This window comes from Sylvia atricapilla, chromosome 5 (genome assembly GCF_009819655.1).
Source record: "Sylvia atricapilla isolate bSylAtr1 chromosome 5, bSylAtr1.pri, whole genome shotgun sequence".
Taxonomy (NCBI): domain Eukaryota; kingdom Metazoa; phylum Chordata; class Aves; order Passeriformes; family Sylviidae; genus Sylvia; species Sylvia atricapilla.
Genome location: NC_089144.1, coordinates 49,328,576 through 49,472,754, shown reverse-complemented (window position 1 = coordinate 49,472,754; position 144,179 = coordinate 49,328,576). Strand labels below are relative to the sequence as shown.

The 144,179-nt window shown below is 41.0% G+C and overlaps 1 long non-coding RNA gene across 6 annotated transcripts; it reads left to right on the top strand.

Annotated features, from left to right (window-relative positions):
- Positions 1 to 24,940: 24,940 nt before the first annotated feature.
- On the top strand, positions 24,941 to 132,099 carry LOC136361490 (uncharacterized). 6 transcript variants are annotated; one of them, XR_010743643.1, is made up of 10 exons: positions 24,941 to 25,371; positions 27,013 to 27,160; positions 60,434 to 60,618; positions 65,401 to 65,569; positions 84,499 to 84,604; positions 90,701 to 90,875; positions 98,175 to 98,287; positions 118,288 to 118,370; positions 120,475 to 120,597; positions 131,688 to 132,099. It is a non-coding gene; the product is annotated as an uncharacterized lncRNA (long non-coding RNA). The 6 variants fall into 6 exon arrangements; XR_010743642.1 differs by lacking the exons at positions 118,288 to 118,370; positions 120,475 to 120,597; positions 131,688 to 132,099 and having other exon boundaries at positions 98,175 to 99,228; XR_010743644.1 differs by lacking the exons at positions 60,434 to 60,618; positions 118,288 to 118,370; positions 120,475 to 120,597; positions 131,688 to 132,099 and adding an exon at positions 43,324 to 43,386 and having other exon boundaries at positions 98,175 to 99,228.
- The last annotated feature ends 12,080 nt before the right edge of the window (positions 132,100 to 144,179 follow it).

Here is a 144,179-nt window from a genome sequence, read left to right as displayed (position 1 = left end):
AATTTGCTGCATTACATTAAATGTAAAAGAGACTTTCTACACATCTTTATGTTTTTGCAGAGCTGTTAGTTGTTTCTTAGCTAGAAGAATGGTAATTTGCCTTCATTCTTCATCCTTGATTTCATCAAATGGCAGAATATTGCTGACACTCTGCAACTAACACCTTTAGCAAACATGGATTGAGAAAAACCAAAGGAAGAGCATGCCTTTCACATTCTCATATTTGTCTTCCTACAGGCTTTAGCCCCACAATGCCTATAAATGATGCAAATCCAGACAAATTAGGATCAATACCAATGCCACTGAAAGAGTACTTAAAAACAAAATACAATTAGAGGATCCAAAATTTATGCAGAAGCGTAAGGATGAGACAACCATCAGTGAGTTTCAATGAAATACCTGCTATTGTTTCACCATTTTCAATTTCAACGTAGTGGGATGTGGTTTTGCTTTATAATAAAACACCATGGATTGAAAGCTTCAGCCTCCGCATGTTACATCCTGGCTTTTGAGGTCATCAAGGACATCAAGGATCCTCTTTTGATGGCTCTAGAAGTGGAGAATGCCTTCTGTCACCTCCGAAGACAGCTCCTGTCGTTGTTTCTTGTTCTTCTGGCTGCACAAGCTGCTTAACAGGCAAGTCACACTTGGTTCCTTACAGAGGCAGCTGCTACGCATGGGATGAATTCCAGCCTAAACACCTGTGGGTCGCTGCAAGCCCAAATCTCCTGGATGTCTAAGAGAGCTGGGGATATGGATCTCCTTTCATAAGGAACATGCCAAAATGGCAGGGTTTTAAGTTCATTGCTGGGAATTCCCCACAGATATGTTACTTATTTTGGGCAACTTTTGCATCTGTCACTGCATGTAAGTCAGTGATTCTGAAGTGATTCCACACATAGCCAGACTCTGTTTTAAACCTCTCAGTGCGCACATACGTTGACATTTGGTCCAGAAGAGACTTCCCTCTTCCTCTGCAAATTCAGTAGCCTCTTACAAGGGTTCTGCCTTACCTTTTTCTCCCAGGTGATGGAAATGTGAACTTCACTTTTTGTAGTATCTTCTAAGCTATTCTGGCTGCCAGTTGCCTCTGCTTTTTTTTTATGAGGGAATGGGGGAATGTTTATGAAATGGTTGTATGTCATACGCGCTTTAATGGAAACTTGAGACAAATCTTCTCAGCTTTCCTTAACGCTCTGTTCTTAAAAGCCAGATGTTGAAAAGGTTTCAAAAATGTATCTGTCATGCCTAGAATCCAAGCATTTGCACACAATCAATTTTATACACGCAAGTAGTTTGCTGAATGCAAAAAGACCAATGGCAGCTGCTTGTTGGACTGATGCTCTGACCTGGATTCTTTCTGCTTTAGGGAGGTGAGTTGTGGGGACTAAATCTCAGTTCCAAATCAAGAGTTTGCTTAGCAAAGGCTTCCAGCACAGTCAGCTGGCAATCTGAGTGCTCATCATGAGGTGCCCCCTTTTCTTCACTGCTTACATCCACAGCTTCAGGGAATTTGATGGATGAATACCTGAATTAAGGGAGGATAAATTAGACACTCAAATTTTATCTGAAAAGATGAAAGTGCTCAGGCTGAAGTCTAAGGCCAGACTCCATCCCTAGTGGCTCTGCCTAACACAGCAGAAGCACTGAGGTAGCACCATATTCCCACTCCATTCCTGTGCTCTTGTTCAGCCCTTTCTGTCTGCACAGGGACTTAGGCTGTTTTAACTGGCCTGTGGTGAAGGTGGACCAAGGGAAGGCTGCTTGGTCCTGTGCAGTCACAGACCTGTACTCAGTCAAATACAAGGATAGTGAGAGCATGCATATACTTGGGAAAAGAGCCGCCCACTTCCCTGTTTTAGCTCCCTCATGAAGAGAAATTATTTGTTTCACTGAGTAAATGCCCTGCAGTGGTGCCTTGTTTCCTTTCTCTGATTGGAAAAGATTTTGTTGAGTTACTGTGTGAGTTGGATCTTCCTCAACTGAAGCTTGTTTGGGGCTTGTATAGAAACTGGAGTAGTCAATACCATCAGTTGTTTCCCTCCACTGAGTAAAAACACAGGAATAGTGATCACTTAAAGAGAAATATCTAGGAATTTTTGTAGCCAAACAGACCTTTTACTCTGAATACAATTTTCCTGAAGTGTAGTGTAGTTCATTATGCAACTGGTTAGCATGCAATCATTTTTTAGGTTTGTCATTTACTGTAAATTTGCTTTTAGGGCATGAAATTTGGCGGCTGAAGCCGATGGGACTTCAGACAGTGCAGTCCCTGATTTTTTCAGCTGCCAATTTCCCTCCTGTTTTAAAAACTGTCCACTCTTCTTTTAATAGTTAGATAGTTTTCCTCCATATTACTTGATATTGTGGAAATGTAGGTGAAGTACAGAAAAAAAAAAAAACACAATGCTTTTTTTTTTCTTTTTTTTTTTTTTTGGGCATAGTCTGCACTTTATGTCTCCGTCAAGTGCTTTTCTAAAGCTGTTTTTCCCAGACTGTGTGTTTTGCATGGGTGGGACAGTGGGTTATTGTTAGCCTGTTAGACACAACTCGGCTTGAATACCCTTCAGTAGTTTGGGAGGCAAGTCAGCTCTATTTGCATTTGTTCCAGTCACAAAGGTTTATAGGTCAGCAAAGACTGGCTGGAAAAATTCAACATGCCAATGCACTATTCTTCTATGGTTGTCAGGAATTCAAACGTGCTGGTTTTTATATTTCTTCTTGGTCATGAATATATGATCGCACAGTCTGAAGTCGCTTTGTTTCTTCGGAGCTTGGTACCAGCTGGGACTAAGATGGAGGATGTGACTTGATGCCAGCTTTCCCCCCCTCTTTTGCCCACACTAATCAGCAGCAAATCAAATGTCCATGCGTCTGGAGGCAGTGAGAGGGCACTGCTCACCACTGCACTGGAGTGCTGCCGGGTTTTTCTCTTCTGTGAAAAAGACTCCAGCTGAATAAAAGATGACATTTGTCCTTTAACAGAAAACATTGCATTAGCTTAATCTCCCTTCTGGTTTGGGGGCTCTTTTTTCTTTCTGTTTCTATTTAGGTATGTTTGGGTTACATCCTGAAATGTTTCCTGCTTAGTTAGATGCTGAGATGGCGTGGAGACCTTCATTTGTGAACAGACTGACAAAGAGTTGGCATCTTTTAGGATTCAGAAAATTGAACACTGTTCATATAGCTTTAACAGACACTCATAAAGATATCTCCTGAAAACTTTGGTATGTCACCAACAGCCTGATGTTTTGGGAGCTTGCAATCAAAGCTTAAAATACGTGCTAAAAAGACTGTCTTTCCCAAGGAAAGGATTACCTTAGCTTTGTTTTTCATCCTCTAGTTTTAGCGAAGGTATGGCCTTTTGCAGTTCTTAAAATGAAATATAGATTTATCCACTGTAATTTGATTCCTTCCAAGCTGCATTTTGAATTTTAAATGGTGTGTCTGAACGCATTGTGCAGGATACTGTTGCAGTTTTGCTGGGAGCTGACATCTCATTTCCAGGCTGGCTCACTGTAGCCCATTACCCTGAAACCTGCAAGCCCCGCTTGAGTTGGACTGATTTTAACTCAGTTACGAAAACCACTTATCTTTATAGCTGTAGCTTGAGATCTGAGAATTTTCTTATGAAGGAATAAAATAATGCCAGATCTCCTTTTAATATGCTCATTGAGATGCAAACTGTGACCTTTCTTGTTCTGCTGTAAAGAGTCTTTCTGCAATGTAGGGGCTGTTTGGGGGCGTCACATGTGCAGCCTGGGGAGGCAGCATCTCCCCCTCCTCCTGCTGCCTCCGTTGGGGCAGCCAGGGAGCTCCATTCCTTTTGAATGCAGGATTTGCTGCCAAGTTGGCACCGTCGTTCATGTTTATAGATTTAAATTCAGCGCATGGCTTTAACTCTTCAGCTGCACTGGCTGCAAACAATTGCCCCAAACCAAATGCAAAGGTATAATCAGTTCATTGTCTCTGCCTTGCCAAGTTGCATCTGACCCTTGGAAATCCAGTTGGGAACATTGTTTTAAATGCCATCCTCGGTAGGACACATGCAGAGAGCAAAAGCATGTTTTACATGGAAATGTTTACAAAATATCCAGCCTTTCAGGGCGGGGGGAAAGGCAGCTCCTAAAATAAACGTTTTTAAAAATCACATAAAGTGTCAAGGGGAAGATAGTCTGGAATAATTGAAAAAGACTCCACAGTTACAATAGTAGTAAGCACCAAAAAAATTGTTGTTTATGAACCTCCTTTTTCAGCCTACACAACTACTAATGTGGTGCAAACAGCATGAAATTGTCAGTTGCTGGAAATTAGTCAGAGAAGAACATGTCATAATTTGGTATCTTGGAGGGGTTTTTTGACTTTTAATAAAACAGTTCTGTGTGTTTTAGTAAATAAATATTTCAGTCAGTTTTGACTATTCTATTAAGCAAAATATTTTACCACTTATAAGATAATTTTTAAAATGCAACCATGATTGATTTATTAAGAATGTTTTCCACAATTAGAGACATACTGCTCCATGGCTTTAGTATTTAATAAAGGAACAATGGTAACCTGACTGCAAATCTAGTCATGCTCTGAAATCTAATGTGAATCTTGGCTTCAAAATGGACAGATACATATTTAATACAGTGATTGGGTGAGGACCATCCACCCAGGGAAAGCATAGGCTGAATCCCCCCAACTCAAGGCACTATTAAGGTTTGGGTATGGACAAAGATGCAAGGAAATGCAATTTCCAAGTTTTTAGCTGCAGCCTTTTAACTGAATCAGGTTTTTTTCCTAACTTGCTCATGTGCTTCATCCTTACAAGCATCTCAGTTATGACTCTTGGATACAAAAATAGTATGGTTTTAGCACCTGTATTCAATCATATTAGACTTACAACAGGGTTGAGGGGTGGAGGATTTACCTATTTTTTCCCAACTATTTGCAAGGCATAAAGCACTTTGACAAAATAGCTCTTTCATTCACAAATTTTTCCTTTAGCATTAAGTTCTGGGTGCAGGGGAGTAGTGATCTGTCTTTAAAGCATTCAGTATAATCAAAGGGTAATTTGATAAGTCTCTTTCTGGGATTTTAAGTATCTACATAATCATGGATGTGATGTAGCCATGGGAAGCGTCTTTGTAGCTAGCTCTGAAAACAGATGAAGAGCAACAATGCATCTCAGCTACACTGTAAACAAGTAACTATATTTTTATTTTAGAATAACAAAAATTTCTCTAATCTTTTTCTCTCAAACCCTGTTGAGTGTTTTGGTACAGGATGCACTCAAAATAGCTTTCTTTTTGGCAATTATTTTATTCTCTAAAGTGAATAACTCTTTCATAGTGTATCAGATATACCCCATTAATAATTTCTTGGCATTTTTCTTCTAATTGACACGTGTGTGTGTGTGTGTCTGTATGTGTGTGTGTATGTATACATCCGCATGTGCTCTTCCGTTGTTTCTGGAATTTTAAGGAGGTGAGAAGCACACAAACTGAAGAGTCTCTAATGGTTTGCTTGCTGTAGAAAACAGATTTATTTTTATAAAAATACACACTGTTTTCTGACCTAGTGTGAAAGATGCTGTATTTATACAAACACTGATGTCGGAAGCGCAGCTGTTACTGTGTGCTTTTATTGGTGTGGTTTCCACCAGCTCCTAAACCCCTTGGATCACTCCTAAGTGAAAGCATAAGTTGCAGACACAGCTTGGATGCCCTTGGGTGTCCTGGACTGCAGTGTATTTTTTGGCAGTTGCAGCCATGATCGGTAGGTGGATTTTTGGGTTTGGTTTGCTTTGGTTTGGTTTTGTGGAACTGGTTTTGAATAGTGGAGGGAAAATATAGAAATTGCGTATTTAGATTTCAGTGCCACAGAAAAGGAGCAAGCAGACCACTGCTATATCATAATAATTTTGGATCATTACAAGTCATTTAATTAGGTTTATGTAGTGTGAGAGACCCCATGGATAAGGTAGTTTAGAGTTTGCCATTTTCTAGAGAGAGAAAAAAAGAATCAGCCTTGGAGAATTGCTTTATTTTAAGGTGGGAAAAGGACATGGGATTTTCTTACCTGGTGCTTTAGTTTTCCTCTACTTGTTGTCTTTTTAGTTTTTCTTTCCCTGATCATATCCTTGTGAATCTCTCCCCTTGTGTTTTTCAGGGCCTGCTAGCTCTGCCTTAGGGTTGCTGTCTGTGTTCAGACCCCAGCAATAAACTCTGAAGAGGTAGGATACATGGGATATTTCAATATTAGAACAAATGGCCCTTTCCCTCATTGTGTCATTATGCAATTTGTAGACATGCACAAAAGCCAGGGAGCTTGACAAGTATTTACATGCGCTGATACTGCCAACAGCCCACTGAGCTTCACCTTCCCAGGGAGGTTATCCCTGTGCTAGGAGAGGCCCTTATCCCAAGGCGGAATGTCCTCCCTCCTCATCCATGTCCTGGGAGCTGTGACAGCCTGTCAGTGTCTGCCTCCTGGGATGTGGCAGTGGCAGCTCACTGACATGAGTGTTGGCTGATCCCAGGATCGCCTTTCCATGCTGTGCTCTTTGCCTTTCCTTCCCAGCTGAAGTCTGAAACCAAACAGTGTGACCAGGAACTACAGTTTGCAAAGGCTGGTCACTGCCAGGAGTGTCCTGTGATGGAGGGTAGAGGAGGGAATGAGAGACTGTCGGTGTCAGTTCTTGGACAGAGGAATTGTTGGGAAGCCTCATCTCCATTCACCTCTTGCTCTGACTAAGGCATAGTGGGAAACTGAAAAGACTGATTCAGTTAACAAACAGAACTTGGATCCCTGCCAGTTCTTTCCCATATTTCCCTCCTGTCAAATCTTTGAAAGATCAGAAAAAAAGTTTTGCTCTTACTGCCTTTAATGCACCGCTTTCCATACCCTACTTCAGGACACATATGTAATCTTCTTCACTGATACTGAGAAAATGGTGTTGGAGAAGCCAAGAACATGCGTGATGTAATGAAGAATCCCCTTATGATGGTGACCATTTTTCATTATGAAAAGTTCTGGTTATGCTTTCTGTCCTGTGGGCCTCAGCACAAAGATGTACTGTCCCACTAAGCATAGCTTTACTCCTCATCTTACCCCATGCTGTAAGATGAGGAGTAAATTTTATTTCAGGATACATATTCAGATGAGGAGTACATTTTATCTCCAAGTTGCTCTCATTGGATTCAGATTCTCAGAAAAGTAGATGCTGATTTTAGTTTTTGCAATTAAAGTTTTTAAGAACATAACCAATTAAGTTAATAATAGTTACTCTTTAGAAAGCATTTAGCAATCTAAAACCTAAACTTCTGTAGAATTTTGCATAGTACTTCACTGCTTGGTGCACATCCATGGGGACGAACCGCACAATGAAATGTGGCCTCTAAGCAGATGGGTTACTTTACACAACACTACTTGAAATTAATTTAACTATATTAATGCAGAAATCATGGCACTACTTGATAATCCTTTTTCATTTCTGCTGCATACAGGAGCTTAAGGGTATTTCTAGTGTGAACACAAGTAGTTCTTTGAGCAAGGATTCTTTGAGGAATTGAGGTGGAGGACAGTCTCCTTTTCATTGCTCCGTTTGTTTGTCCCTTCGCTGAAGTTTAAGTCAAAGACACACACAGAACAGCGGCACCTGACAAAGGACATTTCAAATTCCTTGGTCCTGCCAGAGGTAGTGGAAAGGAGCACAAGAGCCTCAGGCCTGTCTCATATAAGAAATACCTCCCTTGCCAATATTGTTATGTGCTGTATATCACGCCAGTTGCCCCCTGTAAGAAGGGAATGTTTTGTGCACTTAACAATACCAAACCTAAACAAAAGTGGGTTTAATTGTGACCATGGTTCTCCTGTCCCAATGCACTGTTCTGTGGCACTGTTCAGAGCTGGATTGTGTGCAGGAACTGAAAGCCCCTGGAGTGGAAGCTGGAAGGGTGTGATGGCATATGGGGGCCTGGAGATGAACCCAGGGTAGGAAACCAGTGAGACACAGAGAAAAATTGTTTCTTTCCTTATATCAAGGTCTAGATCAGCCTGACCCTTCCTTGCCCTTCCTGCTGTCACCACATTAGCACCAGCTCTGACACTTGGAACTGACTTGTGAGACAGTCCAACTACAGACTGAGAATGAGCAAATAAAAGTGTGGCATAGAACTATGTGGGAAAGGCAGTGAAGGGATTGCCAGCCATATGAATTTCATATAAATTGTTTTTCCTTAAAAGGGAGATTTGCACTTGTTGCGTTTAGTAGACTTGTATTTGCCCAACATGCAACTGAGTTCAGTGTTGTATATAGACCCCCTGGGACTTCTTTGACACAACCAAAGGATTTTTTCTTTGCAGGGACTGTTAGTCCAAATGTAACCAGGTCAGACCACTCTGTAAATTTTGGATGTCTGAAGGGGGAGATGCCATGCTTCTTTGGGGCTCCTTCTGCCACGTCTCGTGGGAAGTGTTCTCTTCCCTTAGCGAGGTCAGTGTGATGCTGCTGGAGGGAAAGCTCTAGCTAGGCACTTTTTATAGTGTGAAAGGGTCATTCAAGGAATAATTGCCACGAAAGACTAATACTGTGTTTTAATTACTTTTAATGGTGGTGACTGGTTCTGCAGCCATTCTTTCTTTCTCTGGTGCTAGAAAATTTTTAAGTTGCGCAAGAAATACAGTTGAATTATTTGCTCTCAAATGCATTTTACAACACTTCGCCTAAAATAAGTAATAAGTACTTCTAAATACTGCAAAAATGAACCAAAAACAAGAACCAAATGGCTTTATTCTGATGAACATGCTTTCTTTATATACACTTCCAGGTGTACATACTGGTGCTGTGTACATGCTATGGATTTATTGTTGCTATCCTGTTTAGCAGGATGGTGATATTGGCTAGAGAAACTGGTTTTCATGCATCTTTTGCATTAATCCAGCTCTTTAATGACTTTCTTTAACATATTTCCTCAGGAGGGCAGGAATCTAACAGAAAAGTAATTATCTACCACAAATACAGTTTTTTCTGAATAAAGAATTACAATAGTTGCAGTATTCAGTCCAGAATCAGTGGCACAGTTTGAGGAACAGGTAATTTGGCAGAATAGCAACACAGAGTTTTATTTTTCAGGCAGCACTCACTTGAGTGCAGGTTACAGCTGCAAGTCTTTGTAAGTGTTGAGATACCAGACTTTGGAAAATTGCATCATTCCATTGCATAAGACACATGTAAAACATTTGTAGGGAGTTCAACACTTACTAGCACTCTGATCTTTGCACAGCAAAACCTTTGGTAACAAAAGTAACTGATGTTAAAACGTTGAGACTAAAGTGGGTTGTATCAGCATTTCTGTCAGCATTGAAATAATTCAAGGGGATTCATAAATCTGGTTATGCCACCAGTGTCTTGTAGTTAAATGTACCATGAGTTTAAGTATCTGGAAGATCATTTCACAGGTATAATTCCCACTGGCAGTGAGAACTCCTGTGAGTGAGCTGCACACCTGGAGTTCTGGTACTGGCAGGGGAAAGCTGTGGAGACTGTGGTCCCATTCCTGCAGGGAAGTTCTCCACCTGCCTCTACAGACAGCGTGTCCATCCAAGTAGTCCCCAGCTGCAGGTTGATGCTGTGTAACTGTGTGACATGGGCTGGTGAGAGATGCTGTCACACTTCACTGGTGCATATCAGGTGTCCAAACACTGGTCTGAGTAAGAGTGTCAAAGGTTCTATTGTTATTGCAGTTTATTAGTTCTTTAAAGAATTTTAAAATAGAAAAATTAATTCACTTGGTAACAAGTGCTAACACATTTTCTGAGCACTTCTGAATAGCTGCTGGTTACTGTCTTTGGATACAATAAAGGGGTTCAGGCAAGTTCACCAACAAGTGTATTGGAAAACTTTATGCATGTATAAAGAACATGTGCTGTTCTCTGCTGATGGTATGTACTGGCCTTTGCAGCCTTCTGAAAGCAGAAGATGCTTTAATAATGTCATTTTATAAACAATACACACAATAAACCTCCTCTGGCACTTCAGAGTTGGTAAATCTACACCCTGAATGAAAAGTTACAAAAATGCACTGTGCTTTTAGCCTCCTGATGTGCCTTAAAACTTCTATATCTTGGCTAATTTCTGCCTTCCAGCTAGTAGTTGGCAGGGAAGACTGGGAGCTGCTCTTCAGAAGCAAGGCTTGATGAATCTGTCACCAGCAGGCTGCTCTGCGAAAATTCCATGTGAATTGGGCATGCAGGCCAGCACCCTTCAGTACACCTGAGTTCTGCTTAGCAGAGAGCAAGTGGAAAAGGAGTTTGAAATGGCTTGGCTATAGAGGTGTCACCCCTGGTTCAGCCTCCAAAAAAGATAAAGAAATCAGAGGTTTGGGGAACTCTGTTCTGTGGAGTTTAGGGCATCTCAGCAGGAACTCTTCTGATGTAAAATTGTGCAAATAAACACTGTAAGTAAGTTGCAACCTCAGAAAGACATAACAAATTATAAGGTAATGGGTGGCAGGATATAGACAAGAATGACCTGCATAAAAATTGACTTTAGTTCCAAGGAGAGTGAGCCTAAGTTGACCAAAAAGTGAGGTGGGAGAAAGCTTAGTTAGTAGCCAGGTGGTTTATGGAAAAATCAGGCCTTTTCAGAGCATCATATCACATTATAATCAGTGTAGGGCATTCTGCACTTACAGTCCAATCCTTCTGGCTGAGGATACTCTGGCCAAGGCCTCAAGGGCTTTCATGGGCCTGAGCAGGTGGGAAAAGTTCCAGGACAGACCTTCTACATATCACATTTATAGGCAGAAAACAGAGATCTTTGCAGGTTCAGCATCATAACTTCCTTGTGTGAAATAATGCTATTTATTAACAATCTTGTATTTTGGGGAGGGGATGGTTGAGGCTTACTGTGTTTTTTTCAGAAACATCCTATCACTTGGAAAATACTGCAGTACCTTTCAAAAGCTATTTTTTGTCCATTTATCAACTGTTACATTCAGCCCATGCAGATAAGAAAATTATCTGATATATGAAAAAACCACAGTACTGCATTTTCCTTTCTAAATAATAGATGAACATTTATTGGTGAAGGCCCCTCCCATTAGTTAAATAATAAATAAAGAGTTGTCTGAGTTTTCTTTCAAATTTGCTTGGGATGATCAGGAAGCATTTTAATTGTTCCTGATCATCCCAAGCAAGTGCAACTGTTACGGTGATGGCTTCAAATATCAGCCTCATACATTCAACTTTAAAGGGCATTATTTGCCCAGCTGTGCTGAAAGTCCCACACATCTTGGTCTTGTGATTATTTTTGACTTATATTTTAAAAAGAAAATCTTTGCATTTTCAGGGAGCGCTCTTTGGTTAGCTCCATGGTTGTTACAGCTCTGTTCTCCTTTCTCCCCCATTTTTATTTATATTTGACAATATTTGGATACCTTAAGGTTGAAACAGCAACAAGCAACACTAAATCACACACCTCTTGAATTAAAGGGAACCTCTGAAGTCAGAGATATACTTCAATTCCACATTGAGTTACTAAGCTTGTTTTAAAGGCAGCATTTTAATTTATTTCTTAGCCCCTCCTTCTTCCCCAGAGATTCAGCACATCCCCCAAACCACTGCTCTTGCTCCCAGCCTTGCCCTGTATTGTATTTCTCCTCATTAATAGCTATATTAACCATGTACATTTTCCAAAGTGCACAGTACCATAGTAGTGCCCTAAAATTCAGAAGAGATCTCAAGTACTCCTGTAACACTAATGAATATCAGTAGTAAATTCTGGAGAGCAGGTAACAGATAACTAATGACAACTAAACTCATTAAAAAAAAAAAAAAACAAAAACAAAAACAAAAAAAACTGTGACTAGAAGTTGAAAACAATGCACTGTACTTTGCAGTCTTTCATACCTTGCCACTGCCTTGGCCAGGTTTTTGTTGAAGATGTTTACCCCACAATTGATGCATACAATTTTTCCATTTAAAAGTTCCTTTCCTTTGCACAATGTCAGTGTAAGTGTTCAAATATTCACCATGGAGCTCAGAACAAGGTATTGGCCAATGATGACTTAGAAACAAGTATGAGCTTGCAGTGCTGAAACACATGTTCTGCTTTTCCATACCAGATGGTTAAACTGAATGACAGCTCAAGCCCAGACACTGTCTACCCTCCAGCAAGATTGTATAAGACCTGTCTTCAGAGGGGTATTTGCCTCCAACCTTGTCCCTGCACAGCCCAGGTCCCAGGGTGATGTGAAACAGCCTGATCCTCCTTGAGTTACCAGCGTTTAGACCAGGCCAGCAAAGGATCTCCTCTGAAACCTGGAAAGGGAAGGGTGGGGAAGCTTCTTCTGTAGTTTGCTTCATATGGATTCTGCTTTGCCATTTTAGTAGCCTTTCCCTCTGCAACTGAACAAGGATTTCATTGTGTGAGAAACTCTGTCATGGTTTAACCCCAGAGGGAAACTCAGCCCCATAGAGCCACTCACTCCCTCATGCCATTGGCACACATTAGAGAATTGGAAAAAAAAAAAAAGTGAGATAAAGTGAGAAAATTCACAGGATGAGATGAACACACTTTATTAGGGAAAGCAAAAGTGTGTGCCCAAGCAAAGCAAAACAAGGGATTCATTCCCCACTTTCCTTGGACAGGCAGGTGCTCAGCCATCCCAGGAAAGCTGGGCTCCATCACAGGTCACAGTGACTTGGGAAGACAAACTCCATCACTCCAAATGTCTCCCGCTTCCTTCTCCCTCCCCTCACCTTTGTATATTGACATGATGCTGCATGGTCCAGGATGTCCCTGTGGCCAGTTGGGGTCAGCTGTCCTGGATGTGTATCCTCCCAAAGCCTTGTGCCCCCCAGGCCCTCACTGGTGGGGTAAGAGAAGAGCAGAAAAGGCCTTGGCTCTGTGCATGCCTAAACTAAGTAATAACTAAAAACATCCTTGTGTTATCAGCACTGTTCCAGCACAAATCCAAAACACAGCCCTACCTGCTACTGGGAAGAAATTTAACTCTACCCCAGCCAAATCCAGCACAAATCCTGAGTCCTTTCAAGTCCTGAGGAGTAAGGTCTGTGAGTGGGGAGAAGATCAGACCTGCGGCCCCATGACAGTCACATACTGACATGCTGTTTTCCCTGTATCCTCTTGGCAGCCCTGGGTATTGTGCTGAGCCTCAGGTGGTTGGTGCAGTGTCCTCAGAGGGTGTGGGCTGCTCTGGCAGGAGCCTCTGGGCAGAGCTCTCTCACCTCCTGCTCCTGCCACTGGAGTGGTTGGCGGAGGGGATGGAGCCATTCCTCAAGTGCTGCTTGAGCCACTAAGGTCATTTCAGGTGAAAGAAAACATCCTAAACAGCACACAGCCCATGAAGTGGTGTGAGAGCTCAGAGAGGGGAAGGGAAAGGGGAAAGGGAATTGGAAAGGGAAGAAGAAGAGGAAGGGGAAGTGACTTGAAACTCCCAAGGGACTCCTGAAACTCCACATGGACATCAGGTTCTCTCGTGTCCTTTATTAGGGAGGGTGCTGGAGGGTGGAAAATGTTTGAGAGATTTTTTTTTTAATTTTGCGGTTTTGCCCGTTTTTCCCCATGCATAACTTGGGCCCTTTCTCTAGCAAAGCTCCCATGAAGTGCCAGTCAAGGGAAGAGGTGACTCCACCCCGTTGTAATGTTGACAATATGCTTATTCAGCTAAACAGATTTTGAAATGCTGGCAAAGCAGCAGCCTGCACAGTTCAGGCAGGAAGCAGTTCAGGTAGTGTCTGAGGCTGTATCCTCTACACTTCAATAAATCAACAACTCACAGTGCAACTAATATTCTTTAGCCACTAAAATACACCTCAAAAACAGAAGCTGTTGTTTCAAAGGAATGTGGACTTGCTTACCATGGACTCTGATGTAACTGAATAACTGACCAATAACTGGAGTGCTTTTATTAAACAAACCTTACATACATGGATTTTTTTAATCTTAAACTTTTCTATTTACAAAATGTGGAGCTCAATATGGTGAGCATAACAAGATGATTTTTTTTAATTATCAGGAATAGCAATGTAAGAAAATATATTTTAAAAGAATTTTTTCTTTTAAAAATTTTCATTGCAGAAAAGGCATACTGAGATTTTCCATTAGAAATAATCATGCACTAACTCAGAACTTCAGGAGAAAATTCAGATTAAACTATTATATGTATTTTTTTAAGGAAAATGTTTTATTTACACAATAAGGTGGTCAAGTTAGTGTGGGTATTTTTAATTAATACTTGTTAACTACTCTGCAGAGGAATAACTTTTAAATGCTATTTCTTCAACAAAAATTTGAGATTGTATATTACAAATATGTAAGTTTTTTACTTATTTTGTAAAAAGGGCTGTTGTTCAAAAGGCATTAGAATCAAACCCCTTGTTTTTGTTAAGCACTCAACATGGTCAGGCCCAAAGTCAGAGTCCCTGTCCACTGCTGCCACCTCAAAGTTCAGGAATTCAGATAACTTCAAACTACACAGTATATTCCAGGTTCCCTAAATGACCAAGGAAATAAATTCTAGGAGTTTTTAAATGGGGAGTGGGATTTTATCTAAAGTAAGCAGAAAGTATGGGATATAAAAGCTTCAGTGGACTTTTTTCAGTTATTGCCCTGCTCTCTCCCAAATAATGGCAATTTTCTGTTCATTTTCTCCTAATTGCATGTGCAGACAGATTTTGAGCCATCTGTAGTGGCTCCAAATCAGAGAATTTCCTGCAAAGCAGTCAAGTTCCAGAGGAACTGGTCTGTGGTTCGAGCATGTCCCGGTTTGAGCTCCCTTCCACCCTGAGATCTGGGTCCCTGTCAGCATCTCTACAGAAGCAACACGTCCTGTGTTCTGCATGTGGTACAAATAGTGCAAGAATGTATGAAAACTGCGAGGCTTTCTGCTGTGAGGAGCAAGCTGAACACAAAGCAGTGCGTCTCCCATTAGTTTTTCTCAATTAAGAAAAAAAAATCCCTCCCGTTTTATATCTTCACATCTTGATGTTATGAAATGTAAAGATGGACAAGGCATTTTTGGGTTATGCCAAGCTGTTGTTGTTGTGTTCCCTCAGACTGTGCAGTGGAAGAGCCATAATTCTCACTGATCTTCATTCAAGGAGATTTAATGATAGAAAAATCTAAATAGGTTTAGGTAGGATGGCAGGTTTTGGATTAAAGATAATGCATCTTAAAATAGCGAGGCAGAAATATAAAAGCAAATCTAGAAAAGCCAATAAGGCATGAATCATTCAATAAAATACAATCTAATGGTAGGAGTGTATTGCGGTAGAGTTCAAGTAATCTTTGATGTATGGGTTTTTTCCATCACCTGTTAGATTTTGTGTGTAAATTCAATAAGTTACTGCTCCTGGAAACATACTTTGATTTGCTAGATCTCTATCTGCATGTGAGAGCTTTAGTCACAAGTGTATTTAGATTGGGAGCAGACCAATACAGATTTAGTTTACAACACACACAATCCTGGGACTCCCATATAAGCTTGTGCACGAATTCCTGACAGATGTATCTGTATCAAAACAAGCAGGCAGAATGTGCTTGGCCACTTTTTCAAATGTCAGGATACCCTTAAAAGTGCAATTGAATTAACCCTGATTTCACTGCTCCAGCACATTTTTCAGTCTTTATTTTTAAATAATTGAAAATTTAATCTATTGAGACTGAAAAAACCCATGGAAGTTATCTCTGAATGGTTTATAGGGAGGAAACTAATGTCATGACAAAATGCAGCAACACTGCTTGTCATACAGTCCTATGCTACAAGTAAATTCATCAAACAAAATCCACGTTTCAGTAACAATGTTGTGTCAAAAATAAACCAAAGCTAGGAAGTAACACTTGGCTAGGTTGATTTAAATTTAGGAGTGGTTGATTTTGACTTTTTTAATCCATTGAACAGAGAAATTTCTGGGGTTTTATCCCACTTCTTCCATTATTTTTCTACTTGGGTATCAGCCTTACTTTCTAGGAGTGTATGTCTTGTTCTGGAAGATGTGAATACTGCTGTTAAAAGGTTTAGATAAGAAGAATATGACTTTTATACAGAGGATTACCTGCAGCTGACTGTTGGAAACAACATTAAGAAAGGAAGCTCCAATACTTCCTCATCTCCTAAGCTCTTTTTTTTTCCCACTTGCCTTTCAAAATTAACAGTGTCTATTGTGAACATAAGGAGTTTAACTCCTAGTTTCCTTACTTTTTCATCAATAAATCACTTATCAGGTTCATTTTTCTTGTAATTATTGAGAGTACAGGAGGGTAAGTTGTACCTTCTCCAAAGAAACAGATTTTTATAAATTACAAATTTTATCAGAAGTAATCCATCATTCTGTAGGAAAATGAAAGAGCTGGTTTCACAGTCAGGCTCTTCTGTTTGTTTCTGTTGGGTTTTTGTTCATTGAAAATGCTCACACATTGGCCAACAGTTCCATTTGCTTTAGGACATTTCTTCCATATAGGTCATTTAGGATTCCAGAATATGATTTTAGCGGTTTATTATAAGTATATTTCTTGTGAAATACAAGTCCTGAGCTGATGTAAGAATGAAGAAAATACTTTGTAGGGGGGAACTTGAATTTTCTTTTCTCCAGATCAGAAGAATGCCTTCAAAATAATACTCGAGTCCTTTACAGATTTTGTTTGGAGTATTTTAACTGTTTTTCTCCTGGAATAATTTCTTCAGCCTTGGTGAAGCTTGCTCTGAGCAAGGCTGGTTTTAGGTTATAACAATGTGCTAATAACATTTCACCCCAAAAGGCCTCCACCATTCCATTGAGAAGATGCTGGTCTTTGTGTTTGAAATAGCAACATTTTGCCCATATCATCAGAGTATCAGTCATTTGTGTCTAGCATATACTCAGGCAACTGTTTCCTCTTTACTAAAACATACCATGTGTCTTCCTGGAAGGTGCCATCTGACCACACTTGGTGCAAGGTCGTTGCTGTTGGCATCATTGTGCTGCAATGTCAAAGTGTATTCTGCCAAAGACTCAGCTGCCCTTTGGGGCTTAAGGTCTCCTGTGCTATGCAAAAAGGAATTTATGGTTCAATCTCTTTGCAGTGAGTTCTTGCCAAACTCATTCACCTTGAAAAACGATTTTCTTTCTAAATACTCTCCCATTTGACTGTGCAAGGCATGTTGCCTGTGATTTCTGGATTTATCCTACTCAGAGGTTTGCTTCCAGAGGTGTCTGAAAGTTCCAGTAAAAGTTAGCATAAGCATTCATGTTATTACAGGTTTCTTTCAGTTTTGACTTTTAGCTCTAGGCACATTCAAAACACTCAAAATATCCCTGAAGGATGAAAATTCAGAAGAAGCTGAAATAAGTGTTACTGGAACAATAATCCAAAATAACCACAAACTCAGACAGCCAGTAAGTGCACTGTGGCCTTCCCTGCTGGCCTGACCTGGATCCTCCTGCCTCGGGCAGTGTGAAAGGAATGTGCATTCCCTGCAGCTTCCGAGTCTTCTTTTTGTGCCAAAGGGAAAGGAAACCTGACTTTGGCCTGGCAGGTGGTTTTGATGGTCACTTGGTAGCCCTTGCCCTCAGTTCAGCACACCAAGTGAGCCCATGTGGACCCTGAGCTGTCACCAGTTACAGGAGATGTGGATCTCAGCTAGTGCCTGCTGTGTCTGCTTGGACACAAACCAGCAATGCTCAGCAGCCCGTTACACCCCCCAAAGCATTAACTGGAATTGCCAACTGTACAAAATTTATGAGTCAAATCTTCCCCAACTTAAAAAGAAGATATTAAAGGATAGAAAATAGTTTTTAAAACTGATTTTATTTTCTATCGTGTTCCAGCACTATAATGCTGAGAAAAAACAGTTTTATTAACCTAGGATAATGGGAAATGCTCCCTAACCTCCTAGTGCCTGGTAGTGGTGGCTTTAGAATTGTGCCTTAAATAGAACAAAGGGCATGTATTTGGCAGAAATCCACGAGGGCAGGTACTTTACTTTTTATTTTTAACAAATTATAAGTCATTTAATGTTGGTTCCTCATATGCTCCTTGGTTGTGAACTCTTGCAAGGGTTTCCCGTGCCGGTGGGATCCAGGGGAAAAGTGATTCCAGCACACAGTGCCAGTATCTGTGGTGCTTTACCAGGACTTTGGGCTCCCAGGATGGTGGGGATGCTCGTGCCAAAATCTTACCCTTAAAATGTTGGTAGTATCTCTCCTTTAGCTCATGGGATTTCCATGAATATGAATTAGAGGATCTCTGAGAAGCGTCCAAGGACCACAGTGGTATATATGCCACAGGAAAACCTTGTTATTCAGGCTCCGATGTGTAGTTTGAGAAACATCCAGCAAATAAGACATGGAACTGCACCTTGTTAGTGAGGAGAATACAAAATAGGGTAGCCGCCAATATTGGCATTGTTTTGCTTCATCCAGTTCCTGAAGCTGGGCCCCAGCAGAAAAGATGGAAGGCCTGTGAGTGAGAATTGTGCCATACAAACAAGGGCTGTATACAAGAAATGCTGCTTGCTGCACAGCAGATTTTATTCCTGTTTTTGTCTACTTGATTCTATACACTTTAATCCTCTTTGAACAAGATTAACCCTTGTTTCAATATAGTTTTGACATGTCTATGCTTGTGTCTGTGTGTCAGTACACATGCTTGAGCAAGTTAGTTTTTGCAAGTCAGGTGAGGGGGTTAATAGCAAATGGCACGAACAGAGATTTTATCCTGCAGCAGTCTACTAAGATCCATATGAGTCATCAGGAGGAGTGGAATATTCTGAAACCTCCCACAGTGCTACTTGAGCCATCTGATGGCAATAAGAAGACAGTTCTTTATTTCAAGCATCTCCATAAACAACACAGTTGTTGGTGATTCCCTCTTTTCCCTTGGCAATGCCCTGCTTTCTCAGCACTATTCCCTACCTGCTCACATTTGCTTCCCCAGCAAAGATGCCCAGTTTCTTTTAGCAAGTAGTTTTAGCTTCTCTGTTCAGACAGAGCCTATCCCCACCTTCTGCACGCAGCCTGCCTCCCTTGCTCCGCCAGTCTCCGTCACTTTACTGACACCCTTCTCCTTTCTTTTCCTTGGATTCTGGTTTAATAGTTTTAGTTCTTCCATACTGAAATCGAGCAACTTGCACTAGGTTGTCTGGGTGCCACAGGAGAGATTTTAAGAGCTGAGGACAGTGGTTTTGTGGTGCCCAGGCAGATGGTTCCACCATCCGAGGCAGAATGACAGAGCTCTGGTGTCAGGCAGAAGGTTTGTCTCCATCTCACCAGCAGCATGGCTTATGAAAATGAGGGCTTTGAGATTTTCTCTGTCAAACCTCAGGAAGCCCCTGGCGAACATACAGAAGCTGAGGCTTTTTCACCTTGGCAGCCTAGCCAGCGAAGGAGCAAACTCCACCTCCTTACCAGGCCACTCCCATCCTAACCCCTGCCCCAAACATGGGCAAGCAGGAGCCGCTCAGAGAAGAGGTTTCCGTAATTTGGCAGCGTGACCAGTCTTCGATAGGCTCCTTCTCAGAAAGCCCTAAGATGTTTGGCTGGAGGTTTTCAAACAAGTCATCCCCGAGGCACACACCTGGTGAGGGCTGCTTTCAGCCAAACAGTTGTAGTTTGGCAAACTCTTCAACCAACTGAAAATGTAGTCTTCTAATAGGAGGTATCTGGCAATCATTCCACCCGGCAGTTATGCCAGCCCCACCTCTCATTCTTTGGATCATTTAATAAAGCAGTGAAGATTTTTAAGGGAGTATTTTTCCCATTAGAATTCCTCATACCCCTTTGAGCTACAAACTGTAGAGAGAGAATTTCAAACCAGTATACAGAGTTTGGAATCACTAGCCAATTCCAATAAGCTTCATAATACTGGGAAGTTAGTAATTGAACATGTAAAAAATGAGAAAAAATATACTAAAATTGTTACTTACTTTTCCTTCTTGAATACCTCAGTATTCCTTTAATTATTTAGCATGTTTTTACATATTCTAAAATTATTTTATAAATGAGAAATTAACGTCTTACTGCTATGTTCCATCCTGTTTACTGTGTTAGCTCTGACCATGCCTTGCTGCTTTAAACCAGAGAAAAACAGTAAAGGACACTGAAAATGAACATTTTTGGTATATGCAATTTTCATTTGTACAAATTATTTGGTATTTGCTCTTGTGACAACACTGAGCAAACTTTGTAAGAAAGAAAAAGGCTTTTACTCACTTTGACTTGAGTATTTATTAGTAGTTTTGTAGCTAAAGGATTATATCCCCCAAAGAATTCTCTAGCCTCTAAAGCCAAACACATATCCAAAGAACTGGGGCCTGTCTTTCTAAGTCTTTATGGGCTGTGGTTTGCTCGGTCTGCACTTCTTTGTTGGATGCCAACTCAAATGCAAAACCTTCAAGTGTAACAAGTTGTTCTTCATTTTGCACGGCAGAATGTGCTTTATTCTGATCTGTGAAGGGATGAAAATATTCCTGACTGTGGTAGTCACAGTATGACTTCGTTTAGTTACCCAGTGTGGCTTCACCTATTACAAGGATAAACAGCCAGATTACAGTCAGTAAAAACTTTTATAGTACATCAACAGTAGGAAAAAAAGCACACCACTTTTTCATCCCTGATCAGCCCACTGGTGTTTCAGCTCTCTCCAAGTCACCAAATTCTTTAGAGGAAATAGGAGAACTCTGACAAGCACGCATTTGTTAATATGCAGATGGGGAAATTTACTAATACGAGTTACTTTTATCTAGCAGGTCCTAAAAGTGGGGCTCTATAAAGGAATTTGTGTCAGTTTGCAGCCTGTCCTTTCTGTTGTTGGGCAGAACATTGATGGATGTGCTGAAGTGTCAGTGGGATTACAGCTGCTCAGGATGAATTTGGTACCATGCTGCAGGCTGAGCCTGCTGAGGAGATGGAGCATACCTGGGCCTGATTTGTGCCTGGATAAATTCTGCTTGCTAGAGCCACCCAGCAGGTGACAGCCAGAATTCATACTCTGCTAAAAAAGGGGGTTAATAAGTCAAGTGAATGTGTGCTTGGCTTCATAAAAGAAGGTGCTTTAGTTTAGTGCACAGTCCATCTATTCTGCACACCCCCAGCCAAATAAAGGGCCTGTCTGCAGAAAAGACTGTAAGTGATACTAAGTAATAACCAAGGTAATTAAAGATTAAATGGGAATAAATGGCCAAAGTGTCACAGGTGAAATTCTGGAGCAGCTGGATGTAAAACAAGGGAAGGATTACAAAAGGAACAGGTTTAAGAAGGCACAGTGGGGAAGGATGAGGGCCGAGGAGGTTGCCGGGGTGCGGGGGCAGCGCCGCTGGAGCGCGGGTCCGGCCCGCGCATCCCTGTGCGCGCCCCCCACCCTCGCGTGTGCGCGGCTTTGTGCGCGTCCCCGGGCCCCGCTCGGCCTCGGGTGCCCCGAGCCAGGGCCCCCTCGGGCCGGCCGAGCGGCGGGCGCCGTGCGAGCGCTCCGCAGCTTCCCTTCCCGGCCAGTGCCTCCGGGAGCGCTCAGACATCCCGAGACAAACCCCGGCCCTGTGACGGCGGGAGCCGAGTGACCGAGTCCTCGGGGAGACACGACCGGCAGAAGTTGGAGCGCCCTGAAAAACGGTTGTTAAATATTTTTATTCCTGTATAGAGAGGGTTTATTGCTCCCATTTCTGTCTGAGGATCTGCGATTCCGTGTGCGAGTTCATCGTAGCATTGCAATGGGAAATGTTTTCGTGATTTGGAGCACTCGGATTGAGCCTAAATTACACATTTTGTAGGACTTTAATGGTAATATCTCTTTATATTTATAACCTTGTAAATACTCTTTTAACCTCACTGCATGAGAATACTTTAATTTACAATCACAGTAAGATTTACAATTTTTTTTTGGTAGGGTTTTTTCCCAAATGAAAAGCTGATGGCGAGCGGATTGCAGGAAATTCTGTTCATTAGTCGGCAGCTCTGGAGAGCCTGTGCCAGAGGCCTCACGTGGTCGCCTAACGACACGCAAACAGCAGAATTAATTAATATTCCCGGCGAGTTCCCGGGCGGCGGGCGCGAAGGGGTTAACGCGGCCGGCCCACGCGGGCCTCCCTCATTCGCCCCTTTCTTTTTTCCCCCCCCTTCTTAATTAATCATGCGCTGCTCCGCAATTTCAATATGGAGATGGCGAGCAATTATTAATGAGCCCGCGGGCTGTCCCGCGGCGCCTCTGGACGAGCTGCGGCCGCTGCGCCCCGGTGGGTGTGAAACCTGCGCACACAAAAGGCTCCTCCTCACCGGGAACACGCCCCAAACCATAAATAAATAACGAGGGAAGGGCTTTTGTTCGTCGGGCCGATGGCACATGACCTTGTGGCTGAGCTGCGCTGTGCCCGGAGAGGGGAAAGCTGCGGCTGCTGGCGAAGCCCCGGAGCCGGCGTTCCCTGGCAGGAGTGGTGGTGTCGGGGGAGGAGGGGAGTGAATTTATTTTACGGGAAATAATACAAATAACCCCCAGATCCAGCTCTGCCGAGCAGGAATGTGCAGAGGGGTGGGGGTGGAGGGTTTAACAGGGAAATAACGCAAGTCGCCCGCAGATGCAGCGCTGCGCCGCAGAGCGCAGTGCCCTGCGCTGACCCCGCGCACAACATGGCCGTGTTCGCCCGGCCCCGCTCCCGCTCCTCCCCAGCTGGAGGGGCGGCTCGGGGGCTGCAGTGGCACCATCCCGCTCTCCTCATGTATTTATTTTTTAATTTATTTTTACTCCACCCACCCAACCCCCCCCCCCTTTTTTTTTTTTCTTTTTTTTTAAATCCCCTTTCCTCCTCCTGCCGGTATGCCCGCTATCCACACCATGCAGTGCACGACTAGGTAAAAAACCCCTAACGGGCAGAGCTACTTAAGTTAGTCGGGTTGGGTTTTTTACAGAGCCTTGATGAACGAGGAGCAGCCCAAGGTGGGAGGAGGAAGCGCGGAGCGGAAGGGACCGGGGATGAGCGGTGAGGGATAACAAAGAGTCAGGTGCAGCGCCCTACGGCGCCCTCACGACCGCCCGTGGACGGCTCTGGTCTTTAAGCACTCCCCTCACAATTCAATAAGAAAACGGGAAAAGGCGCGGAGGCAAAAGCCGCGTTTGTGCCGGCAACTGCAGCGCTGGGGAGAGGCGAGTGCATTGTGCGGGGAGCGGGTGATGGGCGGCCGTCCCACCCCATCCCACGGGACAGCGGAGCGGAAAGATGCGCCTGGCGCGGCCCCGGCTGCGGGAGCGGCCCCGGGCACGGCACGGCCGCGAACCGCGCTCCGAACCGCGTCCTGCGGCTTTGCCTCGGGGCGGCACTGCCAGGGCTGCATGTCGCCGCGGAGAGAAACAAACCTGGAGCAGAGACGGGCATTTCGGCAATGGCGAAGGGAGAGGGACGGCGTGGGGAGGGGGGTAAAAAAAAAAAAGGGGGGGGGCGGAGAAGATAAGGATATGATAAACAGCTCTGAAAAAATGGCAGGAGGATAATATTTACTTTTGAATCCCTGGCCCGCTGCCAGGCTGGCGCTGGTTTTTAGGTTAGCAGAGGTTGGAGGAAGGGCCAGACTGAGGCGGGGCTTGCTGCTGTCAAGGAAAAAAAAAAAAAAAAAAAAAAAAAAAAAGGGGGCTGCAAATTGCTGTTCTCAGCTTTTTTCCTCTCTTGTCCTCCGCCCCCGCCTCCCCCGAAAAAAGGCAGTGCTTTCTCTTAGGCTCTTAAAAATGATGCAGAATTTTAACCATCTGCTGTACTCGAAGCTCTTCGCTGGTGCTGCACAGCTGAATTTTCGCAAAAGGAAGAAATTGCAAAGCTTTCCGAAATAGAAAACTGTTTGTAAGCGTGTAAAATATTTCAGGGAATCCTTTCTTTAAAGAAAGATTCTATTTAATTGCGGACTGAGAAGTGGGCATTAACAGTACTGAAACGTTTTTAGCCTATTGTGGATTTTTTGCTAGAAGAGACACAGGTGTGCTGCTCCATCACGGCTTTGCAAACGTAGCGTGAGCAGTCGGCGACTCAGTGTACGGTGATGGGAGCTGATTATTTTTGTCAGACTGTGATTTCTTTATTTCGAGGCTGGCTCTGGAAATGTAGATGTAGCCGAATGTAGCGAAGTCATCCCTTTACCAGCTGCCGTGTGTCTATATGAGAGTAAAATTATTTAATGAGCAATATGGGGACTGGCAAAGGAAACACATAGCTACCACGGCCTCCTGAACTACCATAGTATGTCCAGTGCACCAAGGGAGAATATTCCTGAAAAATAAGGGATGAGGAAAAGGCTTTTGAAGTGGTGAAGCTTAAAGGAGAAAGTAGGAGTCTTTAATGTGGAATCCTTACTTCCCATAAATTAGATTAACTGTTTAAATGCCATAAACAGCAAATTAAATATTTCAGATGTTCATAAATCAGAATATAACATTTGTCCAGAGTAAGAGCTAAGAAAATTAGAGCTTATTGGCTCATAATTCATCTACATCTTTAAGATCAATTAGCAAGTTATAGGAAAAATAGATTGTAGTGAAATATTTGAGGCCTGCAGTTCCTTTGAAAATGCAGTTTGGATTTTCTCTTTTAAGATCTGTCAGTACCAGATTGTTACCTCAAGTCACTAGTTATTGTTTGTAACTGTGAGGACTGTATTTTCTTTAAATGAAACCTCTACAAATAAATATTAAGAAAAGCATTTATTTTCTGAAGCCAGTGTAGAGGCCCAGCTAAGTCTCTTCATTCAATTTTAATTTATTTTAAAAGGCTATATTACAGCGCAGATGTCTCATATTCTACATACATTTTCTTATTTGTAAAGCTGAAGATTGGGGCTGTATTTTGTCACCTGTTGCCTGCACAGGACAAAAGGGGCAGGGGGGAACAAGATTTACTGATCATGCAAGTTTTTGCAGGGAACTTGTTCATCATTTCATTACCGATTGGTAAAAACCAGCCACTTTTTTTTTTTCCCCTCTGCTTTTAGGTGCCCCAGAAAATCGTACAATATGTGTGCTTCAGACAGTGCCAGGGAAGCATAATGAGGTGTTTAGTCACAGTTTGGATGTGGTATTTGTGGAAAACAGTGCAGGAACTGTGGGCTGGATTTTCAAGGGAATAGTCCTTGTAATCCAAGGCTGCCTGAATCCCAAACTGGTATCCAGGCAATAGCAGCGCTAAATTCTCTGTTTGCTTTTTGTTAGGCTCTTGTCTGCTGAATATTTTCCTTTTCTTGCAAGGACTGCAGCATGGCTGGGCATTTTGGTGATGGAGTTTGTTGGTTTGGTTTAGGGTTTTGTTTTGGGTGTTTTTTTTTTTGTTGTTGTTTCTTCTGTTAACCCTTGGATTTCTGTTCGCTCCCTTTATTGCAGAGCATCTCCGTAAATAGGAATTCAAACAGTCTGGAGTAAGTGTGCTTTTCTAATACGGAATACATGGATGGGAGGGCTTGGAGGGGCAAATCTTTGTTTTGTGGGCCAGTAAAATACTAATGTGCTAGCGTTTTCCCTTATTTTGTATTTGGATTTAAAAGTCAGTGGTGTAGTGGAGCACTGTGGTATAAATGGCAGTCTTACCTAATGCTCTGCAGTTCAGAGAACAAAGATTTCTTTGGGCATAGCCATGTCTGAAAGACTTCAGTATTGATGTACTCTGCCAGTCAATTATACATATTTTACTGTATGTGCAAAGACAGCATTATGCAGGCTTTGAGAATTCAGAATTGTATATTGGAAACCTGTTAGGATGTCGGACTGTATGGAACTGCAAACACCTCGACTAGTAGTGAAGTGCATCACTTGCTTGTAGCAGTGCTTTTCTGTGGGTGTACGATTGTGATGTATAAATAAGTAAAAGATGCTGGTCTAACAAAATAATTTTGGATTTGGTGTTATTTAATAGACTATCTGTAAGGTATGTCGTCAGCTCCTAACACATCTCAACATAACCTCTGTTCTTATTTTAATTCTGATTTGTTCTTTCAGCAAGCATAATAGCATGAATCTGAATCTATGGATTCAGGTTATAAATGTAATTTTAAATTTAAATAAACAAGAATCTTACTTTAACATTAATTTCACAGTTCTAATGATAGTTAAACAAAAGTATCTTTGTGCAGTTATTTGCAAAAAAAAAATTGAGCTTAAGTTGCTGAACCCTAAATATTGTATTTTCTGCTTTGTTGTTGAATGCTGGAGCTGGTTATTTGAAAACAGTAGGGGTTTTTTGAGATATGGGAGAAGTTTGCTTTCTCACTTTGAATTTGTATTGACTATTTTCTGGTTAAATAGAATATGAAATGTAGTATAATTGCAGTGTTGTTTAAATAATGAATTAAAGCCAGCAGATGACACAATGTGCAAAGCAGTTTATAGCAACAATCGATTTTCACATAGTTCTGTGTACTGCCAAACTATGGATAAAATAAATTGGATTAAATATAATAAGAGTAAGGACATTGTCTGATACTGGCTATGCAGCATCATTATTACCTGGAAGAGTTTGTGTGGTACATGAACCAGGAAAGTCTTACTCTTTTTTTAATTTTTTTTTCTTCTTTTTTTTCCTTTTTTTTTAAATGAAGTCATAGATATCCCTGAGTGTCACATCCATAGACTCCCTGAAGAGACAAGTTCAGGGATGTCTCTGTCAGCTTGTCTTGTGCTGGCATCTATTACTGCTACAAAACATATAGGTTCATCTAAACCTTCTCTGAAAAGTCCCTGTTCTGTGAATTTTTGCAGTACCAATGGACGACATGTCATATGAAACCCTAAAGATAGCCAATGTCATATAAAACTCTAAAAAGAGATAGCCGGAGGGGTAGTTCTGCTGTCAGCATAGAACACATTTTCATTATTTTTTTCTGTGGTTTGAATAGAGATTCAAATCAGGCCTACCAAATTGTTTGCAATGAAACAGAAAATACAAATATGGGGGTGTGTGCAAATATATTTTTTTGGTTTTCATCTGCCTAATTAAATCAGCAGTATAGTATCTGATGTCCATTAAAAATGTGGGGTTTGTTTTGGGTTATTTTTTTTTTCAGTGCCTGACTTGGAAAGTATTTAATGGTCAGTGGAAAAAAATGAGGAAGAGGAGGGTGTGGCTGCTGCTGGGAGGCTCTGGCCCTGCAGAGGGTCCCTGGCTTGTAGAGATGTGGTCCTGCATCAGCACAAAACGAAGACTTCTTTTTGGTAAAACTGAGTTATTCTTTTTTGTTGTTGTTGTTAATCAGAAAACAAGCGAGCGTACAATCCTGCTATTTCCTATGCCTATTTCTGAAGGCTGGTCAGTGGTCCTCACTTGAGTTTGGTAGCTTTATTCATGTCTTGTTTTGCTCCAGACTTTCCAACTCTTTGCCTAATCAGTCATGACAAGAACAACAAAAACTAGTTTCAACTCTGCAGGGCAATAGGAAAAGTGGTTTGATGTTTTGTTACTCTGAATAGCCAGTGAGGGACTGATCCTGTATGTGCTGGGGTGGATCTGTACTCATATCTGAATTTTTATTTTCACTCTGCATTGTGCCTTTATTCCCTGAGCTGGCACATATACACACAGATATTTCTGTCTACAGTTCTTCATATTATGGCCACAATTACAGCATCATAAAGTCTTGAAATGAGACTGAGAATACTTTCAAGTGGGATGAAATTTTGACAGTATTTTTAGAAAATTGTATGGTTTTTTTTTTTTTTTTTTTTTTTGGTTTTTTTTTGAGACATAGGCCCCCCACTTGTTACAAGGGCAGTTTGTTAATAATGCTGATTTACAATTTTAGTTCTGACCAGCTGATGTTAAAACTATTTTTATGCAGTGGTACAGTTTTAGCATTCCTTTTTTTCCCTTTGCTGCTGTAAATATAGTTTGAAAACATGTGAATTCTACTGATACCATAAGTGAAGACAGAGCTGATGAAACTTCAGTAGTAAAACCACTCACCGGTGTGGTTACAGAATCTGCTCCCACATCTCATGTCTTATATTTGAGCTCATCATCTCTTAATTATGTATCCTTGTCTTCCTTTGAAGAGCAGCAGTGTGTGGGTTGTGGTGAGGTATTCTCACAGCTTGGGTGAATTGTTAGCCACAAGACCAAAGGCTGAGTGTAGCAAACCACTGCATGAGTGGCAATATCCCAGGATCTGACACACAACTTGGACTCTCCCTTAAGTATTAAATGGGCTTTGCAAATAATGATGCATGGATGGGAAAAAAGATAGTAAGATAAAAGAAAGGAAGTTTATGTGTTACAAAGCAGAGCACTATATGCAACATTTATATAGTAAAACAAAGTCTTACAGTTTAGGGTTTTGCTGATTATTTGTGGTGGCAGAGGGAGAGCAGGTGGCAAAGTAAACATGCTTGTTTTTATGTGGTTTTGTGACGTTTGAATGATGCATTGACAGCATTGTGTCAGGCACCATAGCTAGCTTAGAGGATGAGGCATTTTGCATTAGATAAAGTGAACTCGTCTATTTTTTTACCGTTTCTTTGGCCACAGAAAACAAAAGTAGAAGTTACTGCGCTGGAACAGGCCCACAGTGTAATTAATGCCAAGTCGACCCTGACATTTTTTGCAAAGGGTTAATTGGTAAGAGGCTGAAATTGACCACCATCAGATCCTTTTGGAATACCCTGTCCTTGTCAGAAAGTGGGCCAGGCAGGTCCCTTAGCTTTGCACAAAGGTCTGTGTGGTCTTTCTATCAAACAATCATATCCAACACAGTATTTTTGTAGGCTATGGATAGAATTATTCTTTCCTATTCCTGCTGATGTCTCTTAAAAAGGCATTGATTTTCATGTGCTCAGGCTGCACATTGAAAAAGAATATGTTCCTATAGTTTGAATTTACTGCCTATTTAATTTAGCTGCATCATTTCCCTTTCAAGACTGGAAGCAGGTGAGAAAGTCAGACTACAGATCCTGACTTTCTGACTGTGTGTCTCTGCTATGTTCCATGTTGCTCATGTGCTCACTAACATAAGTAGTTTGATCACTTTATGTTTTCATAGATGGACATTATTGTAGACACCTACCCTTGCACTCCTGTTACTTCTGTAGCTTTAATGTAGCTAATGAGGAAAGGCTCATTAGCATTCTCAGGAAGCTGCTTCCCTAACAGGCGGATATTAGAAGGACAATGTTTTCAATACAGGATTCTGTTTTCCTGCTTGATTTACCTGACATTATTGCATATTCTTGAAAGTTTCCATTGATTTGTTATGATGGCACCCAGGTCTTCCCCTTGGAGAATCTTGCAATATGATCTCTTTAGCAATTATATTTTTTAAAAAATTACTGTGTTTCACATTCACTCAGCTTGATTAAACCCTTCAGTAACCCCAGTACTTTCCCCTTGCTTGTCATTTTTGCCACTCTTTGTTTTGCAGCTGATCTTTCCAGATATGAACTAAAGTTAAAAGCTGATATCAGCATGGCTTCTGCATTCAACAGCTCTTAACATTTCTCTTGCCAAAATGTTTTTTCATTTGTACATTTCACTTTTGGCTCCTTAGCTTGTTTTCAGTCATGACTCCAACTTCCAGTCATGACTATTGTCTTTTCTTTATGGTCTTCATGAGTCACATTGTCAAAGCCCTTTTGAAAGACCAAATAAATAATAATGAATTTTGTGGATGCACTCAAAGTTTTAAAAGACATATTTTTCGTTATGTTATCCATGTTATTTTTCTCCTCGTTATGTAATCCTTGCTCAGGCATTGAAGTTATAATCTTTTAAAGTAGCCTTCCAGACGGTTTACAAAATCACAGAATTCATTGGCATGTAATCTGGATCACCATTTGTGGCTATTTTTGAGCACTGCTATCCTTTCATTCCTGATAGAAGAGAGCAGATTTTTGTTGGAAGCCCTGCCTTCAACCTTGGGCTGCTTCTGAAAGGCTGTGTGTGTCCTCAGAATGGCTTGCCTTTAATTTATCCCTTTATTTCAGCACTTTCTGTTTTGCTATCGGCTGTTCTTTCACCCTTTACTTGCAAAAGAATTGGTTAATGGGATTTGCTATTTGAAAGGACCAGGGGGAACAATTTTGTGACTTGAATATCATAGATTTTTCCAACTGTATTAAGCCTAAAAAGTCATTTTTGCCTAAAAGGTCTCTTATGGTCTGTCTGGATTTCTGGGCAACAGGAGATAGAGAGGCACATCTTAAAATGTGAGGTAGGGTCAAGATTGCTCCATCCTCCTAAAAAATGTAGATTTTATGTCACAGAATCATGTTTCCTCTGTTTTCCTGTTCAAGAGAAGGGACATCTCATTCCCTCACTTTCCTGAGTGTTGTTTTTGCTTTCCATCTTGGAGGGAGAGCGCTGTTGGCTGGTGTGAAAGAGAACTGAGAAACAAAAGACTGGGAATTTCCACAGGAAGAAATAGTGGGTATTTTTTATTAATATCCCAGATTAGGAACCCAGCTAACAAGAAATGTTAGTATGGCCATACGGGGGGAGAAAAGGCAAGGTTCCTTTTTTGCATAACTAAATAGCTCAAGGTCATAATCAGCCATTATTTTTTCTGTGGTGTTTTTTGTCTCCTTTCTTCACTACCTTTGTTTCCCAGTACTATTTCAGTCTTGCCAGACAATTGTTGTGCAGTCTTCCTGCTTCTAACGTATGTCAATAAATTGTCCTTATGTCACTGGTTCAGTCCTTATGCTCCCAATCTCCATTTTTAAATCTTAATGTCTGAGTATATTCTTTGTTCTGGTTGTTTCAGTCCAGTGCTTTTTGGAAAAGGTACCCCTTTGCCTCAGCCTGATACAAAGCTTTGCTCAGTACTCACATTGCTTTTGCCCACCTGCTCCTTCTGTGTGTAGAGATTTTGTTACCCTTTTTTCCTAAAGGATATACTATGCCTGCATAATGTCTTGTGCCACAAAGCAGAGTGTTTCCCTTGAAATTGATGGGAAGATCTGATGAACATTGTTTTAAATACCTACTGTACATTTTTGCTTTGTCCTGGACACAACCTATTCTAAACCTGTTGTCAAGGCTTTCTAATTCCACGTTCTCTCCTTGAATCCTGGTGTATAATAAAAACGCCCAATACTATCATAGCAGATTTCAGGGAACAACAGTCACAGGAAAGTGTGTGACTAGATTTGGTTGTTTCAGGCACAGAACTGGACAGGTGAGAGTTACCCCAGGTGCCAGTCATTCACCCACATGCAGTAGGGATGCTGCCCATCACAGTGCAGACACATGGTCTGGAATTTTCTTCTTTACTCTTGGCTGTGTTGGAATCTGCAGTAACTTTCTGACTCCTACTACTGGGGTGAGAAAAGATCAGAAACCACAGGAACAGGAACTGCAGTGGTGGGCAAAGAAGCACCAGTGCAGGCTGGGTGTAAGGAGATCGCAGCTTGCCACACCTCTTGCATTAATTCATGCTGCTAGAAACTGAAAAGGTGAACATATTGTTATGGACCCAAAAATAGCTCTTTTGCACAAAGTGTCTGAGAATGGAGGGACACCCTCTCAGCCCTCCCCCTGTATTGTTCATGTGGGCCTCTAGGATTTTTGGAGTTTTGGCCACTCTTGGTCCTCTTCTCAAAGTTGCTAGTGATGGGTGATTTCAGGCTACTCCAACTCATTTAACCCTATGTGGGGTTTGTGGTGCTGAGCTCCCTGCACCAAAGACTTTCAGCAATACCTAGCCCCTTTGCCTGGCCTGATTCCTAATGTCTTCTGGAAGCTCTAACATAATATTCAGCTTAATCAGAGGTGCCTCTGCCTGAGGATAAGGAAGAGAAAATATCTTAGTTTGGACCACTCTCTTCTGTGTGCTCTTTTCCTGCTATTGTGGCCATCTAACTGATGGTAACATGCATCCCAGTGAGCCACATCATCACAGGTGAGGAAACCAAGGTACAAAGCAAATTTGGGATCTGTCAGCAGGCCAGTCGATTAGAGGTGAGAATGGGAAGGAGACACTCCAACCTGCTGTCTAGCTCTGTTACAAATGCAACATTAATTTAGCTGTTTCAAGAGATACTTCTTTTAATATCCAAATTAATAATTATGTTCTAAGGTATTATGAGAAGTTTGTAAGAGAAATCTTAACAGCCAAAGTAAGTGCTTATTTAGTCTGATAAAGTTTAGCAATCAGCATATGTGAAATTTTATAGACAGCACATTTTTAATTTGTTTTCCTGGATCTTTTTGCAAGTGAGCTATCATGGAGTTAGTAATTGCCTACAGCAATAGGCAGCTTCTCTGCCCTTCCACAGACTACAGGATATTTTAAGAATTTCATTTATAATAGTCACTTGCACTCTTTAATAACCATTTTAAGACCAAATCAATTTTATAAATCAACTCAGAATTTTTCGGAAGGAGATACAAAATAAAAAAATTGTAATGAGATTATAAATTTTCACTTAGAACATTTTGATAACTTTAAAATTAACCTTCAAGCAGCTGGCTGGCTCTGCAGAAATTAACCTGGTTCTGAAACATGAATTTGTAAAGACTTTTGCTCTGAAAATAATGTGCCACCGAGCCATGACAGCTTAAGGTGTCTCTTTTTTGAAGGGGGAGTAGGTGGGGAAGTCCAGTGATTTAGTGACTGAAGAGAGTTGCCACTTGCGTGAGCTCCATCCCTAGGGATATGACCTTTTTAATCCTCTTTAGTTAATGTATTGGTGATCTTTACTTAGGCAGAGTAAACAGCGCTGTTCTGAACAAAGGGGAGGTCATGCTTCCTGCATTACACTCTGACCCCGGGGTCACGGCCTTTGTTCACTTCTCAATGGGAATTGCTCTCCGAGGGCCACCACAAAATGGAGAACTAATTTCGGCACGTGCTGGCGGAGAATGGCAGAGTATCAGGTTTGCCTCAGCCCAACCTCCGAGGGCGCCGCGCTCACAGCCAGAGGAAAAGTCAGACTATTTCAAAGAGGACCTATTAGCTCCTCAATTACCAGTGGCTGTGGCGCTTAATCCCTCGTTGAAGGAAATATATTGCTGGGGTCTTCCCCCCTGTAACTCAGTTGCTCACCTTCTGGCCTTTAATTTTTTTTATTTTTTTTTAACCTCTGGCTGGATTCTTCCAAAGGAAGAAGCACAGACTAGTGAAAAATAGCGATTTCTTCCCTTAAAAGAAAGTGAGAAAGCGCGTGGCAATTGCAGCATCACCTTGGGCCTCTGAGGTCTCAGAATGAGCCTTGTTTCTCAGCCCATAAGGAAGCGCCGTGCTGGGTCCCAGAAGACTGTATTCAGCATTTTTCCATAATTTCTTCTGTGTGTTGCAGCAGTGCACACACACACAGGGCCCTGTGAGGCCAAGCATGGCAAGCACAGGGTACTGAGCCAGAGAGAACTAGAACTTCCTCATCTTTATCACTGATTTTATGCGAAAAGGCTGGGATTTTTTTTTTCTTGGCTTCAAAAGTAACTGGTGGCAGAATGTGATGCATCTCATTTTTAGCTGCTGTGACTAGGGAACGTATATAAACATGGTAGCTGAGATAAATTATCTGGAAGACTTGCATACAGAAAGCCACCACCTTTTGCTGAAAGTTTGTTCTTTTTCATCTGTATGCTCTCTTTGCTCAGCAGTAAAATCAGTGAAATACAATTTTTGATCATAAAATAATTAGGTTATAAACAACTTCAGTCAGCATACGGCTTTTCCACATTTCTTCATTCTATTAAAAAAAAAAAAGCCAAACCAAAACAGCCCTAATTGCTGATGACAGCCAAGATGTGTAAAACACAGCAGGGTTAGAACTGAGCACAAGGGATCGGAGTGTATTGGGGGAGCTTATAATATTGCCATCACAAAAGTAAATAACACTACAATAGTAAACTTTGAGACTTCTGTGGCTGTCAACATGAATAGGATTAAGGTAAAAATATCTCTGCATTCCAGTAATTTCAAGTAAAATGTTACATCCCTCTTTAAGTTTTCTTGCAGTTGAATCATTTAAACAAAAACTTCTAATAATCTACTCTTAGACTTAAAAGTACATTCTGTAATACAGCAGAGTGAGCTTTTTTAACAAAAGAAGTGGCCGAGCAGCTGAGCCATCGTGCCCTTTGAGTGAAAACTCTCATTCAGAGCTGAACCAAATGTGAGCAGCAAGTGATGCTGACGGCAGCAATACTGAAACCAGCCCTTCTGTGTCCCTTATTTGTTGCTGGAAATTCCCAAAGTCTGCTGCCTTTAGATTTTTTTATAGGAAGATAGAGTGGAAATGTACATTTATTGTTTTTCCACTAAAAATAATATTGTCAGGTTGACATAAGTCTATTATTCACTCGTGTTACTTAGTTATAATGAATATGTTTACTAACAAAAATAAAAGTCCATCCCCTTTCATAATTTTTTTCAGTACTACTATTGCTTTTCTGTTCTCTGCTGCATTTTAGAGATTAAAAAAAGAGTATCTATGCAATGCTATTTGCATTATTTTGGGATATTTTTTTTCTTGCCTTAAAGCATTGATATGGTTGTGCTTTCTTTGGAGTTAATGAGCTGTAGTAGAATTTTAAAATGTGCATAGCAGCTTGGAGTTCAAAAGAAAAAAGTTAAGAAAATAGTCGATATTCAAATTTTAAAATGCCTTTTTTTCTTTGAAAAGATATTGGGACCTAACAATAACTATAGGAAGTGCCTGATGAAAGGGAAAAATATTTTTTTTCAGTGTGTTAAACATTTCAGCATGCAATATGATAATTTAGGATGCCATTGTAGAAGTGCCTCTTTTGAAAGACCCTTAGTGAAGGGAACCTTTTGGAATGCTTTTGCTTTGAATGTTCATGACTCAAACCTCTCAGGATCTTTTTTGTTTAGTTTTGTTTTACTGTTTTAAAAAGAGATTTATCTGTGGCAAGGTTTAGATTAATAGAATGAGCAGAGAATGGTTATTTTACTGTATGAACTTGGCTCCTCAGCATTACTATTTCTGGCACTGATTTTTCTAGCTAGTGTACCTGGTAAAGCATAATGGTGGGTAAGATTTCTCTCATTTCCTAGACAAAGATGTTGCTGAAATTAAAACATGAGCTTCTAATTTTGGTATCAAAATTGTTTCCAAATGTGACCCCTGCAGTGAAAACCAAGTAGGAACCGTTCATATTTAATAGTCTTTTCTCTTTAGCAACTGGTGTACACTTGTCTGTACTGCTTTTAATATGAAACTATTTCTATTTCCCTGTTGATTTCCTTGATTCTCTGGACCATTGAAATGTATGAGTTGAAGGAGGGAAAACATGAAAAAAATTTTAAAATAGTCCTGTAGAATATGGGGGTTGGTCAGGCTTTAGGTGTGCTATGGAAATTACGAAGTCTGTTCTTTACATTTTGAAGATAAAGATTTTTCTAAACACTAGGATATATATTCAGGCCTAGTGTAATTCAGCAAAATTCATTTGAAGTGAATGCTTATTTTCCTTATTTGTTTGATGTCAAAATCTGTTCTTCTGCCTCTTTCCCTTAAATACTTCAATAAAAAGAAGTATGTGAAAGTGTAAAAAAGCTACCTGGGTGCAGATAGCTGCATATCATACATTCATATGTGTGTGTGGTTTTTAAATTAATACTTGGGTGAGCAGAAAATACAAGACAGACGTTAGTTGCACCTGTAAAAATAAAAAGGCAGCTTCTCTGGGAAACTGCATTGCTCAGTTTTTCTGTGGTAAGAGGATCCTTGCGTTTTCCACTGGCGTTAACCCCTTTGGAAGGAAAAATGCATGACAGCCTCAAAATGGTGTTCTGTTAGGTAAAGGCAAAGATGAGCTGGAATTGTGCAGTAGTTCCGTCACAAAAGGGCCTTTTCTAATAGATTTCCAGTAATTTTCTTAGACTGCTTAGTGTTTTGGCCAGTAAAACGTGAACAATAATACAGTAAACATGATACTCCTATAGAAATGTTTCCCTGTGAGCATGAGATCCCCATTTGCTACACAAACAGTTGTGTAAGTGCAGTTTTAAAGCAAAACTGTTTTTTCAAGTCCCCACAATGAGTCTGAAGTACCTGCTTTACTTTCCCTTTTGAGCTGAACACTCAGGGCACTGGCAGCTGAAGGCTGGAACATTTTGGTCTGTGCATGCAGTGCTTTATTCAGTGAAATCCCTGATGTTTATGTCAGTGTCCCTCCTGCTTCCAGGTGTGGGAGCAGGGTCCTGCATCCAGGCAGTCCCAGAGCAGAGAGCTTTGTTCTCGGAAGGTAGGGATGAGTTGGTACGGTAACACCGAGGGATAAAATTCCTGCTGCTGTGGTGCTGTTACAATCAATTTCTTTCCTGTAGCTCTTACTCTGTAGTTAAGTTGTGTTAAAGTTTTTAAAATTTATTGTTGCATTTATTTATATACCGAGAAAAACAGTGGTCCTGAATCATGCCTTCCATTGATTTTTCCTGTTGTAATTCAAATGTAACCCTTCATTGGTAATCTCTAGGCTGCATTATAAAAATATTATCATTTCTATTGTGCAGAATTACATAAACAATAATAATTTAGAGTATCATTCTAGTAATATTCACACTTACTGGACTGTGGTAGTGAGAGACTATAACTGCATACGTACACATACATACCTGTATCCAGGTGTCCCATACTGCACCCACGTACAGAAGGGAAGAGTATGTGATTTTGTTGAAATGATCACTGGGGGAAGGGGGAATTCTTTAATTTTACTGCAGATAAATAATGGAAGCAATATGAGCTTCAGACATCAACTTTCATTTTGGTATTTGGCTTCAAAACTTTTTTGAAAAGCAGCTGTATTTCTAATTGAGTCAGGGAGACTTCTCCACATCAAACCCAGTTGCATTCTCCTGTTGCCAAGACACAAAAGGTCTGGGGTTTTCTCCCTGTACAGTTTTCTTACTAAGTTACTTGTTTGCATTATATTAAAAAAAAAAAATCTGTACAATTTTCTTGAAATTTTTGGCATTAAAAAAATTAATTTCATTATATTTCTGTTGGTAAATTTTTCTGGGAATATGCATTTAAGAGCTGACCTTTTAATATTTCTGTGCTTTGGTCAGCCATTTAAAATATTCAGTAAAATGCTTTTAGGCCCTAAGAAAAATTTGCCAAATTCAAAACTTGAAATTTCCATGGACTAGTCACAGACATCCCCTGGGATGAACTGAAAAACATAGATCACTGAGTAAGTCTGGGAGCAGGTTTTCACAATTTTGCCCCCTCCTTTTTCTTTTTTTTTTTTCTTTTTTTTTCTTTTTTTTTTTTTTTTTTTTTTTTTTTTTCAATACCCATTTTAATATTCATGCTGCACTTTATTAGTGTAGGCAACATAGCAAAAAACTTCATTTGGTCTTTTCCTTGTAAGGGCTTTTGTGTTGGTAATAAGCTTCAGTAAAATCACCTTTATTAAATTTTGGCACACGTTTAATCGCATGGATGCTGATTCATCTTTGAAACAGCAAAGCGGGAAATTAGGGGGGGGAAAAAAAGGATTTTTTTTTTTGCAGTGAATTTCTGGTTTGCTGGCAACACCAAAATGACCCTCCTTTCTAAAACTCACTTTACACACCAGTGTGGGATGACAGCCCAGGGGGAGTATGGCCTCATCCCAAGCCTTGCAATTGGCTTTCTGTCCACAGGGAGAGAAGAGACCTTTAGTGATATCACCTTTGCATCTGTGCAGGACATTTTGGTAACCCTGAAACTGAAATGTAGCAGAATTGTGTTAAGGATGAGTTTTTAACTTAAGGCATCCCTTCAAAATCCGTGAAACTTAATAAGGCACAAGTGTGACAACTGCAATAAGTGTGACATTGCAGACAGAAAGACAAAAGACTGAAATGACACCATTCGTGGAACAGAAACTCTCTAAAGTACTGTCCTTTTTTCCACAACTGTATATTATACCTGCAGCTGATACCAGGAGTGTAGAAGCCTGTGTTTGTCTGGCTGGATAAATACATGAATACTTCCAGTAGGTTCATTATTCTCTTGACATTATATTTGATTATTACAATGATGTGTTAATATTGCTCATGTTAGGAGCAGGTTTTTTTTAAGGAGTGGGATTTAAATTTACCAGTGCTAATATACTGTCATTGTGTGAGGTTCTAGTTATCCTTTAGATAGAAAATCATAGGTGTACCTTATATACCAAATATTTTACATTTAATAGGCTCAAATGAAATGGTAACTTGAACTGTAGAGCTGGAGTTGGCCACATAAATACATCTGATACTAACACTCAGCTCACAAACGGTATTCTTTATCTGCAACCATTTTGGATTGTCTCTGTGTATAGTACATAATTGCAGCTATGCTATGGAAGTGCTACTGTAATGGAAGTCCCTTTTTATTTTCTTACAGTTTATGGAAATTTTTCATCTTTGCTATCATTTCACTACCAAAAAAACCACAAAGGAATTTGTGCTCTATGTGAATCTTGTGTGCACTGCAATTCGCTTTGTTCAGGATTGTTGCACACTGGTGTAATTAAAACATAGACGCTTAATATAAGGGAACTTGGTCACTGGACAGCTCTTAAGTAGTTTAAAAACCTTTAAGTAATTTAGGATATAAAAGAATTTTAAGCCCTTTTTAGGCCTGACAAATTCTAAGTTTTCAATGAAGATTTCATCACGTATATTTCCTTACTTTTTGCAGCTTATTATTCCCTAAAAGCAAACATTTTCCTTTTTATTTCCCCCATGTGTTCTTTTTCCTTTCTTTTTCTTCACTCTTTTTATATACATATATATATATATATATATATATATATGAGGGAAGAGGGGGAGACGGACGACGGGACTGATTTATTTTTTTTTTAATCCCCAGCAGCTTTTTCTGCGAGGTGCCCATTAGATGGAGGGAGGGCTTGGGTTGGAAGCCAACGCGGTGCTGCCGGGGCAGAGCAGGAGTGGCCGGGCTCAGCATTCCGGGCGGGAATGCCGCCTGGGATCGGGCTCTCCTCTCTCCGTGCGGGGCTGCCAAGGGACCGCCGCTCACCTGCACCGGGGCCGGCGGTCCCCAGGCAAAAGCACAGGAAAAAAGGGAAAAAAAAAAAAAAAAAAGGGAGGGGAAAAAGTTGCAAGATAAACAAAATTACGTCGGTAGCACCCTTAAAAACCCTGCTGATGCAACCACCCCTTTAATACCTCCTTTCTTTTGAAGAAAAGAAAAAAATTAAATTAAAAAAATAAGCAACTTGTCCTAGTGCCAGAGTTTCACTTATGTTGATACCAGTTTAATGCCAAGTTTTCTGTACAACGCTATTGTTAAAGTACAGTGTACTGGAGGAAGTGTTTCTGCAAAATGCTTCATTATGTTTTTGAAGGGAAGGGTGTAGAAATACATCCTCATTCAGCTTGCTTTTACAGTTTAGATCATTTCAGAATTGTCTATTTGGTATTTCAACATTTTTCCCCCATAATTTAATAGGCCACGGATCCATTGGAATTAATGCAAGTTATCCAGCAGTAAATAGAACTTTCTTAAGTGACCTGCACAATGGCACTATGTGTAATTGCTTTCCTTTCTCTGAAGTGTGCACTCCTGTAATCCCCAGACTGGTCCTTTCAGGGAATGGTGCACAAGACTGCTTTGCTTTTCTACATAGATTTTAATTATTTGTATTTTTAATTCCTAGAGAGTGCCTTTAAAAACAAAAGCTGTCTAAATGTTAAGTAAATTTATTCTTGGTGATTTTTTTTTTTTTATAATCTGCACTGTAATTATTTTAATGATACAATAAAATAAAGGAGCAATTTACACTTTTCTGCATAACTTAATCTTTAAAAAAAAGTTTAATTAGATTATTAAAAAACCCCTAAATATGTATCTGATTATCGTATATTAAATATTATCTTATATTAAATATTTCTGAAGGCTGTTAAATTACAAACCATCCTGCATTGCAAATGAGTTGTATTATCTGGAGAGCAAAAAAAATCATGAACTATTTAGAGGTGACCTCAGTGTGGATGTCTCTATCATACCAAACTGAGAGGAAATAACAAGAGATGCCACTTTGAGTTAAAATACAAGCAAATTAATTAGTGTTCAGCAGGAGTATTTATAATGAGTTTCCAATAGACAGAACTTGTATTAAAGGAAAAGAAAGGAGATATAAAATTCTGTAATAGTATAAACTGTGGTATGAAAATACTGGCTTACTACTATTTGTATAATTTAAATTTATTCAAGCATTATGAATCATAAAATAATTCTTCCACCTCCCTTTTTGGAATTCCATTTCTGTTAAGTGAAGCTTACAAGTTGGACTTGAAATAATTGTTTTCCTGTTTCCTGAATCCCTGATTTTTTAGTACTGTGGTAACCTGAAGTCAGACAACTTTAAATCTTACTTCGCAACTGTGGTGACAGAATGCATTTACGTGTCCTCTTGGTGGAAGGGTAGCTTTGGGTGGATGAATATGAGCCATAATTGTGTAAAGGCAAGGCACTTTTAACCCTCCAAATGCACCAAAATTATCCCCATTTAAAGCAGGCAAAAGAAGGGATGAACCTCGGATGTTTTCACACTAACAAAAAATGAGAAAGGAAGGGGCAGGTATGGAGAGTAAAGAACAAAAAGAGCTGTATTTTATATAGAAACTATAAAAATAAATAGGGAGCTAAAAATCATGTCTGAAAAGTAAGGGGGAAAGTCATTCAGAAAGCTGATTAAATACAAGTAAAACACTCTGAACTAAGCAGTTCGTCTATGTAAGTCTGATCCTTCCCTAAAAACTAGGTCTGTCTTTTATATTTCATTGGCATTAAAAGTTGTTGACTGCACTATCACGTGTAATCTCCTTTTTTTTCTGTGAAGGGTTAACATTCTCATCTATGCATGTTCTGTTAAAATAAATACTATCAGGAATGTCATGCCGTTACTTTAAAACAAAAATGATAAGAGTTTTATCTGGATATGATGGCTGTCTGCTGCTAAGGCTGTTACCCAGAAATTTTGCTTGCTTTTACTTTTTAACCACCCAGAATTTGTGCACATCTTCTGCATCCGCAGTATACATGCAATAGAGACCATTTATTAGAAGAGGTCAGAATTACTAGGTGTCATTTTACCGAAATAAATATTTGTGGGAAAGTTACTGTTTAAATATCTTGTCAACTGTGTCCTGATAATCTCTAGTATGCTTTTACTATAATTCCCTAAAAATAAATACTAGAAACATTTTGTGGTTTCACACCATTAAAAAAAAAAAAATAAGTCAGTAAGAGAAAACCATAAAACATATATTTTGCTTGCAGAAGAAATGTGTATTCTCTTCAGAATGTGGTTGAGCATTTTCTGGAGATCTGAGGCTGGATGGAAATCGGGTAACAGAGGTTCCCTAAATCTGCCACGGCAGGAGTTGTTGGAGCTGTGGCAGGGCCAGGCAGCTCCGAGAGCCCCACATGTGCCACCCTTGGCCTTGGCTGAGCCCGTGGATTCCAGGGCAGCCCTGGCTGGGCTCAGGCCTGAGGCTGGAGCTGGGCTCCATGGCCGGGCTGCTGCTCCAGGGCAGGGCTGGCCGTGCCAGGCACAGGGCGTGCAGCTCCACCAGCCGGGATACCTGGGCCGTGGAACGGAGCCTTTGTCACCATTTCACTGCAGCTAGGAACTCAAATTCTGTACTTGGGAGGTTCTGGAAGAGGGAAATGCCTCTTGGAAAGAACCTGCCGCTCTGAAACCCCTGCGCTCCATTTTGCAGGATAGTGCATTGGAGAGCAGACCCTTTGGATGGGATAGAAACGTATGTCTATGGTTTTTCTTTTTACATTGTAGTCTTTTCTATCCTCTCATGATCAATATTTGGTGGAATAAAATATCAATTAATATATTCTTTTTCCTGAAGAATATTTTACAAACTTATACACACATGGTATTGACTTTCCAATCAGTTGAAGCTGCCTAGCTGCTTTAAAAGTACATCAGGAAAGCAATGAGAGCATAAGCAAAATCAATAATAAGTGAGAGGCTCGACTATGACTTTAAGGAACTATGTAATCTCTTTTTTCTTACGGTAACATATTTTCCACAAAGAAGACTCTTCAAGGTTGAATCTTGTACAGTCTCCTCCCCCTCTCCACCCTTCCTCCCCCCCCCACCAGTGCAGAGCAAATCAAATGCTTGACAACGTTTTTTGTTAGGAAAGCACACGAAAAAAAATTTTGAATATACCAATAACAGAAAAAGTCTATATATTTTTATTGCAAGAAGGAGATTTCATTGGCTGAATGAAATGGCGAGATGTGACGCAAAAGGACACTTGGACGGTGGAAATGCTGATGTATGCCAAAGCAGGCGCACCAAGAAATGCTGTTGCTATGAGAGAAACAGAGGGAGAGGGAGGGAGGGAGGGAGAGACCGTGAGAGAGCAACTTGTGGAGGCCTTAGTTTTCCTTTTTGGCTTATGGCAGAGAGACTGCAACGTCTCTCGTTTCTAGCAGGGAGTGTTTAGGAGCTTCCAGTGGGTATTTTCATGAGGCTGAGCATTTAGAGGAGAGGAGAGGAGAGGAGACAGACGAGAGAGATGCAGGTCACCTTAGAGCACAAAAGCAATTGGAAAGTAGGAGGCTGTATGTACTGAGCCAATGATCTGTGCTATGATAGATATACAAATTAGTACGGCAGATGAAGCAGCTTAGCTCATTATCCACCTGATGGTACTGAGACTTACAATTCAAAATGACAGAATTAAAATGCAGGCACACACAGACACACACAGACATATATTTATAATGACCCCACCTTTTCATCTTATGAATTATCCAGCTGGGATACCGACGTCTCTTGTGTAACATTCTTAAAGAGCTGCAATAAATTCACCTTGTGAGTCCATTAGCCAGAAAAGGGGGAGAATAAATTTGCTGGAATTTTTTTTTTGTCTCTCTTCTTCGGCAAGGGGGAAAAAAGTTTGTGCTATGAACTTAGCCTAGCAGCTTCTGGAACGTGTGCCAAAAGGGGCAGGAAGTTGTTTTACAATAGCGTTACAGTGATCTGCCACAAATGGAAAAAGCCAAATGTTGGACTCGGCAAAGAGAAAAAACATCTTTCTCCCCCTCGCTTCCCTCCTCTTGCCCCTTAAGAGAGAAAGAGGGAAAGGAACGCTGAGCTAGAAGTTCTTTTTTAATTACTTCTTGTAAGTAATGGAAAGATTATCTTACTTGCATATTCCATGGCAAGCAGGAGGGAAAGAAGTATCAAAGGGACGTTTAAAAAAATGCGCTTGGTAACTAGCAACGGGACTTTTGGCACAATTCCTTGAGTTTGCTTGAGGTTATGGAGGGGGGATGGGAAGAAGAAAAGCAAGTCGACACAGCACGTTTTCTTTTAAGAAGGGGAGGGTGTATGGAGGCGAAACTATATAATTTTTTTTTCTTTTTTTTTTTTTTTTTTTAAGGAAATGTATGTTGATCTTCTGAAGCTGAATCCTCAGGCATTTGTGGCCCGTCCTTGCAGCCTGGTATGTTTTTTGTGTGTGCGAGCGCTCTCAATCAAACAGCAATCATGGCAGCTGTTTTTCTTCCAGCACAGCAGTTGAGCTGTCTCGCCCAAATGCTTATCAGCTTTTGACTCGGTGCCAAGAGAGTTATAAGGGCCAAGCAGCCTGAGCTTGGCTGTGCAGCTGGTTTGAAAGTAAGGGCATGAGAAAACAAAATCACAAAGTTTTTCTGTCACATACGGTATTTACTTTTTCAAATAGCCATTTTCAGCTCGGTAGGCTGGGGTTGGTTTTGTATGTGTGTGTGTGTGCTGTAGTTCGTGGTCCTTGCGGACTGCTGTGTTTCGCAGAGCGGTGTAGGTGTGTGAATGCCGAGAGGAGCCTCTTCTCTCCGCTTAATCCCGGGAGATATTTCCGTAGAAACCACCCTACACACACATACACACACACCCCCACCTCCCCCAATTAAAAGCTTCATTAGCCGCACTGCCCTGTCAAGTATATTGCCATAGCGTGGGTGCATTTACATTCCAGCGCAGCGCCTTTCCTCCCATCGCTGTATCTGTGCCGGGTCCCCGCCCGGCGGCGCCGTCCCCATCGCAGCCCGCGGGGCCGGGCTCGGTGCGTGTCCCTGTGCCCGTGGCTGCGGGGGATGGAAAGGAGCCCGTCCGCGCAGGGCCGTGCCGCTTTCATCATCAGCTCCAGCCCGCTGCGTTTCGCTGGCTCACGTCCTCCTCCTCCTCCTTCTCCTCCTCCTCCTCCGCCAGACTGCTCCAGTCGCTCACAAGAAGGAGGTTGGACCCTGGAAAGGCGGCTGCTGCTCGCATTCCTGCTGCAAGGGCCTCCCCTTCAGACGGCCTTTGCCAGAGCAGAACTTTTAAAAATGCTGCAAATAGGATCTTCTTTTTCTTCTGCTTGCCTGAGCCCTCCTCTCCTCTCCCAGCGTTCCCGAGCGGGGCTGGTTCTCGCCTCTCCTGCGCTGTACATCCCAATGCAGAGGGTAGAGCGCCGAGGGCTCACCCCTCCGCTCATCCCTTTTCCCTCACTCCCTTTTCCCTCCGTTAAGGAAATGGATTCCTTTGCCTGAGCAATGACTCGGGCTTTGCAGGTTTGTGTGCTCTGAGGATGAGAGCTTTTGCTGGTGATTTTCCTCCCCGGAGTCCCAGTGCACAGTGTTGCTCAGGGAACAAGCCTCTTGCTTTCTCTGCCTTTCTCTTTCTCTTTCATAGAAATATATTTTTAATGGCTGTAGGTATCTGCGCCATGTGAAATAGGGCGTGTGATATCCCTCCAAACCCCTTGTAATTGGACCATGGCTGAAAAGGAAATATGGGGGGGATGTCTAGGGGGGGGACAGGGGGTGCACAGGCTGTTTCGTCCTTGCAGACCTTCCCCTCCGCTTTTCTCTGCTGAGGAGGGAAAAGGGGATGTGCAGTAAAATGCCGTCTCTGGGACAGGTGCCAGCTCCCAGACAAAAGAAGTAAAATAGGCGGTAAAGAGGGAGGGGGGGTGGTGGGGGGGGGGGGGGGGAAATTAATAGGCAACAAAAATAGGAATCGAAAATCTCCGAGAGGCAGGGCTGGCGAAAGGGCTGGTGCCCGACCGGCCTTTTTGCTGAATATTTTCTGTGCGATGGGTGGGAAGGAGAAAGTTGCGGCACACTTTTTATTCCCGTCTCCACTGCAGACGTTTGGGAGCGTGAAGGGAGGATGCTTTTTTTTTTTTTTTTTTTTCTCTCTCTTCTTTCCCCCCGCGTCTTCTTTTCCCTCCTTTCTACTGAATTATTCATATTGTCAGTGGTGAAGCCAGGACTATTAGCATGCATCAGACATGCTGTTTGTCTGTTTGCTAACATTCTTCATTCAAGACTTGTTAACTACCAGACAAGCTTAACACGCTTCTCTTTTTTTTTTCCCTCCCCTCCTCTTTCCCTCCGTTTCTCCCCCCTCCCTCGCTCCCTCCCCTCTCTTCTCCCTTCCCTTCTGCCTGCTCTGCTCCCTTCCCCTCGCCGCCGTCCCTGCCACCCCTCGCAGCCGCCCATTGTTGCCGGCGGGGCCGGTGCGGGGCGAGGCCGCCTCCCGGGCCTGCCCGGCCGCGCAGATGCGCCGCCTCGCCCGGAGCCTCCCGCCCGCCTTTCCCGGGGACTGCGGAGCTGCGAGGGGAACACCCAGCGCCGCATCCATCCGCGGCTCCCGGGCCGCCGTCCCGCCCTGCCAGGGTAAGCTGCTCCCGCCGGGAGCGCAGGGGGATGCCAAGTGGGAAAATCAAGTTTCGGGAACTACGTGGGGATCGGCACATTGGCTCGCGTCTGCCTGATAATTTATGATTAACCAGGAGTGCGTTATCAGCCCGGCGAGGTCCGGGCTCGTTCGGGAGGATCGCTTTGCTGCCTATTAAGGATGTGATAGACTAATATTTGCTATTGTTGCTGTTTTTTAGGTTCTCTTCTCCCTCTCTGTCGAGTCTGCCCCTCCCTTCGCTAGCCTGTTTAAAACCAGCAAGCTTCATTTTCTTAGCAGACAAAGGTCGATCACAGCTTTTATTTCTGAATGCAAATGTTCTAGGACTTGTGCCAGTCCTGCCTTCATTGAGCACAATATAGCTGCTTTCCTGAATGGCGCTTCCCCCTTCCCTTCTAAAAAATAAAAATAGAAGGGAGCTTAAGAGAAGAAACAAAGTTGGGCGGTGCAAGTTTTTTTACATTTATTTAATATTTCAGTCTGTGTGAAGCATAATTAAGCATCCCTGTGCAGAGCAGCTGTAACGTAGCCACCAGCCAGTGCATGGGGTTTATTTGTAGGGACACATACGAGAGAAGGGACCTGGGGGCATTGCTCAACTCCTGGCTTTGCAGGTAACTATTTGATGCTCTTCAGTCATTGTATCTCATCACAATTACATTTCCTGATTTTTCTCAGCAACGTGAATTTGAACATAAATATTTTCAGCATTCGTGTTTAAATTTTATAATACCTGGAACTGTTCGGGATTAGTTTCTAACTAACATTTTTATCATATATTTGAAAAGTACTATTTTTCAAGGCCTTTAAAGGTTCGTAAGTGCCAAAAGTATATTTTCTTTTTATCTTTTATGTGTGCGCCCTGGCACATGCTCACGCACACTCCCACTCTTTCTCTTCGGGTGTTAATGAAGGAATTTATTTTAAGTAGAATACTTAAATATTAGAGTAATGCCATTTATAGACCAAAGTAGCATCTGGATAGAGATGTACTGAGTTAGGCGCAATTTGGCAGATGGTTAAACACTTAAGATTTATTACTACTGTGAAATTGCCAGACTTATGATAATAGGTATTTTCAATTTGTTATATAGACTAATCTATGTGAAAATTAAAGTATCTCAAAATAAATATATTTTAGGAGACTTTATGAGGAAACTAGTCCTTTCATATGTATTTTTAAACCAAAATGCTTTTTCTGCACACTGAAAAAAAATGGGAGGCTTGTGTAAAATATTTTAATATTTTCCTATTCATTTTATTTATGTCTAGGATTTAAAGTAAATAACAAAGCAAATAAAAATAAGTTTGGGGGGTTTCCCAAAAAAAAAAAAAAAAAACCCACACAAAAACCTACAACAAAACCCCACCAAATAAACTGGTGCCTCCCCCCCCCCCAAAAAAAAAAAAAAAAAACCAAAACCAAATTATTTGAAAATACCTAGCGACTTATACAAACATAGTTTTAAATTCAGGCAATTGACAGCATTGTATCAAAACCGTCTCCGTATTGGCATTGCATTAGGAGTGTTTTATGGCAACATAAACTGAAATACAACTCATAACAGTAAGTAGTAAAGCAGTATTTATTGGCTGATCATGCTCAAAGTAACTAGAGAATGTTTTAGTGAACTGTGTAGATTAAGAAAGGAATTTAGAAGCATATGGCTTGGTGATAGCTAAAATTAATTTCTTCAAAGTAGTTTTTAGAGGCCTGTAGCAGCTACACAGTACAATGAAAATAGAATATTAGTTGAGGTTTCACAAAGTGCTAAACACTCCTCACTGAGAAATTTCAGAGTACTTGGCAATATTGCTCCTAATCATGCTATTTATCTAAAGATTTTTTTTTTTTATCCTTAGGTGTAGTACTTGGGGGCTTTTTTGTTGATGAGGACTAACTTAAAGGAATATAAAATTGTTCCTTGCATATTAGTTCATTATTTTGTGGAGCCTTGCTAGAAATTACCTCTGAAAGTAAAAGAAGCAAATTTGCCTGGTTTATTTCACAGTGAGGGTTTCTATAAGTATGCTGGAAATTAACATAGCAATGTATAAAGACCACGTGCATGTTAATTGAAGAGGGATTAAAATCCTTTCATTAGATTGGCAATTTCCAGGGTTTAAATTTAAAATTATTTTTAGTCTGTAACTTGAAATATAACTGCTGATAGAACTGTTCAGCCCCTCAGATGAATGTCTTCAGAAATTATGCATGTGTGCTAGAGCATTTGCATTTTGAAAGTATTTTGTGTTGGAGTGCCAAGATTCTCGTATAAAATGTTTGGTGCATGGAATGAAAAATGAAGAGCATAGACAATACTTTGCTTAATTAAAAGATTTTTTTATATATATATATATATATAGCTGGCTAGGATGAAATTTGGCATATTTTCAGATAATAATTATGAAGTTTTGCATATTTTCAGGTAATAATTGAGTGAAGACACAGTGAAAATAATCTAAGATAGAGTGAGTTGAGGGCAAATAGTGTTTCTCCCTCATCTCAATCCTCAAAATGCAATTTTGTCCTCCAAAAAGAAATTTAAGGAGTTGCTGATAAATGAACTGTCTCTTCTTAACCTCCTACCTATCTTGGCTGAAAATGTGGCTTTTACCTACTAGTGTGGAGAAGGAGGGGAACACAAGGCCAAGGTCCATGTCTTCTAGGCCTGGGAGGGGTGCGGAGTGCTGGGCAGAGGCGTGCTCCGTGAAAGGCACAGCAGTGATCCCACGGGAACAGGATCTGCCGGCAGGTGGGCTACCATGGGTTCCTTACTGCCGGAGACAGCAAGTGGGCTGTCTGGCTAAACTTCTTTAAATTAATTGTAATGTCGTCCGGATGAACATTGCCAGGTTTGGATCAGGCTAAGAGAGATCTTATTGTGAGTAAAAGGAGAGGGAAAAGGGAGGAGGAGGTGGAGAGGAGAAAGAGAATGGAGCGGCAGTTAGCTCTTTGAGATGTGGCTGCAGTCTGGGGTCCTCGTCTTTGTTGAATATGTAAGATGAGTAGGACTGTGAGGCTGGATTGTATTTTGTATGGGTACATGGGTACAGCACTGTCTTGTCATAGTACATGCCAAGTATTGGTAAACCTTTTGTAGCAGCTAAGGAGAAATAAAAGGAGTGGAAGGAACGCCTTGTTTCATCCAGTTTTCTTGGGAAAATAAAACAGAATTTTCTTTTTTTTTTTTTTTTTTTGGGGAGGGGTGGGGGACGGACGTGTGGGGACGTGAGATGTAATTCACATCCACTCAGCGCTTCGTCAGCTCCCCTGCGAGCAGAGTGGGTTCTGTGCTGTACTCGGCCTCCGTCCATGTGCCACATGTTCCACAAACCTTGGCAGGGCCTTGGTGCTCAGAGTCTGCCGTGCACATGGGTGCTCAGCGATCGTGACACCTTCCCTCAGGAAAATGGATATGCGCTCTAATTAGGCATTTTTCCTGCTAACTGCATCAGTCCCTCGCAGCTTGAAGCAGGTGCCGGTAATCAGCCCTCCCTCCTCCCCCCGCAGTGGTGCTGCTTGTGCAGGTCTGAGATGCACAACAAAGCCACGCTGCCACAGTTCTAATGCTGATTTATGGCGCCTGTACCTGTCCGAGAAGCGGGGGGGTAAATAATTTAAAAATACGATTGCATGTCTTTTGTTTCTCAAATAAGACACACTGTGCAGCGTGTTCCCTCGGAGCCGCATGCGTGTTCGTGCAGCGTGTGTTCGCCCAGCGCGTTTGATTGTCGCAGAGATAAGTGTTCATTTATTCAGGATGCGTGCAGCTAGCTAGACTCACGTTTGCAGCCAGAAGACAAAAAAGTTGGAATCCCTGTAGCCAGCACAATAGACATTCCCCAGCAGCCATCCCAGTAGATAGGAAATGGACAGGTAGATGTTTGGAAGTGCACATGCACTTCAGCAAGTCTGAGTTTATCCGCTGTAAACTGTACTGGTGCCGTGCAGATCTGTACTTGTTTATGCATCTGACTCCATACCTGAGCTGCAGTACATTGTATTCTGTGGAGCTGAGTTTGATGGGCTTTGGAGCAATCCACCTTCACCAGCTATTCCCTAACATAATCTGTGTGCACATTTGTGGAATCGCTAATAATTCTAGCCTGTAACTTCTCACTAGAGAGCAAACCAACCTGTGATTCTCTAATGAATGGTGCAGAAATCTGTCCACAGGTATTCCTCTGCACTCACAGAGGCTATTTTAAATCTCCAGTTCTAGAAGGATTTTATTTAAATTAGACTTACGATCTCCAAAGTAAAATGTAATTCAGTTCAAGATGCCATAATTTGTAGAGGGATATGTAGGAATAAAGTGCCCAGGATCAGGCCCTTTGCAGCCTGTCTTTTTAAAAAAATACACCATCAAATATGAGATCTCATAATTTTGAGTTGCCCTTTATAAAAACTGTCGTTTTTTCACAGATTAATGTTACCATTTATTTAGTAGTTGTGTACTTCTCGTTCTTGCATACGTTTGAAATTTGCTGTTCTGTACCTCTGGAAACAAAGGATCTGATCCAAAGGCCTCTGAAGGCGACAGGGGTTTTTCCACTGACTTCAAATGGGATTTGGATTAAGACTATATACATAATAGTTTCAAATAAAGACCTGACTGCTACATTGGTTTTCAGGGTCTTCCACAAAACTTTTCAAAACTCTCAGAAAAATTGTTTAGGCATGATGCTCTAAAATACACATCTAAGCATGAATCATGTTTTGTTGTTTTGCTTTAAAAAAGAAAAAAAGGGGGGGGGGGGTGGGCAGGGTGGCGCTCCAAAGAGCTTTATCTTGCTGGTGCTCCAAATGAGTGTTCCATGAATAAAAAAGAGGGAATGTTGGGTCAATATTTGGTATGTAGCTGATGCATTACCTTATGCATTCTTTATTTAAATTAGGGCAGCCTTTTTGGAAGGAGTCTATAGATTTGAGATGGCAGTGTACTGCCTATTTATTTTTACACACGTAAATTTAAATTAACCTCAACCGTCGTATCCTGTTATCTGCCAAGGAAAACATTTAGCTCCTGTCCAATCTGTGTGGAGTTTCAAAGTGATTTGCTCTTTTCAAACTTGTTAAAGCACAAATAGAAAAGTAAATTGCTTTGCATACCAATCAAACATTTTGCAGAGGGGAAGGAAGAAGAGCTAAGGAAAAATGAATTTATTATTATAATAACCAATATACCTTTATAAAATATTAATTAAGTAATCATTTTCTACAGCCCTTGATTGATTGCATTTGAATTGCTGACTGATATTTTGCCACACTTTAATCTGAGGGACACTTAGCATGTTGCCTATTTATTCAGATACCTTCACATAGATATGTTTGCTGTTGTATTCATTCAGCTCCTGAAGTTCTTTTGTCAATGTAACTAGACATTTCCAGAGGAGAGGGTACCTACAATTTCAAGAATAAAAGAGTTCACATGGTTTTATAACTACAGAGGCAAATGTTTCTGGAGCTCTAAATTAGAAAAAATAGTCTATTTAGACTGGTCTTGGGGTTTTTTATTTTTCTAATTTTTTTTCTTGTTTTCTGTACTTTCAAAAGTAGGAAAGTACCCTGCAAACAGTTGATCTCAGGAGCTAGAAAGCAAGGAGCAGCACCATCGAGTCTGTTTATTTTAATGCTGAGGGGACAGGCCGCTGAACTGAGCAGCTCAGAGAAATATGTAAGAGCAGAGTGCTTTTGTTTTTCACAGCCCTGCTAGGCCAAGGTGTTTTACACCAGAGTTAATTCCTCAGAGAGAGGCGTCGCTTCGAGGGGCCTGTGAAAGTGATCACCAGATCCTGTTTTTTTGACACAAGTTATGCTGTCGTTTCTAAAGCAGTAACTGGTCTCACAGTAGCATAGGTGATCAAGGAGGGGTTGTTCTGTGGGAGAGTTCATTTGCATTTTCATCTGCAGGATGTAATAACCATAAAGCAGCTACAAATATTGACAGTGTCTCAGATGGACAGTTGTTTCAGTTCAGGCAGTTCTGTGTTGGTGAACACGAAGCTTTGACATGGACTTCTAAATGCATTGGCAATCTTTCCAGAGCTGCTCTTGCTTTTTATTGGAATGCAGTCTGCAAAAGGCTAGGAAGGCTGTTTTGTTGCATCCAAGAGATTTTGATCGCTATATTTGTTTTGCTACCCAAACACAAAGAGCTCTGGTATATTTACTTCTACATTTGTATATACAGCAAGTATCATTTTCAAAAGATTTTCCTCTTTGATAAATCATTCTTTATTTTCTTCTTTTTTATGTATATATTTATTTTTCTCTCTGGTTGCAGTTTTGGGTTTTTTTTTTTGGTTTTTTTTTTTTTTTTTTTGGTTTTGGTTTTTTGGTTCTTTTTGGGTTTTATTAATAGAAAGGAGAGTTCTCATTATAGTTTTGTTACCTTTGGCAGATTAGATGTATTGTCTGATTTGTCTATAGGGAACAAAATAGTATATCCAGTCCTGAGTCAGTGGAAAGTCTCCTACAGATATCAGAGGGTTTTGGATTGTTCTCTCAAACCCAACTAACACTAATTTAAAAACCTGATGCAGGAGGCCTGAACTCAAATGACTCTTAAAGTGCATTTAAAGAACACTACCTTCTGCACAACCTTCAGACTTGGACAGTGAGCTTTTGTACTTTCTTGCTTTATCCGATTTAACCCAAGGAGTGTCGGAGTCCTGCGTTCTGGTTTTAAGGGACGGAATAATACAGAAATATATTAAATTAAAAATAATACAAAATCAGTATTCTTCCTACTCCAGCACACATTTATGAATTGCAGGGTGCACGGAAGGAATCGATCACATCCCAAAATGGATGGAAACGTTGTTAAAGGCCCAAAGGACATATATAATTTTGCTGCAGGGGTTCATCATGAGGTTTAGTTTTGGTTTTAATGCAGTGTGACATATAGGGTTTTTTTGATTGCCTAGTTATTATGTGAATAAATAATTAACATTTTAAAATTTATTTTTATTAGTAACCATTTTATAAAAACAGTTCTTCAGCTCGATCTGTTATGAAGATAGCTAGTTACCAGTTTTAATTGAAGGTTATATGTTCCTCGTTCTATAATTATTATAGAAGGAGAAATTAACATGATCACATGGAAATTTTGTTTCTTAAATGGAGATTTACATTGATGGATTGAAGGTTTAAGGTGCAGATTTACATTTAAATTACATATTACATGACATTTACATTTTAAATTATACTAAAACAATTATTTCTACTGTCTTACTGGTACCTTTGAATGTCTCTATAAAATTATTTCATTTAAAGTATAACCTACTCTGCTATGTATATGTCTCACGTATGAGATCTGAGTATTTTTTGTATGTGTGCACTCCTATTTGGTGTAAATAAAAGTGAAGTTGCATGTAAAATATTCACACGTATACATTTAAGATGCTGTTTAGTACTTTACTTAGAGTAGCAATTACTTCTCTGTAACACAAAGTGTTTTTAGGGGTGGTATTTAACAGCATAAAAATTATATCTGTCTGGTGCTTGCATTTTGTTTTCCCCAAAATGCTTTCAGGAATCAAAACTCATGAGTGTTGCTTAAGAGAAGATTAAGGATTTGCAATAAATTAATTAAAATCTATTAAGGAATAGCACGTGGCTGCAGGTGCAGCCAGCTGGGAACAAAGCCTGGAGTCTCAAGGAGAGGGCTGATCTGGGATAGGAAAGCCAACTGCAAGGTGGTTGTACCTGTTGTAAGGAGCATGCCAGAGTGGAAGTCACAAGTCAGCATAGAGTAAGTGTTATTTTCTGAGGAGACCTTCATGTTTGTGGAAGGTACCATACATGTATGTGTGTCCTTGCTGGTGCAGGTCCCTTTGGTCCATGTCACTGTGGGCCATGTCTTGCAATTGGTTTTATCAGGTTGGAAGGAACTTAGAGTATGAGCATAATTCTCTTCCCAAAATAGATTTCTTTACAGGGTCAGTTGGATATGGCTGGTTTGCACCCATATAAGGTTCTGGGCTGGACACAGAAGCACTAAAATTCCATCATTGTTAAAATAATTGCTGCAAGCTTTTCAACTTTTGATGACTGCTGAGCTGAGTATACCAAAGAGTCCACACAGGTCGGGTGGTGGGTTGGATTTCACCGGGAAAGGGAGGGGGTGGGGGGCACTAGGAGCACCTGTATCCAGTTCCTGAATTTTGTAACATTTCTTGTCATCCTTATATTTCTCCTGAGATACAATCTAACCTAAAACATTAAATGGAAGAGCAATTGAAGGTTCACCAGGAAGTGCTAACAAGCTCTCCTGAACATTAATCTGCGAAAAACTAGGCCTACGCCTTAACTGTGTATATTAGTTTTAAGGTTGCAAGTAGTGGAAGAGCAAATAGAAAAGTCTTACAATTCAATTAACACCAAGAGATCAAGCTGAAAAACCACTTTGCCAGTGCACTTGCAGCCTCTGTTCTGGCTCTGTGTGAGCCTTTCTGTAGAGCACTCAGGACAAAAAAGTTTCCACAGGTGACCAGCGGCTATCAGGTGGCTATTGCTTCTAATGGCAATTAAAAAAAAAATAAAGCTACTCTTCACAAAATGAATTTCACCTTCATGCTGATGGCCAGTTCAAGGCCTACATAAAGTTTAAGCCCCACTCCAATCACTTCAGATAGCCCCCAGCTTTTTTCTGTCAGTCGTGTACCATGAGCTACTACTATAGAAGCCACTGGAAGAAATAATAGATACGAAGAATAGTTTGTATTGTGCCATCAAAATCACTGGAGCTGACACTTCTGGGACTGCAGATTATTTTGCTCACAGTTTATTTAGTCATTCTTCTATCTTTTCTTATAATATCCTTTAATTTGTAAAATCTGCATCTAGACATGCTCTTGTCCAGAAATCAGGCCGTGATGAAATGGGAATTGTGGTCCGGAAAAGTGAGTGAGAAGTTGGGAGATTTTTTTTTATTCAGCCTTGGGTATAAGAGTAAAAGCCTCATCAAGTTTCCTCCTCTTTCCATGTCTCAGCACCTCCCCTTGTAAGCTGGAGCTAAATCTGATGTTGCCCATGAAATTTCTGCTTTGAGAAACAGCTGATGTCTGGATAAACCACATACAGCAAACGCACAGCACAGGACACTGATCTGGGAAGGGAGAGTTGCTGGGAATGCCGGGCCTGCGGAATTTGAGGGGTCCAGCCCTGCCCTTTGCAGAAGGGGCATCTCATAGTCTGGAGCTGGGGTGTAGCTGCTCTTCTAGGCCTCAATTGCCTTTGAATGAATGGAGGCTTTTTCTCATAGCTTCAGGAGGCCTTGCCTCCCAAAATTTACAAGTATTCCTTACCAAAGTAGAAAGTTTATGTATTGCTTGCCATGGGGTTTCTTTTATCTCCACTATCTTGTAAATTAATCACTCTGTTTCATGCATTGATAAATAATAGGAGAGACTAACCCACTCAGCATCTGCATCAATATACCTAAAGTCAAAGTCGAGGTCAGAGGAGAACAGCTTGGGAGAAAGATGCTGTGAAGTTGCCTGGTCTCTTATCCATAAAGTTTAGGATTCTGCTGTGCGATTAATTAAAAACTGGTATTTTGATAGCATTTTAAGATTACAGGGGGAGGTTAGGTAGATAATTGCATAAAAAAATCCGGAGAACAAAACAATCCCCCCAAACCTTTACAGAATACTAAACAATGACGATGAAAACTAGAACTTACAAGTCATAACATTTTATATGCTCCCTGCAGAACAGAAAGCTGGGAAGCAACTTTTAAAAATTAAGATACAAGTATATTTTATATGTTTTGTTTGCTGGCTCGTTTTGGTTTTGTTTTTTCTCTCTGACAACTCTATTATTTTTATCCTACTGCTTGCCTAAATGTAATTGAGTTTAGGATTTCTTTCTTGTTGCAGCAGCCTCTCCTCTGTTTGCACTAGGAATTTGGTTTCTGGGAGCCAGGAGGCAGGTTTGTCCACACTGGCAGTGGCTGGGCCAGCAGATGTCTGGGTCACTCTGTGTCCAGTGTCCATTCCCCAAGAGCATGGCCAGCCTGGAGTGCCCCAGACACACAGAGGGTGCTCAGTGAGGAGCAGCTGAGTGCATGGAGCCACACTGGTTCCACCGTGTGGACGGCTCCAGCAGGCCAGGGTATTTCAGAAACATTGGAAAAGCTGTTTGGGTTTAGTTTTTCCCTGCATTTTTAATAAATGTGCCTGTGGAAACCAAATCCTGCAGGTGCTTATGCACAGGACTGACCTGTGCACCCACGTGTAGTCCGAGGCTGGGACTCTCTGTGTCCTCTCTCCGTGTCCTTTCTGCCTCTCCACTGCATCCCCTCTCCCCTGATCCACAGCTGCTTGGTGCTGACTGGCAAACCAGTGCTTGGAGCCAAGGGTAGGGATACAGGAGTCCTGCAGCCAGACTTCTTTGAAACATTTCCTAGTATTCCTCTGCCCAGTTTGGCAGCTTTATAGTCTGATTATTGAGGGCTCTGAAAATCTTCAGGCGAGTGCTTCTGGGCCTCTGAGTTATGGTGCTGGTGTTTATTTTGGTGTCTCCATCTGCCTCAGGAGTGCTTTTGGTAACTGGTGGTCCTGGGCTCTCATTCCCACTTCCAGGTCCAGCTACATATGGATGTTCTGAGCACCAGAGGCGTGTCAGCTGGCCAGGGCAGGCAGCTGCCCTCCCTTGTTTGCAGTATCAGCTGCCATCAAGTGGGAGAAATTAACGTGATAAACCTAAACAGAAAAAGAGAAGGTGTCGATGTTCCAGTGCAGTTGGGCAGGGTTTGTAGCTATCTCCATGAAGTGAGTGCTCCAGGTTTTTCTCATGCTCTTTGCACAAGACCTCTAAAGTTCTGTGTTTGATTTTTTTGGGTTTTTTCCACTCTTTCTTTCTTTCTTTCCCGTTTAGGTCAATTGACATCCAGTCTTCCCAACATTCCTGGTAGGCAAAGCTGTGTTTGCAGGCATTGTTTTTGCTCGGGCACCTCCGGTCAGTGCCTGCCTTTGACTGATACACAGATCGGAGGAAGGCAAAGGAAGCTCCCTGTTGTCCTGGGTGAAAGGTGTGCTCAAAGGGATGAGCAGGTTTCAGCAGCCTGAGGCAAAGGCCTGGGAGCTCCTGGTGCCACAGCCAGACTGACATGGTTTCAGTGCACTTCTTGAGAAACAGATGTGTTGATTGCTGCAGGAGTTTATTGTCAGAGATGATGAAAGTTGCAAGTAGGTGAGAGATCTTAGTTAGGAAGAAAATCAATGGTAAAACAATGTTTCAATCTATAGCCTCACTAAGTAATTTACTTTTAAAATCTAGTTCTGCCCAGAGGTGAAACTGTTTCTATTCATGTTTTGTTGAATCACATTATTAGAGTAGTAAGTCCATGTTGGGAAGGTTTTGTTTGGTTTTTTGTAAGAAGCTCTTCCAATAACGCCTCAAACACCTCACAGCTGTTTTCTTTGTGTCTGATTTTAAAAAGTGGATTTTTTTTTACAAGATACATTTGAATTTTGCTTTGCAGTAGGTAAAAGGTTCCTCTTCAGTATGGAGTATACACATTGTGGACTATTTAACTGGAAGGCAATTTTTGTTTTGAGCAAATATTTTATGAGTAAGTTACTAGTATCTCTTATTTTTATTGTAGATGTACTGCGACAATTAAAGTGACTTGTATGACTTGTACCTCTGTAGGAGTTTTGCAAAGACTAGCACCATGAGACATTACACCTCTCCTTAAAATACATGAAGAAAAGAAATGACATAAAAATTTTTCTTTGAGAAGCAGAGACAGAGAAAAAAATAAAGACAGCTGGGTGAAACATGTTTCTGTTGATTTGAGAGTTCATGTTTTATTTTGTCTAGCGATCAATATGCATTTTTTTCCTTTTAGAAAATAAAAATACATCTTTTGGTTTCAAGTTTGAGAAAATAGAAGTCTTACGTTTCCATATTCCACACGGTTTCATTTTGCACTCCGATTTTAATTTTGCATTTGCATGTCCTGCTTTCAATAGAGACTTCAGTGTTGAAATGCGCTGCTTTTGTGAATTTTTCTTTCAAAAAGAGAAAGGGGCTGATTTCAGTTCAGATATCTAAAAGAACAGACGTGACTCCGTGGCTGCTCCTGGTGAAGGAAGAAGTGTAGTAGCTTCTGGAATGGCAGCGTCAGAGCCCGAGTAGTTGTGTCTGTGCTGGAGCTGAGCTGCTGGGCAGGCTCATCTTCAGCAGCACACAGTGTTCTCCCATTCACTGTACCTCCGTCTAATTTGTCTCATCTGTGGCACAGTCTCCTCTAAAGAGCTCAAGCTTCAGATGAAAATGTAGTTCTCAGGCAGAAAGGAACTGCAGTAAAAGTAGTTGTACTACTAGTTTGTCCTATGATTAATAGCAAAACTTGCTTAGAAGTTAGTCTTTGATTTCCTCTGTTTAATTGTAGCCCTAAGTGAAATGGGTTTTTGATTTATAGAAAATGCAAAATTGGGTACAGAAAGTTTTAAATTACAGTAACAGTAAAAAAAATTCCCACAATAATCATCCCATATTGTTTCAATTCAAAAGAGCTAGGGCTTGATTTGTGTGGGAAAGAACCCATAGCAGCCAAGTTCCACATTTGAAACTGGGGAGAGGGGAGGATCAATTACCCTCTTTTGAGAGTACAAAAATATGCCTGAACTTCACTCTGTAATACTTTTATCATATATTCCCTCTCTGGAAGGGTGTGTGTTGATTAATTAATTTAGAATAGCTCTTTTCTTACATGGATACCATGTAAAAGCAAATAGAAAAATTGCATTCAAACATACGAGAACAGGGGTTTAAAAAGCAAAAGCTTTAGGAACAGCAATGGCTTTTACTCATGATGGAAAATTGATCTATTCTGTTTTATAATATTTGCAATATGCAGAATGGTTCAATGAACTGTGGAAGTTCTAACAGCCATAGTTCAGTAACAGTGGCTTTAATAATAGTAGTTTAATTCCTAAACTACTTTTTGGAAGTTCTGCATGGCTGACCTCACTTTTGCTGCACCATATTTGTGTTTACTTTTTCTTTCGTTAGACCACAATGCCTATGCATGTTTACAGCACTAATCCTAGATGCTGAAATTCTGGATAGTTAAAATATTTTCAGTATCATTGAAGCTATTCCGGAGTAAATTACTTCACTTTAACTGATGAGACCAAATTCTGCTCTATTTTCAGGGGTAAATGCTGAAAAACACTGGTCTGACCCATGCAAGTTTGCATGCGAGTTCCTGACAATAGGAATTTGGGCCCGTTTTTTTTTTCTTTTTGTCTGCCACAACTCAGTTGAAAATAATTCTGAAAATAATAATGCAGTTGTTATTCTGTTGGTCAGCTTGGTGGTTTTTAAAATCCTGCTTCACAGTCTCCCCTCCCATACAGTTTTATTTGGAACACACTGAGTTTACAGTTTGAATGTGAAGTGCTGCTTCTATTCCATTTAATTTGGCATGACTGAGACGTAAAATCTAAACATAAAGCGTAGTATTGATCCATTTGTAAGCATTTTCAAATTGTACTGCGCTTCTTGGATAATTTATTGTTGGAGGATTTTAAAGTCAGGTGAGCTCTACATTTGTGCTATAGCCTGACAGTTTAATCAAGATACAAATTTAGAAACAAATCAGCACTGTCTTTTATATAGTGCCTCTAAATCCATGGTAATTTGTACCAGACCTTGGTAACAGGAAAGGATCGCCGTTTCATGCTACCAATACCAGTGGGTGTTGCTCCCCAGCTGCATCCTATAAGAGAAGATGCAAGAGAAATTAAAGGATCCCCACATGCATTTTTCTGTAATGTACCTTTTGCAGAGTACGAGGTTGATGGAAAATTCCCTTGAATTCAGTGTGCTTGCCGGCTGTAAATAGTGCCATATGTTCTGCATGCTTTAACTCCTACCTTTTGAGAGCACCGGGCAGTTTTTAAGTCAGCTTTCTTTACTCTGTAGTTTTGAAACGTTCCAAAAAAAAGGTAAAAGTTTGTACTCTGCGAGCTCAGAACAGGGAAGGGAGAACTCGAGTGCTGCTGGTGCCTGCCCTGGCTGCCTCAGGACTCTTCCAGAGGCCTGTTTCGGGGAGCTCTGCCGTGCCAGGATGTCCCTTGCAGCCCGAGCTCGTCCCTGCGCGCTCAGCTCCAGCGTATCCGAGCTATAGGCTGAGGCTGTGTGCGCTGGCAGCACAGATGGAGTGTGCTCTCATTAGGACTGTTTGTTGCCTGTTGGAACACACAGCATATTTCTACCGTGGCATCAACAGTTTCTAAGAACTGAGGTCAAAATAAACCGGTTGCAGTTGGATTCAGGAACTGTCTGGGAAACAATTTAAAATTCCCTGCTTAGGCATAACCATATTCCTAGATAGGTGGGTGAAAAGGCATTCTCATAGCAAGGGCTCATCTGAATTGATGCATGGTGTATGCAAACCAGTGTAGAGCTGCAGGGGTGCAGACAGTAAATTTTCTACAGATATTGACACAGGTATGCAAAATTGATTTTATTCTAAATAAATGAGCAAATTTAAGCACAGCACTCCTGCACTGTTTCTCCCAGTCTTTGTAGTGCTTGAGGAAAGTGATGTCCTCGTGCCCATATGGAAGGTGCCTGTTTTTGCCAGGCCTGAGCCTCCTGTGCAGGTGCAGATGTTGCTGAAGGCCCCGGCGTGCGCGGGCTCCGTGCAGGAGCAAAGCTGCTGGCAGACAACCTCTGGCAAGCCTCCTGGAAGCTGCTTTGAGTTGCTACTACCCCAGACTCCCCACCCCACCCTTTCCCTGGGGATCAGTGCTTCCTCAGCAGAACCCGCACCTGAGCTGCCTTCGTTGCACACCCACAGGTCCAGCTCCGGCCCCGGGAAGGGCGTCGCTCACTGCGGAGCTGCTGCGGCACGCCCGAGGTCTGAGCCCGGCGAGTCGGCGTGGAGAGCCCTCGCCTCCAGCAGCCAGGTGGAGCAGATGGCTGGGAAAAGGGAATTCGGCGTGTGACAGCGAGATTCACCCACCAGTGCCCCTACCACCACTGGTAAGTATTCACAGGGTCAGCCCATACACACACATTGCTGGCAACAGCCTGGCCCCATAGGCGTGAGTGAGTTTTAGCCAGGGATATCAGTGAATATCCCTGGGTTGAATTTGTAGCGTTTAAAAAGCCAGCAAAATTTTATGGAACAGGACAAATACTTATGATGATTTTGGCTTGAGTAGAGACGTAAAATTGATTTGCTTCCTGACAGAATCAGCAACAGTCACTTGTAAGGGTTTGCTCGTATTTGTCTGGTCACAGTTCATTTGCAGCCAAAGGAACTATCCTGTTTGTTGAGCTGCAAACACACAAAGGCGTAGCAATCTGCTAGATGTTAGAAAATGTTCTCATGGGATTTGGGGTTTTTTGGGTGGGGAGGGTTAAATCTAACTCTAGTTTCAGTGGTTAAAATTATAAAAAAAAAAAAAAAGTAATTTTTTCCTTTTCAGAAATGAAACATTATGGAGCTGTATGGTATGCATAACAGTAAATGGCTAATACAGATATGTGTAGTGGAGTACTGAAAAGATGGGTCAAAAGATTTACAAAAATTTTGAAGACTGATATGGAAAGATGTGTATAATTCCTAAAAGAAAGGATAAAAAAGAATTTTTTATTATATTCTTTGCTGCTACCAGTTTGCTGCTGTTGCCATTCTTACTTCCCATGGCATGAGGTGTTCAGTGGTCTATATTACAGCCAGAGGAATAATATTATCATGCCTTATTTTTTCTCCAGTGACAGGGAAGCAGCTCCCTGTCACTAGCAACTCCTAGAATCCCTTGTTTATGGGATGATCTTACTGTCTCCATGAGGTTTTCTTGGTTCTTGCTGCTGTTCTCCGTATGCCTCTACGCAGAGTGTGCGTGTAACAATGTGCCTTTCCATCCTTGACCCTGGCAGGTCTTGTGCAGCCTCATTCATCCTGACCCACCACCTCTTCCCTGCTCACAGACAGCTGCTGAGTCTCAAGCTCTTCACTGACTGTGAATGCAGTTGGGAACACTCTCCTCCCCCCCCCACTTTTAAGTTGGCTCTCAAAGCCCATCGCAGATGGTCTGTACCTCATACATAATAAAGATTTTTTTTTTTTTTTTTTCTGAGGCGGGTTTCTGTGAATGTGAGAGGCAGACAGTCTGGCAAGCTTAGACCTGTGTTTTTATATTTTTTTTTCTAAGTGAGCCTTGAGGGATTTGTTTGCCATAATTTGAAACCCCTTAATAGCTTATGGAGCTCAGTAATATCTTGGTTCCAGAGGCTGGAACCTGATTTGTCCATTTGATATTTTCTAAGGGGGAATGGTACACATTGGCAAAATGGAGTTAGGGCCCAGCTGGACAAGACAAAGAAATTAAGCAGAAGCATGCCAGGAACTAAAGCAATTGCTTTAGGAAGTTGGTCTTCTAATAAGAGTATGGTAGGTTTGTGCTAGCTGTGTTTGAGTTGCTTTAGGGTCCCTGCTATAGCTGTGTATTTCAAACTACTTGTAAATCTTGTTTCAGTGAGTTCACTCTGTCCTATTTTCAGACTTGAGCAGTAAAGTCTGTGAACCAAAATGTCCCCAGGACCTCATGTAAGAGCCTAAGGAGCATTTTCAAATGTCAGATAGTTCGGGTTCTAGGTAGCTCAACACCACTGCTTTTTAGTTCCCTTGTATATAGTTGTATTGCTAGTGGTACGCTCAGCATTCCAGTAGCCATAAAAACAGGTCCATGTGTGGAAATCTGCTCTGTGGGCCAGGCTGCCATGGGCTCTGGGTTTCTGTTCTGCATGGAAGCTGCCATAGGGCTCTTCCTGTTCTCTGCACTATGCTTTGGGAGCTGAAAATGTAGAACATATGCAGGAGGAAAGTGATGGAAATACATTTATACTAGCAGTTTCAGCAGTGGTTTTGACCCCAGTGAGAAAAGATATGTCAAGGTGACATATGGAATTGTATTTTTAAAAGATAAGGGGAAAATGTCCTAAACTATATTGGATTTTGTTCAGGATGAGGAAAACATTTTTAACGGGTATTTCACACCTCTGTTGTGCATGTTAAATGCTGTTTGTATCTGTGTGTGTGTTTGTGTTGTTACTCGTTGTATAGGAGCAATGAAGTTCAAACCAACCTGTGAACTGTAGAGTATTTGCTAAAATACGTTGGGGTTCAATTGTCTGAAGCTCTTGGCTCTTAGAGGGAAAAAAGTCCCACTGGTGTCAGATAAGACACTTCTGCAGGGCCTGAATGGTGTCAAGAGTAAGGGTCTCTGAGAAGTGAACAGAGCAAATAAAATCTTCTCAGAAGAGATGAGCTCCAGAGAACATTCCAATCAGGCAGCAGTTGTCAGCAGCACAGGGTACTCAGAGGTTCATCCTTCAGAGTGGAAGGACCTTGGGAGGCATCTAGCCCAGCCTCCTGCTCAAAGCTTGGCCAGCTGAGACCAGGTGGCTCAAGGTTTTGTTCAGTTAGGTCATGAAAGCCTCCAAGCATGGAGACTGCACAGCCTCTCTGTGCAGCCCCTTCCACTTCATGGAGGAAGGGTTTTTCATTGTTTGTAACCTGAACCTTTCGTATTTCAAATTCTGTCAGTTGTCGCTTGTTCTCCCACCACACCCCACTGTGAATAACCTGGCTCTGGCTTCTCCTAGCCTTTTCTTGGGTGTGGAGAGGCTGTCACCTAAGCCTACTCAGGTCCCTTAGCCCCTTCTCACAGGGCTGATGATCATCATGGGGGGTTCCTGCTCATTCTGCCTTCTCTGCTCAGCTGAGGAGCAGCACAGGAGCCTCTCAGGACAGTGCTGTCCCATGGGATGCTGGCGCACACACAGGCAGGGTGTCTCTCTGTGAGCCACATCACTCTTTTCCAGCCCCCTTAAGGAGTGTGGGTATTTTTGCTGACCGTCAGCTGGAAGCAGTGCCAGGAGCTGATGCTGTTCCCTGGCCTTGGCCTTCACAGCAGATTCCTGTGTTAATTGTGTAACGTTACTAATTTCAGGTACTAATACAGAAAAATATTAGCTTGGATTAGAAAATCGTGTCATAATGTTAAAGCACTATAGAGTTTCTTTCCAGAGTGGTTTTTGAGCTGCTGAGATACAGGTTTTAAGCATAAAACACAACAGTTAGAGATATACTTAGTCTTAAAAATTGTTAGGTGTCATGTAATTGCATAACTGCAGAACCCGAGGCTTTAAGAACAATACTGAGTATCATGAAATTGTGATTCAATTTTAAAATAAAGCAACATCGATAAGATCATGAGTCTGCTGCTTTTGTAAAGCAAATGTTCCTCATCTAAGAGGGGTTTTTTCAAATAGTGAACCACGTCTGTAAAGTTCTGAAATGATAGCTGCTATTATGTGCTCATCTGCTTGGCACAGTAATTAAAGTATACTTTAATGCTCTGAGACACGTGTTTAGAAGTATGGATTGAAATTAATCACTCTGCCCCTATAGAAATTGCTTGCTGAGTCCAACAGCATGTGTTGCTATAGAAAGCTGTGAGTTTGTGTCTTGTACATGGGTACAGTTACATTTAGTATTTCATATGTTTTATTAAATATAAATGCAAAAAATACACTTAATTTTATTAAAAATACGGAGCAGAGACATTTCAATATTTATCCAGTGTGGCACAAGCATTTTTACACGCAAAACTTGGCACTGTAATAGCCACTAAAGATTAACCACTAAAGGAATTGTCCAGCTGCTCAAATACTGCTCAAAGAGTCTTTGAGGTGTTTGCAAGCATTGTGTGAGCAGGGCAGGAGGAATTCCTGCCTCTGTGAGGTGTGTCTCACCCAGGGCCAGGCTGGCACATCCACAACAGGTCCCCCATGGAGCACCAGGTGCAGGATGGGCTTGTGCTGAGCTGAGCTGCGTGGAGGAGGCCCTTAGCTGCTGAGAGAGTGATAATTCTGCAGCCACTCGTGAGTTTTACCTTAGATTTAAGCTTGCAATGCCGATTCCATCTCCAGCTTCCTGGACATAGGACACAGTTGTCCTGAAGAAGTCTCCAGTGTGAGTTTACAGCCTATGCAATTACTAAGTGAGGTGCCACCTCAACCTGTACCGTGGTTACTCTGCCTGCCAAAAAACCCTGGTGATAAATATTCCACGAGATGCTGGAGAGGCTGTGATGTCCCCCCTACACCAACCAATTCCCCGGGTCAGATTGGCTCTGTTACTTTACAGGCTACGTGACATGTAAGTCAAAGAGCAGATGTGGGTCCCTCCCACAGTGCTGAAATGCACACGGTGTGTGCTCCTGTCCCCTTTTTCCCAGTGCAGGGAGCTGCTCTGCTTTCCCAGCTTGTGTAGGGAGCAGCTGGAGAGCTGCTGCTTCTCCTGGTGGCACAGTGCAGTGTCCCGACAAAGAGCGCCGCCACGTGCAGTGCCGTCATGAAGCTCATCGATTGAGAGAGAGGAGCAGAAGCTTGAGGACACAAAAAGAACAAATTTGTTGTCTGGGGGATTGTTTGAGAATCAATGCCCTCGCAAACTTAAAATGTGTGCACAAAAAATGTCGTGTTCCTCCTTGCTTACCATTCCAACATTGGACCTAGTTTAAAAAAATAGTTGTTTTTGCAAAATTCTGACTTCTATACTCTCACTCTTTGTGTGTTCGAGATCTAAATGCAGTGTACAAGTAGTCTTTCTCTTACAGCTAATATTGATATCCTGCCCTAGAGTTACAAATGGAGAGAAAAGAAAACCCTTACAGACATTTACTGCTTCAGCTGATATATATTTGACTGTTTCTGGGTGGTGAAAGTTATTTTTTTTATTGTATTTTGCAGCATATCAGCCTGGATGTAGTCACCCTGTCAGGAGTGTAAAATTTACAGCAGAAATTATTTTAACACTGGAAAAGCTCTTACCCATCTGAACCGTCATTCAAAATGCACGATGAAAGTCACCAAGCAGAAGTTTTCCATCCCACTGTCTGCAGGTCTTCTGAAACTTAAGGTAAGATTAAAAATAAAGAACAAACAACTTAGTTGCAAGGTAGAAGCTGGTGCAAAGCATGAAGGTAAAATTCTAGGGCAGAGAGGATCCTGTTTGTGCATTGACCCCTGTCTATAGGAGCGAAGGCATTGTTAGAAAATATCAATGCAATATTTGTTTAAATAATCAAAGCAGAAAGAACGATAAGACCACGTTTACTATCAGAATTAAATATATAAAAATGTATATATAAAACAATTGCTTAGTATTAAAAAAAATGAAAGGATGTATTATGTTTTCTTTATTCTTTTGAAAATATGTGTCATAGTACAGAAGTGTTTAACTATGAAAAAGAAGTGTTAATGTAAGCAGGGAAAGTAGGAACCACTGAGTAGGACAATGTATTTTGTCTTGCTTAGCTCCTGAGAAATAGCTGCAATACTTGCACTGTGTAGAGTTTATGCCATTGCTTGTCCATAGTGCTTTTGTGTTCTGTAATGGTGCCCATTATCTTACATTCAGTGAATTAAACTCTTCCAGTGTACTTCCTTATTTCTCTGCCAATGTAGTGCAGGCAGCTGGGGAGTTATCAGGATCCCTTCTCCATGACTGTAGTCCTAGGATTTTATATAAAGATAATTTTCTAGAGGCTATCAGTATGCTCTCTTACGCGTGACTTTTTTTTTCTCTGGATTATTTTAGGTCACATATATAACTAAAACACATTCCAGAAACCTTGTTTTCTAAATGCGTGTTGGGCACTGTTGTTAATGTTGCAGGTGTTCACAGTCAGGGCAATAGAAAATGCTGCTTATGACAAATAATGGAATGCTCACTTCATAGCCATAGGAGTTTGACCTGGGCCTACAGACATTACTTTTCATTTGTTTATAGACAGACAAATTTATGATTAAGACAGTAATGGGCATAAGCATTCTTGCAGCCTTTGTAGCTCATCTTTCTTGTAAGCATCAAAGAGAATATTTGTGGTAGAATGCACAGTAATAAGTGTGGGGGAATCAACAGCATGCAGATGCATTTGTTTATTTATTTATTGAATCTGGTTATCCCCTCTCCTCCCATCACCTCCCATAGGCAAAGCATGCCTATTTTCTCTCTTTGCTATCACTCCAAATGCTATAGATAAGAATGATAGCCGGACATAAGTACCACACTGTGCACCCCAGAACACCAGAGGTATTAATGAACACAGGCAAAGACTTGTGTAACCATTACATCAGTGTCCTATTCTTGGAAATGACTACTGTAAATTACCATTTGGCTGAGGAATCCATCGTGCTGATCTGGAGCCTGCATGGCCCAACTGTGGATTACATCAAGCACCTGAAAAAGCTGCCCAGGAATCCTGGCACAGAATGGTATTATTTTGTTTTGCATAAAAACCTGTGTGTTCATGCATACATGTATATAAATATGTAAAGTGGTTTGGATTGCCTGTGTCTGAGGGCAGCGCCCTGTATGTGGCAGACCTTTTAACTTCAAGGGTTGTACATCTTTTATGTCAGCTCTGAGGCAGTTGAGATGAGCTGAAATGTCAGTCTTGGGGGGCCACTGGTGTGTGCAAGTTGCCACAACGCAGTTTCTCTAAGAACCCTTAAAGAATCTGCGATTTGATTCCTCTCACAGCTCAGTCCAAACCCGGTTGTGTATATTGGCTGTGAAGCCCATTTATCTTTGCAACACCTGGGACACCAGTTTGGGGCTGTGTATCTGATGATAAGGTACTTAGGGGTCAGGAGTTTTGAGGCCTTTAATAAATATCTAGAGGGATGACTTCTATTGAGGAAATGTTGTCAGTTTGATGATTTTTGTCTTGGTTTATGTCTTTAGTTAGTGCCAGCAGTGTTAAAAAGCTGAGATTTGTGTGCCCATATATTTTATACTGAATTTAAAACAGAAATATCTCATCATAAGAATCCTCTTTTTAAAAATGGAGAGAAAGAAAGAGTATCAGTCTGGTTAAGAGGTGGTTGTTCTTATTAAGAAAACAGTGAATTATTACTGCTCCCTCTGATGTATCTAAGCCCAGTAATACATGTATCTCTTTAGGACTAGACCTCAGAACAAATTGCAAGATCAGAAACTAAATTAAAATCTTCTAAAACTTGATCCTCATGTATTTTTAAGGAAGTGGTCTATTCCAAGAACTGTAAAGTATGAAATTGTGTTAAGATTAAAGTCTCCGGAGGCTGAAGTTCATTTTTTGAGGAAGAAACCCAGTTAACAATAAAAACAGGTAAAGCCCAATGATATTGTCACAAATAATTAAAATAAATTTGTATTCAAAACATTATCAGTGTGTACAATAAATAATAGCTGAGAGGAAAGGCTGACCATATGCTTGTTAAATTGCTTGAAAGTTCATTTGGAAGCGTTCAGGTCAAGAAAGAGGTTGGGTTGTGTGGGATTTTTTTTCCTCTCAGCTGCAGTTTTCTTTGTAATTCCACAAGAAATGGAATAATTTTGGCTTGTCAGACCCACCTGTGAAAAGCAGATGCCCTTGTACAGAAATGATCTTCAGTCAGCTGGTGAGCAATGAATACAGAGAATGGACAGTGCAGTTGCTCCAATATTAAATTGCTCTAGTGAGCCTTTCAAGGTAGATTTCTTTCCAGCCCACAGGAAATGACTGATAATCCTTTTTTCTTTTTATTTTTTTTTCTTTTTTCTTTTTTTTTTTTTTTTTCCTCAGAGAAGGAATGTGCTGGGGTAGAAATACAGTATGTAACATAAAGATGAATACATATCCTAAAGTTGGATAATTATAAAGGTATTGACTTTCTCCAGCTGAAATGAGAGTAGTAAAACAAGGGAAGTTAATTGTGGGAGAGCCTGGTTGCCTTTTACTGTCATTGTTATCTCTTCCTTAGAATATGGCCAAACTTAAAATATTTGGGGTGAACTTTCAGTGCTGAATTTATTATTCAGATTTTCTGCCATAGGAAAGTTCAGTCATAACAGTTCACTTTTCCTGAGCAGAGGGCAACCTTTCCTTTGGCATCCTTTAAATTCTGAGAACTTTGTGCTTTAACTACAACCTTTTTCTTCTCTAAAGAAATCTTCATTTGTGCAGTCAGCTGGCTGATTCAATCTCCAGCTGAAAAATGATCACGAGATGAGTGTATGTTCTTTAGAATTCAGTCCTGTTTCTGATGGGTTTTAAAAAGCGCCGACAGCTTTAGTTAAACACAGCAGTGGTTTTCAGTATGTGGCTCTTTGTCTCTGTACAGGATTCCTGTGCAGGAGGTCCTGTGAGAAAAAGCTCTATCAAACATCGGAAAGAAAAAGAACTTTTATTTTAAGATTTTAAGGATAAAAAGATCTCACAAGAAACATCATAAGAAGATGCTTAAACTCTCTGGGTAACCAGGAGAAAGGTAGAAAAGGAGTAATGTTAGAGTATTTGGGGCAAATCATGATCTTTCTTGAAGATTTTGGTATAAGTCATATTCTCAATTTTTCTTAAATATTGTATTTTTTAAAATTACCACAAAGGTTATCAAGTACTTTCATAGTCTCATAATATTATTTTGCAATTTCCAATAACTTGTTTATGATAGTAATCAGTTAAACCAAATTTTTCAATAAACAGTGATTAGCATATGTGAATTCTTATCCCTGGAAGCTCCATACCCAAGTAAAGCAAAACATGAGGTAGATAGATATCAAATAAGTTGATATTCCGGTATTTAAAGCACCCAGAGGAAATATTTCTCTGTAGATGATGAAATTACATGGATAGTTTCCCCAGCTACTTTACAAGCCTGCTGTGGATGGAAGGAGGGTTTCTAGAAATGCCTGTATCCTCATCAGGTATGGGGAGTGCCCGCTCCTGGGCATCCCATGGCCAGCAGGTTGAAGTCCCAGGAGATGACCCACACACCCACATTGCTTGGAACTGGAACCAGTGCCCGTTAAACTGGCTGGGAAAAGGTGTGCTGCTTTTAACAGGACAATTTCAGGACACCTCTGGTCAGTCTTTAATTTTTCCTTTATTTTGAGCCACAGGATCATGCAACCATGGAATGGGTTGGGTTAGAAAGGACTTTAGAGACCATCCAGTTTCACTCCCTGCCATGGGCAGGGACACCTTCCACTATCCCAGGTTCCTCCAAGCCTTGTCCAACCTGGCCTGGGACACTTCCAGGGATGGGGCAGCCTGTGCCAGGGCCTCACCACCCTCACAGGGAAGAATTTCTTCTCAGTATCCCATCTAACCCTGCCCTCTGTCAGTGTGAAGCCATTCCCCTTTTTCCTATCACTTCTCTGTCTTCAGGTGGTCTGAGATGGGGGACGTTGGCTTTTAAGAAACCCAGTTCAGATGCTGAGTAAAACCCCACCAGTTCTGAGGTCACTGTCTCCCTTGTCTCACATTTTCGAAGACTTCAAGCACTTCCAGCCCAGTGTGTCTGTCAGGGGATTGTAGCAATTCTTGAGATGGGTAGCAGACTAGAAAAAGGTGGAATGCTGAAGGAAGGTAGTGAAGCCCTTTTTCAGGTAAATCTGGGGTTTTTTTATGAAACCTACACATGCAATACTTGGGATATGATTGTTATATTTTGTTGAAGGTTTTTAATTTTTTTGTTGTTGTTGTTCTTTGATGGGAGAGAACTACTTCTGCTCTGTGAAAACTCTAGAGGGCACACTATTGTTGAAAGGCAAGTTTTAAGGACATTTTGTTTTTAGTGTAAATGTGGAGCTGCTGGTCACAGGCATACAGACTGCCCTAAATTCATAAGTTCATGCAGCACTTCAACAAATACTGCTTATAGGATAGTACTTTAAAGAAAGTGCAGTGTTTTGTTCTCCCATTTCTTGATATGGTTTAGCAGCCTGACATGATCAATCAATACCATGTGACCCACTCCGCTGTGTTTGGAAGAGCTTCACAAATCACAGGCAAGTTTAGGGCTCCTGAGCTGGTTGATGTAATCAGGACATGCATCTATAAAACTGCTTTCGTATAACCTGGATTCAAGCAATTACCTGGCCTCTCTGCTCTTTTGGGTTTTTTTTTCAGTATTATTGGATAAGGAAATAGCGTGTCCACAAAATTCAGATTTTGTAGCCTGGCTACAATAGACAATCATTAAAAAATGGCATGAAAGACTAAGTAATTTTAAGTGTATGTAGATTTAATCGCAATGGGTATGCCATGTATTATTCTCAGACTCTGGAATGAGGCACAGGGACTGACATAACTTGCTCTGACTATTCCCTGGATTAAAAATTATTGCTATTTGGATTGTGTCATGAAATGGTTGGCATCCCAACAATAATGACAAGTGTATATGTTGGCAAGCAATTAAAAATGGTGGTGCCTCTGAAGTTTTAGCAGGAGGTTTCCTGCCTGGGGATGGCAGGCAGTCGTAGCTGTTACAAATGCCGTTCCCTTGTCTGCATTGCAGCTCATTTCTGAAACAAAGCAAGCTTGGGCACATGTTCCATTTTGTAATAGGAACTGCTACATTTGGTTTTCTTTGAGTCCTCTCTGACACTGGTGTCTTCATGTGCCCACTTCTCTTTTTTTTCTTGTTGTTTTGTTAATAAATCAAATCTGACTACAAGATCTTTCTGCCGCTAAACCACAGTAAGGGCTGCTTGAAAAAGCGTGAGCCTCCCAAATTTTTTACCCTCAAGAGGAAATAACTGATTTTTTTGTTTGTCTTTGATCCTGTCTCATCAATGCAATTTTCCTTCTTCAAACAATTGAGCCTGCAGTTCATTATAGTGCAAGACCGGAACCCTTCTATTACCTTATTTTTAGCAACAATTAAATCAAGCCTTAAAATTGCATTTGCAAAAAGAAAGGCCTGCACCAGTGTCAAATCTTAGAATTCAACTCTTAAAATTTGCTCTCATTGAGGCTTCTAAGAGGGGCAGCAGCAGATTGAATCCCAGCACTTAGCTCTCTGTCCTGGATGTCAGTGTCATTTGGTGGTATTTGAGGCCAAATGAAGCGTACGGTGACCCCGCAAAACAATTTAAATTCTGACACTCTGACACATCCTCATTTGCAGAATTTCCACTTGCTCTGATAAGGCACTTTAAACGAGTTTTTACTCCTCTGAAATGTAGCCCTGTTGTGCTGGGGACCTGAGGGTGCTGTGCCTCTTTGAGTGTGGACCTGCCTGTCCTGGGAATCCTTTCTGGCCTCCTCCAGCCCCAAGTTGAGGGTGCAGTGTCAGAGAGCACCAGGATGCCTCAGGCAGGTGCATCTGTGCTAGAGACTCAGTGGAGCTTCTCAGCCTGGGACAGTGAGGAGCTCCCACCTTCCAAGGCCCCTCCCGGCATCAAGGACACGAGGCCCTCTGCTCCTGTGGGGTTGAGTGTCTTCCCAGAGCACAGCCTCTGACTATTTATCAGAGCTGATACGTGTGACTATGGAGCTTTGAAACTCTTAGAGGTGTGGATTAATGGAGAGAAGGCTGTGTCTGCTGCAGAGTCAAGTAGCTGTGCTGCAGAAGACAGAAGTTGTTCTGCCAGGTGATTTGTTAGGGTCAAGCATTGCCTCCAGAATTTTTCAAGCAAGGATGTTTTTCTGCAGTTGGGAATGACTGACATCATCACTTCTCCGTAGGACACTTGCCATTAGAGAATGTTGTAGTTTTCCTAAACATGGCTGTTAGAAATCTAGGAAAAGACATTCACTACTTAGCAGGACGGAGGTGAGGTGATTTGGAAGTGTCTGCCAAACGTGTGAAAGCAAACTCCTGTCACAATGACTGTGGGAGCCCAACTGAAACTTAGAAAGAGGAGTATAGTTTGAAACACTGATATTTTACTGTCATTCTACCCAACTGAGATATCCACATGTTATGGGTATTAAAGCTTGCTGAATACCCATATTAAAGTTTGCTGCAAAAATATGGAGCCCTGATGTTATTTACTTAGCATGGTGTGCATGGAAGCATGGTTAGCATCAGGCAGGCTGAGACATCCACAGAGAGAAAAAAGAACCTGATTAATGGCACCTAGAAGTGGGCAGAGTAACCCCCTGCAAGGAACCAGACCCCTCAGAATGCAAAACTGACGGACCAAGAGTTCAGGCCCATGTGGAAGAGCTGTGTCTGTGCATGAGCCTGACAAAGGGGATAAAAATGACAAGATGAAGATAGAGCTTTCTTTCGCTTTCACCAGACAAAATGAAAGGGTGAAATAAAATTGCCAGGCATGAATACAGAAACCCTGAAACAGCTGGAGAAAATATTTGAGGAAAACGTACAGGAGGTAGCAGAGGAATACTTTTCTCTAAATCCCAAAAGCAAGAAGCAGAGAAGAGGATAGATGCTTGCATTGTGTGGTGGAAAATTCTGGCACGCACATGTACGTTAGAGACATAAAAGATCTCCTAATTAGAGACAGGATCATTTGTAGGACATGTGATTCCAGTTTACAGGAGGAATTGCTGAGGAAAAAAAAAATCTAACCCTAAAGGAATGAATCAAAGAACAAGAGCAGCTGAACTGTCCAGGAAAAGGAGCAAAACAGCGACCACTTTTGCAGGACACAGCAGAGTCCAGGAGAGAGGGAAGAGAGGGATGAACCTGTGATCAGTGCACAAAATAAAGTAGGATTTGAGGCTAATGGGAAGGGAGCCATGAGGGTTAATTCAGCAGTGGCTCAGTGTCTCGCTGAGCAGGCTCTCCTCTCCTTGGCAGGGGTGCAGGAGGAGGCAGAAGATTACCACTGGGGCAGTGATGGGGGATTGGGGAGGTGGATGAAGCAACAGGCTGTTCTGGAGCTCAGCATGTCTGAAGGAAAATGGAATCCAAGAGCCAGCCTTTAGGGGTCTCTGGGTTAGGAATCTCTAGTTAGTCACCGAATGTTTGCATGGAAAGCACAACTGTCAAAAGGAAAGTTGGGGTGAGCCATTTGCCTTTCCGAGAGAGGAGAAGGAGGAAGATAAGGTTTGAAAGAGGCACCAGGAAGTCAATCTGTCTGAGCGTGACCTGAATGTTACCCCGGTTTTTTGTGTTTCTCTACGCCGTTCTCTAAAGAAAAGCCAATTATATTTCAGAAGAATAGGGGCCTCTCATGTTGTTATTCATCATGTGGCACATGAAACACCAACACTAACTCTGAAACTGTGAGTTAACGTTGTCCTTTCATCACGTATGGTCATCTCATCACTAGGCTGGTGACTGCTCAAAGCTGCCTGAAAGTGGTTGAGCCCCAGACAACTAAACTTTTATACATCAGTACAAAAGCAGCAAAGAAGATGAGAAGGAAAACTGATTGTCCCTAGGGACACTGTGTAGTGGTTTGGGTAGTCCTGCTCAGAAAGTCACTTGTGGCTTTTATAATGAGGAACTTAAGGTTTGAATTTTCAGACTTATTAGCTGTACATTTGTTTGTTTTTTGTTAACTTAATATACTACGTGCCACATTTTCCATGGGGTATTGAGTCAAGTGATGGATTCATCCAGTTTAGCTCTAAATGCATGGACTCTTTTTTTCATAAAACTTTGAAGAGATTTGGGTCTTAAATTTCCTGAAGGATTTTATTTTATGCCTGTATATTTTGGTACAGCAGCTAATGTTTTTTGTCCTGTTTCCTTTCTGACAATATGTGCTTCTGGCTAATGTAGAGGGGGAATGTAGTTTTTGTTTGTTCTCTTTCTTGACCCGTGAGAATTAGAGTTGTCTTCTTATATGAGCAGACAGAGTTAAACCACTTTAGTCTACAAAAGAATCACTGGAAGTTTCCAATCCCCTTGCTCTCTGCTTCAATGGAAAGAAAAACAGGTTTTAAAAAGTCTGAGAAAGATATGGCTATTAAGCTAATCCAGTATACTTCATCTGGCTGCTAAAAATCTTGACTCTTAACAGTGATTAAATATAATTGCATCAGTAAAGGTGGTGTAAAAAAAAAAAAAAAACTGGCTTTCATTAGAAGCTGTCTTTAGGAAACCATGATTCCTTGACTTAAAAAGTTACATGTAACATCGCTGTTTTATTTTGGGAGTGCTTTGAAGGTTTCTTAAACACAGGGTTATGTAGAAAGAATAAATAAACCCCAGCAGAACAAAAACACGATGCTAAAGTATTCTTCTATATTTCAGTGTCTATCTGCAGTGCATGCTATTTATTAAAAAAGAAAATTGGGCATAAAACTGAAAAATTAGTGGATAAATAGTCAACCATCTTGAAGATCTGATGAAATAGTAAGGATATTTGGAAGAAAAAAACCAAATTAACGAACTACCACATATGTGCTGGATAAAATTATTATAGGATAGAATGGAAGGAATCCTAGTAATTTAAATTAAAATAAATTCATTTTTTTTGCTACTCTTCAGTTTGGAAGAGAATCTGTTCACTATTTTAAGAGCTGAAAAACAATGTTGCTAAACTTTTTCTCTTATTTTCGTAAATTTAAAATGTGAGCTGTGTCAGTGCCTTAACACTGCACAATCTTTATAGAGAACTTAAAATTTCTCCGAGTTATGTGATTTGAAAGAGCTCTTCCTAGACAGTCAGATGTTAAAAAATTCAGCAGTTTGGGTATAATATAGAACACCACATGCTGCTCTGTATCCTTGGGCTGAACTGGATATTTGCACTTTTGTGTTTGTTTTGTAGATTATGAAAAATTGTGTAAACTGAAAGAGGACTGTAAAATCACCTACACTGAAATACTGAAAAATGCAAAATAATCTAGCTCTTACATGGCTTTGTCACTGCCAGTGATGTTACTGCAAGTACTTATTGCAAGAGCCTGAGTTACTGCAAAGACAAAAGTACAACAGTGAGCCTTGTTTGCTTAGAGAAACCATATACTCCCAATGTGTTCCAGGGGAATAATCATCCATTTTTTGTGGATATTCAGGTGAAGTGATAATTCTGAAGCAGAGAATGCTATTGATAATGTTTCCACTGGGATACTCAGTAAAAATGTATTTAGCTGTTTCCAAAAACAGAGTTTAAGCAAAGTTTAAGTCCAGATCGTGACTGGCCTGTGGTGAGATGCTGAACTAAATGCTGATGTGTCTTCTCCACATGCTCTCTGCTTTTAAGTTATTAGAGATATTAAAACTGTAAAAAATGTGTTAATGTTTTAATATTAGGGCATTTAATGAAATATTCAACACATAGGCATATATAGGTAGATACGCACTATACAAAAAAGATAGTCTGGATGATGAAAAATTAGTCCCTTGTGAATTCATTATTTCTGTTCTGTTTAACTGTGTGCCTCTTATTTTGAGAATCCCAATGTGGAAAAATATTTTTATAATTTGTGTTTGGCATTTTGGCCCTCGTGCAGTTTTGATTCACAAGTTAAAATCCTGTTTCCATGGAAATCAGCTGAATTTTTGATAAGCTTTGAATTTCTCCTACAAATTAAGGCAACTGGGGAACATCATCTGGGCTGATTCTGTCCTTAATGTCAGCCATAGTATTTTCCCTTTTATTCCACATGAATGGGAGCTGTATTTTGATGATGATTTAAGTCAAAATTCCCAAATGATACTGCAGCAAGTTCTCTTCTGTCAAGGGAAATGAGGATTTTTGATGGCATCGAGTTAGTTTTTGTGTGACAGCCATCCACAACTTCCTCAGCAGGATCAGCAGGTCTGCCCCTGCCCCACACCATTAACACCTGCAATCGGTGTAGTTTTTCTTTGATTACTTTCAGAACAGCTAAAATAAAAATAAACACTATTTTTTAGGAAGCCCCATGGCAGGGGGGGGGGTGGGGTGGGGGGTGGAGGGAAGCCTATAGTATAAGCTTGATGTATAGCTTGAAAAGAGGGGTTTAGGCTAAACTTATTTTGTTAGAATAGTCAGGAGGAGTGAAACTCCAAGCTCCAGCTCTGTGTTTTCCTAGCTCTAACTTGTAACTGGAAGAGGTGGATGGGGTAGGAATTGGCTGCTATGGGCAGGGTGGGACAAGAATGGGATCATTTGCTACTCTGCAAATATCTGCCACAGGCCCTTGGATGGGAGGGTGGCAGTGAAAGCAGACCCTTCCCTGCACTGGAAATGCCAGGTGATGGACTTGAGCAATATTCACATTCTGAGTGTATTTCTGGCTTTCCTAATCTTTGATCCTGCCATTGAATCTGCGGGGGTGCAAAAATCCACCCACACAGATCCGATGTCAAAATCCTGGCCTTAATTATTTATGGTTTGATTTGGACAAATTACTGTTCTCTGTGCAATAACCACAGTTATTGCCAGAAATACAGGACAATCTAAAACATACACATATACATTATGGAGGTATGAACATTTTTTTTTATACATATATATATAAAGGTCATGCCTTTATTAATGTACTTTGACTCTTAACTGAAATTCTCATTTCTGAGGCTTGCCCTGTGCTGCTTTTCACCTGACCAGACTGGCCTAGATCTATGGCAGTTAATTTTCAGAAAAAATTAGCTCATAAAGTTTATAAAGAACATCCAGCTTTATACACCTTGCACTAAGATCCTACTGATTTGTTAAACTGTAGATGGACTGTACTAGTTTTCTGCACTAAAGAGGCACCTCCTTTTTTAACTGTCTCTGGGCTCTATTCAGGATTCCAGTCATTTCAAGTTAGATCATTTTCATCTGCATATAAACAGGAGATGAATCTCTTAGGAAGAAAACCCCTTTAAACAGGAACAGTAGATTTCACAAAAGAAAATTAAAATCAGAATTTTACAGCAGAATAAAATATGCCAGAGCCACTGCAGAGATTGAAAATACCAGCCAGCACCATTCTTTAATTAAGGAAAATTTTGTGAGTTTTATGTGTTTCCCAAAGTCTTTCCTTCCTTCTTTTCATCTTACTTTTTCCTGAATTTTTAACTGTAAGTTAATGCTGATAAAATTGCTGACATAATGCTTACAAATAAGTTCCCAGCACTTGAGTGTTGCTTTAAATTTGGATTTTTGTCTTTTGTTTTTTTCCTTACTGGAACTGTATATAGAAATATGCTCTCTTCAAAAGTTCATGGGTAGGACATGGCAGGCCTGGTCATTTCACTTCTTGCATGTTCTCAGTTGGAAGTCAACTGAAAATCAGCAGAAGCTCCCAGGTAATTCCTGTGCCTGCTTAGAGTTGTTCAAAACTGAGTTTTGTTTGAAGTTAAAAATCTGTACCCCATTTTTCAATGAGGTGCCAGCCAGGTGCTCTAAAACATGTTCCTAATTATTTGCTTTTGATCTGATGAGAGTACCACTAGTTTTGATTTTCAAATTCATCTATGCTTTTGGATCCGAGGTATCAGTGGAGTGTGTTATGGATATTGATTGCAGTCCCAGTCTTAGTGTCTGAATCAGTTCCTAGAGTCACAGGGAATTTTTGTTTTCCACATATTATTATTGAGGAAAACCCAATGTCAATAAAAGTATTCCAGAGTGGGAAAAAACTTTCTAGTAAAAATCAGGTTTGTGTGAGTGGCATATCTGAAAATGCTAGCACCTCACAAAGCACAGCATATCTGTCTCACCAAAGAGTAGTATACTTGCTTTTCACTAAAGAGTGTTTGCAGTTTTCAAAAAATAAATACGGCATTAGCATTTTTTCAGGTTATTAAATAATGCAGAAGACCTTTTCCAGTTGGGTACAGTTTGTATTTCCAAGGTTGTGTCTGGTGCTTCAAAAAAAAATGTTCTCAAGCTTTTAGAATTGCATGTTCCAGAGCTTTGGTTCTCTGCAGTTGGTTTTGGAATGAATTGTTTTTTAAGCCTGAACCAAACCTCTTGAGGGGTTCCTGTGTCTCTCGCTCTCTCTTCCTGATTGAGAGGAACTGTAAGCTAAGGCTGAGGGTCCACTTAAGGCTTTTAGTGATGAGAAGCCAGTTTCACAACAGGGAAGAAGTTTACATTTAATATATTTGTACAGTTTTGTGTAGACTTTTTTCCTGCAGAATTACCAGATTCTATTGTGGCTTGTATGGATATTACAGTTTCAGGGTTTTTTTAATTGTGAGCCAAGATTTAAAAATCACTGGTCATTCTGGAAATGACAGTGTTGAGGAGCTAATCTAGAAAACTTGTTGATAGCACTTTCAAAGGTTTTGAAGCTTTCAGCTTTGAGCAGGACATCCACCTATTAAACTGTCTCAGTCTGGGATACAAAAGCCCAAACTTACCACCTTTCAGTCTTTGACCTAGTTCAATTTTTAAAAGAAATTGCTGTAAATATCTACTTCCCAGTTAATACAAAGTAATATCTGATAGCTTCCCACAGTAAAAAATTGTCTGCACATATATATCTCTATGGGAAGCATGGGGGGTGTGATACAAACAAGAACTGTGTTTCATCTTTCAAGCTACAATTAGATTGTGGCTTTTCAAAATCTGCAGATTTTCTCTGTAAATTAATCTTCCAGTGTCTTTTGTTGCTGCCTTTCAAGTTCTATCGGCTTCCAGCAAGAAAGCTAATGATAAAGCATCAGAATTGCACCCTTTTAAAAGAAGAAAAGCAGGGTAGGCATCTGTAATAGTAGTGTAGTGATACCAAATCTGCATGTACAGTTTAGAATTATTTGCCTAAATGCTCGTTCATTGGCACACAGACGTTTTCTTCAGTGCTTTATCTACAAATGATGTTTTGCAGCACCAGTCTGGCATCATTAGACATCTACCCGCCAGCGTTTTAAAGATTTTTCCACAGAGCCATAAAATTGCACCTTCCTCGTTGAATCTAAAATCCAGCCCACCTGTAATAACAGAGCAGTGGAACAGTATGGATCTCTCCTGGATGTCTGCAGTGCAGTGAGCTGGGGTGGCTTGCCTTCACACTGAAATAAAGGTCGTGTCCTAATGTTATGTCTTCCTGTTTAAAATGAATGGCTTGTGAATGTTTATCTCAGCTAGAAGTGAGAACGTGGTCTACGTCTGTGCTCTCCAATTCCCCCTTGGAGAAGCTGTGCAGCGAAGCAGCTGCATATCCCTTCACATCCTTCTCTTGCTGTTAAACATGCACATCTCTGGCTTCAGCTCTTTCCCAGGTTTCCCCCTGCTCACGTTTGGATTCCAGGCTGAAGCTTGAAGTAGTGTTGTCTGGATTTCTGGTGAGTTACATGAGCGAAAGGGATCAGCCCAGCACAGAAGGACTGACACATGCACAGCATCATGCAGTGTAGAGTTTCTTTGGTTCTGCCAATAGGTATTGCAGTGAAAACGTCTGGAGGCTAGCTGGGGCTACTTCTCTAGAGACAGGGCCAAAGCATACAGTATACTGGCTTTCATTTTGCTGTTTTTGGACAGTCAGGGCTGCTTTCCATTTCCTACAATGTTCCAATATAACCAAGTCACATGTGCTCGGTAATGGAGGCTTCTGAGACCTGGGGCTTCTGTAAAAAGGAAAAGAGCATAGTAGTATTTATACAGTATAATATTTTGATTCGCTAATGGACTGTGAGGTGGGTGTTATCATGAACTACTGTGCTGCAATACAGGTTCCTAAAACATGTATCAGCTTACTCCATCTCCAAATAGTTGCAGATAACACAATGTTTAGTTTCTAATTAGACTTGTGTTGTGGTAATTCTTGTGAGCAGTGCAAGTGATTGACGTGTTGCATTTTAGTGGCAAGTAGCAGAGCAGCTGAGTGGAGCTCAGCAATGCAGCCAGCATCCAGCAGCTGAGGAAAGCACACTGCTCCTAGAGACTGATTTGCAGGATGAACACATGCTGATTGGAGTGGCCTTGCTCCAAGGGGAAGGAGGAAATAAAGGCACATAGTCTTCAGTTAGACTAATGATATTCTAGTCCAGAAAGGATTAGGAAAGAAACGTCTAACTGAAAATAAAAGTCCAATGTGTAATAGTTCACAAATCATGTATTTACATTGGACAGTTTTTTGCACAGTTTTTTAGGTGAGGATGGACATTATTCTTTTTCTATGCCTCAGTCCCCTGTATTTAAAACACAGATGATTCATCCTAAGTGCTGGTTTCTGTACATGTAAGTAATAAGTGTAACCTTCAAGGCTGAGCCTTGTGAACTGTTTCTTGATGGAACATGCCAGAGCAGCATAGGCATTTTTTGTAACTAAAATTATTTCGGAATCATTTTTGCCAGCACTTTCCTTTGTGGCTAGCTCAAGTCAATATGTTTGGTAGTGCAGTTCCACTGTGGAAATAAAAATAGCAATATGGATTTGATATAGACAGTCTCATTGAGCTAGATTGGGTTACTGTAAGGAAGGTCTCCTAGCTTAAACCCTCTAATCAGGTCCAAATCCCTTCAGTCAGATTCTTAATGTAAAGTTTGGCTTTTTCAAATCATCATCATCATCATTACATTTAGCACTAACAAAGGCTGTACCTGTGACTCTTGGATGTCATTCATGTAGCATTTGATTTTTTCACAGCCTTTAAAGCCCCTGTGAGGCCAAGCAGGGCTGTTCCTCTTCTTTAGGGGCTTTATAGGCCTCACATGCATGTGTTAAAGGAGAGGGGCTGGCTAAGGAGTGGCATTTTCTCAGGACAATCAAGCTGTGGCTTGCTGCAAATCCCATCTGCCCTCTCCACATGCAGCATGAGAGGCCCTTCCTGGAACAAGCTCCTCGGGGATTTACCTGCATAAGGTTGCCGGTACGGGGTCACTGGGAAGGCAGATGGGACACATGATGACAGACTTGGACCAGTTGCATTTGGCAGAGAACAGACCTATAGAGTGGTGGGTCAGAATTTCTTTTTAAATGATATTCCTAGTGGATCTCGTCCCCAGTACAAATAGCAAATATTGTAACACAAACAGCAGTGACACCATGCAGGGTTTGGATTTTCAGAATTGCCAGGTGAGCACTGCAGGCTGCAAAAAGTGTGTTTGTGCAAACCATGGAACAGATAAAGGTATTTGCTCCTGTCTGTGTGTTTCAGCCTGCCAGGGGTACTTTTTTGCAGGCTGTGTAAAGAAAGGTCAGATTTTGCTTTGTCAGTTGACATTGGGGTGAATTAAACTAGACTTGAAAGCCTCAACAATATCCCGGGTAATAAAACTTAATCTTGAAAGTAAGAATGACACATTTGTCTTCTGCTTGAGAAAGGAAGGTGTGGGCCAACCCAGACTTCTCACACTGTTTTGTCTGTTTCAGAAAATGCAAAAAGAAGGCTCTGGACTTTGCAAGAGCTTTATGAAACTTAGTGGGAAAAATCATGTGGCATAAAAGTTTACTTGACCCAATTATGGGCAACGTGTTTTAAGTATATGAACTTGTAAAGTGCTCATGCTTTTTAGTACTGAGTAAAAATTTTCTGCTACTTGCTGTGAAGATGAAACTTGTCTTGGACTTCACTGGCAGTGAAACCAGGCTTGCTACAGATCTCTGTTGCAGATTAGGTCGTTTACTCATATTTCAGTTATTTTTTTTCCAGTTTCTCTTCCTTCACTGCTCTGTTAAAGCAGTGCAGCTGCCTGGAGGGCTGTAGGCATTGAAAATGCTCAAAGCACTAAAAAAAGAAGTTTGTGGTCCTTTTTCTTAGTCAAACAGTTTTTTATGTACCAAGTACAGTATTTTATGCTGCCCAAGGAAACAGATATCATTTGCAATACTTTAAAATAACACAAAAGCCATTCCAACTCTCCTTGAAGCCAGTGAGAGCATTCCACTTGCTTTCAGTGGGAATTTACAAGCAGCCCATGATGCAGTTTCTGTCAGAGCAGGAGAAAGCTGAGAGTCCATAGTACCATGCAAATGTAAAATGAAAGAATTTGATGCCATATCATTTGCACATTTCAGAGAGGAACTGTCTTTGTTTTGGAGGAAGAGTCCCAGAAACTTATTACTTAGGTACTCACTCATCCAGAGAAGTCCAGAGAAAGAAGTGTGCAACTGCCCTCCTGCCTGGTAGTGTTTTGGTTGAGTGTGTGTTAGAGCATGGGGAAGGAGTGACCAGCTTCTTGTCCTGGGTGTTCCCTTCAATCTGCAAGGTCAGGTGTCAGCTGCTCTTTGAATTTGTAATAAGCACAGTAAATCATGAAGTCTAGAATACTTGCTTGTGCAAAGCAGAGCTTGAAATGGAAGAACTCCAAGGAAGACATCTCTTTTTTTTAAAGAGAGTTTTTCCTCTGGGCTTTCCCTGCCACAAGCCAGCAGAAGTTTGGCTGCCCCAGAGGTGTTCACTGTGCCTGAGCAGCCCTGAAAAGGGGAACCCAGCACTGGGCCCTGTGTGGAGGGAAATATATGGGTAAATATACCTTCCAGACACTTGCATCAGCAGCATGGCAGCAAAAAGAGATGTCTCTTGTTCCCTCCACCTGAGATTAGCCTTAAAATTCTCCGGAACAATGAGGCATCTCTGCAGCTGTGGAGAGCCTGGGGGCTTGTCAGGCATTCTTAAACTTCTCAGCTTATTCTTGTTGCACCTTGATAGAGGTAAAACTAATTATTAGATCCTTTAGACTCCCTGCAGTTACTCAGTGCACAAGGTTTACTTTATCTATCATTTCCACTCTAGTCTTACTGTTTACTATAGGGAGATGATATACTTGCAGCTACTGGCAGAATTTGCCCACCAGGGAAGGACATGGCTTTGAACTCCATGGGATGTTACTGATGTGTAAATCATTTCATTTCATCAAAATAGTGGCCACTCCATCCTTTTTCACAGTATACCTTGCCTTAATATTGGAAAACAATGAGTGATTTGGGGTGATGAAATTCAGCAATCTTCAGAGGGACCCAAAATCCTCAGACATTGCTGTTAGGGAAGATTATATCTTGTAAAATCACATTGCCCCAAGTTTTGAGAATCTCAGGCTTGCATCAATATTCCCAGGAGACCCAAGCTCAGCGATATTTAATGAAAGAATACCTTTATGGAAAGTACTTTACATGCACAGTAGATGCATTTTAGAATCTATTTGAAATGGATGCGTAGAGCCTTATGTTCACAGAAAGGCAAAAACTTAGCCAACAGAAGTGTTTGAAACTGGGAAGAAGCATGTGGATATTTTGCTACTGGATCTGGATTTTAATTAGACCCCTGTGCTGCTGTCTGACCTAAGATGAGGTGACACATCAATCTGTCATCAGGACAGAATGGTGAGGAGAGCAGAGACCTGGAGAACCAGGGGTTAGAGGAGGCTTGAACTTGTGCCTGATAGGGCCCATGGCATTGTCTGGTTGATGGGACTGCCTGGAGTCTGAAAGATGAGCAGAAACAAGGAAAATACCAAAGAAGGAGAAATTAAGTATACTCTGGGCATTCTGTAACATTTCTGTTCTCACCCAGCTCTTTGTGAAGTTGCAAAATAAATCTGTTGATTTATCTTCATAATCATGTCAGTTAACCAAATCTTCCACACATTGTCTTACTGGTCTTGAAAGAAAACAATTCTCTGTTGTTTATTCTGATGACTTTAGAGGAATTTCACAGGGCATTTTCCCAAGTTCTGTGCTTGTATGAACTGGTGCAGCATCACTTTACTCAACGCAAGCTGGTGTCAGTTTTTGTGGCAGGTGATGTGGCCTTGATGACAAATAATTTGTCCTTGGTTCCTGAGTAATCAAGAGATGGAAGGATTTTGTTAGGTTTGGATTTTAGCTTTCCTATAATGTGCTCACTCCAGGTGAGTTGGCCTAAGCCAGTGAGGTGTCTATGTATGCAGATGTACCCAGCTAAAACACGTTTCTGGTTCAACTGAAGAAGGAGAGCAGGAGAAGAGCTGGCAAAGCAGCCACCAAAATCCAGCAAAGCTTCAAGCACTGCCAGTAGTCTTGAGGGTGGTTCAGTTCAGGAGGTTCAAAACAATTGCTAAAGGAACTGTGCAAATATTTTCCATCTTTTCTTATGAAATGGCATGGTTTGTTTGCTGTTGCTTGTTTACCTGTTCTGCGTGGTATATTGCATTTATCAGTCAAATAGACTGTAGGGGGTAATGGCACTTTAATGACTATGGTTTGACTTTTGCTGTGCTTATTGTGTTTTCTAACTGAATTCATACTCAGATGGCTTTTTCTTCTGCTCTTCCAGCATATCTGTCTCAGGCTGCCCCTAAAAAGAAAAAGCAGTAATCTGGCAAAATGAACTCAGAATGCACAAAGAGGAGTCACTGGAGACTAATCTACAAGGTATTCAGGTATTTGCATTTTCAAATCCTACACCAGTAATTGGTGCACACACATAGTATGCTCTGCAGTTCTTCTTCTTGTTAACTCACATAAAGCGGGTGAGAAAATTACATAAATAAAGTCATGTGAAAGATGAAAATTTAGGCTGAATGCTCCCATGCAACCTAAAGATGGAGCCAGGTTTGAAAAGGTAGAGTTGCAGCTCCAAGTTCAAGATATGTTGATGCTGCTTCCCATCACATCTGTTAGCCAGGTCAGATTTTACCATCTGTTACTGCCCAGAGCACTGATGGCCATCTGAGAAGTGGTGGAGAAAGAGGATCCTTCTCTGACATCCACTGGAGCAGAGTGAACAGCCCCTCCTCTGCCGATGGGCTAAGGCACTCTGACACTCCCAGTGACCTCAGGAACTAGGTCCTGGGTTAGACCTACAGTGATGAGGAAATTATTTTGGTTCCTGAAGATGCCAGAGCTCCTGTGTCACTTTCCAGGCCTCAAGGATTTTTGTGAGCTTTTGTGTATAAGTGTATAAGGATTGTGTATAAGTCCTGTATACAGCTGAAAGAAAATAAGGCTTTTACAGAAAGAAGTTTCTGCACTGAGACATTTCTTGGAAGAATGAAAGTTTCTTTCCAACTTTCTAGTTGGAAAGCAAGAACAATCTAGAGAAATGTTGTCATTTTCTAGATAATAGGAAAATAGATGCTTGTTTCATGAATACATATAGGAGAAAGGGACACAGCTCTGCTGAGTCTATGTTCCCTGTCTCTGAAGCAAGGAGAACACTGGTGTGATTCCTTTCCAATGCCCTGTGTGAGCAGGTGATGACAGACATGCTATAGATGTGCAAAGTGACAACTTAATGGCAGCACGTGATTACATGCACGTTTGTATGGTGATGTAAGTGCAGAGGTTGGCTGTACACAGCTTCATAGCTTATTAATTGGGGGAAGCAAATGAGCTGCTAATGGGAGTAAAGGTAAGAGCTGTGCTTGCAGAGTGCACCAATACCAAGGTGCATTCAGAGTAAGTATTCTATTTGTACAGTTATTGCAGTCTTAAGTTATCTCATTGCAATGATCAAGCTGTTATAATTAACTATTGTTCATAATTAAGTATTTTAAACAAACCCACAAAAGCAGAGGTATCTCCTAAGGGTATATATTTAATAGTTATATCACTGATATGTGAAAAAATCACTCTTGTTGAATGTTATATCATATATGAATGTCTGAAAAGCAGATGCAAGTAATCAGCAAAGTCACTGTGGGTATTATTTTAATTCCTGAACTACACACTGTTATCAGCTTTCAGATATTTATTCACATTGGTATTTTTATGTGTGTGCATTCCCATGGTTTTGGCAGTGTGTTCATGGACACTTTTGATGTACTCTTTCAGATTCTGCTACCAAACTGCTTCTGGGACTTCATGCAGTTTGCTTTGCCTGAGAGAACCTCAGATAACTTATACGGAAAATTGATTGTAAATCCCAGACTACTAGGTTTTGCTGCACATAATGCAGATGTAACACATGGGGCCAGTGAATGATGGTCTAGTATTTAGTATTATTAGTATTTTTCCTTTCAGTATTTTGTCTTTTCTTTTTTCTTAATGCTTTTTGCAAATATTTCATGTTTCTAACACTGCCCTGATACACTATTTTCTCAACAAATTACAGGTATAACAAAGCTCCTTACAAGTGTGTTTTAGAGATACAGCTTTTAATTTGGTTCTGTTTTCACAGAAGGAGTGCTTCCATTTCACAAATTTCGTGCAATTTTGGGACCTGAGAAACTTGCAGTCAGGATTTTATCACAGTCAGTATTTCTAGAAGATGATGGCACTTTAAAAGGAACTTTTCCTAATTATAAAACTTTGCGAAACTCTCAAAACCGTGGTCCTTCTCATTCCAAAACACCCTGCACTGAGCACAGGAAGAATTAGTATCAAATGGCAAATAGAGACTGTGATGTTTGCTGGGTCTGGTAACCAAGGCAATGGTTCCAGACAGTGCAAGGAAAGTCAGTTCCATGTTTTGAGCTTTGTTTCTGCACTGAGTGGTGACCATGATGTCAGAGTGCTGTTAAGCTGGTGGGGAAGTTTGGATGCCTTTATTTCAAAACTATGGCTGTGCACCTACTACTCAGCCCAGACATGAGCAGTTCCTGATGCAAAATGAAGACTAGGGAGGAGTGGTGAGCTGAATGTCAGCTGTAAAATCCAAATGCAGTGATGACACCAAGGAGAGAAAAAAAAATAAGGACAGCCTTAATTTTTAAAGTTCCTGAACTGGTGATCTCTAAGTTTGGTTTCTTTGATAATGTTCAAGAACGTGGTATGTTTGGTTTGGTTTTTTTTTTTTTTTTTTTCTCTTTTATGTTTCTTTCTGAAGGCAGGGCATTCATTGGACCTAAGCAGCATTTATTGAACAGTAATGTGGGGAGAGAAGAGAGTTTCAGGTATGAATTAAGTCTGAGTTATAGTGACTCATAACTGACAACAAAACACCCAAGAAGAGACAGGATGAGATGAAATGAGACAAGCCGTGAAAGAAAGGACAGATTTATGACTTATTGCCCTACAGATGGGATGAGAAGATATGAGTAGAGAATGAGATCACCAGGCAGAAGTCTGCCAGGGGAAAATGTGGGGGTTCACAGGACACATCCCAGTAGCCTTCTGTGCGTAGTGGGAGGATTGATTTAAGCCATGGGGAAAAGCAGTGTTAAAATGATACAAAGATGGGTTAGATCCCAAACCTCAGAGGGGCTAGGTTTTTCTCTCCCTACACTTAGAAAAACAAAGACACAACAGTTAGGATGACCCTAAGCCTGCAATGGTACGTGCAGACTACACACTCCAAGGGTAGTCACACCTAGTTAAATCATATCAGCCTGCTTTCAGTGTTGGTAATGCAGGGCTCTTCTCAGCAGTTTAAGAAAACTACTGTATTGCGTAGAATAAAGACAGGAGGCAAAATTTTCACCTTCAATCTAAACATTTCAAGAGTTTTCTTAAAACATTAAGATTTGATTTTCATCCCTGAAACTGAAAGCATGTTTCTAAATAACTATATGCTTCATGCTAAGCTGCAACCCAGGCACTCTGTATGGATTATAACTGGTGGAATTGATTGCCAGGTATGAATTGGGTGAAATTTCAGTTGGCAAAACTATAATCCATTTCAAGATTCAGTATCTTAAAATTCTCACCTAAAAGATGAGAGTAAGATCTTGGCTGCTCACAAAGGCCTGTACAAATCTGTGAAGTTGCTGTGCTGCCGTAGCCATGGCCTCTGCCCCTTTTCTAATTTAGTTCTTGCATCCTCTGCAGAGAGATGAGGAAAATGGGTTTGGAGAAATGCACTGAATTCTGCACTTTAGCTGAAGCTGTAGAATCAGTTGGCAGCCTCTTGAAAAAGACTTTTCTGGTGGAATTTCTTGTTACATCTGATTCTGATAGGAGTGGGGAAGAGGCAAATGTGTGCTTCTCACAGATTCAATCATTTTTGCACCATGATTTAGTTAAGAACACTAAGGACTCATCTGTGCATGTGAACAGGCTGGATTAAAAGTTATTAAACTTGGTAACGGGTCAGTAGAACTTGAGGTGATCAGTAGAGCAGTTTTGATTTGGCTGGGTGTGTGAAGTTTAATTTGGAATATAAAAGTGAACTGCATTAAAAATTCACAAAACTTCTATTATTCATTAACTACACCTGGAGTTATTTAGGTTTGGGTGAGACTGAAAAAATGGGCACCTTTTTCTGTAGAACAGTAAAATTTAAAAATTGTGAAACTTTCTTGCACAATTTGAGCCAGTGGGCTGAAACAGGATTTGGTTAAGCTTCAGTGCATAAATCCGTGCATTTTGTTTAATTATTGCTGATCATTCACTCCACATCAGTGTGCATGGAGTCCGAGTTCCCTTCAGGAGGGGCTGGAACATCTGAGCTTGGTGCTGGGACTCATCCTGCAGCAGGAGGACTGTCCAGCTGCTCCGACTGGCACCTGTCCTCAGCCCTGGCCAATCCCAAATGCCTAAGGAAGTGTGTAAGGACAAGGAAATTGTAGATCATGTTTCAGCTAAGTGATCTCTTGGTGCTCCCCCACCCCAGAGAAACACGCAGCCAGGCATGGTTTCTTTCTCATTAGCAACTGAAGTGGATTTCTGTTCGGTAAACTTGCCCGACCTCCGTCCAAGCCTTGCAGCCTCCCTTGCAGCGGGTCCTGCAGCACAACACACCTGTTGTGAGGAGCCACTTCGTTTTATTGCATATTTTGAAACCACCTTGTGCTAGTTGGAGATGAAAGGATGCCTTATAGAATCTGACAGTGAAACTAGAAAAGGCTTTTTAAGATTGTGTTTTTGAAATTAGGCATTAGGTTAGTGTGGCGGATATAGCACAGTTAAGTAATCCAGGACCAGGTTGCCTTGTGAGTGAAATAACTAACCTAAAAAGGGTCTGGGCTTCAAGAGAAGTTAGGTCTTAGCAGCCATATCAGTTTTAAGCATGGGCATATTTGGTAATAGCATAAAAACTCCTGATGGGTTCCATTTAATGAATAATTTGAGCATACATTTAACTCCTCTGCACATTTCAGACTGAGTTGTGCTGGGATATTGAGTCTGGGTGTTACTCTGAAGGTAACCTCTCTGTTTGTAAACTTTAATCCTGTTATAACAAGTATGATGGGTGGGGTTTTTTGTTTGCTGGATAAACACCATATGCTTTTGACTTTGCTATCCTGTGTTGGATAGTGTTAATTTTGTGTAGACCCTTAATTCTAATTGAGAGCATGTTTAAATCAACGTGTTCTGGGATGTTTTTGCTTGCCAGGGATAAGAGGGATGAATGGTAGAGAGAAGTAATGGGAAGAGAGAGGTGAAGCTACATGAGGAACCCTGGAATCTAAAGAAGATAGGAAGAACATGGATCATCAGTCTGTTACATATTGAGACTCAAGATCTCCTTGGGATGGGCTAATAAATACCTCAGTAACTTCAGCTGCCTGAGCCACTGTGTCTGCAGACATGGTTTCTCTTCATTGCACCTTCTATGAAATAAGAACACAGGAAGAGCTTCAAATGGAAAACAATGGAAAGAAAAAAGTATTAAAATTACAATTAGCTCACTAGATTTTGTAGACTAATAAGATTATTCCTGCAAAACCAAATGTCCAGCCAAACAAACATACAAAACCATAATAATTGAGAGATTAATTTGAACTAAATCGCAGTAGGGTCTTGCTCTCTGTGGGAATTTTTCCTTGCAAGATTTTATTTTGAGAAGGTTTCTTAATGCAAACGGACTTTGCAAATCTTAGTCCACTGACACTGAGCTGTCTTGAAAGTAAAATTTTCTCTTTTGGTGAAAAATAATAAACATAATGCATGACATGACGTGACATAACATTATGTTACATAACAGCAGTATTTCTAAATGAGTAGAGTTCCAGGTTAAAATTCAAGACAAGCTGTGTATAATAAAATATTTGATCCATTTATATCCTGAATTCCTTAGGAAAACAGAAAGCTAGGGAGAAGACAAAATACCTTCTTTTTTATATGACATTATGGGGTAATGTAAGATTAGGGTCACAATGTCAAAAATTCTGAAGATATTTAGAGTGCAGGACAGAAGACTGGACTTTGAAAAATGCTTAGCTGTACTGGCCCTGAGCTATTCCAAATATCTGATCACAAGAATTGGAGCAGGGACAGGTTGATGCTGTTCTCACTTGAAAATCTGTCACCAGTGGTGTCACTAGCAGTGGAAAATGGAAGAGCTGTTTTGAAAATCTGTTTCACTGCAGGAAATAAATGTGGATGCTGACATTTAACCCAGTGTCTAAGCAAAACATCTTTCTGGGTTTTCCTAAGTGTTCTTGATAGAGAGAGAGTAAAGGGGAAAGAAACAGAATGACTGAAAAGTCATCATTAAGATGGAGAGGAATGAGGGCAGCAGGATAGCAGGTGTAGGAAGAAAATGCCATGGACAGTACATTGATGGCAGTGAAAGATGCAACCCATCAAATGCCATGTCAAAAGTAGCTTGAAATGCTGGAAGCAGTAAAAAATGGGAATTATTTTTCCCACAGGTGTTGCTGTTGAGCAGGATTTGGAAGGAAACTGTGAGGGTCAATAGATTGAGAAAATGGTCCTGCACATCATCACAGGAATCCATAAACCTCAGCACTGTGGGGCAGGAGTCACCAGCAATGACCAGCTTCACTGCCTTAGGAACATCCCCATTAGCTGTATTTTTCAGATAAGGTAAGAAATCAGTTAATATCTGAATTGAATTGGGAAAATACTGGTTTTAAACAAACTGAATGCAGCCTGAGCAAAAAACCTGAATATAAACTTCTAAAATCAGTAACTGTATACATCTTCCAGAGGCCATATATGTCAAGTGTACCCCCATTTTTCCAACTGATACAGTAGAACCGTCTTAACACAGAATACTGAAGTAATTCTGTCTGCTCATTTTCTTTCTTGAAGCTGTTTGCTGCATTTCAGACAGGTTAAAATGGAGTGTTTTTCTGACTCTTGGGACTGACATTCAGCTTGCCTATTATGTCTTATTAAAGGCTCTGTCAGATTTGAAAATTAGAAATGTTCAAATAAAAACAGTCTGGAGAGAGAGGCACAATATGCTTTCTTTTTCCAGCCTGTTAATAAGTGAGGGGTGGGAGGTAAAGCAGGGTTTGCTACAGGACTGGGGGCTACTTTAGTCCTTTCTTCAACTGAAAAGAGAGAAAAACCTGTTTATTTGTTAGAGAACAGCCTGTGTTTGTATGCACTGAAAATACTGACTGATTTGCTGATGTTAATGACAGACACTGCGTGCATTTAATGTCCTTGGACGAGAATTTGCTGTAATTCTGTTTCCCTTTGTGGAGATAATTAAGGCACACAACAGCTGTCTGGCAAACATTAGCGCTCTACTACCTGGTCCCAGGGGAGCAGAGGCAAGGCAGGAGTGATTTGACCAAGTGATTGGCAGGACTGGGGTAAGAATCAGCCCTTTAACCAAGCCCTGCAGCGAGGGTGAGCACACAGCGTTGTACTTACAACGTCTGCAGTTGCTATACACAAATCCTGGAATTGTTTAGGTTGGAAAAGACCTCTAGGATCATCGAGTCCAACATAAAATGCAGAGGAGAAAGGAGTTTTGTGTGTAGAGACAAAAGATACAGCTGTGCTAAATGCTCTACAAATACACAGTAAGAGGAATCCTCATCACGACACTGCTCAGTCTATCTAAACAGGAGGAGGAATCTCCTGTAAATTTCTTTTTTATAGTGAGTCAAGGTAAGCTCTGCCCCAGCTGAGCAAGATTTACACTTTTATGTCTTTTCTGCTCATATCAAAACTGTATATTAGTTAAGAGGGACGCCTTTTTGATTAATTTCTCAAAATAAGGTGTATCTTGCATTATTTCACAGAATTATTTAGCTTAGAAGCACAAGCTTCCCTAAGCCTCCTGGTTTGTGCAGTATCCTCCTTATCTATAAATAAACAATATATGACCTTTGTACTCTAGAAGCCCAGTAAAGACCCTGGCAGGACATCACAGAACCTCTTAATATAACTTTCAGCTATTTGTGGGAGTCTGCCTCCGTGTCACTGAGAAACAGAGTTGGAGGTGACAGTTCAGATTTTGCCCCCTCCTTCCGGAAGCCGTTTCAGTCATGCAGCCAGTTATGTTTCTTACTGTGCATTTATAGCTTAAGGAGTCATTTCCACTTGGAGATAGTCCTGGGCACAGCGGAGATGGACATAGAGTGCAGGCAAAGGTACAGCTCTGTTACTGCTTCAAGGTACTGAGATTAATGTATGTTTACCAGGTTTCTGTTTCAGTGAAAATTGCAATAATAAATGTGATTATGTACAGTTCAGTAAAGATGCAATTTAGAATGTTAAAATATTTATGTTAGCTCTCAAATGCCACCTTAAGTAGGTGTTATATTAAAATTGCATATTAAAACAAAATACAGATTTTCCTTCCCTACTTAACGTCAGTTACTTCGTTTCAATTACTGAAAATATTCTGCTGTTGTTTTTAGTTTCCTGTTTTTCTCTGCTTACATAAATAAACTTACAAGTTTAATGAATTTATGCTTAGATCCTTCAATATTTAAACTTCTATCTGCTTTGATAACTAAAATCAAGAGCAAAATAAAATTTAAAAGTGTAGAATGCAGACATAGCGTTTCCACATGGCAAGAACATTTTCAGATGTTCATAAATGTCACACTGTTCTGGTGTGCCATAGTAATATTTGAAACAAATATGTGTTCCACTATAGGAAGGCTTTCTTAGGTCTTTTTTTGGGGTGTCAGACCTCCAGGAAGCTGTTTAATATGAGGTCTCTTTCCAGTGACACTTGCTGAAACAGTATTTGTTGGAGTGCATGTGGCAAAGCAGTCACTTAATTCTAGGTGTCTGACAAACGCAGCAATATTTCAGGTGAAAGCAGTCTATTCCACTAGCAAAGGTGGTGATCTCTTTGTAAAATGAAATTCTGTGTATTTTAGAGAGAAGTTGTGATTTTTAGGGTTACACCTGCATTAGTGGTGTGTATTAGTCTGTATATTGTTTAGTTTACATATTCCACCTATATCCTTGTAGCCAGATGCAGAGCTGTTTGTGTCTACTCTGAAGATATTTTTATCAATGATTACACAAAGGAATCTGAAATTAAAGACTGCCCCGTAGACTTTGTGGATCATCCACTGTTTTGTTGTTCAGTTAAGAAATGTTCAGTGTAAAACTACAAATGGTAAATGAGCTGCCATTGAAAGGAAAATTCAGATGTGTTTTATGGATCCTTTGTTTTTCTTGCCTCTTTGTGATTGCACCAACACTTGTATTTTAAGGGAAAGTGAGAGAAAATCCTAAGGGCAGCTGTCAGAACCAGGACAGAGACTTGGTTTAGTCACTGGTCTCCATGCAAATGGACTTCTCTTTCCATCCTTCCCTGCTGCTGGGCCTAAAAATGGATTTTGGAGTACCAAAGCTCATGGCCTTGGTTATGTGGGTATATGCTGTGAGAATTAGTAGTGCCAGTGGAACTCAGGGTTGGTATATGCTACTATTATTTTATGATTAGGTATTAAATATTACCTGTATTACCCTCTCAGGACAACACACTGCACTTCAGGAAAGAAATACATAACATGGCTTGAAGAAAATGAAAACATGTTTAAACAGAATGTCTCCAGGATAGTCAAGAGAGAAATTAAACTGGAATTCAGATGAAATCTTTTGTAGGTACATACACTAGTGAGGAATTACCAAAATGGGAGAGCCAAAGGAAGATGCTTAGCTTGCCCTTTTTCCCCTCCAGTAAAATCTGGGAAGTAAAAATTCAAATGTCATGTGAATATTGAAGCCTATTTTGGTTTGCTTTTAGTTTATTGAAAAATAATAAATTATAAAAAAATATTTTAAATAATTCCAAGGCTTCTTGTTTTTCGTCCTGCTGTTGTTGGACAAGTGTCCTTTCAGCAATGTCAAACTGGTTGACTTATGATAGGAAAAAGTGCTGTGAAATAGTGATAAATAAACAAAACCAGAAAGGTTTTTCATGTGTTTGTTCCCCACTAACTTTATACTGTGCTGATACTCTCAGTGATTATTTATAATTGTATGAAAACTGTGTCTGTCTGCACGAATATGAGAAGACACGCTTGGTTTAGTTGTGCATATGAAGAAAAGCAACTGCATAAAATATTTTTCATTCCTCTTGTTAATTCTTGATTGAAATCCATTGAGCATTGTTATTTTTTTGCTGGTAATGCACAGACAAAAGAGCAGACTGTCACCAAAGACAGTTCCTTAATTCATATTTCAGAGGATAAAAACGAGGAACATGTTATTTATTTTATGGATATGTATGTGCATAGTTAAATGTGTATCAGTTATAATGGGCCAAGGAAAGTGTAAAGGAATCCTTAGTGCACAAGATGGAATGGGAAAAAGAGAACCAGGCTTTGAGATTTGAGGCAAAGGAAGGCATTTCATGTGCAAAGGATCAGGTTTCTGTTGGATTCCCAGTACTGGGGACATAAAACTTTAATTTCCTTATAGAAGCAGAGCAGTTTGAAGTGATAGGTTTGACAGTGGAAGCTGAATATTGGTTTTCTTTTTAATTTATTATTTATAATTTAAGAAGTTGTTATAATTTATGTTTTATTTTACCTTGTCTTTAAAACTACTAGTTATTATTTAAAATAATAGAGTAAGGTTTAGAATGTAGATTTACACAAATACGTATATATCTTTTGTCGAAGAAAAAGAAATCTATGAAACAAAGAAAATAGATTTAGATCAGTTCCATTTGACACTGTGTGTGTAAGACTTGGTAGCCTAATTTGTACTGATGACAATAAAAATAATTTTGGTGAGGGAAATGTTATGACCCACCACTGAAGGCTGAGTAACTGAGGTTCTTGTTAATAGATCCCTTGGGGTGAATTAGAGTAAAATGACACTGTATTTTTAGAGAGATGGAGAGAAAGACAGCAGGTTTATTTCAGAACCATTTGGTTGCAGTGGAAGGGAGGTATGTTGTTGCTTTGGTTAGTATCTACAGAAGAACAGCAATATAAAAGTATGAAAATATCACTTAAGAAAGCATATAAGGAAAAGAAAGAAAGAAGAAAAGATAAGAGTAGATAGTGGAAATACATCACCACCCATGAGTCCAGTGACAAGAGCTGCTCGTTGCAATTTCAGTGTCTGTTGGTTGAGGTGAGAGTCTCAGTCTTGATCCATGAAGCACAAAATGCAGTGGGTTCAGTGTCCAGGTGGGAATGCTCAGGTACCTCCCCTGGGGAGTGGGAAGTGTTACACTGTCTGATACAACACTGTGGATCACCAACAATTCCCTGGTGGAAAGCCCTAAAATGGGTCAGGGGGCATTTCAGGGATCTTTGATGGCTTATGACACCCTCTGAGAGATGACCCTGCCTCTCAGGTCAGTGCAGTTGAGCCGGTTATGCCCCCCCATCAGAAGGGATGGAAACTCTGAGGCCTCCATGTGAATGTCTTCCTCAGGGTCAGGTGGAGTTTTACATTGCCATGATCAAAAGCACTATTCCACCTCACAGGATCTGCTTCCTGTTGACTTCTTCCCTTATCTGGCTCCAAACCAACTTGTTGCTAAACAAATGTCGGTCCCTCGTGGTCACCTTCTGGTGGTGGGTGCTCACCTCCTCTGCCCCTGGGCCGTGCTTCTGCAGACCAGAGGTTTCCCCACCACACACTCAAAAGCTCTCCTGTGCTCTGCCTGCGGGCTCTACAAAGCACCTGCTGCTTTGGCAAATGGCATTAACCCTTACCCTTCCAGTCTCTCACATGAAGGAATGTCTCTGAAGCAGTCCCTAGAAAATGTCATTAGCAAGATTAGAGACTACTCCTCCCTTAAAGATTAAATCACAGTAAAGCACCCTGTGGAGTGTTTTGCTCTTCATAGCCAGACCATGAGTGTTATCACAACTGCCACAGCCCAGCCGAGGTTTCTCCTCATCCTCCTGTGCATGGGACAGGTCTACTTAGGCACCCAGGCATCCTGGGGTGTGAGTCTACATTCACCTCTGCGTTCTCTGTGTTTTGAGGAGTGACAAGTGTTGTGCCTGTTCAGTGTCTGCAGTCACAGTGTCTGCACTGAAAGCTGCATCATGAATTATACTTGAGAACCTTACTTCCTGCTTTGCTCCCTTTGACTTGGTGGATAGAATCAGATTAATTTTGAATGGTTTTAATATATTTTTAGCTGTGTCAGAACTTTTTGGGTTTTTTCTGGTGTTTTGGTGATTACTTCCCCTAGATTGCCCTAAGACTATTTTATTAATACTACTTTATGCAATTAGAAATTCAGGAATATAAGAAAAGTTATATTTTGTTGCCATTGTGTTACAGAATCCTTTAGGTTGGAAAAGAACTCTCATGCCAAGTCCAACCATTAACCAAACACTGTCAAGGTAACCACTAAAAAATCTCCCCATCAACACACCCTTCAAATCCCTCCAGGAATGGTAACTCCATCACTACCACAAGCAGCATGTTCCAATGCTCAACATGAAATGAAAAATGCCTTCTTTTCATAAAGAAGTTTTTCCCGTTATCCAACCTAAACCTCCCCTGGCACAACTTGATGCTGTTTCTTCTTGTCCTGTCACTTGTTACTTGAGAGAAGAGACCAACCCCTACCTGGCTACTAGCAAGCCCCATAAAAACTCCTTTAATATTTAAAGAATAATGAGCTTCACTTTGGGCAAGGTGAAAGAACATGTGAATAATGCAGCAGCTGCTGCAGGCTGACAATAAGTTAAAAAGCTGGTACTTGCTTACCAAAATGGAAGCTCATCTCATCTTGGAATCAGTACAGTGGGAAGTTTTAGAAGCAGTAAAGCACAATGCAGATATGCTTTCCTTCTGAATTAAAAGATATTTGGCCAGTGACAATTTTCAGGTTGGATACTTGTGATGCAAGACCTGAGGATGACAGAATGATTATAATGTGTCCTGCTTAGTAAGAGCAGTCATGGTTACTTGAAGGTAAAACTACCTTCTCAGCAACTTTCTAGCAGAGGAAGATGGTGTGTTCTTACTTTTGTTACCAGGATGCTTGCAGTAATTCCAGATGTAACAAACATTATTGCATCCAAAATGGGATTTTACAGCTAAAGGATGTAATCTCGAATGCTCTGAAAAACTCTGGTAAGACCTTTGAACAGCCCTGAGGGAAATTTAGGATTGTTCTCAGATAACAAAGCACAGTGTAACAGGTGGATGATTTTTTCCCACCAGTTAGTCTCTTGCATTCAGTACAAAAGGATTTTTTCACATCACATAATTTTTTGGACCTTATGGCAGCTGAGAAAGCCCCAAGGTGTAAGTTACAACTGTTGCAGAGCCCACCAGAATATTGTTTTCTGTCTCTGACATTGCCATGCAGTGACAGATATTCATTATTCCAATATCACCTTATATGGACTCCGTTTTGACTTTGGTAAAAATAGTGATCAGGTTATTAATGTATAAAATCAAGGCCATGGAGCTAAATGAGATGGGTACTTTGGGTTGCTGCATTGCATTCTGACAAGATTCAGCTACAACAAACTGAAGATTTTTGCTTTTAATAATGTATTGCAGTCAGTATGAAGGTGCATGAGCCATGCTGTTCATAAATACGATGTGTGGCATTCTTTCATAAGTAAATGGTCACAGTGAAAATCTTGAGAATTATAAATAGAAAATTTTCCAGTTTTTTTAAGGAATGATCATATTTTGAACAACATGCTACTAGAAACAGGCTCCAGACTTACTCTTGGGCATCAGCTGAACAGTAAATGTTACCAGTTAGAAGATTTTAAAATTGCCTTCATTTAGGTCCATCATGTGTGGAATCATTTGATACTATCTTCTGATAAGTGAGGTGTCATCTTTAACAGCTCACTGGGATTTTCAAATACATCAGTACTGAAGTTGCAGGAGTGCTTGTGTTCCTTGAGGCATGGAAAATAAAAGTAATTATGGATAAAATTCTGTTCTTTATTTCAGTTGCACTGATAACATGCAAATCAGAAATTGTTAACCATTGGCTGTTCCAGATATGATGTCAAAGCCAACAAGGGAGACTTGATGTAGTGTGACTCAAAACCAGAAGTATTTTGGTAAGTCACATAATGTGCATTAAGAAGTTGAGAAAGTGATCATTCGTGGTAACAGATACTTTTTCTGCTCTTTGTACCTAAAGTGTACTTTCAAGAAACATTGTTAAAAAGCACGGTGTACTGTTCAAATTTTGGAAAGTGTTTCTTCCTTCAGAGGCCTAGAAGACCAAACCTCCATACAGGGAAGGCTTAGAACATCCTGCCACAGCCTAAACTTGTGGAAAACTCCACAGTGCCTCAGCGTGGCATACTGGTTTTGGTCAAGTATAATACAGTGCTCTTCCTATCTGTGCAACTTCTTTCAGAGTTATTAATTCAGTTAGGACATCTTTCTTGGTAAGCCTGCATTACCTCAGCATGGCAGGAGGAATATTCTCATGTTCAAACAACATTGAAGAATATCATCTGCTTGAGGAGTTTTGCATTGCTTTCCAACATATGTATTGATTGCAGCAGAATTTAAATAAAACAAGTCCCAAAACAAAATATAACTCTTGTGTATTCACTGTGTAAATATGATTTACGGGGGTTTTAGCTCTTTCTTGAGCCTTTGAAAGCTTGGGTTTTAAAGTGGTAACCCTATGACTGTAATACCATTAGTTATTAAATGTACTGATGCTATCATTCTGCATGCATGGTTCTTTTATACCTAGAAGATTCTTTAGTGGTGCTAATGCAGCTAACAAAATTGCTTGACTTTATTAAAGCCTACTAATGTATTTACTTGGGGTTGAGAAGTCACACATTTTCCCTTCCCACCCCTAGCAGTCAGCTCTGATGTGTATTTTTGCTTTCTTATATTTACATACATATGTTATAGAGTATCAGTGAAGGTGATCAGGAAAAAAAAAAAAAAAAAAAAAGGCTGTATAGCTCTTTGGTGTCACTGGAAAGTAAATACAGGTGTGTACCCTACTCCGTATGAATGTGTAGATATCCCCTAAAGGTAAATTGCCTATGCATCTAAGAGACAATTTCTGAAGAGAAAATGATCTTTCATTGTCATGAGCTCCTGTCCCTTTTTTATTAATGTCCCAGATTTGAGAAACAACTGAAACAGAAGCTGTATCCTTACTGTGATACCTGGGTGTGAGACAGAGCATGCCCTTTTTGAAGGAGTAACTTGTATAAATTCTTACTTTTCCACTCATAGAACTCTTGTATATACCTCTCAATCCCCATTTTTCAACCCAGAGTTTATTATCTTCCATTCAGGAACTGCTGTTCTATATCCCAGGTTGGCCCAAGTAATAAGTAGATACTAACGACATTTCCTCAATCATTGTATCTTGTTGCTGGCATCTACAGATGAACAGGGGACGTCCAGTGTTGCATCACTGTCAAAGCATGGAAGAGTCTTCCTTCACTTTCTGGCCTTCCTGACGTTGTTCCAGTGAAACTGTTCCAATTCTAGCTGACATTATATGTCCTTTGGACTGGTATGCACATGCTGTTCCCTGCCTGTATGTGTTTGATCTGTTTAATTAGAGCCAGGGAAGACATCTTCTGCACCTCAAAATAATACTTCTTGGCACTGCAGCTGGAGGAACAGGCATCCACCGTAATGTGGGATATGACAAGAACAGCAGAGGCCAGCTGAAGGAGGGATTCCCAGAAACTTGGTTTAGTTCTCATGGTACTTGCATGAGAAAAAAGCATCTGCAAAAAGGCTCCAAATGCATTTGTCTTCTGCAAGTGCAGAGCCTGGGACAGAATTGGAAACAGCTGTAACCCCTGCCTCAAAAAGGTACAGTGCAAATCAATTTCTATAGGGATGCTATCCCAGCAAAGTTAATTGGACAACTCCTGATCTAAAGTATTATTATTTTATTGTCATGATTTTCTTCTGACAACCACACATGAGCATTCATATTAGAAGTGCATCAAAAAAAGGTCATAGTTACTTAACTAAATAACATTGGTATTTTGCAAATGAGCAATTAAGTTATGAAAGAAGCCTCTTTTCATATAGCTGCTGGCTTTGATCCTTCTCTGCGTTATTTAAGACCTAAGGCTCCAGAGTTAATTCCTGGTGTCAGATACAGAGTGGAGCTCTGCTGTGGTGAGATGTTGTGTGACCTCCTGTACCAGGGACAGGGCAGGCTGCAGGCTGATAACAGTAGGTCCTGCTTTTCCCTAGGGTGGAATTCCTTGCTTGTCTTTGCAGCCTGTCTGTCCGCTCGCTCCCGTCCTTTCCCCCACCCTCCCTTTGGCACTGGTTTCCTCTGGTTCCTGCCACAAAAGCCTCTGGTCACAGCAAAATATGTGCCCTCTGCAGTGTCTGATTTCTGTCTGATTGGCTTTTCCAGGACTCTCAAAACATTTGCTGCCTCCCCTCCACCTCATCTGTATCTCCAGGTCTGAACTGCCTTCACAAAACACTTGACTGGATATAGGTGCCGCCATGTGTCACCACAGACAGGGGAGTGGTCAGCATGTGCTCTGAGACTGCAAAAGCCAAGTGGAAATCTGCAAGTGAGAATGTCCCTTTGTATTTCAGTGTATCAGAAAGGGATTCCAGGAGTTAAAAAGAATTCCTGTGAATTCAGAATTATGTTCATTTTTTTTTGAAAACATGAGTTAGTGTTTACTGTAAAGTTCTTTTTTGACTACAGAGTGAACAAGGAAGGAAACAAAATATTTGAGTTCTCTCTGTAAGGCAGCTACTTTCTCTGTGCCTTTTTTTTTTTCTTCTGTTTAATTCCCAATACCTCAGAGACACAGTTTCCTCCTTTAGCAGGGACTGTAACCTTGAAAATAGCTGGCTCCTAAGTAAACACAGAAAAAAACCCACTTCAATTGTTTCAAATATGTGGTAAGTAACCAAAACCGTGTGCACGCTAAGGCTGAAATTCACCGTCAATTAGAGCTGCACCAGGGCTTTTGCTTCCCTGAGCCTTCATGTGTTCATGCTGCACACTTTGGCCTCTGCCTCCAAACACACTAGTAAATCTTGCAGTGCCATTTGTAAGTAATTTGTCACTACCTTTACCCCACTCTTGCAAAATGTTTAGAGGGGACACTTTCTGTTTGGCTGAGGGCTAAGTGTGCACCCAGTACCTATGGAAGTGGTGATCCCAGGCTGCTTCCCTGGCATTCTGGTGAGCAGGACATGGCGGCTGCCTAGGCCAGCTGGAAGAGTTGGTGATCTATCAAAAAGAGAGCTTGTTTTGTCACTTTTGCTTCTGGTTGAAGGTCTCCATTCTCTGGTCCAGCTGCAGGAGGAGGGAGGCAAGACCCTTCTGCACTGGGGCTGTAGTGCAGCCACATCCATCGGGCTCTTGCTGCCACCCCTGCCTCTGCTGCCCTCACGTCTGCCCACAGCTGGACCAGAGCTTGCAGTTCCTACAGAAGTGTTTTCCAGGAACAGGACTTGCCATCAGACAGATTTGGTGAGGCAGTGAACCAAGTCCCAACCTGTTCCAGTAACAAGGCTGGTGTCCATGTGTTAAAGCAGCTGTGAACAGCTGTGCTCTACATTTCACTGAGGAGCCCTTGGTATTGTGTAACCAGTAGGGACAGCAGGACAGGAGAAAGGATATTCATGTCTGCAAATTAAATCCCTTTGACAAGCAAGTATTGCATAGGGGTATTTTCAGAGTCTGGCCAATGCGCTTGCATGGAAAAGTTGGTCAGGTCTTACCAACACCTCTCCCTGGGCAGAATTGTCTCCTGACCTTGCTTAGAAGGGTTTAAAACTGGTACAGATCCAAGAGGAGCAGTCCATTTGGTCTCTCACAAACAGGCACCAAGTAGTACTTGTGCAGACCATCACAAAACACAGGTATTCCCTTTGCTTTTCATCTTTCTATCTCTAAATATACCAGCTGTGTGGTATCATATATCCCAGTGCTGATTATATGATATGCTACACCATATCATATATGATTTGGTGTAGCAAATACATAGTCACTTGAATATTTTCCTCTGAATATAGTCTAAAAGTCTTCATTTTTTTTAGAAAAAATACATGTTACCGTGTTTGGAAGCCTCAGAATAGGACTAAGAAACCTTTGATTAGCATTGACAGCTCCTTTGGTATAGGGGAAAGAGGAACAGTTGAAAAAGGAGCAAGGGGAAATGGCAAAAGAACATTTTTTGTACTTTTCCATCTAAGATGCAGCCGGGTTTGGGAAGGTTTTCTTAATCCATTTTGTTAGCCTGATCCACGGGGAACTCATTTTGAAATTAAATATACCAAAGCATTTATGACTTACAAGGTGGGGGGGAAATCCTTAAAAAATATCTTGTGTTTGATCTATTTGTTGCTTGCTATGAAAATATTGACAAAAAGCAAAAGAATGGCCTTCATTTAGCTTATTATTGTTGGCTTGTTTTAATGCTTTCTTATTAAGGGCAAACTCCCATTAAGATATAAGATTAACTCTTTCAAAGTTGCAAAGTAAAAAAATATGGAAATTTTGAACATCAAACTAATCTATTCTAAAGTAGGTAATTCCTACTCAAAAATACATTATGTGGCTGAGAGGGATGCTTTTAAATGTAAAAAATGTATATGGAATAAATTGTGCAGAATTTATGCTGCAAAATACCTTCAAAAAGCAGCTTCTGTGTAAAATCAGAAATACTGTGTTAATGACACAGTTCTTAAAGGATTTCAGAAAATAAATACTTTATGGAGGGTGGGAAAAAGAAAGCATGGAGTGTTAACTACAGACCCAATGCAAGGGCTCCTGGGACCTTAGCTTCATCCTCTCACAGAAAGCTCTCCATCTGTGGAACGTGCTTTCCCTGGGAGTCAGCGAGCCCTCTGGGAGCCTGCTCTGAAGGACAAGTGCTCCCAGTGCTGAAATGGGCAAAGCAGTGAGGAAACTGGAGTTGGTGCAGCACAGCAGCTGCTGATCCAGCCAGGCTGTGCCACTGTCCATTACCCTGGGAGCCCAGAGCTGGGTTTGGGGACAGTCACTGTCACACAAGGAAGAGCTAGGTCGAGGTCTGTGCCAGAATTGCACCTTAGAATGTACCCAGAGTGGGGCCCAGGGCACTGCCTGGATGTGGCAGCACAAGAGATCAGGTCTGGGGCCCAGCCTCCTGTGCTGCCACTCATGCTACCTGTGCTCATTAGTTGGAAGGACTCTTGGGTAGCTAGAAACTCATTAATGCTGGCAGTAGAATGATTACCTAGCTCTGGGTTAGTAATGCAATGCCTCATGTTGCAGAACAGCCAGACCTGAAGCTTAAGCTCTCTGTTGTCACTTCAGAGAGACAGATGTTACTACTGCCAGCCCAGAATTCCTAAAAGAAAATGCTAATTTAAGCTACTTACTCCGTTAAATTCCCGTTGAATTAGCATTAGTAATGAAAGTAGTTGCATTGTTATCTCTGTAGTATCTGAGGAGGCTGTTGGCCAGAATGTCATATGAACAAGAATGTCTGTTGGGATATTTAATTTCATCTCCCGTGACAATGTGCGATTGTTCTTTTTTGTACATTTTCTGTTAACTCTTAGTGGTCTGAGTGATGTTTTGATATAGGCAGAAGTCCCTCCAGGCCAGCACAAAGTGCACAGTAGTGAAATCCCTGTCTGAAGAATGGCAGTGTGCAGGGAAAACAGAGTTAGCATTCCACTGCAATGAAACAAGATGTTCACATTTTCCTTCCCAGAATTTCCCACCAGGCTCTGGTTATATCTGCAGCCAATACATTTCCATGTCTCTGTAACTAAGAGAGAACCTCAGGATTGTTACTCACCTGATCCTGCAGACACATCGCTCCTTGGAGGCTGTTTGCTCAGATGTGCAGAGGGTCCCTTGTGAGCCTCTCACAGCACATTTCACCTGCTCTCAGGTGTCTTGGTGCAGAGCTCTCAGCACTTAATGCTGTATCCTTGCAGTACTTACGTTATGCACCATTCTGCTTTTATTGGAGCCCAGTCAGGTTTGGATTGGTTTGCCATGAGGACAGAGAATGAAGGTAGAGGTGTAGGAGGTGTTGGTAATAAAGCTTATAAAAGGCAGCTTGTGCTTGGAGTTGTGAACCAGAAATACCACCTTCCCCACAAAATTCCTTTGGTGGGCAGTATTCTCTTTTTTGCCTTTGGCTTCTTTTGTGTTGTATTATTTTGTGTCTTTGGAGTTGTGGAGTAGATTTCTTTGTCTCAGGAACCAGCAGTATTTAAAATACAGGGGGACGCTGCTTTATTAAAGCAATTCTTTCAACTGTCATGGCAATTGGTCTTACATAAATGATGAAGAAAGAAGGAATGTATGCAAGGAGATACATTAGGTCATAATGGTGAATCTAGTATTTCTTAAACTAACAAGGAAGCATTTTGGGGTTTGTTGCTTAGTTCATTTCATCCAGGTGATTTTTTACTTCAGTATTCTCCAGGTTTGCAATCAAAAACTGCAGCCCTTGTATATTCACAGCTGTATCAATCCCAGTTTCTCTTGTCTGTGTAACTATTAAGTTCCTCCATTAGGATATCCATTAGTCAAAAACAGACAGAGAACTATATAATAAATAAACCAGATGTGATATTTTGTGATTCTTCCCAAAATATTTTTCTGTTCCTCCTTTCCCAAACTTCCCTCAGTCAGATAGGCAGAAATAGCAGCGTAGTGGGAATGCTGCTGTGCCCCCGAGGTGATCTGCTGACCATTTTATACAAATGGCTACTTTTTTTACAACTTTGCTCAGTTAAAGGATAATTGGAGACTTGAGAAGGCAGGGGATATTATTCTAGAATCAGCATATGTGATTTCCAGCATTTCCAAGTGACTAAGGAGTAATTCACCAAAGAAGTGGAACCCAGAGAACAAAAGTGTACTGACAAAATTTAGGATTTTTTTTCTCTTTCTGTAGGGATTTAACAGTAGAATCAAAATTCTTTACTGCTCAGAAAGTTTTCTGTACTTAAGAAAAAAAAGCATGTCGAAGAAATGTGCCATAAGTAACATGCTTAGTCTTTTTATTTCCATTCCCTGATTTTCAGTATGATTTCTAAACCTTTTTCCCAGTATTTGTGGGATGGTTTTTAATCCTTATTCTCATCTGTCTGTAATCATCTCATTTTACCTTTCTCTTTTTCTGCTTACAGTCCTTTTCATTTGTTTCCTTCATGCCACCTCTCTTAGGTAAGTCAAAAATGCAACAAATGTGCCTCTGCCACCTCTCCCAACTGTCTTTATTTAAATTGAACTGGAACTGGAGGGTGTGTAGACTTCTACTTTTCCAGTGTCAGCAGGTGAAACTTAGTATATTCTTCCCAGGAGCTCATGCAAACATTTTTTTCTTAATCTTTGTCTTGCTGTGTTTAAGTTTGCAGCTGCTGGATTCCGCTTTGAGTTTCAAGTTCAAAGGCATCCAGACAGTCTTTGTGAAATATCACAGAAACCACTGAACTTCACCTGGGTTTGCAAGGAAATTTTGTCAAGCCACAAGTTTCCCACACTTCCAGTGTAAAGCCTTGTGTTAATTCAGAACTTTCTCCCAGCTCAGATTAGAGTTAACTCTGAAGGATCACAACCTATAGGGAACTTCTCCATAAACTTTGACCTGCTTTCAAGTTTGTAATGAAACTCTGAATTCTTTCCATGGTTTTGGGGGTTTGTAACAAAAGCAAAGGACAACTGTAATCCAGGTTGATTTTAAATCCACGGTGTTAGAGATGGGTTACTGGGAAACGTGTTGTATGTCAGCTAGAGGCTAAATTCTTCCCTTTTCTGAGAACATTTTACTCCGCTGCCCCTGGGGGCTCAGTATGTTTTTCTTTTAACATGGTCAGGCTTTCTGCCATTTCTTCCACGAGATAAAGTTTCAAAATACACTTCTTCTGACTGCTTTTCCAGGTAGCTGGTTCACTCTGCCACCTGCACTCTGGGAAGAGTCACTTATCCTTGGCTTTTGAGGGCCAGTCCTTCCTATTCTGTTGCCTCTTCCTGGTCCTTTGAATATCAAGTAGCAGCATCACACTGGAGCATGAGTGGAACAGAAGGAGCAGAATGCCTAAACTCTTCTAGCCTCAGTGTACTTGTTTCATCCTGTGTGTTCAGCATGCCTTTGTATAGAAATGTATCTCTCTTACCAGTTTTGCTGGTTTCACTTCTACATTGCAAGTCCTTCAAAATCAGAGCTGCATGAAAATTAATAATGATTATTGTTTTTGCATTATATAATTCCGGAGTGTTGGGGTTTTCTTACTCTATCAGCTGTTCCAAATACACCAGTAGTTCAGCTGCTTTGCTTATTCTTTGTCATCAAAAAAAAAGTGAGCAAAATCCCTTCAGCCATTTTTTATTTATACCATAGTTTTTCTGTGTTAGAAAGTTGGTTTTTGTTTTTTAGATAGTTTGTGTTTTCTTCTCCTCTCAGGAAACAGTGTGAAATATCTAAATCTCTAAACCAGTACCTAAATCTTTAATGAGTAGCATATGCTTTGCAGTTTTTCCTGAAGATTTGCATATTTGTTTCTTAGGATCTATCAGGTGCTAATAGTCTTACAAGGGGGCTGGTGGACACACACTTCAAGAAAAAATGTGCTTATTAATTCTTGGTGCTTTTTGCTTTTACCAGCTCTGGTGTTACTTTGTTCAGCTTTAGCTGTCCCTGGCTTATTACACACAAGACAGTGAAATTTGAACCACAAGTCACTTGCAGAGATGGAGGTATAGGCTCCATTCTTCAAGTGTTCATTTGCTGGTTATGTTGCAAGTACTTTCGGAGCTGTGCAGAAGACTGTGAAGTTCCTGAGGCTGTAATAGAAAACATTGGTGTCTTGACTTTCAAGGGAAGAATGTGGTTAAGATTACAGTGACTGAGTCAGTGTCAATGGGTGGTCCTGAGTCCATGTGGCTCCCAGAAAAGAGGCTGTGCTCGGATGGGTGATGAGCTGCGCTCGCTGCAGTGAAATGGCTGGGAAAGGGCTGCCCTGGACTATATTTTTGCCTGCTCAGTGGCCAAATGCTGTCAGGTAGCTCCTCAGCGCTGCTTGGCTTTAATTTTGCTATAAAATAAGATAAAGGGTTTCCTTAAAAGCTGGGCTGTCATAGAGCTGAGCGTACCTCGGGTCACTGCCGTTCCCTCGGCGCGTTCCCATTGTCCTGCTCAATGAGACAGTTACAAAATGTCCGCCTCGCTCCCACCGCCATTTTGTCGCCTGACTGTTGGATAATTAAGACTGTGAGAAGTAGAAAATAAACAGCATGGCGTGGGGGAGATTTCAAAAGGAGCACCAAATCTGCATGTTTTGTTTAGGCATTTAATTGTTGCTGACTGGCTGCGTTTAAACAAGTGACTTTACAGTGTCTGGAAGAAAACAGGCTCCCAAATTTGAGGAGCTGACCTTGGGTAGATGCCATCAACTGTTCTTTTCTGTTGGCACGAACGTGCTGCTGGCAGGGTCTCACTGTAGCTGCAGTCTCTCACCCAGCTCTGAGTCAGAACCTGCTTTCACTCTACTGGGCCACCAAATTACAGCCCTGTTGTGATTCAACCCCAGGTGACAGCTCAGCCCTGCTCCCTCCCCTTGCCAAGGGCAGAGAATCGCAGGGGTAAAAGTGAGAAAACTCATGGGATGAGATAAAGACTAAAAGATAAAGCAAAAGTGTGTGCCCAAGCAAAGCAAAACAAGGGATTCATTCCCCACTTTCCTTGGACAGGCAGGTGCTCAGCCATCCCAGGAAAGCTGGGCTCCATCACAGGTCACAGTGACTTGGGAAGACAAACTCCATCACTCCAAATGTCTCCCCCTTCTTCTCCCACCTGCTTTTTGTATACTGGAGTGACACCTTATGGTCCAGGATGTCCCTGTGGCCAGTTGGGGTCAGCTGTCCTGGATGTGTATCCTCCCAAAGCCTTGTGCCCCCCAGGCCCTCACCAGTGGGGTAGGAGAAGAGCAGAAAAGGCCATGGCTCTGTGCATGCCTAAACTAAGTAATAACTAAAAACATCCCTGTGTTATCAGCACTGTTCCAGCACAAATCCAAAATACAGCCACTACCAGCTACTGGGAAGAAATTTAACTCTACCCCAGCCAAATCCAGCACAGTCATTTATTCCAAATATTTGCAGCCCCTTCAATAACCAAGATTTAATCAAGAAAATATAAGATATTTAAAAATAAGAACCTTCAAAATAGATGTAATTAAGCTTCTCCCATAGAGCAACACATAACATTGCTCAGGAAAAAAAAAGGCAGCAGGGTAGACTACACAGATACACTGAAAGCAAACTAAAAATGGCAGAAATTGAAGGGGCACTGTGGAGTTGTTCCTGTGGTCCTAGGGATACAGAACTGGCCATGTGAGGGGCAAAGTTAGTGGCATTTACTCTGTTTCTCTATTAAATCTTCTGGTTTGTGTGTGCAACATGGGCAAGGGCACATTACATTCACAGGAGGGTGCAAATTCAAAGCTGTTTAAAATTCTGCCATATCTTAATAATAGTCAATCCCAGTATCAGAACAGTACTTCTATTTTTAAAATGCAATCAATCAATCATTTTAATACATTGCACCCTTAGTACACCTAAACACCTCAGAAAACGATGTGTACGGCAGTAAAAATAAAGCATCTGAAACTCTTTCTGTAGAGTCATTCTTCCTTTTTTTCTTACCCATCTAAGTACAGTAAAAGCTCCATGCTCCAAGAAATATCTGGCATTACATAACAAGGAGCAAATCCTCCAAACAAGACGGATTAGCAGGCAGGAATTGCCATCATGAACTGAGCAAGGAGGCACAGAGAAACTGCTACAGCTGACTAAAGTTCTCTCTAAAATTAGAGCATGTGCTGTTTTGTTCTTGGAGTTTGGTTCTGGCTTTTGAGGTGGGAGTTGTGCACTGCCTTTTAGGAGGATTACAATGAAAATTTTTGCTTTCTGTTTACTTCTCAGGAAGGTGTCCCATTTCTACCATGCTTTAGCTGTTCATGTAGAGGTGATTGAGGTTGTAGGTAATTCAAGTGCAGTGATTCACACAAAAGCACAAGAGAGTCTTGTACATCTGTTCCTCCTCTGCAAAATAAGGATTAATGCTTCCTTATCATTAGTGCTAGTAAATGACTTTGAAGTTCCTCTAGTGTGCTGCAAATATACCTGTTACTGTTGTTGGTGATAAAAATGTGAAATACATAAATCAGACATGTTAACAGCTAATAACTCAGAGGATTTTTAACACAACTTGAATATAAGTATCAGCACTATATTCCTGCAAATAACCAGCTACATTGAGAGCATACCTTTACATCATTTCTATTTTCACTTCCACGTGGGTTTTCTCATGAGTGAAATTTTTCTTGGGTTGATTATTTTCTGACACTGACCCTCAATCTTGTATTGATCAAAGGCTTTGGTTTTTTACATAGGATCAGCAAGAAACAGTATTTACAGTCATGAAACTGGTAGGACCACTACATTGGGCCAAGAAGGCCATGAATTAATTTCAACTATTCTTGTTGCCCTAAGACAAATAAAGGGGCAAGTTTTGAAAGAGATTTTTGGTTTCAGTTGAACAGTAGCCTCCACAAATAGGTATTTATATAACAAAAAAATAACTCAATGAAAGCAATTTTAGTTGAGGTAAAATTGGAGCCAAAAGCACAGATGATCTGGACACAGATCATAGGTTACAGAGTTAAGACATCTGGATTTCTATTCAATTCTCTGAAGGTGTAACTAGGAGTTAATAAGGTTTGTTTTCCTCTACCAGAAGAGCTTTCTTTTATGTGGTGTCTGAAATCTGGCTTCCTTAGTGGATTAATAAGTGTTTTTCCAATAATTCAAAATAACTGCCTTGAAAGTACGAGGCAGCTTATGCTAGTCCTTCCTAACCTTATGTATTCATAGCAGCAATACTGTAATTTGTGATTTGCAGATGTGAGTGCATCCTTCCTAGGGACAGGTGTCACAGCAAGCAGGATATTTGAGCCAAGACTTCTTTAAATCATTTGCCTTGATATTTTAGGCAGTATCTGAAAGGCGTTTTTTTGTTTTTAAAGTAGCAGTAAAGAGGGCTTGTATTTTGTGTTTGGTCCACTAGGTCTCCTCCCATTACATGTTTCATTTTGATGTTGATACACATGCTTTTGTAAATTATTGTACATTTTTATGTCAGATATATTTGTAAGTATATATGGGTTTAGTTCACTATACTTTTATGGCACAAATGAAAGATCCTCTTATATGGTTTGTAGTTAGTGCATGTTGAATTAATCCTGCTGTCCCATACATTGCTTGCTTGAGTGGTCAAGGACAGAGTGCCACAGCAGGAAATTAGCAAATACCTGGTTCTCTTCTCACCCTTTTCTAAAAACGAGATGTTGGATATAGGAGGGGCATGGCACTGAAAAAAACATCAGTTGTATTTCAACATTTGAAGCACGATTTGTGTAAAATATACCATATAGATAGATAGATAGACACAACACGATTGTTTTAAGCTCCAAAACACAGTAAGAATCTCCATGAAAAATCTCGTATTTTTTTCATGAAGTTCTTGAGATTCTTTTTTCTAATTGATTTTTTAATTATTATTTTGAAGTAAGACCTTTCTCCTCTGCACGTAGATGGCAAGTTTTTGCAAGTAGTTCACAAGCACCAAGTTTGCCCAGTGTTTGGATGCCCCTAAGGCAGTAGGAATACAAGCCAGTGCCAGACGAATGACAGCTTTCATTCCTTTGCTACAGTTAACAGCAAAGGTTCAGAAGCTGACATACCAACTTTTTAAACAAAATTGTAGAACTTGCAGTGCCCATGTTTCCAGAAGCAAAAAGTCTTGCCAACGTTCAACATTAGCTATGTTAGGCTTCCTGTGCTGCTGACTGTTTACTTGGCTGTTTTGTGTCTGATTATTGCTTCTTAACATTACTTTACCAGAGTCATTCATTTAAAAGATTTAAAGGAGAAAACCTCAAACAAATGACAGTATTTTAAGGTTGTTACCATTGATTCTCTTTGATATTAGACACCTGTTTTCATGTAGCAAGAAGGGTTTTTTAGCTTCTGATTTATTAGGTCACAGTTGTGATAACATTAGTAGATCTACTTAAGATTTATTTAGTCTGGTATCCTGCTACAGCTACAGACCCTTAAAAATTATATTGCACATCATATTGTCTTCATATCCAGATTGATTGTTTTGAGGGGACAGCCCTTCCTGAGAGCATGTGTTATTAGAGAAGATAGAAATAAGTTATTTGTGTATTCCCACATGCCTTGTTAAAGCAGCCCTATGTATTATGTTCCCATCTTACTCTAGATGTTGCAAAATCCTTAATCTGCTTACTTCATCGGTTACCATGCAGTGTGGATGGCTGAAGTCATGACAATCCTGTTCATCCTTTCATTTCTAATACCTAGTAGTAGGTTATGTTTATGTTAGAAAGATCATAGCTTTTCTTACATGAATTACCAAGTATATGAATACTGTGATTGTTATTCAGAGCCTAGATGATTCATTATTGATAGGAAGTGGTGTTCCTTTCTTAAAGGAATGAGCTGTTCATTTGGAATGTTCAGTGTTACAGTTGTCTTTCCAATGACAATGATTTGGGGTTTGGTTTCCTTTTCAGCAGTTAAGGATCATTCTAGCAAAAACTATTGGTGGTCCACAACAGGGCACTCTTCATATCCAGTATCTAGATTACAAAGTGTTTTTGGATTATCATACTCCCATATGTTCTTAGAGGAAAAATTACTACCCCTTAGACTTGATATGTCCCAGGTTACCATCCACATTTTGTTTAAGAGTGTGTGGCTTTTTTTGCCTGCTTTTGTAAAGGTGCTTTCTATGCACCGTTGATGCTGCAAGACATAGAAATTAGGAGATTTGTATATTAGCACTTCCACAGCATGATGAAAGATTGGGGAAAACGTATGTTTGCCAGCAGAATTGGTATCCAAACTTTATGCATGTATAATATATGGAAAAACAAGGAAAATATTTAAAATGCAAGGGAATAGTTAAGGGGGAGGATGTTAAGCTTTTAGATTTCTTAAGTGTTATATCTTTAAATATTTTACTTGCTCTATAAATTTAGGGAGGTGTTTGTTTGGGGTTGTTTTGGGTTTGGGGGGGAATTGTTTGTTTCAGGTTTTGGGGGGTTTTGGGGTTGTTTTGGGTTTAGGGTTGATTTTGAGTTTGATTTGGTTTGGTTGGCTGGGTGGGTAGGGTTTTTTTTTCTTCTTGTACTTGCTTGTGTATGTATTTTACAGGCTCTGACTTTCTGGCCACAATAGAGCAGACAGAATTACTTGATGCTGAGAACCTTGTTAATTTTATGGCCCATTTTCACATGGAGATCAGCTTTTATTTCCCCTCTCAGTCTTTATTCTTGATTCAGTTGTTAGTAAGGTTTACTGAGCAAAAACACTGGGTGTATTATGGGAAGAAATCTAATCAATGCAGCACCAAGGGACAGTCCTTCAGAGTCCTCCCCATGGCTGTGATCCAGACTAGGGGTTACTACGAGGTTACTCTGTCTGACTTTAACCAAAATACCCATCTCCTTCTGAAAAGGCTGCCGGCTGCCCCGAACGTGTGTAACAGAAGCCTCATTAATATGAGCTCCCAATATATATATACACCTGTTGTACCAGCCCCCAGCACAGAGCCTGTGTTTCCTATTTTAAACACTTTGCATGTCTGTCTGCATTCCCTGCTGTCTGCAGTTGCTGTGCTGTGGTACTGCAGGGCAGCTCGCAGGCGGTACCTTCAGGGAATGCAGGAGGCTAAAGAAAGTGGTGGCAGATGTCAGTGGACCTTGCCAAATGCTATTTTTCAACTTAGATTGTCTGAAAGGTTCACTGGCTAATCCAGACTTTGTGGTACAGAAGTATCCTCATTAGTCATGGCTTTAAGTGTGCATTTATTTAATGCCTGCTCCTTTTTCAGGTATTGATGCAGAGAATTGCATTGACATATGTGTAGGAAATCTTTTATTTGTTTTGCAAGACTCTGCTTCCTAGCAAACCCCAGCCCTCCTGTATGCAGAGTTTAACTCTAAGAAGAGTTGGATTATTAGAAAGATACAGCACTTCCTTAGGGCTTTTACCTGTTTTGGCTCTGAGTTCTAATAAATCATTTGGCAGCAAAATGACTCTAAGATAAACTGTTCCCCTTTGATGAAATATTTGTTCAGCACAGTCTACAATATAGTTTATGTCAAGAGTTGTCTTCCTTGTTAAAGAAAAAAAAGAAAGATCAGAACCATTATCAGATACCACTGCTGATTCAGCAGAGGTGCAAAAACTTCACATATCCAGTAAGCCATTTATTTTCTGGCCACTTCACTTGGTTTTCCTGACAAAAACATTGGGATCTGCCTGCCAGTACCTCTTCTAGCCCATCCCATATTTTGTGTAAAAGGGCAGTAAGCTCTTAAGGAAAGTATGCTGTTCCCTCAGGCAGGTCCTGAGGACCCTCAGGTGCTCTTACCTGCACACATGTGGTTTCCAGGGAACACCCTCCCAGTAGTTGTGTGGCTCCTGTTACAGTATGAGTGGACTGAAATATCTGGAAGCAAGCAGATCCACTGTTGTATTCACAATTTTCACAATTATTCACAAGGCCTCATTGATAATGTCTGCATTTTGGTTTTGTTTCTGAGTTTTCCATGCAAATTTCCAGTAAGGTATGAATCCTAGCAGCAGGTATTGATGGCTAAGAGGAGGCTGCAGTTCTAGTGGCAATGAGCTGCAGTGAATCAGAGACAAGAAAGGAACTCCATTAGCTCTGCTTCAGTTCTCTGTCTGCAGTGATCATCCTGCCCATACCATGTTGCAGCATTTGATTGTGAATTGTAGCCTGAGAAGCATGTGGCAGTTTCAATATGCGTCTGTGCTAAAGAAAACTTTGAGACAAACAGTGTCTCAGTTAAAAATTCTAAGAGTGTAAGAATTCTGGGCCAGAAAAGAGCCTGTCTGGCCTATTGTGTTGTTTCCAGCAGTGATTAGTAGTCTGTGCTTGCGGAAAAAAATACACGTGCTAAGTATATAGGAATAGTATGTAGGAATAAATAGGCAGAAGTGTTGTGGTTGAGGAACTCAGTCACTGCATGTGGAAAATCCCCCTGGACTGTAGGTGCAACAGGTTAGAGAATTCTTAGGCAAAAGCCTGGATTCGTATGGTTGGATCCACAATCCCATATTGGGCATAGGGACCAGCACAGCACAAACACCAGGCAAGTCTGGGACTAAGTCCATGAGTTCCAGCCTTTTCCAAATAATCTATTTGTAAGGGCATTAATCTTCAGTGACAGTAAGTATGAGAGTGTTCAAATGCAATTAATGACTAACTTACTCTTAATAACTTTAGTAACCTGCTTCTTTCAATAATGGATTTGATTTGCCTGAGTTGTTTTATTTCAGCATAATCCCCATTTCTTTAGTTTTTCTGGGTGTTGGACTCGATGATCCTTGTGGGTCCCTTCCACCTCAGCATATTATGTGATTCTGTGTTTTGAGGACCTGGATTGTAGAAGTTAATTTCTGTTGTTAGCTGAAGTGGCATCACATCACAAAAATTTGCATTTTGCACAAAAGTTTTAGTAAAGCTGCAGTTTTTGGGGACAGGAAATAACTGTAAGTTATTACACCTAGGATGTCTTTTACAAATATGAAGTATTCCAAAAAAGGTTAATAGCCAACACTTTCCTAAAATGGGATCAGTGGTGCCATTTCGTGGAGTCCCTACTTCAGTGGGGTCCACTTAATCATGTTGTTGGAATGGGAGGGGTTAATCAATCAGAAGGATGATTTCTCCTTTCTTCCTGCAAAGGAAACATCTTGCATTGTTCTGCAGTACACTGGGAGTTTCCCATTTTAGCAGACACTGAGTGTCAGTTCTACAGCATTTGGTGTTCAATGCTGCACTACCATCATGATGTGCAAGAGTACAGTTTCAACAATCACGGGTTAAAACAGCAATCCTGTTGTATTGCAACCTGCCATGGTAAAGGGTGGCTTATGCCACTGGCCTTCAAAAGTACATACCCAGGTTAAACTAAACCTAGTACACTGATTTCCAGTGCCAGCCCTTCATGGCTGAGATTATCATTAGCCCCCTTTTTTGGTGCACTGCATTAGTGAGGAACCACCAGCTCTGGTGATTTTGGGCCAAAACTAGATGTAGATTTAAGCTTAACTGTCTTGGACTGTAGATACTGAGTACAAGGGAAAATCCACACTCTTTTCTAGACCAGCATTATCATTAGTTTTCTGGCTCTCAGACTGGGTCACTTGGCTGCCTCAAAGACCATAGTTAACATGCTCCTGCTATTCACCTCTTTCAGCTTTTACTCACAACGTTAAAATACAGTTCTTGCTAAAGAAGATCATGTATGTTGTTTGGGAACAATATCCCTGATGTTCAGTAATGTCCCCACTCAGACACACATAAATGTATCTTTGAGTTCCATATTTCAGAAAGCCCTTGAAGGCCCTGCAGTGCAGGCATTGTGCATTTCAGGATGAAAGTTTAATGTGATGTTTCTTGTTGTGCATTCTCATGTTTCAACAGAAATATATCTGGCAACTGTTGCTCTTCTATAGCCAGTCTAAGAGAGAGGGCTTTCTTATTAACTCTCTGGAGAAGAAATTTAATAAGACTCAGTCATGAAAACAGTGACATGACTGAATAAAGTCCTTCATGTCAAAACATCTGCAGGATTGTAGCCTACTGTAATAATGGAATAGTCTGAAACCTATGTCTATAAAATCTCAATGTGGCACTATATCAACACATGCTCTTTATACAGCCTTAAGGCTGTCAAGTTTAAAGAGTTTCTTTATCTGTACCATTTCTTATCCCATCTTGTGTCTCGACTTTTTTCTGCCTGTAGGTTCCCATTGGCCAGATGTCTGACTGAAGCTAAAGATTCTTTTGGTGTAGTACAGTGTACAGTACCTGTATTCTATTTTAAGGAAAAATATACACATGCATTTTTCTTCTTTATTAATAAACTGAGTGACAATTTAAAATAAATTCTTTCATCTGTTCAGAATGGTACACAGATGTACTGGCACTTTCAGAATGAATTAAATAGAGAGCAAAGCATTACATCACCTACAGAGCTGAGAAAGAGGAGGTGGTCTCTGACCACTAAAGCAAAACAAAGCAGTGGCTTTGAGAAAGATAAACCAGACCATTACCTCTCCTTGTAAATTGTCTGGGGAGCTCTGATGCCTTACTGCCTTTCATTCCAAGGCCAGGTATCATCTCACAGTGGGTAACCCAATCCTAATTTTTAGGATGCTTAAGTCTTTATAGGACTTTGCTCTCAGACTTGGCAGTGAAGAGAATATTCACTTTCATTTAGATCTAATTTAGGTGCATGTGTAGGTAATTGTTATTCCTAAGCTGCTGCTATGGAGAGAGAAAAGAGAGGCTCCTAAGAGGTTGGTTCAGTGTATGTATATTAGAGATGTAGCAGATTTCTCTCTGAAGGACGCTGTCTGTATCTGGACTCTCTGTCCAATCCAGTCACCTTAACTGAGACAGGAAAAGTGAGCTGTATCCTCTCCCTGTCTCTCCCTTTCTATTCTGTAAACAAAGGAAGTATTTTCTCTCCTGTGAGGTTAGGGGGTAACATTCAAAAGGAGTTGTGAAGCACATGGATCTTGTGGTGGTCAAAGACTGAGAAATGCCAAAATGGGAAATGTCTTTTGTTGGAGGAAAGCAGTGTTCCAAGAAGATTAACTTGGAATGGGCTGTTATATATATACAAATTTTGAGGATGTTGAGGTGAAAAGTAACATTTTTTCATGAAACAGCAGCAGAATTAGCTGAAGTAGAAGCAGCAAGAATTGAATAGATATAGCATGTGATGAGAGAGAGAACAATCACAGCATCATTTCTTTGGAATGACCCAGAGTGATTTATGTGGAGTGTGGAAGGGATGAGGCCAGGTAATTGCACTGTGAGTTCAGACAGCACCCTAAGGGACAGTTCCAGAGATGGGACAGGGATGGAACCCACAACCTTGGTGTTATCAGCACCATGCCCTTGAGCCCATTTCAGGGTGAGTTTCACTTGTGAGAGGATTGACATTTGCTGAATATTTGTTCCATTACAGGTGGCATTCCTGCACAGTTTAAGTGGATATAATTGTTGAGAGAGCTAATGTTTACTGAACACTTGTTCCACTAAACTTGGTGTTTCTGTATAGCTTATGTGGATATAGTTGTGATGGGGTCACCCTTTTATAATATCTGTGCCATTAGAGTTGCTTATTATGGACTTGGAATGTTACTATGGACTTTGAGTGTTATCTCACCCTAATCCACACTGAGGGGATCTGTGAATCTCAGCTCCTCTCCCCTTCTCATAGTGGGGACATGACAGAGGGTTTTTATGTTCCCCATAGTTCTATCACCATCACAATGCAAGAAACCAGGATTTTTTTATTTCACTATAATGTATGTATTTTTATATGAGATAGTGGTTTCTGTACTTGACTGGGATTACAAAGCATATGTAAAGATATTACTGACACAAATGCATTATCAAAAATGTTAGTTCCCCTAGCTACTGAGACTAAACTGCTGAATACTACATTTTAGGAGTGATTTATACCTGATGTATTGATGACCATGATTGGTCAATTAATCTGACCACAATCAATCTTTCTACTAGTGATTGGTATAGTAATTTTAAAGGTCTGAAAACAACGATGATATCACAGGGTAAGGTTTGGAATATCTTTATCTGGGAACTTTTCTTTAAACTCACTTGGCTATGAAAGTACAGGAGACTTTTTACTCAAAGCTTTCAAGGTTTGCAGCTATTAAATTGACTGGTCTCAGGAATCTTGTCATAGTGCTTCCCTAAGGGTAAAGTCATCCCTCTACAAAGTGCCATTCATGGCCTACTTACCCTCAATTAAGGCTTCCAAAATAAGTTTGCAGTGGGACATTGGCCTTCTTCTGAAACACTTTCCTACCCTGCAGAAAAGACTTTGGAAGGCTGTATTTAATATCTGTATTTCTGTTCCTCACTTTTTCCATAATAAGGATAACACTTTTTTTTTCTTTCTCTCTCTTTAGAAACAGAAGGAATGACTTATTGGGGAACCAAGTTAGAAACAAAAGAAGTGAAGATTGGTCATCTCTGCAGAGGAAATTATGAGGTATGCATAATATTCGCACTGGAGATTCATTTCATGCTGGTGCTTAGGTCTTCATGGTACATTACTTGTGGCAATAAAGTTTAAAAATAGTCCTCAGAAACCTTGAAAAAGATGTTTGGAAAAGGACTTTTTTCTTCTATGTGATTGCCACGGTAAGCAAAGCAAATATTTATATGGTTATAAATATCTTTGAGATGCACCTTTTAACTCATTACTATGCTGAATTGTAGCTGTGTTTCTGCAGGTAAATGGCAATCACATTCAGTGAATTGTTTTTTTGGCTGAGGCCAGTAAAAACAACCCTTCTCCCAACACTGAACTGAAATCCCTCCAGATACTATCAATGGTCATTCTTGAGACTTTAAGTGCTTGTTTCATGGACTCATATAAATCACCGTATGCTTGGTTCAGCAGTGTTACCATCTTCTCGTCCTCATTTATTACCATCACAAGGAGATGCACTCAGTACCAGTTTTGCACTGCATTTGAAGAATGTGTCCTTTTACATTTGTCCTTCTGAAAATTTGTAACTGAAGGGATGCAAAATCAGCACTACTAACTCCCCCTGCCTCTCAAATATTTTCAGTAAAGTGAATGCTTAATATTTATCCAGTGACTGCTCAGATAACAGCACAAGGCTATATGCCACTTAAGTCCTGAGGTTAAATGTTACTTCAGTGATGCATAAAATTTGTATTGACCATCTGCCCAGCATTGAGTTGAACCCATTAATGAATAAGCCTCACAGTATCACTGTGAGATAGGGAGTTATGATCTCCATTTAACAAGTGATAAAACTGAGCCCCTAAGGGCTTATGTAACTACTTCAAGTCCTACAGGAAGTGTATAATAGAACCAGTAAGGAAGCCCAGCTCACCTGACCTGCCAGCCTTCCTATTTGGACACCCCTGCACCTGATATCCTTTTCACCACACTCTATTATTAACAGCTATACACTCTTTATTGCACAGTTTCAACCATCAAATTCTCTTGCGAAGAAACTTAAAACACAGCTGATGTGACCTGTGAATCCTTCTCGTCCATAAAGAACAACATGAGACACAAAAGGCACAAAGGCAGCACAAGCAGCACCAGATGGCCTTCGTAACTAGAGCAAGTCAGCACAAAGTGACAACAGGGAGGGTTGTTGTGACCTTCCATTCTATTTTTTTTGCATAATGTTGAGAGAAAGACTATGCAGATCTTTCTGTAGTACAGAGAGGAGCTGCTGGTAGAGGGCAATCAGTGCTTTGCCTTTTGTAATCTTGCTCAACATCTCTTTGATTTCTTTAGTAAATGTCAGGTCACATGCCTGCATTCTAAAGCTGAAATATAAATCATCTTCTCAAGTGACAGAAACTGTCATTTTTCCTTGCAAAGTATTTTTCTAACTATGTCTTATGTAACTGTTACAGTTGTTGACATTTTTCTTAAAAGCCCTGTTGGCTTGACACTCAGGATTCGGTATAAAGCTATATACTTGGATAGAGAATTCTTCTGCCTTTGCTTGTATCTCTTTCCTTTCCCATGAGCTGAAGAAAGAAATATTATGCAACTCTGAGTCATGGTGTAGAAAGGTGCTGTATTTTTAATATCATTAGAATTTTAAAAGAAGGAGAAAGATAAACATTAGCATAGGTGAAACCAAGAGTTAATATGCTTCAATTATAGAAAGTGGCTATTAAATTTTGATGGGATGCTATGACTGATACTTCAAATAAAATGTTGATATGGCAAAGTGGAGAGTGCAGATAATGAGTTGAATACTAGAAAAAGGCTGTTGATTTTTATGGAAACTATAGATATCAAAAATACATGATCCTCAACCAAAGACTTTCTTGTGGAGATATCCATTGGAAAAAAATCAGAGCATAGACTTCTTATGTCTGTTGGCTTGTGTCTACAAGAATGCGGCTCGATATAGCTATGTCTTGACATAGATATGGGCTGAAAGTACTTGTCCACATGAGGTGTTTTACTGTGCCCAGCTTAAGGATGATACTGATTCCTGCCCAGCTTAAGGGTGATACTCTAGCATTATTAATCGGCTTTCCCGCTACTCTTTCATGCCTGCAGAAAAAACTATTGATACTCTTCCTGACAGGTCTTTCTCAGAAGAAACAGCTGCAGAATGTGGAATCAGTTGTGTGAAATTCCCGTTGGCAAGGCCTTTGACCTTCTACTTCTGCTGGATCCAGCTGAGTGATCAAAGAGAGAACTTTTGCAGGTATTTCATGTCTTCACCTGTACTAATCTCACCTTAATGAGAAGCAAATTATTTTGGAATAATTAATTCAAGAAACACTTGTGTTCCTTCTGAGGGAATGCTACAAGGGTGATCTGGAATGCCAAGAGTTTGGTCTTGAGTGGACCTATTAATCCTACTGCATACAAGTCCAATGTTTTTAGTTAAATTTTAAGCAAGCTAGAGACCTTTATTCAGGGTATTTAAAGACACATTTTGAGCTCTGAAGATATACTAGATGTCTGTATTGACATAGTTTTCATCTCTCAAAATGAGCATCTGAATTGTTTGGTTAAGTATCCTGTGACTGTTAAAGAACATTGCTGAATCTAGAAAGGAAAGTTAGGTCGTGATCTAAACATCTCTGCTTTATAATTAAATACTGTCTAATAGCCTTCACAGCAAACAGTTCAACTCAATACAGACACATGCTAGAAAAGAGCTCTTGTCACTGTTGAGAGAAGGACTGGAAAGTGCCCTCCTCATTCCCATATCTGAAATCCAGACTCCTCACTGAGTTTAGAGCAACCCACCCTGGCATCTGGCATCTTGTGATCATGACTTTGAGGTTTGTAGAGTCACAGTTCCCTTCTTGTCAAAGCCAGAAGCAGGAGATGAAACAGGTGCCCTGTGTCAGTCCAGGTAATGATCTTAGCACTGAAGATTCTCAAAGCTGGTTCATGGACATTACAAACTTGCTCTCCTCAGCATATAGAGGAGGAGCACAACGTTTTACAGTTGTGGAAATGAAGCACAGCTGTGAATACTTTCAGATGTATAACCTCAACAGATAGGCAGATAGGAGTAGATCTTTAAAAGCCTTCAGTGTGGGTCAGCTTGTAATGTTTTCAGGGAGACTGACAGCCAAGTTGCAGTTTGCCTTTGAAAAGTCTGAGCCATTTTAGCATGTAAAGAAGCCAGAAGAACTGAGCTTATTTTTCTGAAAACTTCACTCAAGTATTTGCTCAAGATTATGAAAGAAATATGTGGTCCAGTTCGTAAATTAAATTTCTCACTCAAATTTCTGCATACCCAAAGGACCTTCCTCTCTCCCACCTTGCTCACTTTCCTGTTCCAAAGATTTTTTTCTGAGTACTTGGAAGGCAATGCAGCTCTTCTGTGCTAATTAAATCTTTCTTTCTCTTACTGCCAGCTGTAACAGAGGGAAAATCCCAGTAGGACTGTCAGACAGTCCTGTTGTGCTCATTAGGCCATACTGGGTCTGGAACCCTAAAGTCTCCAAAGGCTTACTGGATAATCTCTTTTTAAGACCTCTGTTGGTACCAGTTACCTGAAATAGCAAACAACTGTCAAGTCTCAGGAATCTGCAACAGTAGGTTTCCCCAGTCATTAGATAAAACAACGTGAAGAGAAGGCTCTGGGGAGACCTTAGAGCCCTTTCCAGTGCCAAGGGGTCTCCATGAGAGCTGGAGAGAGACTTTGGATAAGGGCCTGGAGTGACAGGACAATGGGGAATGGCTTCCCAGTGCCAGAGAGTTTAGAGATTTAGATTGGACATTAGGAAGAAATTCTTCCCTGTGAGGGTGGTGAGGCCCTGGCAAAGGCTTCCCAGAGAAGCTGTGGCTGCCCCATCCCTGGAAGTGCCCAAGGCCAGGTTGGACAGAGCTTGAAGTGACCCGGGGTAGTGGAAGGTGTCCCTGCCCATGGCAGGAGCTGGATGATCTTTGAGGTTCCTTCCAACCCAAATCACTCTGGGATTCCATTATTCAATACTCCAGGAGATCTGCAAAGAGAGGGGCCATGTCCCACGGTTTGTTTTAAGAAGTTTTTAAAAGGAAAAATACTTTTCGCTGACAGGTTTTTTTAATGACTGAATGAGCCCAGTATTTGCAAGGCCTAGAGGAACACATTTTGATTTTCTGCTGGAAGACTGCAGTCTTTGGCCCCCTCAATATTAAGAACATTGGAGCCTGGGTTTCTTGTTGATGTTTCAAAGTTGAACTTTAATCAATCTTGAAAAAGGACTTTAGTAACCTGAATTAAGGCCCCCAGTGCTAGATCTTTGATACCAGAGTGAGCCTAGCAGTACTGATTTTCTCATGCTCAGCATTCCTTCTGATATTTTTTGCCACTTGTTAGGAATGTGTATTTTAAGAAAACCTCAGTTTAGGAAGTGCCTTTTCCCAGCAATTTTTCTGTGTTTAAGTGGAACATTTTTACATCATTCACATAACATTTTTCCTCATTTTGAAGCAAATACTTTTTTTTAGGAACTCCTGGATTCCAAAATCTAAAAATGGAAATTTTGTTCCCTCTCCAAGTATGACACAGCGTTTGTCAGTTGCACCAGATGGGGAAGAAGAGCCAAGAAAGCAGCATAGATAGTCAACCAATTTTTTTCTTCATGTTGATGTTTTTCTGTGAGGAGGCAAATGCGCTTTTTGACTCAATATAGCTATATAAGTCCTAGCTAGTCTGTTCAGAAGAACTTAGAGTTGGTTTTAATAAAACAGACTAAGGAAATTAGAGAATCAGCCTTTCTTAGAGAACATTGAATACCTGAAAGGGGCTGACTTTGTTTTTGGCCAAGAAATCTGATGAGGAGTGCTAAGAAACACCCCATAGCTGAAAACGGGATTTTCCTTTAGTGCTGTTTGTGCATTGTGGTTTTATTTGCTGCAGAAAAGGTTCTGTACAGTGCTGATTCTCCAAAGCAGATGGCAAACAATGATTAACCAGTTCCTTCCAACTGCTCACTCATGAGCAGACACCAAGTTGAACCAGTTATTCATACTGAATTAAGCTTTTTAAAAAATCATGTAGTTATGAGCATAAATGTTCTCATCTAAATGGAAACCTTCCCAGAATAGTGCACTTGGGGCTGGATGGATATCTTCAAGCATATTTCTAGTGGCAGAGGGTATGAAAAAGTAAATGACAGTAGAATATGATTATAGTTCTTAATGTAATTTAAAATTATTCCATTGTAAGTGAAATAGCGATGCACAAGGGCAGCAACTCTGATCCACGAGCATTTGCAAGCCTGTCCTACACAGTAGTAAGTGTCTTGTGGGGCTGCTGAGTCTTACTATCCTGTCTAAAGCTTCTTTTAAGATTTGAGTGGAAGCACTGCTCTAACAGTAGTATCAAGGATTTCAGATTTATGGCATTAAGAGCTAATGGGAAGCACATTTGCTTTACATTCAGGTTCCTAAGCTGTTCTACTCATGGCATTTCAAGGCCAAGTGAGGCCTAGGATTGGTGAAATTTAAAAAACAAATAGATAAAACCTTTAAATATTGATAATTTGAGAAATGGTGTAAATAGTGTCATCAGCAAGATCATCATGAAACAGGCTGGGGCAGCTGTGTAGGAGGCATCTCTGCAGGAAGGGATCTGGGAGTCCTGATGCACATGTTGACACACCCCAGCCATGTGCCAACTGTAGCCGGGCCTGCATGAGCAAAACACAGCTCAGAGCAGTGATCCTCCCTCTCCACAGCACAGGAGAGGCTGCCTTGGAGTCACACAATGGCCTGGGTTGGGAGGGTTAAGTGGAAGATATCCTTGCCCATGGCAGGGGTTTGGAATGAGATGAGATGTAAAGCTCAGAGCCCCATCCAACATGGCCTTGGGCACTTCCAGGGATGGGGCAACCACAGCTTCTCTGGGCAGCCTGTGCCAGGGCCTCACCACCCTCACAGGGAGGAATTTCTCCCCAATATCCCATCTAACCCTGCCCTCTGTCAGCTTGAAGCCATTCCCCCTTGTCCTATCACTCCAGGCCCGTATAAGTAATCTTTCCCTGTCTTTCCTGTGGGCTCCCTTCAGGCACTGAGACAATGAGGTCACCCCAAATCTTCTCTTCTCCGGGCTGAGCAATCCCAATTCTCTCAGCCTTCCTCCACAGCAGAGCTGCTCCATCCCTCTGATCAATGATGTGTCCAGTTTGAGAGCACCTTTGTGCAAGAGAGACAGCAGCACTGTGAGGTCTGACATGTCCTGACCCAGGCAGTGCCACCAGGCTCCCCAGAGGAGCTGGGAGAGCTGGGTCTGACCAGGCAGGGAAGGGCACAGCTGATGGGAGACCTGCAGTGCTGCCAGCAGCTGCCTTGTCACAGGCTGAGAGCCTGGAGCCCTGCTCTTCTTGGGCTGACAGCCACAAGCTGGAACAAAGAACCTTCCAGTCAGATACAAGGAAAATCTTTTAACCAAAGAGTGGTCAAAGGCTGGAACAGGTAGGTACCCAGAGAGGATCTCCATCCTTAGAGGTGTCCAAGATTCAGTTGGGTGTATGCCTCAGCACCTTGATTATTTAGAGCTGCTTTGAACAGGAGGTTGGATCGGATGCTTTCAGGGGCCCCTTCCAACCTGGATTGTTTTGTTGTTCTTTGATTATTTCACAACAAGGACTAAAAAAAAAATATTGCAGACTTGGACCACTGAAAGACCAAAAAGGAGCAACTGAAATTCCTTAAGTGTAATTAATAATACTGTACATTTGTTCATTCACCTTCTTGGCATCAAAAAGATGTCAGGGGGTTATGTAATGAACAGTTACTTCAGCATTTTTTATGTATGGCTCTGCCTAAAGGGAAATCACAGCTTTGCTACTTGATAACAAAATTCTTACTGACTTCAGGAGGCTCTGAATTCTGGCAGCTTGAATGGGCATCACTGGAGGGTTCTTGAAAGACAGATAATGGTTTTAATGTGGGGAGAACTTTAGAGAATAGTTCTGAGGTTTTCTGTATTTCACAATATCAGACTCCTTTAGCATATGCACATTAAGTTATGCTAGTTTTGGAAACAAACAAACAAACAAAAAGTATTTCTCTCAGCTTTGTACCTGTGTTTCTGGAAGCACAAGTATTTAACTGAGTTGCTGACAAAAAAGAGGAAAAATTGCACGGAAGAACAGCTTCCCTATGATCACTTAGTAAGAAAGTATTTCCAAGCTTTGAAAAGTGTTGGCCAACTCTGACATTTAGACAGCTCATCTTAGAGAAAGACTATGTAAAAAATCATCATTATCATATAAGCTTGCTTACACCCTAAAAAGCCTGGGTTTTACAGCCAGGATAAAACATACAAACTGCAGTATAAACATACAGTGCCCTGGTAGGGCACATGTTCCTTTACTGCATTTCCCACAAAGGGGAAGGGGTTTTGACATTGCTTGGGCTGGCTTTATGCAATGGCACTTGGCAGCAGAGCATGTAGAGCCCTGGTACTGTTATGTTTGGATGATAAAAAATGTCCAGGATAATTTTCCTCTTCTTGTCTAACCAGCCTGTTCTACTTCATAATGTTGTTTATGCTAGTGATTACAGCATTTTTAATTGTCTGGATTATGTGTGAGTACAGATAATGATAAATTCACACTGGGGTCTACTTGGCCCATAAAAATTTTATGCAACTCTGAGGCAAAGTTACTGTTACTAAAGAACCATTTTGGAAACCAAGGTGCCTGTCAACAGCAGTCTTAATCCTTTCATGGACTCAGTGTTTTGGATGAGTGCAGTTGTATGCATAGTTACAAATTTAAAATGGTCCACGAATATTTAAGAACAAAAATACTGCCTATACAGTAGAGGTTAATTTCTGGAAAATGATGGCTACAGAAGCATGTAGTAATTTTCTACCCTGCCCTTCCAAAAGAACAGTCTGGATGTAAGGAGTGTCTGTCACATGTTATTGCCAATTCCAGTATTTGGCATTTGTGGTGATTTTATACTAATATTAATAAAATATTTATGGTTTTCTTCCTCATATGTTTTAGCCTTCAGAACTTGTTTTCTTGGCATTTTTTCTGTGTAGCCATGAGGGATTTTTACATATTTGTAGAGACTCTGATACATTTGTCCAGTAGCTGGAGCATTAAAAAGCAAGAAATATAAATCTCGTAGTTCTGAGGACTGGTAATTCTGCTTTTAGGATTTGGGAAGACATTTTTTTAATGGAACACTTAAATGCTTGTATGTGAATCCATTACATGACATACACCATGGTTAGCAACGGCTTTTGTGTGTCATGGCTCAGGTTCCCATACACTCCTGGCAGTTTATGCATATTCATGAGATCCATGACATTTTCCTGCATCTGCTCTTATCACAGATTTCGTTTCAAAGCAGCACTTCATTGATGTAGTACACTGCCACATTTTACATATAATTGCTTTTCCTCTGGTTGCATGATTATTTTGTGACACCTAGTGGATAACTTGATAGTGGTGCTGAGTTAAATTGCCTCTGTTTTTTTCTATTCTCCTGATAAAAGTTCTGGCCTGGAAGCTCAATTCACATCACAGACACATACACTCTCTTGCTTTCTAACATTCTTCTCTCTCTTTTTTTTTTTTTCCTCTTTAACTTTGCTTGTGGAATAATTTGCTCATAGGCAAGCGAACAAATACCCAACACCAGTCTTGAGGAAATTCCAAGAGTCCCAAAATAATACAAGGCAGTAAATGTTTGAAAGTGTCATGGTATTGTTTAGTCAGGCTCCCTACCTGTGCAGGTATGCTTCAAGCATGCAGTTCCATTAGGAACGAAATGTGCACTACATAAAGTTATAAAAGGTTGCAAAGAAGCACTTACTACCCTATGAGGACTCTTAGAAATATCTGTTCTTTAAGTATTCTTAGAGAATTAAGTCTGATAAATAATTAAAATACTATTCTATACACACAAATATATTTTCAGAATATTTACATCAAGAGTCTAGAAATGCCTTAAATGCATGACCTACTTTCACAACTAAGATATGTCTTGTGAAGTATATCTTAATTTACATGTCATAGATTCTGTGCCTAAAGCTTATTTCTGTAACAGGAAAATATTGAAATACTGTCCAATGTGTTTGCTACAAATTCTGTGAGATAGAAAAACAAGTACTTTTATATGGTTCTTATCTTTTGTGATGATAAGGGAAAGGGAATCAATTATTTCAGTTGCACCAAGTCTGCTTGCTGTATTTCTCAGCTGATACTAGTAATGGGCATGTTTCTGTCTTCAGAGAAGGTGTAATCTCCTCCTGGCACAACAGATCTTAAATTCTGAAGTCTGTCATCCCTGAGCAGGCACAGAACAAGAGCTTACATGATAGCCAAGATAGAATTTAGTAGATTTTAAATAAGAACTAAAAGGAACTGTAAGGCAGATGAATTTGGAGCTAAGAGGTTATGTATTTTTCATATGTGGGGAATTGGAATGGAGTTGTGCACAGGACATGAAGAAATTGATTCTAAAGACCCTCTACAAGAGTTTAGGTTTCAGCTTCTTACTCTTCAGGGAATATGTGTTGCATATTTTGACTCCCAAGAGGCTTCACAATCAGAAAATGTAATACTGAAATATGTTTTTAATGCCAACTGACAAGGCACTCTTTCCCTTTGCTTTTCCTGGTTGCTCCTTGTAACAGTTCTCCTGTGACTTCCGTTTATGTAAAATTAGGGCCTGTAGCAACAGCATAATGAATAATGGACTTGGGGAGTCAAACACACCACGGAGCTCTGGCAAAGATCAACTCACTCTCCACCACCACTTCAGCCCACTCATGGATGTTTAACCAGTCTCAGGTACAAAAACTGACATTAGTGTCCATCTATGGAGAGCTCCAGTCACCTGAGAAAAGAAAAGGTTGTGTGGAGCTGAGCACAGGCAGTGCTGTGTGTCTGAGCCCCGAGCCCCAAGCCTGGAATTCATGAGGAATTCTCTTTTGCCAGTGAGTGCCATGTCAGCGGCACTGCCCACTCACCCCAAGGCTGCAAAAGCCTTCACCCTCTCAGCACACAGGCACAGGTGGGCAGAAAGGGCCCTTGTGTGAAAATGGCATTTTTTAGTGGTTTCCCCTTGCTTTTTCAAGGTGTAAAGCTGGGCTGGGTGAGTGTGTGTGTGTAAGCCCCTTGGCACTGTCATTGGAATGCTCCAGTTAGAAAATAACTGGTCAGAGAAGAGGCAAAGTCATCCTGACAAAGCACAAGTGTGTGCTTCTGAAATCATAACCCAGCTTGAGACAGCATCCCATTCCAGGGTGACAGCAAAGCTCTTGCAGTGCACAGGGATCTGTGCTGGTGACCAAAGGAAAGCAGTCACTAAAAGGAAAACAGGGAACTCGATAACTGGCAATGTCACTAGTGGCAAAGTCCTGGAGGTCCCCTGACAGGGACACAAAAATGCCTAACCAGGGTCAGGGACAACACAACATCTGTGTTTGTAGAGTGTTTTTTCTTTTGAAATTTGCATGCTATGTCAAGGCAGTATGTTACTTTCGTTATATTTAGTTTAAAATATATTTTAAAATATGTGGTGTGGAGGTTATCATAATAAATCCAAGGAAACTGAATCCTTCCCTCCTCTAATTAATCACCGCCTGAAATCTCTAGGAAAGTTACCTGCCATGATACTGCTTTGCCACAACCCTGCCCCAGAAGAAGGCTGTGGCAGTTCTCCTGCCTGACCTGCTGAATTTGGTCAGGAGGCTGCCTTTGGCTGCAGTGTCCACTCTGGCATATCCTCAGCCATTTCCCCCACAAGGCTCTTCCCAAAAATGTTGGTGACATTCTTAGTCGTGAATAAATAGTCTGTAGGAGCAGAGTGGGGACTGTGCATCCCTTGGGAAGCCAGAAGACAATCGTTGCACGCAGAGAGATTGGAAACTGCTGGTCAGGCCTGCATCCGGACCTTGCTGGGGATTGTCCGTGCCTGGGAGAGCCTCCAAGCCCTCATCTTCCCTGGTAATCACAGTGCACTCCAAGAGCACACAGCCAGGGCATTTCCTCCCTCCTGGGAGCCAGGGAGGCTTAGCCTTTGATAATCCTCACGAGGTTTTGCAGGGAAGGTACCTTGAAATCACAGAATGCTTGTTCTGTGCTGTCTCAGTCTGTTCAGGAGTAAGGCTTTTAGTTATATAACAACCCTGCTTTAAAACTGCTTTCCTGTAACATCACAGAAACAGCAGACTTGGCCCCCTGCCTTTTAAAAAGTGACTGCTGAGGTACTTATTAACAACAGTTCCAAGACATTTTTCAGTGAGAGTTGGAATATGGAAATGTCATATTTTTCCTAGTATTAAACAGTTGTTAAACTAGAAACATAACTCTTGCCAGATAGTTATTTCTTGTGCCTGTCTTCTTCATAGAAGGAAAATGAACATGCATTTTTCTTTCATTAAGTATTTTAAAGTTCATCCTTGTTTGGTGATCTAGTCAATTAAAATAAGTTCATGGGAAGCTTGTCAGAGCAGAAGACTAATTAATTTTAGGTGTTGGATAAAGCACATTCTTTTCTATTTTTTTCTGCTAATGAGTATTACTAATACCCATAATAACAGATCTTATAGAAAATAGTGTTACACAGAGTTTATGGTACTTTACAAGTAATTATCTCAATATCATTACAAATTAACGAACTACTACTTTTTGGGAAAATATACATTGGGCAACATTGTACCAGCACAGCACCTAGAGAAAAGAATCTCTAATGTCATTATCATAGAAAATAAGAGCATCTTATAGAAATGGTTAATTAAAGTTCACAATTTTTTCAACAGGGATGAACATTTTCCAGTATCCCACCTAGTATTGCCCCCAAAAGTGTAAGTGGAGTCCAGATATATTAAAGATATATTAAAGACAGGCAGTGTAAATTCCTAGGACATAGTCCAGAATGTTGCTTTTCTTTCAATCTATATTTCTGTCTCTTCAAGTCGCTGAGATGAGCTGTAAGTGTAGTTTTTCATCAAAAATTCCCTGTCATTGGAGTTGGATGGGTGTGTGGGGGGTGATTTGGGCTTTTCACTACTGTGAATGCATCCTTCTAAAGCCAGACTGGTTCTTTGAACTGGTGTCATTGGACCATCCAGCATAAAGAGTTGCTATTCTGAAAGGTCACATTGTTTTTTATCCTTCCACTATAAAGTAGATGCTTACAAAAAGTCACACTTTGAAGTCACACAATACTCAGCTTTCCTCCAATTATATTATGTAACACTGTTCTATTGATATAAGCACAGGGTTTATTTTACACAGAAAACACTTTCTGAGAGGTGACTGTGCAACACATCCAGCCTTGCCGAAACTGCACAGAAGTTTAGCTCCACATTCTTGGCTCTTAGGAAAAATACTGAGATCTCTGCACACGTAAAGAACTTGTTCATTTTAAAATATTTTATCTAAAAAAACAGAGGTAGAGAGTAGGGTTTTTTTCAGAGGATTATTGGGAGAGTAATTGACCCTGCCTAAAAGCTGGTAGGTAGAAAATTCTGACATTTCAAACCCTTAAGTACATAGAGAAGACTGTCAGGTTTTCTGCTGGAAAGCTTTCCAAAAGAGTTGTTTATAGAGGTTAAGAGTGGCTTCTGGTACCAGTTTTGGGGGGGGTTTGCATTGATGAAATGTTGAAGCCTTTCAAGGTATTCCTTCAGTATGGCATTTAAAGAATATCACCCTTTTTGGCCTGCAAGGGCTTTGAGGTTCCAAGAAGTGAAATACAGGGCTGGAAAGTGTTTCCTTCCTTGCAGTGATCTCAGCACGGTCAGAGTTGCACCTGTCCTCTTTTGTCCAACAAGTGTTATTGTTATTGTAATATTGTATTATTTACAACAAGTGTTATTGTTATTGTATATCATGTGCAGCTAACAGCAACCAATGATCTCTTTCTACGTGGTCACAGCCCACTGCAGTGAAATGATCTTTGACATTGATGGCATAACATTGTCCTTTATAGATTAACACACTGATATCCGATTTGGCCAGATACCTGCATTCTCCTTCCTTCTCTGGTTTGTTTAAAAGTGTTTGTTCCTTGAAGGTGAAGTACTTGACACCTGTCTCTGCAATGCTCGTAACATTCACATCAGTCCAATAGAAAATTATTCTCTTTTTACTACACTTTTCTCTTGCCTGTCTCTTTTGAGTAGGGGTCCCCATGGGCCATGGTGTGATTGTGGTAGTAACAGGTGAATGGGAAAGCTGGTGCTGTGTATGGTTCTCCTGGAGAAAGAAGCTGCTCTCTGCTTTTGCACATGCTCCCACACACCTTATAATTGTTTCAGTGTGCAGTGAAATGCAATTGAGATGTGTGTGTTTTGTCTTGCTCCTCTCTTTTCAGATCCCCACATAAGTGATGCTGAAAGCCAGGGCAGATGGCTTCATCCCCTGCAGTGTGTCCAACTTCCCTCAGGGTGGGATTTGCTGAGTGAAACAACTCTCCTTGATCCATGTGGGGGGCTGATGGATGCAGCATTTATTGTGTTCTTTAATTAACTAGCAAAAGGTTAGTTCACTGATTAAGGTAGGGTGTTTGTTTTAAAAATGTGCGTATTTATTAAAGCCGTGTTTATATTAGAACACAGACTGATATATCAGTTATTCCCAGTTCTTTAGATCTGCCTTGAATGGGAAGTGTTATCTATCAAACCAGGTGGCAGGGAATAACAACCCCCTCAAACTCAAGTATAAGTTTGAGGCTACAGAGGCTGATGCTGTAGTGGCAGTTCTGCTAATCCCCCTAACCAAGGCCTGTGTGGTACAGTGGGGTGTGTTTAATTTGGTCATCCGTTCAGAGCTGGGTTACTGCTCAGTTAGGAGTATTGCTGAGCAGGCCACAATTGCTCACAATCTTGACAAATTCATTGCTCAGTCTTTGGGGTTTACCTGTGCAGAACTAGGGAAATTCACTTAGAGAACCTCAGCTCTTCTCCATTAGGATAATGGAGGAGTATCTGGAAGCATGTTAAACAATCCCTCTAAGTCAGCATCCATTCTAAGTCATAGTGATGCCTTTCCCAAAGTGACAAACTGGTTTGATAAGGTACAGCCATGTAGGAGCTGGAAATACACAAGTGCAGTTATTAAAAATGAATGCTGTATCCTGTTTCCCTTGTGTATCTTGTCACTGACATGACTTCACAAGTTCCAAATCTATTAAACATTTCAAACATGGAACTGGAGCTCATTAGACAGAATGTTGACTGCTGTGTAGCAAACTGTTTCAAATTCAAGACTCTTAACATTTGCCTCCAGAGTTTTTTATCTTCTAGGTTGTCACCAAGCAATCCAGCTGTCTGGGAATACAGCCTGTGCTTCCTGTGATCAGAGTGTGACTGTCCTTTGGGGTGAGGTAGTAGGTTGTATAGTTTTAGGGCTATGCCCTGCCTGTCAGATAACTATACAATCTACTGTCTTTCCTGAAGTGGCTGTGATGTCAGCGCTGGATGTCTCCAAAAGACAACACAGATATTTTTCGACTGTACCATTCTCTAGGCTCTGTCTGTGTGTTTGGTTCTTGTATCCAAATGTCCTTAGAGTGTATAGATTCCTGTATTTCCCATTCAGGCTCAAAAGCTATTTGCTTCTGGTATTTTGGGAAAGCAGGTGGGGTGGGAATTCCAGGACACAGAGGTACAACCCAGTCCACAGTGGATTTGCTCACACACAGCTGTCTGGGACTGCCATGGGAGGGGCCACTTGGAAACAGCTGATCCAGTTCTCCCTTGTTTTCTGGCATTTGTGTTCATATTAAACATAAAATGATACTTCTGATTCAGCAGCTGTTTAAATCCACGTGGTGTAGGCTGTTTGAGAAACTACAAAGGATGAGCTGGAGAAAACCCTAAGAGGATGTCTTCCAATCAGTCATGTTCTCCCCTGGAACTGGTAAATTCTTGAACCCTAAGTAAAACGTCTCATCAGTCATTTTTGGATGCTGATTTAACTCACTTTTTTATTACATGTTGCTCATTTGGGAGGAACACTGTTTGCCACTGCAGTTCTCCTGTCTCTGGAGTCCCTCCACCAGTTCTGTCTGACTCCCAAGCAGCGCTGTGGGGAAAGGCTGAGAGGCCACACATGGCCTTTCTGAGGCTCAGAAATGCATGGGCTGGGGAGTGATAAAGTAATTTACTTACCAATGGTGACACGTTTCCTTCAGAAGATGCACGTGATGCTCTAACAGGATGAGGTAGTAGGTTGTGTGGTTTCAGGGTAGTGATTTTGCCCCAATCAGGAGATAACTATACAACCTACTGCCTTCCCTGATAGGCAGCATAACAACATCAATGTCTTAATTCACAGAGAAATGAGAGCTAAAATACACTCCTGAGATATACTTCTGAGACCAGCAAAGTAAGTCTAGATACAGTTGTTGCTATCCAGTCCCTAATAGCTCTAAATTTAGATTTTAAGTGTAGATTTTTGATAACTGCCTGTAAAATAATTACCCCTTTTAAAGTCTTTATCACGAGAAACTGAATTAAACAAGTTTTATTTATTTCAAAGTTCGCCTGCTTTTGATCTGTTTCATTTTTGGTTCATTTGAGTGGGATGAAGTTACTGGGGGAAATGATTCCAAAAGTGCTGCAAACTTACATTCAGGAAGTTTGTATTTCCTTGACATCTAAGTTCAAGTGCAACAAATTTTCTTTACTATGCCCCTGTTTAGTTCAACCTTACCTCTCCCTCAGGAATCTTGCAGTGTTTTACAAACAGTACTAGGTTAAGTCACATGACATTCTTCAGCAGGTAAGGTTTACATTCCAAGGGAAAACCTATAACAATGAAAATCAAGAATGAGAATTAAAAAACCAAAACCAGACATTTATTTAATCCCTCTGTTTCTCATAACAGGTTCATTTAATGATATATAGTGCCCCTGAAAGAATTCTTTGCTATCTAAAAAGCACAAATTGCATCTGAAAAACGATGGACAAAAAATGTTTGATCATTAAAGATATTTTGAGAATATGAACTTCAGAGTCTTACAAGAAAAAATCTCTGGAAGAAAGGAAATATAACAACAAGGTGCTGAGTCTGGTTGTAGGGATAGAAATTGTTCTCTCACGTGCAAAATACACCCCAAAATAGGAGTCCTGTAAGCCTTAAGGTTACCTTGAACCAGAGGTATCAGACTGGTTTTGTATAACCATTAGGATATATTTAGATTGTACAGCAGCCTGTTACTGTAAACTGGAGTCAAAATTGAATGTAGTTGTAATCCTGTGTTTCTGTCTGCTGTGCTACACAAAGGCAAATCCACCTTCCCTGAGCTTTCCCCTCATCTCTGTAGCTGGGAGAGCTGTGACATGCATGGTGAAAGCAAATGGAATAACTCTTGGTACAGTCAGCAGCAAAAGTGGATATTTTATTGCCTCTCTGGTCCAAAAATACCACACATTATCTGGAGTCAGGTGGTGTTTGAGGTCATTCAACTCCTCGAAACAGGGCCTTTTGTTCATACCTTTGCCAAAGGTTTGGAAGGCTTTTTGACTCGGGTTCCTGGAGGGAGATGAAGGCTGTTGGTACAGGAGGAAAATTGGTACATGTCTGAAACACCCACAGGAGAACAGGCTGGTTTTAATCTTCTCCATTCCTCTGGCTGTGCATCTCTTAATGCAGCACTGCAAGTCCTGAGCTCTTTCTTGCCACCTCAGGGCTGCAGTGTGAACGTGAGACAAGCTGGGGTAATGATTGCATTGTGTGTAGCCTGAAGCATCCTGCTGCTCTCCAGGGTGCACAACAGGCTGGATAGCACAGTCTTGTACTCTGTAAATACAGAGAGAATGTTCTCTCTGGGACAGTGGGGTTAACAGAGGGAAAACATTGTCCACGTTCTACAGCAGCCTGTTAGATCTCAACTCTGAAGTAGTTTTCAAATCTTCTGGGTCTGCCTGGGTCAGCATTTTGCTCTTGGTAACGAGCTGTGAGTTTTCAGATTCTAGTCATTCTGGCAATCCCATTAAAATAAAGGGCCAAAAATATCCACAGTGTTCTCCTCTCTAGGATAAACTGTAAATGCAAAACCATGTGCCTGTACTTGGCAGCATGTGAGCCTGCAGATAATCAGGCCTGTCCTTAGCAGTGGCTGTCATTACAGCTAATGACACTCCACCAGAAACTTGAAAGCACAACTCAGGGGCACTCAGTATTTCCCAGAACTGCATACTGAAAATGTTTGTATCCAAATGTAAGCAGCAGCTTGGCCTGCTGGAATCACAAGGGAAGAACAGCTGGGATTTTTTTAAGACTCCAGTCAGCACTACCACTTCTGGAGGTGTCATGCTGTTTGTTGCACACATCAGGTGTGAGGAGAGAGCTTAATCATGAGTACACATAACATCACATGAGGAATGTGTATCATGGCAGGCACACTTTTATATAGTGTGTGTCCACTTAAACACCTCTTCAATTCAGTGTGCCAGCAAGTACTCATTGATGGGCAGAAGCTTAATACATCTTGCTGGAACAAAGGCTGTACATTTGCTTGTAACAGGCCAGGTAGAAATTGGTGGATGTGGGATTTTCTGTGAGGCCAGGATTTCAGTTATTAGCTTCCATTCTGTGAGGAAGCTATTAGCTTCCCTGGAGAAAGTGTATGGTGTTTTGAGAGAAGGCATGGAGAAGACATTAAGCAGCTCTCTGACATTGACACCACCACTGAACTTTGGATCTCCACTGTTGGATGTGTGAAGTGTTCTGCCTCTTCTACCTTTTCAAGGCTCTTACCGTTTTGTTGGGTTTTTAAACATGAACAAACTTCCTTTTTCTCTGAAACCAGTTACCCAGTGTAAAAATCTTTACTTCATTTGGCGAAACACTAAAGCAAAGGTAGATGTTTACAGAAGACCCCAATAACTACCCTAATGACATGCTGCCAGCCTCATGTGAACATCCAGCCTTGCCCCCTGTGTGAGTGCCCTGGAGTGCAGCTGCTGGGGCTCTTCCTCCGTGGCTGCAGCAGAGACAAAACCACCACAGAACATGGGAGTGGTTCCTGGGCACTCTGCTGAACTGGTGAATTGCAAAGAGGTATTTAAGAGGTATTTACAAAGACTGTAGTCTTACTGGGCTTTTGGATCCTCCCCCAGTATGAATGGGCCAGTCTGTGCTGGTACAGATGTGATGGCACACCCCATCTTGCTGAACAGGAGGGGCAGTTGTAGTTGCAGGGAGAGAGCTGCTGCTCATTGGGAAATTCAGAAAACTCGGCCTCGGGCTCACAAAGGGCTCCCACACAGGGCCTGGTCCCAGCATTGTGCTCTTACTGGGAAGGAAACAGTAGACTCACAGAATCAGAATATCCTGAGTTGGGAGGGACCCAAAAGGATCATTGAGTCCAGCTCCTGGGCCTGGCCAGGAGACCCTGACAGTCCCACCTTGTGCATCCCTGAGAGCGTTGTCCAGACTCTCCTGGAGCTCTGGAGCCTTGGGGCCGTGACCATTCCCTGGGAGCCTGGTCAGTGCCCTACACCCTCTGGGGGAAGAACCTTCTCCTGATATCCAACCTAAACCTCCCCTGACACAACTCCAGCCGTTCCCTCGGGCCTGTCCCTGGGCACAGAGGGCAGAGATCAGAGTTGCCCTTCAATAGGAAGCTGCAGACTGCAATGAAGCCCCCCTAATCCCCTTTTCTCCAGCTGAACTGACCAAGTGCCCTCAGCCACTCCTCATATGGCCCCTCCAGATCCTTCACCATCCTTGTGTCCCTCCTTTGGATGCTCTCTAAGAGCTTTAGGTCTTTCTTACTGTGGTGGTCAAAACTGCCCAGCCCTAAGAGCAGCACACTAATCTTGAATGCCAGGAGGATTAACAGAACATTTTAAAGCTATTTGGGCATTGCTCTGAACCATGTGACTCATGGATGGTTATCCATGAAGGCATCCAGGTAACTTCTATTACAAAAACTGGGAGATGAGAGCCTGGGAAGATGTCTGTGAGGATCTGGGATTCAGTGACGTGCATGCTCAGATTTCACTGAAAAATCAGCTCAACAAAGCATGACAAAGGTATCAAAAAAACCTAGGCCAAAATATCCACTGGTTTTCAAATAAATCTCTGTTCCTAAGTCACATGGACACTTTCAATTGTTCTACAATTAAAAGTAATGAGCACAGTCATGCTAAGCATTTGGTTGTATAAAGACTTGTTTGGCTGTGAGGTACTGTTCATGCCTAGTCTCCAACGCAAATCAAAACCCAGCAAGGAACCAGGTTAAGAGACAGTTGCAAATAAGTTCCCTGATGTGTCTTATGTTCATGTTCCAGAGGTTCTTGCTCTGGATTTTCCCTGTCCAGCTTGCTTATACAAATGTAAATAATAATATTTCCATCCTCAAGGAGCCCAAATGAGATTTTATAAAGCAAGCAAAATATGTTAAAAAGATTTCTCAATCAACTGAAAGTGAGCAGCTGTTTACTCATTAATATCTGGTGTTAATTAATACTTGGAAGAGAGTGAGAAACACTTGATGCACTTTGAAGTAAAACAAATAAAAGTACCACTCATAGACACTTCTTAATGTAAACATCTAAGCTGAAAATAAAATTGTTCCTGATGCGGTAAATTGGCATTTCCCTTTTGTGAAAAAAAGCAGTTTAACCCTTCCTTTACACAGTAAAACAGGTCCTTTGAACATCTTGCTTTAGGTGATGAAAACACCTTACTTGTGGTGAAATTATTAACACTCACATGGCAGCACCCAGGGATCTGGGAGGTTTCAGTCCAGTCTCAGGCTTCACAGTCCTTCCTGAGCAGATTATTCCCATGTGGAAGAATACAGTCTTCTGTCTGGCTTCAGCCTGGATTTGGTACTGTGTTTCTCACATCTGGTAAAAAACTACCCTGCAAGTTGACAAATGATAGTGTAGCAGTGACTATTTGAAAATCAGATGGGGAATCCCACGGGTCCTATTTTTATTTAGGCTTGGCTTGCTGGCTCATTCTAGTGACCTCCGCTGAGGTTTGGCATAGGATACTCGTGGTTGCAACACACTTTTTTCCTCCTTTTTATTCAGCTTTTTCCTCCAAAGTTTCAATATGGCCACAACTTTGGTAGTATTTTGTTTTTCTCTCCTCTTTTTTGCTTTTTACCATGGGTAGAATAAAATGATTGATGGCCCGGGATTCAATGATTTACCTGCTATTCCTGCATCTTAGCAAAACTTAGAGTCGGAGTTTGGAAGTTCAAATGGACAAATATGTTTTCATTTCATTCCCTTTGCAATTCATCCTTTCCAAAATTTTAGAAGTTTTAACTGTAGCACAAAGAAACCTTATAAAAACATTATATCCACCATATTATACCAGCTGACAGAAAAAAGAAAAATCTATTCACAATTAAAAAAAAAAAAAAAAAAAAAAAAAAAAAAAAAACCTTGAGCAAAATTATTATTATTATTAGGAAAATGGCTAGCACAAGGAAAAAGATTTTTTTCCTGTCTAGAATATGGTAGTATATCCCTAGCTCCAGCTCTTCCCAAATTTCCAGTGGAGGAGCGGCATCTGCATTGGTTTGGGTGAGTGTGTGGGCACACACCCCACAGCAGCCATCGCTCACCTACAGCTGCAAAAGGCCCACGATGTTGGAGCTTTCCCTGACCCAGAGCCGCGTCTGCAGCTGGGACTCCACAGCGCCTTGGGCACGGGTGAGCCCGGTGAAGGTGTTTGGTGTCCCCAGGTGATGCCAGCTGGAGGCAAACCTGGCCCCGCACGCCCAGAGCAGCGGCCGGCCTTGCCCCCGGGCAGCGTGTGGCGCATCCCACGGGGCACCCCACACAAGGCAGGTGGGTGTGCTTCTCCCCGAAGAGCGTTTAAAGCCCTTTGGTCACCGCACAAGCCCGGAGACATCAGAGCCCTTTATTTGTGAGGCAGGTGCGCTCACCTCAGCCTGAGGGCAGACGGGCCCGGCGGCGAGCGCCAGGCTGCGGCCGCCGCTCCCCGCCCCGTTCTCCCGCCTGAGGCCTCTCCGAGCTGATTTACGGCTCCCTCCGAGTGCCGGGGATGGAATCAGAGCGCCTTGTATTACACGGGGCCTTCCCTGTTATTCTTGCCGCACGGCACAGATTTATGACGGCTTTTAAGCCGGGCAGCACGTAAAGAAATATGATCTTAACAAAATATAGAAGGGACCAAAGGAGGTCAAAGTGTGGGAGCTGAACACTATATGGTGATCCGGGATTTCCTTTTATTTACTGCTCACACCTTTTCAGTCTCAAGTGGATTTGGGCTGTCTCAGGCAGCCCTACCCCACGTAATCCTCTGAGCCCAGAGACTTTGCCATCAGCGGATGTCTTTCATTACTGTTTAGTACGTGTAGGAAATCCCAAAATGCCGCTGGTAAATTAGATGAATTTTAGACACAGAGTGCCAGAAAGACACACAGCATCAGGGTAGGTAGGAACCCCACATTCATCCGGGCAGGCTTTCTGTCTCCTGACATCTCTTGCTGTCAGGAGCACCTGAGGCTTTTCCAAGTCAGTGGTGTCCTGCAGAGCTCCTCTGTTCTCAGTGCTGAAGGAGAATCATTTGTGAGAGTCCTTCATGGAGACATGGAGCAAAAGCTGTGCCCAATTCCATGGCTAGGCCTGTGGGACAAGGAAAGTAATGCTGTAAGCAGTTCTGCTTTATAGCTTTATTTGCAGATATTCATCAGTTATTCCTAAACTGTAGCACATAAGAAGAATAGAGGCCTTGCCCTTAGCCTTCAGATGGATAATGTGAGGCCTGCAGCAGGTGCAAGGTGTCTCCAGCACAGGGGCAGAGCTACAGGGAGTCACCTGCAGGCCCATGGCCTGCCTTAGACACTGCCTCAAGCTGCAAAGTGAAACAGCTGGCAAGGGGCAGGGAAGCTGTAATTACAGCCACAACTGACTCCTGAGCCAGTGACTACTACTGAGACCCCGGTCTTGAACCAGAAGCAAAGAACAGGAGCTTTTTCTCTCTTGGGTGAGAGCTGTAATCCCCTCCAGCTACAGTTATCTTCTCAATTAATAAAAGAAGGTCTGGTGTGCTCCCTTTCCTTCAGATTTATTATCATTATTTCTCCATCTGAGGAAAGGCAGTTTTCTCTCTTCTACCCTAGGGCTGTAGCAAGGTTCCCATGGTGTGGGGGTTTTGTTGGGTCTATTCAAGAGGGATGCTAGTGGTCTGTTTCTTTTTGGAAGGCACCAAGCACTTTGTATAACAGTTCACCTGCTCTCCTAAGCTTCCAGAGCAACATCCTCTCCAGTTCTCCAGCTGCTTGTTGCTGCTTACATTGCAAGCCCTTTCTAGAGCAAAGAGAGTTGAACCAGGCTGGACCCTAGATGTTCTTTGGGAATTTCACAGGCCACAAGTCCACATCTGAAGCATCTCTTTTTTAGAAGCCTGGACTCTTACAAGATGTGAGGCAGACATCAGCACTGACAGTCACCACAAAACTGCCTCCTCTTAACCAATTTCACAGGTGACTCACATTTAGAAAGTAAGCAGCACCCCTTTAGTTTTCAACACAGAATATGGTTAAAACAAATAAACTAGCTGCTGGAAGTAATTTGCAGGAGGTTTGGTGCTTTGTCATCCATTGTTGTTGTCACTTCTTTCCCAGGTGCAGTTCCTCAGAGCCTGGGCTTTGCCTGAGAAGCTCTCAGCTCTGCGTGTTCTCCTGAGATTCCAGGTCTCTTCCAGAGAGGCATCCCACAAAGGGTGAGTGATGTCACTTTGCCAAAAGGGGAAATGTGGCCTCCCACTGACCTTGGGATCCTGGTGTTCCCCAGCTCTCTATTTTTGGACTGATTACTGAATTTCTTGTGCATACATCCTCACAGTATGTGCTGTTTATCATGACATCAAAGCCAACACCTCTTGGAAACACACTACTGCTCATGTTTAAGTGTAGCATCTAAATCAATCAGTTCTTGTGTATTTTGAGTAAGCTGTATCACTGATAATTTGACTTATGGCAGGACCTGGACAATATGAACATGATACCTCCTTTTTTTCCTCGACTGTAGTTTTGATAACTCCCCTCAATCCCTGGCTGCAATAAATGCTGCAGGCTCCAGAGCCAAGCAAAAAGTTTAACTAAAAGCAGAGGTAGATAGATAGATAGATAGATAGATAGATAGATAGATAGATAGATAGATAGATAGATAGATAGATAGATAGATAATCTGCTGATGCAATCTCTCACTCTGAAATTTCACTCTGAACTATAGAGACCTCTTCTGGGGGCACTGGATGATTTAAACTTCAGTCTCCCTGAAGAAGCCTCTCAACTGTCAGTGTCCAGCATGTGCCTTCGCACAATTTATATAAAGAATTTCTGATAACCAAAGGCATTGATTTCCCATTGCTTTGCATGCCTGGCATTACCAGCTCATGAGCTATTTGCCTCATTTGAGAGACTGTCTGTGCTCTGAGTAACCAGGCATGGCTGGGATTCTAGGAGGGACTATGTTTGGCATTTCATGGCTATGGCACCACTGGTGCAGTGGATGTTATTTTAGCTTTCAGGAAGCTTGGTGACTTGGAGGAAATGTCTTGCTGATGGTTTAGCAACAGACAAGCTCTGGTCTTCTATAAATACTTAATGAAATACAGCTTTTTGTTGATTTGTGCCCTCTCTCCTAACACTGCACACTGCAGCCTGGACTTGCCTCTTCTTCCTTAAATGAGATTATCCAGGGCCTTGTCAAGCAAAATCTTTAATATTTCCACTCAGGAAGGTCCCACCTCTTCTCTGGGAAGCTTATTGCTCAATTATTTTCTGGCTGAAGAATTGGGTTTTTTCCTATACCCAGAAGGAATTTCTCCTGAACTGTCTTGTGCCCACAGCCTCCTGTCCTGGCACCAGGAATTCTTTGGAAAAGAGTGTCTCCATCTCCTCTAGAACCATTTTCTTTGGGTGTTGAGACACTGACTAGATGCATCCTGGGCCTTTCCTTCCCCAGGCTGAACAAGCCCAGGCTGGGGAATCCTTTAGCCTTTCTTCATGTGTCAGGCTCTCCAACCCTCTCACCAATGGACCCTCTCCAGTTCTTCGGTGTCTTCCAATGTCTTTCATTTTCTTGAGCTGGGGGCCAAAATTGGGCATTAAATTCCAGATTCATCCTAACAAGTCCTGAGTAGCCATGGCCTGATATGTTCATGCAGATACTGAAATAAAAGGATAAAAAAAATCTAAAATTCAGCGTCAATATACAGAATTAATTTCTTTCCATACCAAAACAAGTTCAGAAACAGAGATTAACTCTGTCCTGTTATTTCAGGGTTCTTATACATAGATGAGGAAAAAAAAAAAAAAAAGTGAGAAAGAAATTAGTTCAAATAATTTAAGAAATCCCAATATTCGAAGCCTAGTAAAATTCTGTAAAAGACAAAATTTAATGGACATTCTGAGGAGAAAATTCTACCCATCTCTTCTTACATTCCTTCTGGTTGAATGATAGAGTCAGTATACTAAAGTACCATTCATTTATCTATGTTAAGTTTGCATTGCCTAACGTGCAGGATTTCCTGTAGGCAGAGTGAGGCCTGGATGTGCACTAATGAGTTGATGTTTGTAATTAATGCCCTGAATGCTGAACTGTGCCCAGCCTGATTCTAAAGCAAATTTTTAGTGGGCTAAAGGTGCTGCCAGCCAAGCTAAAAATGAAACACTTATGATGATACTTGTCCATTCTCTCCTAAAGGAGAAGGGAATCCTGAGAATAGAAAATTCAAAGCAGGAGGAAGGAAGGACACAGGGAATGACTCAACACGTCATAGAAATTCAATTGAGATTGCATATGTGCAACATGATCACGTTGGAAAAATAATTAGTTGAGCTGAGAGCAAAATGAACCCCTAGTGGAAGAAGTTGGCTTAGTCAGGAGATAGAAATCTGATGCTGGAGAGAGTGAAGCTGTGCCTGATCAGTCTGATTTGAGTTTTTCAAAATACAAATTCCTCCTGCTCAGCAGAACATCTTCTAGTGAACAGAGTATACATTGGCTTAAAATAACTCCACCTGAATTGGTCTTCAAAAGTGAAAGTTTGTGTCAAGCAGTATCTGAGCTCTTGAGAGTGTGAGATTCTGCAAAGCAAGCAGAAGGATCTCCTGCAATTCAATATTCAGCAGCTGTCAAAGCTTTTCAGATCCTCATGTGAAAGAGGCCGTCATGGAAAACAGAAACACTGTTACTGACTTGCAGGTGTAAACATCCCCAGGAGATGGGGGTACAGGGGAACTGGCAGGGAGGGCTTGGGAGAGACACGAGGAAGCTGCTCAGAAGATCGTGTTTCAACACTTTAATAGCCAGGACTGTCTATTAAAGATGGCAAGAATGAAAAATTAAATATGAGATTAATATAACACATCGAGCTGAAACTACCTGGATCTGAAGAGAAGCTGAGGAATGATCAGGCTGGGGCATCCACAGCCAGAGCAGGGATGGACGGATGTGTGGTAGTGTTTAATCTACAGATGCATCCCAACTACAAAACAAACACTTCAGCTTCCAGACATTGGGAATCTGGGGTAGATTCAGACTTGTCTGAGAACCTGGGTGAGGCACGTGAAGCTCCCTAGCAAAAGGTAGAAACAGAGGCATCTAAAATATGAGAAAATTCTGTTTAAGAAAGTCCCTAAAGAAGCAGTATAAATTATCAAGAACAGCATTTAAACATTAGCTGTGACTTACAAACCCCCAATATGATTCTGCCTTAACATCTTCCTTCCTCCGTTCCTACTTATTTAACAAGTTTTCTGTGTACAATGGGACCTTTATATAAAGTTTCAATTCTTTTGCAGCAAGTGTTCATGACTTAATATAAAGCTGCTCTTTGAAAGAAGTTACTTTTCCTTTCA